The sequence below is a fragment of the Papaver somniferum genome, chromosome 3, assembly GCF_003573695.1.
Source record: "Papaver somniferum cultivar HN1 chromosome 3, ASM357369v1, whole genome shotgun sequence".
Lineage (NCBI taxonomy): Eukaryota > Viridiplantae > Streptophyta > Magnoliopsida > Ranunculales > Papaveraceae > Papaver > Papaver somniferum.
The window spans coordinates 182,120,502-182,246,539 of record NC_039360.1 but is presented as its reverse complement, the minus strand read 5'-3'; the positions used below and the strand labels follow the sequence as shown (position 1 = coordinate 182,246,539).

The 126,038-nt window shown below is 37.8% G+C and overlaps 7 protein-coding genes and 2 long non-coding RNA genes across 27 annotated transcripts; 5 read left to right on the top strand and 4 right to left on the bottom strand.

Annotated features, from left to right (window-relative positions):
• Positions 1-43,523: 43,523 nt before the first annotated feature.
• Positions 43,524-46,541, bottom strand: LOC113361948. 3 transcript variants are annotated; one of them, XR_003365434.1, is made up of 7 exons: positions 46,487-46,517; positions 46,229-46,269; positions 46,005-46,070; positions 45,383-45,462; positions 44,779-44,939; positions 44,199-44,266; positions 43,524-43,652 (listed from the first exon to the last, which is right to left on the bottom strand). It is a non-coding gene; the product is annotated as an uncharacterized LOC113361948 (long non-coding RNA). The 3 variants fall into 3 exon arrangements; XR_003365435.1 differs by having other exon boundaries at positions 44,779-44,870; XR_003365433.1 differs by lacking the exon at positions 46,005-46,070 and having other exon boundaries at positions 46,487-46,541.
• A 27,376-nt stretch (positions 46,542-73,917) lies between these two features.
• LOC113358212 lies at positions 73,918-76,717 on the top strand. 3 transcript variants are annotated; one of them, XM_026601746.1, is made up of 3 exons: positions 73,918-74,144; positions 74,405-76,065; positions 76,150-76,717. In XM_026601746.1, exons 2-3 carry the CDS (start codon positions 75,810-75,812, stop codon positions 76,548-76,550), a joined length of 657 nt encoding a protein of 218 aa, XP_026457531.1. In that variant the 5' UTR covers positions 73,918-74,144; positions 74,405-75,809; the 3' UTR covers positions 76,551-76,717. The 3 variants fall into 2 exon arrangements, 1 of the variants encoding a protein (XP_026457531.1); XR_003364287.1 differs by lacking the exon at positions 73,918-74,144 and having other exon boundaries at positions 74,170-76,065.
• A 323-nt stretch (positions 76,718-77,040) lies between these two features.
• Positions 77,041-78,036, top strand: LOC113361947 (CRIB domain-containing protein RIC4-like). Its single transcript, XM_026605015.1, has 2 exons — positions 77,041-77,497; positions 77,605-78,036. Exons 1-2 carry the CDS (start codon positions 77,251-77,253, stop codon positions 77,805-77,807), a joined length of 450 nt encoding a protein of 149 aa, XP_026460800.1. The 5' UTR covers positions 77,041-77,250; the 3' UTR covers positions 77,808-78,036.
• Positions 78,037-85,045: 7,009 nt separating this feature from the next.
• LOC113358211 (thioredoxin F1, chloroplastic-like) lies at positions 85,046-86,974 on the top strand. The gene is made up of 3 exons (XM_026601745.1): positions 85,046-85,475; positions 86,551-86,650; positions 86,744-86,974. The coding sequence occupies exons 1-3, from the start codon at positions 85,144-85,146 to the stop codon at positions 86,870-86,872; spliced, it is 561 nt and encodes a 186-aa protein (XP_026457530.1). The 5' UTR covers positions 85,046-85,143; the 3' UTR covers positions 86,873-86,974.
• Positions 86,975-87,732: 758 nt separating this feature from the next.
• On the top strand, positions 87,733-89,145 carry LOC113358210. The gene is made up of 2 exons (XM_026601744.1): positions 87,733-88,419; positions 88,591-89,145. Exons 1-2 carry the CDS (start codon positions 88,141-88,143, stop codon positions 88,927-88,929), a joined length of 618 nt encoding a protein of 205 aa, XP_026457529.1. The 5' UTR covers positions 87,733-88,140; the 3' UTR covers positions 88,930-89,145.
• On the bottom strand, positions 88,783-92,465 carry LOC113358209 (pentatricopeptide repeat-containing protein At2g22410, mitochondrial-like). 2 transcript variants are annotated; one of them, XM_026601743.1, is made up of 5 exons: positions 92,175-92,465; positions 90,157-92,039; positions 89,890-90,000; positions 89,668-89,777; positions 88,783-88,920 (listed from the first exon to the last, which is right to left on the bottom strand). In XM_026601743.1, the coding sequence occupies exons 1-2, from the start codon at positions 92,388-92,390 to the stop codon at positions 90,372-90,374; spliced, it is 1,884 nt and encodes a 627-aa protein (XP_026457528.1). In that variant the 5' UTR covers positions 92,391-92,465; the 3' UTR covers positions 88,783-88,920; positions 89,668-89,777; positions 89,890-90,000; positions 90,157-90,371. The 2 variants fall into 2 exon arrangements, with proteins under 2 accessions (XP_026457528.1, XP_026457527.1); XM_026601742.1 differs by having other exon boundaries at positions 90,157-92,465.
• Positions 92,466-94,231: 1,766 nt separating this feature from the next.
• LOC113360407 (protein FAR1-RELATED SEQUENCE 5-like) lies at positions 94,232-95,068 on the bottom strand. Its single transcript, XM_026603917.1, has one exon. The coding sequence runs from the start codon at positions 95,066-95,068 to the stop codon at positions 94,232-94,234; it is 837 nt and encodes a 278-aa protein (XP_026459702.1).
• A 12,422-nt stretch (positions 95,069-107,490) lies between these two features.
• LOC113358208 lies at positions 107,491-110,898 on the top strand. Of its 13 annotated transcripts, none has more exons than XR_003364281.1 (5): positions 107,994-108,133; positions 108,749-108,777; positions 109,264-109,397; positions 109,550-110,250; positions 110,355-110,898. It is a non-coding gene; the product is annotated as an uncharacterized LOC113358208 (long non-coding RNA). The 13 variants fall into 13 exon arrangements; XR_003364276.1 differs by having other exon boundaries at positions 109,264-109,755; positions 109,996-110,250; XR_003364286.1 differs by having other exon boundaries at positions 109,264-110,048; positions 110,144-110,250.
• Positions 110,899-112,416: 1,518 nt separating this feature from the next.
• On the bottom strand, positions 112,417-117,473 carry LOC113358206 (ankyrin repeat protein SKIP35-like). 2 transcript variants are annotated; one of them, XM_026601739.1, is made up of 4 exons: positions 117,305-117,473; positions 116,042-117,157; positions 115,101-115,533; positions 112,417-113,688 (listed from the first exon to the last, which is right to left on the bottom strand). In XM_026601739.1, the coding sequence occupies exons 2-4, from the start codon at positions 116,746-116,748 to the stop codon at positions 112,846-112,848; spliced, it is 1,983 nt and encodes a 660-aa protein (XP_026457524.1). In that variant the 5' UTR covers positions 116,749-117,157; positions 117,305-117,473; the 3' UTR covers positions 112,417-112,845. The 2 variants fall into 2 exon arrangements, with proteins under 2 accessions (XP_026457524.1, XP_026457525.1); XM_026601740.1 differs by lacking the exon at positions 117,305-117,473 and having other exon boundaries at positions 116,042-117,272.
• Positions 117,474-126,038: the final 8,565 nt, after the last annotated feature.

Below are 126,038 nucleotides of genomic sequence, written 5' to 3'. Positions count from 1 at the left end.
AACTATATGTCTTGATTTATAATTTACTTATGACTAAGTCTCGGTCTAGGATAGTTAAGTGTAGTTGAGCTCCAGACTCCATGGCGATCATCTTACGAAGACGAAGAGCTACTCGAGGAACCAGTGGAACTTCATCCGACTAAAAAGGTATGTGGAGAATTGAACTTATCTATCACTCAAAAGTCTACTCGATCAACTATTCTTGAGACAAAGTCGTATAAGTATGATAGTTTTCATACATACACATTTGCTATTTCGAGCCGAGTGTACTCGCCTATCTTTTTCTCGAAATATGTGTTGGTAAGCTTTTGCTTTAACCACATTTATCTTTACCCGTGACAAAAGTCATGATTACGTTGCAATCTTGAAAATAGCTTTGATGACGATAGTCTTGAATAACAATTGTTATAACATTATAGAAGAATGTTTCAATGATTGAAATGTAGAGTTGAGATTACCAACTATGAATATAAGCATATATAGTGTGTTCGCACATTAGTTTATAAATCCATGTGCCGGAAACCAAGTGTATGCATATGTGTGCATACGGTATTGGTGAAGGAGACAGGTTGGGTACGCGTACCAGCGGAAGTTTTCAACCGAAAACTTCCGCTGAGTTTGTAGTTTGCAAAATAGTAAACCAGTCACCTTAGGTAGGCATACCCGTACCGTACCCACTGAAGTTTTCGAAACGAAAATTTCTGCTGAGTTTGTAAACTCAAATCCAGTACCTAAGGTACGCATACCCGAACGCGTACCCAAGCTGGTTATTCCTCAAATCGGTAGTTCATGAACTTAAAACAATAAATTATAAGGAATGCAATATTTGCAAACTGTGGGTATATTGTTCATGAATTGATTCAAATGGATCAAACCGATTTTGTTTCAATTGTGTTTATTCATAAATAACTAAGCAATTGAACAACTCTTCAACTAGTTCTTTTGAGTCATTTAAACTAGTTATGTGAAGAAGATAAATACGGTTAATATGAAAGTTCTCATATGGCTAACCATTGGTTAACTATTTGTGAACCAACTAAGTGTACACGTTTAGGTACGATTACTCAAACCTAAAGTAAATACATTTCATTTGTGTGTGACAAGCTAAGTTTCGATATAACGGTTGAAAAATATTAGCTTGGTTGAATCAGGTTTTTCATCTAACGGTGAATATTGAATGCTTTATTACCAAGGTAACTTGGATTGCAAATCCTGATTTGAAAACTATATAAAGGAGACATCTAGCAACTGGAAAAACTAATCCCCACACCTCCTGTATGATACAAGTTGGTTTTACTAGAGTCGATTCTCCTTTAAACTTAGGTTTCTTCTCGAGACCCTATAGGTTAACGACTGAAAGACTTCATTGGGATTGTGAAGCCAGACGAAACTACTTCTCTTGTAGTTGAGCGATCTGATCTTGCCGTTTTCTATCGTACGAGTTCAATTGAATAGTTGACTTGAGATTATATCTCCGATTGGGCAAGATAAAAAGAAATCACAAACATCTTCGTCTCATCGTTTGTGATTCCACAATATCTAGTTTCGCTACCATACGATTTTGATTATTGTGAGGTGATTGATAATACTAGGCTGTTCTTCGGAAATATAAGTCCGGGTTATCAATTAGTTCCTGTTCACCTTGATTTATCAAAATACGGAACAAAAACTCATAGGTTTATATGTGGGAGACAGATTTATCTATTATCATATACTTTTCTGTGTGAAACAAATTTGTTTATTAAAGTCTTCGACTTTGGGTCGTAGCAACTCTTAGTTGTGGGTGAGATCAGCTAAGGGAATCAATTGCGTAGTATCCTGCTGGGATTAGAGACGTAAGGAGCGCAACTATACCTTGAATCAATATGAGAATGATTAGGGTTCAACTACAGTCCATACCGAAGTTAGTTTGTAGTTGGCTAGTGTTTGTAGCGGCTTAATACAATGTGGTGTTCAATCTGGACTAGGTCCCGAGATTTTTATGCATTTGCGGTTTCCTCGTTAACAAAACTTATGGTGTCTGTGTTATTTCTATTCCGCATTATATTTTGTTATATAATTGAAATATCACAGGTTGTGCGTTGTATCGATGAATTGTGAAATCCAACCTTTGGTTTTATTGAAAATTGATTGATCCTTGGATATTGGTCTTTGGTACCATCCAAGTTTATATCTCTAGTATTTGATAAAGACTCGCAGATTGCTTGAGTAAAGATCAAATCGAGAGATAGAGATATTAACTCCTTGATATACTTTTTATTAAGATTGAGTCTGACTGTCTAGTTGATTCTCTTAAAAGTATATTAGAGTTAGTCCATACAGATTGCTAATCGAAATATTGGGTGAGATTGTTGTACCCCGCATTTTCACTTTCCTCTCCTTTTTGAAATCATCATTTAAGATAATCAATTATTTGAAAAATTGTGTTTAGGAAAATTTATTTTAAAAATGATTATACCAAAATCATTTAGCAATTTATGATTATCTATAATCATAAATTTTACCAAACAAGGCATTAGATTTATATTTTCACTTTTCATTCTTCTTCTCCCAACTATTCTACGAGTTGAGCTTGAGTAACTGTGTGTGTTCTCGATCCAGATAAATCAAAGGCATAAAAAATAGTACATTAGATCGTATATGGAGTTGTATATTACAGAACAGTAGTTGAACAGAAAAAACACTTTACAGAGAAATATTATTCATAATTTACATTCAAACCCAAACTTAGATAAAAAAAAATACAAAATTAATTTAGGGGACCATGCATTTACAAAATCAATCACCCTTCTAAGCATAAAATAATAAAGAATATCCACCACCGCTTCCATTAGATCTTGTAGTTGATGAAAAACAATAAGAACTTATATCATTATAGTAGGGTAAAAACTGATTTTAGAGAAAAGAGTAAAAGTGGGTAGGTTGATGAGAAACTAGTTTAGACCCTAAACAAATGTACTCCATATGAGTACTTTAGATTCGAGAGAATATGTACAATTCTAGCCTAAACCGAGAAATGGCTGTTCCAGTCTTGCTTCAGTCACAAAATGAAGGAGAGGGTTGGTCTTAGGGAGGGAAGCAGAGAAGGTTTTGAGATCAGAGTGGTAGGCTCTGTGAGAGGTGAAGGTGTATGAACGTGTATCAAAAAGCAGATTCTGCTTGAAGGTTGTAAGCAGTGTGTTCTCTCTGTTCTCTAGTTACTTGCGTGTTGATGGTGATTGTTAGAGCATTGCTCAGTCGAACTCGCAAGCGTTGCTATCTCAAGCTTGTTTGGAAAATTTAGTTGTCAAAACTATTTGTCTTGATTTCTAGTCTACTTATAGCTAAGTCTCGGACTAGGATAGTTAAGTGTAGTTGAGCTCCAGACTCCATAGCGATCATCTTACGTAGACGAAGAACTACTCAAGGAACCAGTGGAACTTCATCCGACTAAAAGGTATGTGGAGACTTGAACTTATCTATCACTCAAAAGTCTATCTACTCTATCTCCTACTCTTGAGACAAAAGTCGTATAAGTATGATAGTTTTCATACATACACATTCGCTATTTCGAGCCGAGTTTACTCGCCTATTGTTTTCTCGAAATATGTGTTGGTAAGCTTTCGCTTTAACCATTTTTCATCTTTACCCGTGACGAAAGTCATAATGACGTTTCAATCTTGAAAATGGCTTTGATGATGATAGTTGTGAATAACGACTATTATAACATTATAGAAGAATGTTTCAATGACTGAAATGTAGAGTTGAGATTGCCATCTATGGATATAAGCATATATAGTGTGTTCGCACATTAGTGTATAAATCCATGTACCGGAAACCAAGTATGTGCATATGTGTGCATACGGTATTGGTGAAGGAGACAGGTTGGGTACGCGTACCCGTACGCGTACTGGCGGAACTTTTCCTCCCGGAAAATTCTGCTGAGTTTGGAGTTTACGAACTCATAAACCAGTCACCTTAGGTACGCGTACCCGTACGCGTACTAGCGGAACTTTTCTACCCGAAAAATTCTGCTGAGTTTGGAAACCAAAAACCAACTCAAATCCGGTAGCTAAGGTACGCATACCCGTACGCGTACCCAAGATGGTTATTTCTCAAATAGGTAGTTCATGAACTTAAAAACAATAAATTATAAGGAATGCAATCTTTGCAAACCGTGGCTATATTGTTCATGAATTGATTCAAATGAATCAAAACGATTTTGTTTCAATTGTGTCTGTGAATAAAAACCTAAGCAATTAAACAACTCTTCAACTAGTTCTTATGAGTCATTTGAACTAGTTATGAGAAAGATGAACACAATTAATATGGAAGTGCTCATATGGCTAACCATTGGTTAACTATTTGTGAACCAACTAAGTGTACACGTTTAGGTACGGTTACTCAAACCTAAACGAAATGCATTTTGTGTGTGACAAGCTAAGTTTCGATCTAACGGTTGAAAGATATTAGCTTGGTTGAATCAGGTTTTTCATCTAACGGTGAATATTGAATGTTTTGTTACTAAGCTAACATAGATTAAAAACCTTGATTTGAAAACTATATAAGGGAGAACACTAGGAACTGGAAAAACTAATCCCCACACCTCCTGTGTGATACAAGTTGGTTTTACTAGAGTCGATTCTCCTTTAACCTTAGGTTTCTTCTCGAGACCCTGTAGGTTAAAGACTTAAGGACTTCATTGGGATTGTGAAGCCAAACGAAACTATTTCTCTTGTAGTTGAGCGACCTGATCTTGCCATTTTCTATCGTACGAGTTCAATTGAATAATTGACTTGAGATTATATCTCCGATAGGCCAAAGATAAAAAGAAATCACAAACATCTTCGTCTCATCGTTTGTGATTCCACAATATTTTTTTTCGCTACTATACAATTAAGATTATTGTGAGGTGATTGATAATTCTAGGTTGTTCTTCGGGAATATAAGTCCGGGTTATTAATTAGTTCCTGTTCACCTTGATTTCTATCAAAAGACGGAACAAACTCTTAGGTTTGTCTGTGGGAGACAGATTTATCTATCATCGTAGACTTTTCTGTGTGATACAGATTTGTTTATTCAAGTCTTCGACTTTGGGTCGTAGAAACTCTTAGTTGTGGGTGAGATCAGCTAAGGGAATCAAGTGCATAGTATCCTGTTGGGATCATAGAGGTAAGGAGCGCAACTGTACCTTGAATCAGTGTGAGATTGATTAGGGTTCAAATACAGTCCAGACCGAAGTTAGTTTGTAGTAGGCTAGTGTCTGTAGCGGCTTAATACAGTGTGGTATTCAATATGGACTAGGTCCCGAGGTTTTTCTGCATTTGCGGTTTCCTCGTTAACAAAACTTCTGGTGTCTGTGTTATTTCTATTCCGCATTATATTTTCTTATACAATTGAAATATCACAGGTTGTGCGTTGTATCAATCAATTGTGAAATCCAACCTTTGGTTGTTGATTGGAAATTGATTGATCCTTGGATATTGGTCTTTGGTACCATCCAAGTTTATATCTTATGTATTTGATAAAGACTCACAAATTTCTATTTGTTTGAGTATAAATCAAATCGAGAGATAGAGATATTAAATCCTTGATATACTTTTTATTAAGATTGAGTCTGACTGTCTAGTTGATTCTCTTAAAAGTATATTAGAGTTAGTCCATAGAGATTGCTAATCGAAATATTGGGTGAGGTTGTTAGACCCCACATTTTCAGTGATGATTACCTCCTTCAAAAATAGATTAAAGAACCTATTTATACGTAACCATGCCTGTACACTGTGATCTCATAGGAAGTGGAAGTTGTGAAGGAGTGAGAAAGTGGAGATCGTGTGAAAGTGATGAAACCGTGTCCCTATCATGGAAGGAAGACTGGACGGTTGATGTCTCTACATGTAGGTCTTTCACAGAAGGCTAACAACACACGTTAGTTGCTGGAATGATCACGTATTCATTTCTTTATTTTTCATGACCACCTCTCACATGTCATGATGATGGGCCCACTCAACAACTACCACACTTCACGTCACTAGTCGTGACACGAATTACACTTATAACATGTCGACTTCATCTTGCAGGTGCGCCTTAGTCATGCAATTGACCTAGCTATTGAAGTCATGACTAAGTGTTATTTTCTACCAAAATATTCGAGACATCGAACATGTGACAAATGGGGGGATGTTCATCAAGGTATTGGTCTGGAGGTCTACAACAATGCGGTGTGCAATGCACCCATTATGAGAAAGCTTCAGGAAGGCGGACAGTTAAAGAGTGAAATATTTCGACCAATCACGCGCAAGCTATGCAACAAGTGTTCGTAAGTGACAAGTCAAGTCATAGGAACGGGGCTTTCCGTGAATGGTGCTCAAAATATAACACACGATACTTTAAATTAAATAATCAAATAATTACTTAAATATTCGATACATGTAGAGCATCGTTATTAAGCAAGCAACTCAAATAGTGTTCGATGCATGTAAAGCATCGTTTGTTCATAAGCATCTTGGATTTATCGCACACCTTATAGTTTATAAAAAAGTGACATGACCACCCTTCTTTGGTCGACCATTGGTGGCCACATACGTAGGTTATGGACTACGTGATTGGACCGTTGAGAAGGGGGACGACAGGTAGCAGCCACGACACTTCACTGGTCATATAATGATAAATCTACGCGGCCAAATTGGCCCGCTAAGTCGGACGACCAAGATGAATTTGAGACTGCCATGGACAGCCATTGACCTAATTAAGACTCTTATAGGCATCTCGACTAGCCTAATTTGGTTGATGATTTAGGGCGGAGCATGTAGGCTAGGAGTTCTCTTATTGGATGAAACAGTATAAGGGCTATAGGTATCTACCATGGAGCTTGCTCGGTCAAGCGTGGTAGGAGTTAGGCTTATTAAATCGACTTGCCAAGTTGTGTGGTCGTGATCATTCTGCGACTGACTTGGACGACCAAGATTTAATTCTTTATATAAAGAAGCAACTAGACTATCCTACTTTGCCAACGATTTAGAGTGGAACATGTAGGCTAGGAGTAATCTTATTGGTCGTGGGTGACCGGTCATCACAACAACACCTTATTTATCGAGCATGTAAGGGCTTAGCTAATTGAGCCGTCCAAGTTGTGGTCGTGATCAGTTTGCGTATGACTTGGGCGGCCAAGATTTATTCCTTAAGAAATTAAGCAGCTCGACCAACCTACTTTGACTAATAATTTAGAGCGGAGCATGTAGGCTAAGAGCAATGTGATCGGTCGATAAGAAAAAAGGGTGCAATGAGGCTAGCATGGAGTATGGATGGTCGGCCATGGGAGGCGCGAGCTAGTGCAGATCGACCGGCCAAGTGGCACGGTCGTGCTCCTTCCGTGACTGACCTAATCAGTCACGGTTTCCTCGTTATTTTCCAACTTCTGTTAGGATTTTACTCCTACTGGCTCTATGATGTGCCAATTCCTAGCTTGCCTAGGTTTAGTCTCGACCAATAGGGATCAAGATATCATGCATGCTCCATTTTTAGGGCAAAAAAAATAATCAAATTTTGTGAGTTGACACAAAATTAGGTCAAATAATTGAATTTCCTGTATTGACTCAAAATTGAGTGAATTAATTGAATTTTATGTTTTTTAGGAGTTCAGCTGAGGAGCATAGCACTAAAACATTTTGACAATTAAATATTATTTTTTTCTTTCAAAATAACAGTTATTCCCCTTTTAGGCAAAGTTTGGTAAAATGACAATTTTGCCCTTGATTCAAAACTTGATGAACATGAATTTTCACGTTAGACCATAAAATGAACCTTTTGCCCCTAGAATGTAAAATTAACGTTTTCCCCTAGCAAGAAAAGCCATTTGAAATGACTGTTTTACCCTTTGTCGAAAATTCAACATCAGCAATCATGGTTTTTACTCATTTATCATCCAACGACCGAAATCTCCGAGTTCCGTTTGCTCGGTCAGGTATGGAGTAGCCACCATTAATAAGCATATATCCGTGGGTTTTAAATTATAAAACTGTTAACAATCGTCTGAATAACGGTTTAGTGCATGGTTCCCTTTATTGGAGTCGGTTTCGGGTCGGTTTATCAGGTTGGGTTGGTTCTGTACAACCCAGGTGAAAGTTATCTCATGATTGGTGTCATGCCCAAAACATATTTTTATAAATACATAGAACATAAATACTAAAAAATACCAATTAAATTATAAAAATTCCCTTGAAAAACTCTATACTAATCTGAGTGTCCGAGGATTTTTTTGCATGTTCCCTCCAATTTGTTAATCATGAGAACAATATCAACAAACATTATAGTCAATATTGTTTGAGGTAAAAATTTGTCGCCCAAATATATTTTGTATTGACTAAAGGGGGAATAGGGAAAGATTTGTGTTTTGCCAGATAGAAAAATATGGTAAGGACGAGATAAACTTCTCGAAAAGAGGTTTGCATCGACAATTTCGGTTATGGTGTGAGAAACAATATCACTGGGCCAATGGATCACCCAATGACTAGAGAGTTAGAAGTGCATTCCTGAATTCTGTTTACTCAATGAAAAGGAAAACACCTTGTGTTGGAGTCCTCTCAAAAGAACGATGAATCCTGCAGAACATGGATAACTCGCAGGTTATGGGAAGTGAAAAACAAAAAAAAAACAGTTGAAATTCATAGTTATTACACAACTAGCTGAGACCTATGAAGAATAAAATTATTCGATTAAAAACTGAATTTGAAAACCAATTCAGATCTCGGGCATATGCTCTAGATACCCAAGGAAGACCATCAAATAACATATGATCTCAGCACGAAAACCGACATATGTGCATGTCAACGGCTAGTTGACTATAAAAAAACCAACCAACCCGCGTCTAGTGAGCCTACACAAAAAGGTGGTCGATACAGAAAGGCTGGAGGGAAATATTTTGGGTGCCCAGTTACTGACAATTGGAGCTCTGTCTAGGCAAAAGGTAGAACATACACATCAAAAATAATGACAATGGAGTATTGTCAAGTCAGACACCAGATCTAGATGTGCATATGTCAACACCAATCACCGACTTCGCAATTTTGTGGTACTATTTGAGATACTTATTTTTCAATACTATAATGCTTGGAGTTTTCGTTATATATTTCCAAACTTGGTTGTCGCAACCTTTCAAAATATGTACAAGAGACTATACCTTGAGCTGGGAGGTTTATGGCTTCTGCAAAAGTATTATGTAACCAGTAAAAAAAGTCTTTCCCGCAAACACCGTACTTTGATGACGGACTGAATAAAATGACCATTCTTCGTGAATAATCCTAAATTTTTTTCGGATCAAGGTCTGCAAACTCAAGATAATTTTGGTAAGTTTTAACAACAATAATTTGACATCTTCTTGTCATTTATTGATACCTAATAACAAAAACGGACAAAACTTCATTATCATATTGCTTCTTTTCCATTAATTGTTGAACTCTTCTTGGTTGTTGATAAGAACTAGTTGGCAAGCCCGTACGTAGGTAACCGCTAATACTAAAATAAATTCCTAAATTACTATATGACCATGTTTCTTAAAAAAGAAACTCAATCGAGATATTTAAATATATATTGTGTTATTTACTTATGATGCCCAAAAACAATTGAAGCATGTCTTTTCTATGCATCTTGTATCAAGGGTTAGGGACATTTCTGCTATAATTGTAAGCCTCGAATCAGTATATGGTTCACCTGCAATTCTTGTAACATGCTTCAAGCAACCAATCATTAAAACATTGGTTGAGTCAGGACAGAATAATTGGCCGAGTAACCATAATACAAATACTCTTTCGAGTTCATCAAACATCCACATTGGTTGGGCACTGCTTTTCTGTAATTTTATTCAACTTTTATAATCATATTCATCCACGTTGGTTGCACCTTTCTTTTCTTTCGAGTTCACATAGGAATCCATCAGATTTTCATTTTTATATATACTCGTTCATGTTTCCCAATCCGCGTATACTGGAAGAGTCGTCTTCCATTTTTACCAATCAGCCATTCATTTTGGTTTAACGGCACAACTTTTACCACATTACTTGTTATTCCACAAATGAACCGCAAATCAAGGGGGTAATTCCTGAAAAAACAATAACACCATTTAACGTTTTAATCTATTATTTCTTTACAAAAAATTTATGCCTCAGAATTAATAAATCAGAATGTTTTTGACATCAAATGCATATGAAAATAAATGAAACTCATATTTTCTAATAAATTCTCAATCTCAAATTATATGAAATGGAACATTTGAGTAGTAAATCATCACCTTTCTAACAATAGGGTTACACATTTGGTATTGTGCTTTTTCTGATCTATAAAATAAAACCTATGCCAAGTATATTTATCCACCATTTCTCAGACCGGAAATGGTACACACAAGTGAAATGACGAGGGTACCCAAGTACACCAAATCTTTTCGTTTGATCACAACCTACTCAAGACCCACTGTGTATAAACAAACCTCTTTAAGCAAGAATCATTAAAGGAATATTTCAACACGGTGTCCACTTGGAATATGGTTAAGTCCGGATTGGCCTAACAATGTGAGAAATCAAATCCAAGTGGCGAATCACAATACACCTTGTGTGATCGTCTATGGATACAAGATCAAGACAATACGACAATAAGATGCTCACTTGATAATAGGTACAGTACAAGACCAAAACACAATAAAATAAATATCAAGTGCCTAGTTAACGTACAAGTGTATTTACTTTAATTATAATATAAAGACAATTACAATGCGAAAATAAAGAAAATCACACACCAAAATTTTTTTAACGAAGAAAACTACAATCTTGTAGAAAAACTCTGGGACCTAGTCTAGTTTTGAATACTCAATGAATTAAGACGCTACAAAAAGTAAACTTACAACTTCGTGTAGATAATGTTAGAGCATTGCTCTGTTGAACCCACCAAGCGTTGGTATGTCAAGTTTGGTTTTCATATTTTAGTGAAACAAAACTCATTTACAGAGTCGCTTGATTATTTACTAGAGTCAACTTCGTATATGTTAGATAGAAAGTTACTAGTATATGAGACTTACAAGTATTACTCGAAGACTTGAAAAATGTGAAGAAGTAAAGAGCTACAACGACGACATCATCCTTCCTCTTGAGGTTAGTGAAAAAGCGGGGGTACAACAACCTCACCCAATATTTCGATTAACAATCTGTATGGATAAACTCCAATATACTTTCAAGAGAATCAACTAGACTCAATCTTAATAAAGTATATCAAAGAGTTATATCTCTCTTTCTTGATTTAATTCTTTCTCAAGCAAATAGAAATCTGCGAGTCTAATTGAATACAAGAGAAATCACTTGAACGGTACCAAAGACCAATGTTCAAGGATCAATCAATTTCCAATCAACAACCAAAGGTTGGATTTCACAATTGATCGATACAACACACAACCTGTGATATTTCAATTATATAACAAAATATAATGCGGAATAGAAATAACACAGACACCAGAACTTTGTTAACGAGGAAACCGCAAATGCAGAGAAACCCCAGGACCTAGTCCAGATTGAACACCACACTATATTAAGCCGTTACAGACACTAGCCTACCACAAACTAACTTCGTTCTGGACTGTAGTTGAACCCCAATCAATCTCACACTGATTCAAGGTACAGTTGCGCTCCTTACGTCTCTGATCCCAGCAGGATACGACGCATTTGATTCCCTTAGTTGATCTCACCCACAACTAAGAGTTGCTACGACCCAAAGTCGAAGACTTTAATAAACAAATCTGTATCACACAGAAAAGTCTACAGGAATAGATAAATCTGTCTCCCACAGAAATACCTACAAGTTTTTGTCCCGTATTTTGATAAATCAAGGTGAACAGGAACCAATTAATAAACCGGACTTATAATTCTAGAACAACCTAGTATTATTAATCACCTCACAATAATCTTAATCGACGTGGTGAAAGAAGATATTGTGGAATCACAAACGATGAGACGAAGATGTTTGTGACTACTTTCTATCTTGCCTATCAGAGATATAAATCTCAAGCCAATCATTACGATTGTACTCAAAACGATGGAATCGGCAAGATCAGATCACACAACTACGAGAAAGTATTATCGGTCTGGCTTTACAATCCCAATGAAGTCTTTAAGTCGTTAACCTGGGTTTTAAGAAGAAACCTAAGGTTAAAGGAGAATCGATTCTAGCTAATACAACTAGTATCACACGGAAGGTGTGGGGACTAGGTTTCCCAGTTGCTAGAGTTCTCCTTTATATAGTCTTTCAAATCAGGGTTTGCAATCAATGTTAGCTTGGTAACAAAGCATTCAATATTCACCGTTAGATGAAAACCTGATTAGATTCAAGCAAATATCTTTCAACCGTTGGATCAAAAACTTAGCTTTTTACACACAAATGAAATGCACGATTTTAGGTTTGTGTAACCGTACCCAAACATGTACATTTGTTGGTTCAACAATATTTAACCAAATGGTTAGCCATATGAGCACTTTCATATCAACCATATTCTTCTTCACCATAACTAGTTCAAATGACTCAAATGAACTAGTTAGAGAGTTGTTCAATTGCAAGGAAATCTTGTGTAACTACACAAGACACAATCGAAGCAAAAACGATTTGATTCACTCGAATCGGCTCATGAAATTTATAGCCACGGTTTGCATTTTGCATTCCTTAGTTAATATAAATAAGTTCACAAACAATCGTCTTTAGATATAACCAACTTAAGTTCGCAGACTTAGTTCGTAGACTTAAGTTCCCGGAAGAAGTTCTCAAACTCCAGCAGATTTTCTCGGGTCGAGAACTTCCGCCAGTTCGCGGACTGAGTTCACGGCTCTTGTTCCAGTTCTCTTGATAAATAAAGTTCGCAAACTTGGGTTCAAGGAAAAAGGACTTATACATATATGTGTTTCCGCACAATGCTTATATCCATCATTGGTTATATAATCTAAACTCTCATTTCAATCGTTGAAACATTCTTAAAGGACGACGTTATTATATAGTTGTTATTCACAAACTATTTTTCGTCAAAGTAAGCAATTTTCAAAGTGATTGAAACGTAACATGAATTTCGTCACTAGGTAAAGATGAACTTGGCCAAAGCAAAAGCTTACCAACACATATTTCTAGAAATAGATAGGCGAGATAAACTCGGCTCGAAATAGCAAATGTGTATAATCAAAGTCTATATAGCAAAACGACTTTTGTCTCAAAATAGGAGATAGAGTAGATAGACTTTTGAGTGATAGATAAGTTCAAGTCTCCACATACCTTTTAGTCGACGAAGTTCCACCAGTTCCTTGAGTAGTCATTTGTCTTGTATGATGATTGCCATGGAGTTCTTGAGCTCAACTACACTTTCTATCCTAGTCCGAGACTTAGCTATAGCATACTAGAAATCAAGACTTATAGTTTTGATCACTAACATTGACAAACATGCTTGAGATAGCAACGCATGCGAGTTCGACCGAGCAATGCTCTAACAATCTCCCCCTTTGTCAATTTTAGTGACAAAACTATCAATACATATGAAATACAAAAATAATGAATTAACTTTTGTAGCTCCTATTCCACATGCCTAATATTCAACATTACTCGAAATATTCGTCACTTCCAAGTACTCCAATGATCCCAAAGGTTGTAAGTTCAGCATCATCGTTGTTGAAAATCCGTAGCTATAACAACGAGAAAACAAGAGTTCTCAATCATTTTTATACAATGTCATAGTATCATTATATAGTATCAAAGTTCAATTGCATCACAACTTCGACAACAATACTATGGTGATATGTATCACTCCCCCTTAGTCAATACTCCACTTCACATGGAAATCACTCCCCCTTACATAATGATCCGAAAACCATATGTATTTGTAGTGTGAACTACATATTAATTCTCCCCCTTTTTGTCAATAAAATTGGCAAAGGTATGAAAACGGGATCCTAATGAAATTTCCGAAAGAGACATTTCATGACTAAAAGAAAGCACATATCATCTTATTTAGATGCAATCATATAGCCGAAGCTAAATGCATTCATCAAGGAGTTTATAGAGATACAAGATAACTCCTATAATATTCCACAACCGCACTCCCCACAAAGATTTGGCAATTAAGCACAAGTTCAATTAAGAACTCTCCCCCATAATATGTCATTCCCGAAAGAACAACAAGAGCGACCTTAATTTCAAAAGAAAAGAAGGATTTCTTTGGACATAACAAATTACATACAAGTATGAATTTGAATCCAAAATACTCAATTAGATTAACCATAAGAGAATCCATGATTAATTTAATCGGAAATGCTCAACATAAGTGAACTTATGGAGATTCAAAACTACTCAATTAGATTAATCACAAGAGAGCCCATAATTAATCTAATCGGAAAACACAACCAAATTAATCACAAAAAGTAATCAATTTAATTGGTCATGTTCGACATAAGAGAACTTACAGAGCAACAACTAAATAACCAAACAAGGATGATTAATTTAGTTGATCACGCTCGACATAAAGTACCTCACAGAGCAACAACTAAGCTAAGAGTAACTCAGTTGATTGTGCTCAACATAAGACACCTTTTGGAACAACATAATATATGCACAAAGATTGTAGACCGGAGGTCGACCAAATACTGTGGAATAATCAAGGATTCATTCTATTTTCCATCACCATTTACACAATGACATACAATAGACATAATCCTTGTAAACAAAAGATTTTAACCTATCTTCCATCGATAATTGACATAATAGGCTTAACTTTTGTATTTGTCAAAAGTTCATTCCTTATTTTATCAACACATGCATATCGACATATAAAGGACTTAACTTTTGACAAGGTATGGGACAATCACAGTTCACGGATGCAAACACACATATCCCATAACAAATTGCAACATATAAAACCATAAAGATTAATACTGCAAAAATCATCTTCCAAACAATTTTTTAGAATTTAAACAAATAAACCTAAAAATATGAAGATGAAAACGTTGGACATAGCTATGTGTAGTCACAATAATGGATGTTCCAAACTCTAGTTATTCTTCCTAAAAACACAAGAAATAAAATTCACATCAGAAGATTCCTAGACATCAAGACAAACTCGTAATGCACATACAAGATGATTTCTCCTTAGAGGGTAGAATCAACCTTTTTCGCACGGATTTACACCAAGAAATAACTACCAAAGGCGTATAAAAAGATTTTCTTAAACAAAGAAGAACAGACAAAGTCATTAAAGACCATGCACAATAGTTCACATAAGATGATTGTGAACATTCAAGAACCTGATAGCATTGTGTACTACTGCCCATTCTTGAACTTCCTTCTTTGTGATTCACCAACAACATTCTTGTAAAAGCTACAAATGAGCTTAGAAGAGTATTATTCCAAGAATCCAAGTGCCCAAGTCCAAGAGAAGTGGAACAAGTGCAACGAAACGGTGAAAAACACTTAAAAATAAGATACGGGGTAAAAACCAACCTCAACTCCTCCAAATTTAGGATTTCTCATCACCATTTTGAATAGAATTCAAATTGGAAGAGGATTCAAAAAGAATGAGGTCATTCCGAGTTCGTACGAAGAAGTTACGGCCAAAACAAATTTACTGAATATCGACGTCAAGTATGCATACGGGTTTGCAAACGAATTTTCGTATCCTGGAGAAGTATGAAAACGGGTATGCGTACTTAAACCCATGGATTTTGATTTTAAATGATATTATGCATACATGGTATGTGTGCCATGTAGTCCAAACATCCCGAACTATTATTTTCAAACCGGAACATTTAAGAACCTTAAAAACAAATCAAGTTAGGTAGACATGAATGATGGAAGAATCCGATCGAATTATATAATGTTATAAAACATTCAAAATCATACCCAACATAATATGTGTGCACTAGTTCTTATGCTTCCCTCACCGTATACATAACATGGCATTTCTTGGTGAGGATGCACTTCCAACCCAATCAAGTTGTGTTGAGGTGAACAATGTCTTGCTCACCATGGCACCAAGAGAGAGTTTCTTTCCAGCAACTCTTACATCTTTTAGTGTTGAGAAACACCCAAGGAACTGTTTTTATAAGTCTATCAAAGAATATCAAGAGAATCCAAAAAGATTTGTGTTTCTGATTTCTTGTTTTCCAACTTATAAAAAACGGTTTCTGCAGATAGTTTTTAGTACTGCGAAGGGAAACTCTTTTGATAAAAAGAGACGTCCTAGATTCTTCATAAAAGAAGACAATACTACTATCTTGATAAGAAGTATCAGGAATTGAGCAATGAATCGATTTATGCTTTGAGGTGATGCAGTCTAAAGACTGAGATTTAAACTCCTCTTGTAATTCGTTCAGTATGTTACAACCAATTGGATTACACAGAGGAGGAGCATGGCTCTGACTGATTATTAAATCAATATCACCCTCAACATGAACATTATTCATCATAACTAGATTCATCTTATCAAGAGATTCTTGTTCTTTCTGGAGGTATACCTCAACATCAAAAGATAAGCTTTCTAGTTTCTTTTCAAGCCATGAGAACACTTCAAGGGATTTTAAACCTGAAGGAAGTTTAGACAGAATTTATTTTACAGATTTTATTAAATCAGTCATGGAAGAGAATTCTGAAATCCTTGGATCTGGTGGTACATTTATTGAGACAACACTACTATCCATAGAGTCAGATCGCTTACAAACACAGACGTGTAAGGTCTTTAATGTGTTTGACGGCTCTGATACCAATTGAAAAAGCGGGGGTACAACAACCTCACCCAATATTTCTATTAGCAATTTGTATGGACAAACTCCAATATACTTTCAAGAGAATCAACTAGACTCAATCTTAATAAAGTATATCAAAGAGTTATATCTCTCTTTCTTGATTTAATTCTTTCTCAAGCAAATAGAAATCTGCGAGTCTAATTGAATACATGAGAAATCACTTGAACGAGAACCAAAGACCAATGTTCAAGGATCACTCAATTTCCAATCAACAACCAAAGGTTGGATTTCACAATTGATCGATACAACGCACAACCTGTGATATTTCAATTATATAACAAAATATAATGCGGAAATAGAAATAACACAGACACCAGAATTTTTTTAACGAGGAAACCGCAAATACAGAAAAACCCCGGGACCTAGTCTAGATTGAACACCACACTGTATTAAGCCTCTACAGACACTAGCCTTCTACAAACTAACTTCGGTCTGGACTGTAGTTGAACACCTAATCAATCTCACACTGATTCAAGGTACAGTTGCGCTCCTTACGTCTCTGATCCCAGCAGGATACTACACACTTGATTTCCTTAGCTGATCTCACCCACAACTATTAGTTGTTACGACCCAAATTCGAAGACTTTAATAAACAAATCTATATCACACAGAAAAATCTACATGAATAGATAAATCTGTCTCCCACAGAAATACCTACAATTTTTTGTTCCGTCTTGTGATAAATCAAAGTGAAAAGGAACCAATTGATAAACCGGATTTATATTCCCGAAGAACTTCCTAGTATTACCAATCACCTCACAATAATCTTAATCGACACGGCGAAAGAAGATATTGTGAAATCACAAACGATGAGACGAAGATGTTTGTGACTACTTTTCTATCTTTCCTATCAGAGATATAAATCTCAATCCAATCATTACGATTGTACTCAAAATGATAGAATCAGCAAGATCAGATCACCCAACTACGATAAAGTAGTATCGGTCTGACTTCACAATCCCAATGAAGTCTTTAAGTCGTTAACCTGGTTTTCAAGAAGAAACCTAAGGTTAAAGGAGAATCGACTCTAGCTAATACAACTAGTATCACACTAAAGGTGTGGGGATTAGGTTTCCCAGTTGCTAGAGTTCTCCCTTATATAGTCTTTCAAATCAGGGTTTGCAATCAATGTTAGCTTGGTAACAAAGCATTCAATATTCACCGTTAGATGAAAACCTGATTAGATTCAAGCTAATATCTTTCAACCGTTAGATCGAAAACTTAGCTTGTTACACACAAATGAAATGCACAATTTTAGGTTTGTGTAACCTTACCCAAACATGTACATTTGTTGGTTCAACAATAGTTAACCAAATGGTTAGCCATATGAGCACTTTCATATCAACCATATTATTCTTCACCATAACTAGTTCAAATGACTCAAATGAACTAGTTAGAGAGTTTTTCAATTGCAAGGAAATCTTATGTAACTACACAAGACACAATCGAAGCAAAAACGATTTGATTTACTCGAATCGGCTCATGAACTTTATAGCCACCGTTTGCATTTTGCATTCCTTAGTTAATATAAATAAGTTCACAAACAATCGTCTTTAGATATAACCAACTTAAGTTCACAGACTTAGTTCGCGGACTTAAGTTCCCGGAAGAATTTCTCAAACTCCAGCAGATTTTCTCGGGTCGAGAACTTCCGCGAGTTCGCAGACTGGGTTCACGGACTGAGTTCGCGGACTGAGTTCACGGCTCTTGTTCCGGTTCTCTTGATCAACAAAGTTCGCAAACTTCAGTTCAAGGAAAAAGGACTTATACATATATGTGTTTCCACACAATGCTTATATCCATCATTGGTTATATAATCTAAACTCTCATTTCAATCATTGAAACATTCTTAGAGGACGTTATTATATAATTGTTATTCACAACTATTTTTCGTCAAAGTAAGCAATTTTCAAAGTGATTGAAATGTATCATGACTTTCGTCACTAGGTAAAGATGAACTTGGCCAAAGAAAAATCTTACCATCACATATTTCGAGATATAGATAGGAGATATAAACTCGGCTCAAAATAGCAAATGTGTATAATCAAAGTCTATATAGCAAAACGACTTTTGTCTCAAAATAAGAGATAGAGTAGATAGACTTTTGAGTGATAGATAAGTTCAAGTCTCCACATACCTTTAGTCGATGAAGTTCCACCAGTTCCTTGAGTAGTCCTTCGTCTTGTATGATGATTTTCATGGACAACTATACTTTCTATCCTAGTCCGAGACTTAGCTATAGTAGACTAGAAATCAAGAGTTATAGTTTTGATCACTAACATTGACAAACATGCTTGAGATAGCAACGCATGCGAGTTCGACCGAGCAATGCTCTAACAGTTAGTAATATTTGACTTGAACTGTTTCATTCCTAACGTATCTTTCAAGTCATGCATATTGAAAACATAACTGCGAAGCTGTGAATGATTATACTCTAGTTAGACATAGTATTAAGGAATTACAATACGAAGTATAACGTCTATCTTATGAACTTCGTATATTATACATCGACATTATCGTATGAATGCTATTGTGATTATGTATGGGTATGGGTGAAGATTCCGTCCTAGGAAACAATGTTTTACATTCGTTTAAAGGAAGTACAATTCATAAATTTGTTTTACGAATCGAAAGGGAAATCGCTAGGCTTATTGGTATTGTCATTCATTGCAAATCTTTGGATTACCAATATATGTGTTTAGTATAACCGCTCATTACTTGTTTATGTATCTTGGTAAAACTTTTCACAAGGCCTAACTTTTGTATTGGTATGACTTTTATTAGTGAAACCGATCTTAAGTAATCACCTGAGATGGTATGATCGATATTTTGTAATTGGTATGACAAACTCTAGACATTGGGGAACCGATCCTAGTAATAGGTGCAACTGATCACAAGTATGTGGAATCAATCCTTGTAACGGGTACAAAAAGTCTTAGTAATTAGTAACCGATCCTATGACTTGTGAAATCGATTACGAGTAAATACCATAATTATGTGGTAACCGATCCTAGTACCTAGTCAACCAATTTTTGGAAAGCTAGTGTGACCGATCCTAGTACCCACATGGATGTAGAACCGAAGCTTTGTGTTTTGGTAGAACCGTGAAACCCATTAATAGTGATTTGATAGGATAATTTATCACATAGTTCTCGGAAGTCAGATGAACCAATTCTAAACTCGTTTGGAAGTGTGGCAAATCGGTTCCAATATTGTAAATATGAAAAAAGGATTTACAAAGTAAAGATGTCGACATACTTTGAACATGCACAATAATTCTTATCTTTTATTGTTCAAATATATTCCTTAATAACTAAAGGAGAATTCCGGATCGACATAAATTGAGAATCTTTTTATTAAGGTTTTTAGTTTTATATGCTTTTAATTTCCAGCAATTAAAATGCATATCTTTAGAAAATAAAAATTGGTAATGTGCATTTACTAATTGGAGATTCTCTACTGAGATTTCGGTCAATATTTGGACAGAGCATTTCCAGGAATTATGGAAACCGAATTTGGAAATATATTGCATATCTTGAGAATATTTTCGGTTTTGGAAATTCCTTGGTGTCCAAACTTCCTTGGTCTATAAATATTGAAGTTTGCATTTCGAGCAAAATAATCCTCAGAGCCAGCAAAACTACCTAGTTGTGTTGTTACTGGTGGAGCCGTCTATTCAGAGCGGAAAGTACCATAATTAGGCGAAATCTCTTACGACCGCTCGTTTTAAAGACTTCTTTAGGATTGGGAAGATCTACGAGTACCTTTGGTGGGAGACTAGATAATTGTAGTTTATTATTAGTTTTCGATTGATTTGATTGACTAACGGTTGTTGAACTTTGGTTGCACTTAGTTTTTTTATGCTTGAGAATCTTCTCTTCTGATATAAGATTCACTCAAACTAGATCGAAGTATCGACGAAGATCTTTAGACTGTTTGTGGATCTAAAGAAGTCTTGTGATAATCAATTGTTAGCAGACTCTGTTCTGTATGTGATTGATCACAAGAGATTCAAGTTGTCTGTGTGCAGGTGTTTATTGAAGATCTAAGAAGATTTGAAGACAAAGAAGATTTCTTATTTGAGTTCATAATCTTTGGTGTGCACAAAACTTTATCGGCTGTGGATCCAACTATAATCGGTTTATATTTGTGATAACCTTGATTCATTAGTTGAGTAGATCGGCATCAATACAATTCTTTTTGATTCAAAGTACTGATTGCATAGTCTAGAAAATTACTTTGGTAGTTGTTAATAGATTGATCTAAGAACCTGACAAAGGAGTTTATTGGGATAAACAGAAGATACTTTTGTCAAATTCATATCACGTTGTTTGAAAAGAGTTGTTACCGAACAGATTTGTTGATCCTTTACTGTTTGGAATACGAACCAAAGGAATTGTTCCAAGTGCGTGACTTATTGCAAGTTGGAGGTGCAGGGATACAGACGGAACTAGGTGAACTATAGGTTTAGTTGCTTGGTCTCAACTATACAAAGTTGGTTTAGATTTTTTATAGCGGCTTAATCCCGAGAGTATTCAATTCTGGACAAGGTCCCGTTTTTTTTTTGCATTTGCGGTTTCCTCGTTAACAAAATCTTGCCGTGTCTTTTACTTTTCTATTTCCGCAATTATAATTGTTTTTATTATAATTAGAAGTAAAATACACAAACTTTAATTCCTAATTACTTTATATCAATCCTATTGTGTTTGGTTAAGTCCGAACATTATCAAGTAATCATACTTCGTTGTCGTATTGTCTCGATCTCGTATCCATAGACGATCACACGAAGTGTGAACCGATTAGTTGTATTGTCTCGACTCAGTCCATAGACAATCACTTTCGGAGAAAGGACTAATAGGTGGAAAAGTTTTATATTGAGGTGTATTTGGGTACCCTCGTCTTTTCAATTGGTATCAGTGCAAGCAAACACAAAAAGATATAACAATCTGTGTTTGGTGCGATCCATCCTATAAGATATGAGTCAAAATAATAAAAGCAAAGCTAAACTTATGAAGAACTCAGTTAACTTATGTCAAGATAATGAGAATAATATCTCAGAGAAGGTCAATGGAAATTGGTCTCATAATTCTTTTCGAAAATCAAATAAAAAGTCTATGACTAATAACTTGATTGAGATTCAGGTTCTGATCAGAAAAGAATGAATTCGAAACTCAGGAAACATGTTTTGTGTCCGACTTTAATCTCTAGTGAAAAATCGTTTGAAAAGAGATTAGATTCACTAGTCTTCCCAAGTTCTGTTTTTCGTAAAATGTTAGAAAGATTTTTCAAATATGTAGAAAACTATTCAGAAAAGGGAAAACCATTGACAGTCTAGATGATGTCCTAGAACTTATTGTTCAATTGAATGTAAGAATTTGTGAAGGAAAGCGAGAAACACCCAGTCTTCAAAATAATCTGGAAGATTATTTGGAATATGTTGATGGTGGATTTTAGTTCAAGTCTAAAATTGTAAAACCAATATTTTTATGTGCTGTGACCCTGCAGAGGGAAAAGCTGTTTAAGAAGTGATGAGTGCAGAAAACTTCTTCACTTTATTTATTCGAAGCAATTCAATAAATACACAAGATTCACCCAGAATGGTGCATGCAACAGGAATACCAAATATTCTGTGAATTTTATTAGTATTATTAATTAATGCATAATTTGCTTAGTATTTCCCGTTCTATGTTCTCAGCCAAACTCTCTTTATTGACATGACATGACGACTGAGTGTTCACTCTCAGTAGAGTAGCATGAATCTCCGTGCCAATATTGAGACATGCATGAAATACCCACATAGGCTGCATCACTCTCTGACAAAGAGAATTTCGAATCGACGCGCTTTTGATTAAAGACAGCTCGATCGAACGTATTTAATTTCTTTAAGGAAAATCTGGACTATCCATATCAGTCTCAGAAACGATCGTAGCCACGCAAGTTGGCCGCACAATTTAACAATCCTAGCCAAACCCTGGCAAAAATAGGCAATTGTTGTGATGACCACCGACGGTCCCACTTATGCCCTAGCCGGCCGAACAATCACCATACTCCCCCAGCGTCATCAAACGCCAACCCAAATTGAGTGGACGCGCTGTTTTGGGAGAGGCTCGAACGGGAAAGACTGTTCAGGGCGGTCTTAAAGTCACCGCAACCGTCCAACTTCGCTAGCCTGGTTGGACGGATTAGATCATCTCATGAATGATCGAGGAAGCGCTGACGCACACGTTGGCGGGCCCACTTCTCCTTCACCCGATCGGTTTTCTCACGGCGAGGCCATGGAGCAATGAAACGATTGATCAAACCATGGCAGGCGTGATGCTTCCAAGGGTCGCGGAATTCCATTAGTGTCTTAAATCGATCACAACCATCCAACTTAGCCAGCCTATTTGGATGGCTTAGATCGCATTTAGAACCATCAAGAAGGTGCACATACGTACACCGTCAGTCCAACATGGGCCCCACGTGATCGATCTCTCCAAAGGAGGATCAAGGCGTGCCAAAACGATTGGCCAAAGTCACGTGCACATAACTGTTTCAAAACCCTAATTAGGGTTTGTGCCAATGTACATCTGTCGTAGTTTGATCGTTACCGTCCATCTTCGCCAGCCTAAACGGAGGGTGTAGATATAGACTGAAGAGGTCCCAAGGATGTCAACGTGATCACCGTGGGCCCACCTTTGTGTGAATGGCCGGCCTATGCAGATTAGGACCCGACGCCTCGAAACGCAGGCCCAAAGGTGGCATGCCACATGGCTTTTAAACCTTTGCGACAATATATTTCTGTCGCAAATCGATCACGACCACTCATCTTTGCCGGTCAAATTGAGTGGCCTAGATCGAATCTTTGTGGGACCGAGAGGTGTAGGCATGCACGCCGGCGGACCGTCTCCACGCATACCTAGTCGGATCCACCAAAATTAGCGCCCATGCTTAGATTCGGTCAAGCTAAAGAGGGGATGTTGTGCACCTCTAAAAACCCTAAAATCCATCAACGGCAGCAAATATGTGCCGTAAATCATCTCGTCCGTCCAACTTTGCCAGCTTGGTCGGACGACTTGGATTAAAAATTAGGCGATCAATGAAGCGCCTCAATGATCACAGTCCGCCACTCTGGCACAGGGAGTGATCGACCAGATAGTGGCCCGCCCATGCGGCTTCCAGACGATCACTCGAAGATGGTTGGACGTGCTTCCATTTTTAGACGCTTAATCCACGACTTATTCAATCAAGCTTTAAAACAGCGATGCTTTATGCATATCGATTGTTTTGAGCTGCTTGCTTTAAAGCGATGCATTACATGCATAGAGCATACACGATATTTCATGAATATCAAATCCTTAAATAACTCAGTTGTTTAACCTAATAGCACTGTATGTTATTTCCTGCGGCGGGTCCCATGACCTAACCCACTCATTCGAGACATCAAACATGTCACAGACTGGGGGATACTTACTGGGTATTGGTCTGGCGGTTTACAGCGTGCGGCGTGCAACGCGCCCATTACGAGAACATTTCAGGAGGCATGGACGGTTAAAGATGATGAGGGAAGTTGGCAAAGGCGTGATCGTGTGACAATGACCTACACGACCCCACTACTCCATCACTCAACTTCCTCCACTTCCTACGAGATGAGGATTGCGCTCAAATGACTTGTTGTTTGAGGGTGAAAACGGTTTCTGCTGATTTTGGTAATTTCGTGTGTGTGGGTGAGAAACGAATTTAAACCCTAAACAATGTACTGCAAGGGAGAACTTTAGATTCGAGAGATCAATCTGTGCAAATCCGGCCTAAACCAAGAAATGGCCGTTCCAGACTTGCTTCGGTCACAAAGTGAAGGAGAAGGGTTGGTTTTGGGGAGGGAAGCGAAGAAAGTGTTGAGACCAGAACAGTTGATTCTGGAAGAGTAGTTGTTTTCTACGACTTATATCAGAAAGTGGGAAGCTAACAGATGGAAAGCTAGCAAATGTTTCTGAGTGTTGTATGCTCCTGACCTGAACTTGTTGTTCGGTGGAAATAGGTAATGCCTATTTATACAAGTCGAAGTGAAACGTACTCTGGTCTCATTAATAAATGGAAAACGGTGAGTAAATGGGAGGAGGTGGTAACCGGTAACGCCTGGAATTGATGTTCCATAAAAGAAAGCGTTTCACCCTTACTCCATGTATTTACTAACCGCCTCATCCTTATGATACTTTCTTATAACGGGCGTAGTGTACGCCGCATGCTATAAACCGCCAAACCAATACCCAATGAGCATCCCCCAGTTTGTGACATGCGTTGATGTCTCGAGTGTTTTCATGGAAAACATGTAGCATGTTGTTACCGTCTGGCAAGTCGATCTTGGGAGACTCGCCGGCTCGGTGACCTTCGACGGTCGAGATTTTGCATCTTAAGAGGAAAGGTAGCGGTTCATTATTCCAACCCTTCGTTTAGTATCCAGTGGCATGAAAGCATGCTCTGTATGGCTTTAATATGGCCTGGTTTAGGCGCGGCCAAAAATTAGGGTTTTGGCTTTGTTTAGGCGCGACCAAACTAGGGATAAAAGTTGCCATGCGTTAGCTGGTAAACTTGGACGGCTAAGATCTGCATCTTAGATGAAAAGGTGGCCGTTGATCGTTGCAAGCCTTTGTTTTGGCATCCGCATAGGGAAGTCCGGTATGGCGTGGCACGACAAGGTGGTTTGCATGCCTTGGCGCGGTTTGGCGTGGCCAAAACTAGGGTTTTGGGCCAAAGGTTACCATGCGTTGTCTGGAGACCTTGGACGGCTAGGATTTGCATCTAGGATTGAAGGGTGGTCGTTGATCGTCGCACGCCTTCGTTTTGGTAGCCGTATAGGGAAGGCCGACATGGTATGGCGCGACAAGGTGGTTGGCATGCCATTGGCACATGTGGCATGACATGCATTGGCGCGGTTTGGCGTGGCCAAAACTAGGGTTTTGGGCCAAAGGTTACCATGCGTTGTTTGGCGACCTTGGACGGCTAGGATTTGCATTTAGGATTGAAGGGTAGTCGTTGATCGTCGCACGCCTTCGTTTTGGTAGCCGCATAGGGAAGGCCGGCATGGTATGGCGTGGCAAGGTGGTTGGCATGCCATTGGCACACGTGGCATGGCATGCCTAGGCGCGGTTTGGCGTGGCCAAAACTAGGGTTTTGGGCCAAAGGTTACAATGCGTTGTCTGGCGACCTTGGACGGCTAGGATTTGCATTTAGGATTGAAGGGTGGTCATTGATCATCGCACGCCTTCGTTTTGGTAGCCGCACAGGGAAGGCCGGCATGGTATGGCGCGGCAAGGTGGTTGGCATGCCATTGGCACATGTGGCATGGCATGCCTTGGCGCGGTTTGGCGTGGCCAAAACTAGGGTTTTGGGCCAAAGGTTACCATGCGTTGTCTGGAGACCTTGGACGGCTAGGATTTGCATTTAGGATTGAAGGGTGGTCGTTGATCGTCGCACGCCTTCGTTTTGGTAGCCGCACAGGGTAGGTCGGCATGGTATGGCGCGACAAGGTGGTTGGCATGCCATTGACACATGTGGCATGGCATGCCTTGGCGCGGTTTGGCGTCGCCAAAACTAGGGTTTTGGGCCAAATGTTACCATGCGTTGTCTGGCGACCTTGGACGACTAGGATTTGCATTTAGGATTGAAGGGTAGTCGTTGATCGTCGCACGCCTTCGTTTTGGTAGCCGCATAGGGAAGGCCGGCATGGTAGGGCCAAGGCAAATGGAGCGGACGACTTGGCATAGTGGGGACAAGGGTTTGGACGGCTTGGCATGGTGGGGCCAAGGCATAATGGTGCGGACGGCTTGGCATAGTGGGGCCAAGGCAGAATGGTGCGGACGTCTTGGCATAGTGGGGCCAAGGCAGAATGGTGCGGACGTCTTGGCATAGTGGGGCCAAGGGTTTGGACGGCTTGGCATGGTGGGGCCAAGGGTTTGGACGGCTTGGCATGGTGGGGCCAAGGCAGAATGGGCGGATGGTTTGGCATGGTGGGGCCAAGGGTTTGGCATGCCACTGGCGCACGGTGCGGCCAGCATGGCTAGGGCCAAGGGTTTGGCATGCCACTGGCGCATGGTGCGGCCAGCATGGCTAGGGCCAAGGGTTTGGCATGCCATTGGCGCATGGTGCGGCCAGCATGGCTGACGTGGTGTGGCTAGAATGGTTGGCATGCCTTGGCGCGAAGATGTGGCTGACATGGTTTTCCATGGGCACAGTGGTGCGGGTGGCATGGTTGGCATGCCTTGGCGCGTAGATGTGGATGGCATGGTTTGCCATTGGCACAGTGGTGCGGCTGGTATGGTTGGCATGCTTGGCGTGGAGATGTGGCTGACATGGTTTGCCATTGGCACAGTGGTGCGGCTGGCATGGTTGGCATACCTTGGCGCAGAGATGTGGTTGGCATGGTTTTCCATTGGCACAGTGGTGCGACTGGCATGGTAGCATGAGAATTAGGGTTTGACATGGATGATGTTAGTCAATATTAAGGGTTTTGCCGTGGAACATGACCCATGTAAAAAAAAGGTACCCTGATAATTCTTACGTAGACATGCTGATTGATTCAATAAATGTGCTAATGGTCATAGTGACGTCATGTCGGATGTATAGTTTTACGATTTTGACCCTAAGCTAAAAACCACCATCAACACTTGTATAAATAGGTTCTTCAACCTATTTTCAAACAACACATATAAATCAAGTGTTGTCACAGTATCCAGAAAACACCCAGAACTGATAGCTTTCATTGTGCAAGCCAGTTCATCATTCTGATACAAGTCATAAACAACCAACACCTTCACAATCTCAACACCTTCTTAGCTTCCCTCCCTAAGATCAACCCATCTCCTTCACTTTGTGACCATTTCTTAGCTTTCATTATGGAACGACCATTTCTTGGTTTAGGCCAGAATTGTATAGATTGATCTCTCGAATCAAAAAGCACTCCCGTGCAATGCATTTGTTTAGGGTTTAGATTTGTTTCTCATCCACACACACCCAAATTTACCAAAACCAGTAGAAACAGTTTTCACCCATAAACAATTGGCGACCACAGTGGGAAATTAATCTCTCGGCTGTGAAGTCAATTTCTTCAATACCCAATCCCATTTGGCTGATTTCAAAATGGTTGGTCTTAGGACTTCCCCAACAATTTCAAATCCCGGTCGAAGCTCCTCCAATGAAGATACCCCTCTTCCCAACAGTGTATCCGATGGTGTAACCGGAAGAATCCCAATATTGATCGATTTAGCACGGGTGCAGGAGATTCACACGAAGAACATAGACCTGATCAAAGAAACAATAAACAACATACTCGATGTCCTCGTCAAGATGACATCAGGTATGAGCGGTTCTCCTATCACGGAGATTTATACACTAGGGACTGATCCTCGCAACGATCCTCCTCAAGTCAATAGTTTTACTATAAACCAGAGGCCGGTGGATCAGGAAGCATCTTCTCTAGTGGAAAGTTTATGCGAACTTTTACACCTCTCGAAGAATCAGCGGGGGGAGACGTTTGCTGCAACCAACCAGATATCCCTGGACGTGCATTTGACTCCTTTGCGTCCAGAAGCCTCAAAAACACCAGAGATGTCCGTGAATAATGTTACATTTACAGAAGAAGACATGATGGCGGAAGAAGGTCACAACCGGGCCCTACACGTTACTACACGCATCAAGGATTCAGAGTTCAGGAGGGCCCTCATCGACACGGGAGCGTCTTCGAATGTGATTACTCTCAAGACACTCAGGACAGCCAAGGTTCTCCCAAGCAAGATCGTGTGACAGCCTACCACGATGGCAGACTTTGAAGGAAACCAAACCAACACATACTGGTATGTCAATCTGAATTTATCTGTAGGGCCCGTCCAATCAAATGTGAAATTCGAAATCATAGAAAATGAGTCAGACTACCATATGATACTGGGGAGACCATGGCTTCATGAAAATAGGATCGTCCCCTCGACGTATCACCAATGCCTGAAGACTATGCTGAATAAAGAAGTCGTTCGTATTCCTGTATCATTGTCTCCATAGGCACCAATATGTGGAATGGAATTGTTTGAACCAAAAGAAGCTCCGCGCGAAAAATCAGACAAGGTTCATTGCATCCCACTCCCCACGTGGGCGTCAATCCAGGAGGAGGACCGACTTGCATCGTTGAAGGCTAAGCCCCATGATGCATCTTTGCTGACAAGGCGTCCCAATCCTTCTTCATCATGTAAAGCCGCGGCCCGCGCTCACAGTAAGAAGGAACGAACTTTTGTGGCAAATCGTGACCAAAAAGGAAAACCGTGTATCAACGCTGATGTTAGCAATTAGCAGGGGAGACTGTTACCCAGTCTCTCTGCCCAACGGAATGCTAAAACAACGACGAGCCACGAGAAGAAGTGCTAGATGCTCCACGACAACTGCAAGATGGCACCAACTCCACAACTGATGAGCTCGAAATCGTTAACATCGGGAATGAGGAATCTTCTAGGCCTATCTCCATCGGCTCAACCTTGTGTACGAATGAACGCACGAAGCTCGTGGAACTTCTCAAAGAATACCAGGACATATTCGCTTGGACGTATGAAGAAATGCCCGGTTTAGATGAAAAATTGGTCACCCATCATCTACATGTCATACCTGGATCCAAGCCAGTCAAACAATCTCCGAGGCAATTCAGGCACGAGGTGGAAGAGCAAATCAAGACTGAGATTCAGAAGTTGTTAGCTGCTGGCTTCATTAAACCCATTCATCATCCAACCTGGTTGGCTAATGTGGTTCCAGTGAAAAAGAAAAACGGACAGATCAAATGTTGCGTGGATTTCAGAGACTTGAACAGATGCTGCCCCAAAGACGATTTTCCTCTACCTAACATCGACATGCTAGTAGATGCCACCAGCGGACACAACATGTTCTCCTTCATGGATGGATATAGCGGCTACAATCAGATAAGGATGTATGAGCATGACGCAAGTAAGACAACTTTTCGAACTCCACTCGGAAATTTTTACTATACTGTAATGCCATTTGGTTGAAAGAATGCCGGTGCAACGTATCAACGCGCTATGACGGCAATCTTCCACGACATGATGCATAAGCAAGTTGAAGACTATGTGGATGATATTGTAGTCAAATAAAAAGCTCGGGCGGACCACACAGGAGTCCTACGACAAGTGTTTGAAAGGTGCCATGAATACAAATTGAAGACGAATACTTTGAAATGCGCTTTCGGTGTTTCTTCAGGCAAATTTCTAGGATTCCAGGTAACTGCTGAGGGGATCACAGTGGACCCATACAAGCTATCCTCACGATGACGCCGCGGCGGACTGTAAAGGAGATCCAAAGCTTCATGGGTAAAGTGAACTACATTCAACGTTTTATACCTGGTTTAGCCCAGCTCGTTGCTTCATTCACCCCCTTGCTGAAGAAAGGAGCAAGTTTCGTCTGGACTGCACTACAACATGAAGCGTTTCGGAAGATTCAACGAATATTGTCATCTCCAGCCATCATGAAGTCTCCCTTCCAAGGAAGGCCGATATGCCTCTACACTGCCTTTAGTGATACCGCCGTCGGGGCTTTGCTCGCTCAAGAAGACGGAGGGAATCGAGCATCCTATATATTATTTCAGTCGAATATTGAGAGATGCTGAACTCAGATATCCCAAGGCAGAAAAGGCATGCTTAGCTCTAATTCATTCTATTCAGAAGTTCAGACATTATCTGCTATCCAACAAGTTGGTGCTTATATCTAAATCTGATCCTACGAAAATTCTGCTTTCAAAACCGGTCTTGATGGGAAGGTCGGCCAAGTGGCTTCTCCAAATGTCAGAATTAGACATAATGTGCACATCACCAAGATATATAAAAGGACAAGCAGTTGCATATTTGCTAGCAGCATTCCCCGGGGAAGGCACTGTTGCACTACGCGAGGACCTTCCTGGAGAATTTCTAGACATCTCCGTTGTCGAAGAAGAAGCATGGTTGTTATATTTTGATGGCTCTTCCACCCCTAGCAATGACACTGGAGGGGCAGGCGTGGTCCTAGTGTCTCCAACCGGTTAAGTCTTCTCGCACTCCTTCAAGTTGGACTTTCAATGCACCAACAGTTCAGCAGAGTATAAATCCTTCCTCATAGGAATGTCATTAGCCAAACGAGCAGGGGTTGCACGCCTGGAAATAAGAGGTGACTCTAAGTTACTAGTTAATCAAATGAATGGAGTCTATGCGTTGAAGGAGGTAACACTGGCCCCGTACCGATTAGAGGCGCAAAGGTTACTAAACTACTTTGCTGATGCAACCATAACCCATCTTGGTCACAACAACAACAGACACGCAGATTTTTTAGCCACGCTGGCATCCAAATTGCAGTTCGAAGGCTTGAAAAAAACCCTGACAGTGAAGAGGAGAACGGTAGAATCAACATGGCTTTCACAATGCAAAGACACTGGAACCTGCGATTGGCGAACTCCGATCATTCAAGAGCTCAGCAGATCGCTTTCTCAAGGAAAGGTCAGTCTCAAAACCCTGCAGAACTTCTTCATGCTTCATGGTATGCTATATCATCGAAACCCGGATGGTTCCCTATCAAGATGTCTCGGAGATGAATAAGCACAGCTACAGCTTAACCGCGTTCACGATAAAATTTGAGGACAAACATTGGTGGTGACGCTCTATCGCCGTCTTCAATGCCTGGGCTATTACAGGCCAGAAATGGAAACTCAGTCTCGTTTATTCCAAAAGTCTTGCTCTAATTGTCAAGTGCCGCCGCATCAGTTAGAGGTTTTTAGCATAAGTCATGCTGGGGACTGGAGATAACCGTATATTATCTATATCCGCGATGGGGTAACTCGTGCTGGTCAAAAGGATGCTATCAAGATGAAGCAAAAGGCGAAACGATTCGTATTTCACGAAGGGATCCTGTATCGCAAAAGCTTTGGAGGCGATCTGTTACGGTGCCTGGCTGAGGTAGAGATGCCAATTATGTTGAAAGAAATGCATGAAGGGGAACATCAAGGGAAGAAGAAACTGTTTCTCCAGATACACGAGAAATACTATTGGCCGACCATGGAAGATGATGCAGCTGCATTTGTTCAAAGCTGCCAAAAATATCAAATTCATGGAAACCTCGTTCACGCACCTTCCACTCCTTTACACTCGATAAGTAGTCCATGGCCATTTTATAGTTGGGGACTTGGCATTATTGGGAAGATCAATCCACCGTCATCAAAGCAGCACGAGTATATCATAACTGCGACAGAATATTTTACCAAATGGGTTGAAGACATTCCTCTACGAGGAACTACAGGAGCAACGATTGCGGATTTCATTAAAGAATACATTATTTGTAGATTTTGTGTGCCTAAGCATATCATCAATGATAACGACGCTCCCTTCGTCAACAAACAAGCACGAGAGTTGCTTGAGGGACATGGAATTAAACAAGTCTTCTCCACCATTTATTACCCCCAGGGAAACGGACAAGCTGAGAGCATCAACAAAACACTAATTCGAATTCTCAGTCGAACAGTGCATGCCAATCCCAGAGAATGACACGAACAACTGCCGATGGCGCTATGGGCGTATCGGACAACACCTAGAAGCTACATGGGAGTTTCTCCTTATTCACTTGTTTATGGCGCAGACGTGATCCTCCCAGCAGAAATCAAGATCCCTTCAGCCAGGATTGCAGCAGCAAGTGGGGTCCACTGGAATGAAGCCGAAGCGTCAAACTCCAGGATCGCCGAGTTAGATACCTTAGACTCCAAAAGAGGAAAATCAGAAGAACATATTCAGGCGTACAGAAACAGGATCTCCAGAGCATACGACAAGACTGTAAGGCCATTTTTTTTTAAAGTTGGAGATTTGGTCTTAAAGACGGCCAAGCACATTCAGCAAGACATGTCTGCACCAAAGTTCTCTCCAAAATGGGAAGGTCCCTATGTGATCACCAAGGCTTACAGTACCGGCTACTACAAGATTATTAAGGTGGATGGAGGCAAGCTGGAAGCAATCATTAATGGAAAATGGCTCAAGGCGTACCATGCTTGAGCATTGCCTCGATGCCCGTTGTCTCATGACATGACAATACAGGCATTTTTCATTCATTACACGTTTGAATTATCAATTTATTAAATACATCAATGTAAAACTCCCTTTGCCTACCAAAGACCAATGCAATCCATTTCTCAAAAACGATGTTCAAAAAAAAAAAAAAGACAAGCAAACATCATTAACAATAAAGGAGTGTGACTCAGAAGAGACCGTACAACAAGTTGTAATCCCTCGAGAGCATCATCTTCAGTCTATCTTGGTACCTCTCTGTCCTATTTTTCAAGTTTTGGATCGCCTGCTCCACCCTCTCCGATTACGCAGATAGAGCCTTCTCCTCCTCAAAGATAGCTTTCGCAGCAGGAACTACATTCACGAGGATACCATCTCGATTGACTTTGATGACGTCAAGACGCTGCCGCAACCAGCTCACATTGAACTCCATGGATTCGCAGGTAGACACCACATTTTCCCACTTTTCAATGTTTGATTCAGCAACGTTGCGAATAGAGATGCTCTCCATCTCAACAATCATGGGAAGGAGGCAGTTCATGGTGGTAACCAAAGAAGATGAACAGTGTCGAACTACATTCCTGGTTGCGATGTGGCCATACTTCCTCCATACTTTTGTGTATAAAGGCACAAACTCCTTCCGCACTAAGAATCCACCAACAGTTCGATAACTGGAAGATAAACATTTCATATGAATATCAAATGAAAGACCTACGTTTGGATATTCATAAGAAAAGATACCCAGATCAGCGTCTTCAAGGTCCGCGGGGGTAGGCGTGTTTGATTTTGAAGGGGGAGGACTGTTTAGGTCGTCATCATCAATCACTATCACACATGTTCCAGAAGGATGTCTCTGCAAGAGAGGAGGGTTATTAACCTGATCGTGAAGAACAAACAATTATTCGAAAAAAAAAGAAGAACGAACCGGTATGATCTTATTAACTTGGAGGATACGAGCAGGGGAGCCATCGCGAAGCTCGGGGATTCGTTCACACTGAAATAAAAATAGCATAAGTAAAATAAAGGAAAAAGTAACATCTTTGAAATAAAGAGATGGTTCGGAATCATACCTCGGATGCAAGTCGTGTACATTTAGCAGAAGAGCCTGGTTGGTATGAAGAAGACGATCCACTGCTGTTCGACATGATGAAAAGATGGAGTTTTTGCAAGAAAACCCTGTTACGAAACGATAAAGGGAGGTTTTAAATCCCTAAATGTACATGTATGTCAAGGAAACCCTAAAGTAAGACCAAATCGGCTACGTCAAGGTTTATCCGATAAATAAGGATTCAACACCGACCAAGTCGTGTTTTCTTCCAAACCCTAATCAAAGTCGGAAAGGCTGCTGGATATCTAAAAGGGAATGATTTGAATAGCTCCGGGACATTTGAGGCGTAGGGTGGCGTTCATCTCTACAGTAAATATTTATTTACTTTAACTTAATCGTTCTAGTATTCAAATTGTCATCATCTAATACCTACCCCGCAATAGTGCAACCATTACGTGCTAGGCAGGGGACTTAATGTTGATGGTGGATTTTAGTTTAGGGCTAAAATTATAAAACTAGTATTTTTATGCGCTGTCACCCTGCAAAAGGAAAAGCCATTTAAGAAATGATGAGTGCAGAAAACCACTTCACTTTATTTATTCGAAGCAATTCAATAAATACACAAGATTCACCCAGAATGGTGCGTGCAACAGCAATCCCAAATATTCTGTGAATTTTATTAGCATTATTAATTAATGCATAATTTGCCTAGTATTTCCCGTGTTATGTTCTCAGCCGAACTCTCTTTATTGACATGACATGACGACTGAGTGTTCACTCTCAGCAGAGTAGCATGAATCTCCAGGCCAATATTGAGACATGCATGAAATACCCACATAGGCTGCATCGCTCTCTGACAAAGAGAATTTCGAATCGACGCGCTTTTGATTAAAGAGAGCTCGATCGAACGTATTTAATTTCCTTAAGGAAAATATGGACTATCCATATCAGTCTCAGAAACGATCGTGGCCACGCAAGTTGGCCGCACAATTTAACAAGCCTAGCCAAACCCTGACAAAATAGGCAATTGTTGTGATGACCGCCGACATGCCCACTTATGCCCTAGACGGTCGAACAATCACCATACTCCCCCAGCGTCATCAAACGCCAACCCGAAGTTGAGTGCCCGCTCTGTTTTGGGAGAGGCTCGAACGGGAAAGACTGTTCAGGGCAGTCTTAAAGTCATCGCAACCGTCCAACTTCGCTAGCCTGGTTGGACGGATTAGATCATCCCATGAATGATCGGGGAAGCGCTAAAGCACACGTTGGCGGTCCCACTTCTCCTTCACCCGATCAGTTTTCTCACGGCGAGGCCATGGAGCAATGAAACGATTTCTCAAATCATGGTAGGCGTGATGCTTCTAAGGGTCGCGGAATTCCACTAGTGTCTTAAATCGATCACAACCATCCAACTTAGCCAGCCTATTTGGATGGCTTAGATCACATTTAGAACCATCAAGAAGGTGCACATACGTTCACCGTCAGTCCAACATGGACCCCACGTGATCGATCTCTCAAAAGGAGGATCACGGCGTGCCAAACTGCTTGGCCAAAGTCACGTGCACATAACTGTTTCAAAACCCTAATTAGGGTTTCCGGCAATGTACATCTGTCGTAGTTCGACCGTAACCATCTATCTTCGCCAGCCTAAACTGAGGGTGTAGATATAGACTCAAGAGGTTCCAAGGATGCCAACGTGATCACCGTGGGCCCACCTTTGCGTGTGACTGGCCAGCCTATACAGATTAGGACCCGACGCCTCGAAACGCACGCCCAAAGGTGGCATGCCACATGGCTTTTAAACCTTTGCGGCAATATATTTCTGTCGCAAATCGATCACGACCACTCATCTTTGCCAGTCAAATTGAGTGGCCTAGATTGAATCTTTGTGGAACCGAGAGGTGTAGGCATGCACGCCGGCGGACCATCTCCACGCATACCTGGTCGGACCCACCAAAATTAACGCCCATGCTTAGATTCGGTCAAGCTAAAAAGGGGATGTTGCGAAACTCTAAAAAACCCTAAAAATCCATCAACGACAGCAAATATGTGTCGTAAATCATCTCGTCCGTCCAACTTTGCCAGCTTGGTCGGACGGCTTGGATTAAAAATTAGGCGATCAATGAAGCGCCTCAATGATCACCGTCCGCCACTCTGTCACAGGGAGTGATCGACCAGATGGTGGCCCGCCCATGAGGCTTCCAGACGATCACTCGAGATGGTTGGACATGCTTCCATTTTTAGACGCTTAATCCGCGACTTATTCAATCAAGCTTTAAAACAACGATGCTTTATGCATATAGATTGTTTTGAGATTCTTTCTTTAAAGCGATGCATTACATGCATCGAGCATACACAATATTTCATGAATATCAAATCCTTAAATAATTCAGTTGTTTAACCTAATAACACCTTATGCTATTTCCTGCGGAGGGTCCCACGACCTAACTCACTCATTCGATACATCAAACATGTCACAAACTGGGGATACTTACTGGGATATTGGTCTGGCGGTTTACAGCGTGCGGCGTGCAACGCGCCCATTACGAGAATGTGTCAGGAGGCATGGACGGTTATCGATGATGATGGAAGTGGGCAAAGGCGTGATCGTGTGACAATCCCCTACACGACCCCACTACTCCATCACTCAACTTCATTCACTTCCTACGAGATGAGGATTGCGCTCAAATGACTTGTATAAATAGGTTCTTCAACCTATTTTCAAACAACACAGAGAAATCAAGTGTTGTCACAGTATCCAGAAAACACCCAGAACTGATAGCTTTCATTGTGCAAGCCAGTTCATCATTCTGATACAAGTCATAAACAACCAACACCTTCACAATCTCAACACCTTCCTTGCTTCCCTCCCTAAGATCAAACCCATCTCCTTCACTTTGTGATCGAAGCAAGTCTGGAACGACCATTTCTTGGTTTAGGCCATAATTGTATAGATTGATCTCTCGAATCAAAAAGCACTCCCGTGCAGTGCATTTGTTTTAGGGTTTAGATTTGTTTCTCATCCACACACACCCAAATTTACCAAAACCAGTAGAAACAGTTTTCACCCTGTTGATAGTGGATTTTAGTTCAGGGCTAAAATTGTAAAACCAAATTTAACGTGCTGACATCCTGCAAAGGATAAAGCCGTGTGCTGACATCCTGCAACGGATAAAGCCATTTGATAAGCGATGAGCGCAGAAAACCTCTCGCTTTATTTATTTGAAGCAATTCAATAAATATAAAAAATTCACCCAGAATGGTGCATGTAGCAAAAATCCCAAATATTCTGTGAATTTATAGCATTATGAATTAATGCATGATTTTCCTAGTATTTCCTGTGCTGTTCTCAGTAGAACTCTCATTATTGGTGCGGCATGATGACTGAGTGTTACTCTCAGCAGAGTAACATGAATCTCCAAGTGTCAATAGTGAGGTATGCACGAAATAACCGTACATGATACGCCATTCTCTAACGAAGAGAATCTCGTATCGGCGTGCTTATATTACCGATCGAGCATATTTAATTTCCTAAGGTAAATCTGGACTGTCCGTCTCATTCTCAGAAACGATCATGGCCATGCAAGTTTACCGCATGATTTAACCAGCTTAGACGAACCCTAGCAGGAGCAAGCGATCACCGTGACAACCACCGGCGGACCCGCTTATGCCCTAGCCGGTCGAACACCACGCTATACTCCCAACGCCCGCCGAACGCCAACCCCAAAAATAGGGTGGCCATGTTGTTTTGGTAAAGGCTCGAACGAGCGAGACTGATCAAGTCAGTCTTAAAAATGTCACAACCGTCCAACTTCGCCAGCCTGGTTGGACGGCTTAGATCGTCCCGAGAATGATCAAAGAAGCGCTAACGCACACGTTGGCGGACACACTCCTCATCTACCCTCGATTTTCTCACGGAAAGCCATGGAGAAATGAACGCTTGCTCGAAACATGGCTGGCGTGATGCTTTAAAGGGTCGCGGAAATTCCACTAGCGTCTTAAAACGATCACACCCATCCAACTTAGCCAGTATATTTGGATGGCTTAGATCGCGCCTAGGACCATCAAGAAGGTGCACACATGTTCACCGTCAGCCCAACGTGGGCCCCACACGATCAGTCTCTCCAAAGGAGAAGCACAGCTCGCCAAACCTTTTGGCCAAAGTCACGCGTGCGTGACTATTTAAAAACCCTAATTAGAGTTTGCGGCAATGCATATCTGTCGTAGTTCGATCGCTTCCATCCATCTTCGCCAGCCTAAACGGAGGGTGTAGATATAGACTCAAGAGGTCCCAAGGATGTTGACGTGATCACCGCGGGCCCACCTGTGCGTGTGACAGACCATCCTAGGCGAACTACGTCCAAGCGCCTCGAAACGCACTCCCGAAGGTGGCATGCCACGCGGCTTCAATCCTTTGCGGCAATGGATTTCCGTCGCAAATCGATCACCACCACTCATCTTTGCCGGTCAAATTGAGCGGCCTAGATCGAATCTCTGTGAAACCGAGAGGCGTAGACATGCTCGCCGGTAGGCCGTATACACGCATGCCCGGTCGGTCCCACCAAAATTAACGCCCATGCTTGAGTTCGATCAATCCAAAGAGGTATGCTTGCGCACCTCTTAAAAACCCTAAAATCCCATCAACGGTCGCAAATGTATGACGTAAACCATCTCGTCCGTCCAACTTTGTCACCTTGGTCGGACAGCCTAGGTTAAAAGTTAGGCGACTAATGAAGCACCTCGATGATCACCGTCTGCCACTCTTCCACAAGGAGTGATTGACCAGGGGATGGTCGCCCATGCGGCCTCCAAACGATCACTCAAAGATGGTTGGACGTGATGCTATTTTAAGACGCTTAATTCGCGAATTATTCGGTTAAGCTTTAAAACATCAATGCTTCATACATATTGATTGTTTTCGATGCATTACATGCATCGAGCATACACGATATTTCATGAATATCAATTTCTTAAATAACTTAGTTATTTAACTTAGCACCATATGCTATTTCCTGCAGTGGGTCCCACGATCCACTCATTCGAGACCTCAAGCATGTCACAAACTGGGGGATACTTACTGGGGTATTGGTCTAGCGGTTTACATCGTGCAACGCGCCATTACGAGAATGTGTTAGGAAAAGGTGGACGGTTAACAGTGATGAGGGAAGTGGGCAAAGGTGTGATCGTGTCAATCACCACTCATACACGACCCCACTACTCCATCACTTCCCCTCCTCCACTTCCTACGAGAGATGAGGGTTGTGCTCCATGACTTGTATAAATAGGTCCTTCACCTGTTTCCAAACAACACAGAGAAAACCAAGTGTTGTCATCAGTATCCAAAAAACACCCAAAACTGATAGCTTACATTATTGCAAGCCAATTCGATATTCTGATACAAGTCATAAACAACCAACACCTTCACAATCTCAACACCTTATTCGCTTCCCTCCCTAATATCAACCCCATCTCCTTCACTTTGTGACCGAAGCAAGTCTGGAACGACCATCTCTTGGTTTAGTCCATAATTGTATAGATTGATCTCTCGAATCAAAAGCACTCCCATGAAGTGCATTTGTTTAGGGTTTAGATTCGTTTCTCATCGACACACACCCAAAATTACCAAAACCAGTAGAAATAGTTTTCACCCATAAACAATTGGCGACCACAGTGGGAGATTAATCTCTCGGTTGTGAAGTCAATTTATTCAATACCCAATCCCATTTGGCTGATTTCAAAATGGTTGGTCTTAGGACTTCCCCAACGGCTTCAAATCCCGTTCTAAGTTCCTCCAATGAAGATACCCCTCTTCCTAACGGTATATCTGATGGTGTGACCGGAAGAATCCCAACATAGATCGAGTTAGCACGGGTACAGGAGATTCACACGAAGAACATGGACCTGATCAAAGAAGCAATAAACGGCATACTCGATCTCCTCATTAAGATGACATCTGATATGAGCGGTTCTCCTGTCACGGAGACTTCTACACTGGGGACTGATCCTCGCAACGATCCTCCTCAAGTCAATAGTTTAAATATGAACCAGAGGCCGGTGGATCAGGAAGTGGCTTCTCTAGTGGAAAGTTTATGCAAACTTTTACACCTCTCGAAGAATCAGCGGGCGGAGACGTTTGCTGCGATCAACTAGATAGCCCTGGACGTGCATTTAACTCCTTTGCGTCTAGAAGCCTCGAAAACACCAGAGATGTCTGTGAATAATGTTACATTTACAGAAGAAGACATGATGGCGGAAGAAGGTCACAACCGGGCCCTACACGTTACTGCACGCATCAAGGATTCAGAGTTCAAGAGGGCCCTCATCGACACAGGAGCGTCTTCGAATGTGATTACTCTCAAGACACTCAGGACGGCCAAGGTTCTCCCAAACAAGATCGTGCGAAATCCTACCACGATGAAAGACTATGAAGGAAACCAAACCAACACGTACGGGTATGTCAATTTGAATTTATCTGTAGGGCTAGTCTAATCAAAGGTAAAATTCGAAGCCACAGAAAAGGAGCTGGACTACCATATGATACTGGGAAGACCATGGCTTCATGAAAATAGGATCGTCCCCTCGACGTATCACCAGTGCCTGAATACTATGCTGATTAAAGAAGTCATTCGTATTCCTGCATCATTGTCTCCTTACGCACCAATATGTGGAGTGGAATTGTTTGAACCAAGAGAAGCTCCGCGGGGAGGATCAGACAAAGCTAATTGCATCCCACTCCCCACGTGGGCGTCAATCCAGGAGGAGGACCGACTTGCATCATTGAAGGCTAAGCTCCATGATGCATCCTTGCTGACAAGGCGTCTCAGTTATTCCTCATCATGTGAAGCCGCGACCCATGCTCACACTAAGAGAGAATGAACTTTTGTGGCAATCCATGACCAGAAAGGGAAAACCGTGTACCGACGCCACCATTAGCAATTAGCATGGGAGACTGTTACCCAGTCTCTCAGCCCAACAGAATGGTACAACAACGACGAGCCACAAGGAGAAGTGCTAGATGCTCCACGACATCTTCAAGATGGCACCAACTCCACAACTGATGAGCTCGAAATTGTTAACATCGGGAATGAGGAATCTCCTAGGCCTATCTCCATCAGATCAACCTTGTGTGCGGAGGAACGCACGTGCAAAAAAAGAATATAAACACCAATTATAAACATAGCGGAAGCTAACCAACTAACGAAACCAACTCCTAAAAGCTTTCATCGCCACGTGCACAACTTTATTTGTCTCTGAAACTGAAAGTGTGAATGGGTGGGCACATCATCCCTAAAAGGGGTGCCCCGTAGAAATAACAACTAACTTTCAAGTAATCACTAGAATGATTTAAAAACAATGCAGGTTTTACTGAAAACCGATAAAACATGGAAAACATATAAATCACATTAAAATAATAGTAATACTGAAATTGTAAAGTTCTACCAACCAATAAACCGGCACACATTCACAACATAAATAGTAGTTGAGCGACGTCTTCCTTCGGAGTAGCAAGGCATGACTGTTGCGGATTTTTCAATGATCATTAAAGATCCCATGAGGTTTCCATCCTCAAGTCATAAACGATATGTACCTTACCAGTACCTTATTCTACGCGCACTCTACAAAGCAAGTATTCAAATGAAACAAATGGTAACAACATTATATCCGACCAAAGTAATTACACAGTGCAGAGCCATATACACCGCGTAAATCCAACAATCTTATATAAGATTCTCAACATCACTTTATCTAAACACCAAAACATAATACAATAGTTTTTGAAAGTATTTTAAAAGAACAGTAAACATTCATGTATGAGACATGCGTTGCCCCCGTACAGAAATAGAGAAAATATAATGGCCAAATTAAAACCAGACCTATGTAATATTCAGACCAACGAGGCATATCTAGGTTTGCAATAAATAAATATAACTAGGGGTGCACATACCCTACCCATACCCGCCAACCCTACCCTACCCGCCAGTTTTTTAACCGTATCCTACCTTATCCACTATTTGGCGGGTAGGGTGGCGGGTAAAGCTCGAAATTATCCTACCCTACTGGTCTTCGAGCAATTCCTACTAGGGGTGCACATACCCTACCCATACCCGCCAACCCTACCCTACCCGCCAGTTTTTTACCCGTATCATACCCTATCCACTATTTGGCGGGTAGGGTGACGGGTAAAGATTTTCTTAACCGCCAATAAACGGGTAGGGTGGCGGGTATAGGCCATATCCTACCCACCCTAACCGTTGTGCAGCCCTAGATATAACATTTGGGAGCACACATCTCACACCAATCAAAAGGAAAAACTTCTCCCTTTCATGCTAACAACAAATAAAGATTGTAACCACTTTCCAGTCAATGGAAAGAATCACATTTTCGAAAATAATTAAATACTCCCAAAACAAAGATAATAGTTGTTTCTAAAAATCCAAGACCATCCCAAAATGTAAAAGAAAACTAGTTTGTATTGCACACAAATAATACATGCATACACTATCATATAGTAACAAAGATATGCATGGATTTCACAAAAGATAGATTTATAAAATAATAATAAATACATGATAATTTATTATCGATTCCAACCTCTTCTGATGACAAGCCTCGCATGCCTTGAGATCCATAAATCCACTGGTTCGTCGTTTGAATTGATCGTTGTTAATAACGACTAACTGTTAATCACACAAGCACTCTAAGAGATTATCCAAAAGGCTCATACAAGGTTCATAACATAATAGCATACAAGTCTCTAGTTATAGGCTAAGTGAAATAACTAATAGCTCTAATTCTATTACTAGTTCTATAACCTGGTAAGAAGTAATTTTAGAATAAAACAATATCTACTTATCCAAATAGGGTTAAATTGGGTACCATCGGAAATCCCTCGAAAAACCTACAACTTTACAGAAAGAACCGAAAGCTAATTCGGAACATAAGTGGTCCAAAAACACTAAACAAGGTTTCTGGCCCTAAGCACAAGCCCATTGGGCCTAACCCGTTAACCTGGCCTGCTAAACCAAAACTGACCCATCGGGTCGGGTCATGACCTGGTTTGGACCCGAACAGGTCTGACTCTATCTGACTCATGAATAAGCTAATGGGAAAATTAGGCTCAGGCCCAACCCATAGATAACCCATAATATGAGGCCCTTAATTAAAAGAAGTTTAAATCTAGGCCCGGAGTTATTAAAAGACATTCATACCCTTTTATATATTTTCAAGCCCATAATTAAATAAAATTTAAATCTAGGCCCCAAATTATTTAAATATTATGTGATGATGTTCCAACCACCTGGGCCACCACCAACCACCTCCGACAACCACCTCCGACTACCACCGTCAAAACACCTCCGACCACCACCTCCAACCGCCAACCGCCGCCGACCTCCGCCTCCCACCACCACCATCTCCCAACACATCCATATGGAATGTGTAACTAGAAGTTACACATCCGTATGGCATGTGTACGCAATAGTTACACATTCATACGTCACGAAACAGTTAACATGGGCATATGGCATGTGTAACTCATGTGTATTTTGAAGTTACACATCCATAATAAATGTGTATCTAGAAGTTACACACCTATATTCAGTAATTGAAACAATAATTCCATTTACAAAAACTTCTCTATTTATCAATTGTTGTTGAACACAGTAAACAAGCTAAAATACGAAATACGTAAAATGAAATCCTAGAAATAAGCTACGAGATCTTCAAATAAAAATGTCATTTTCCCTTCTTATCTTCCTCGATTCCAAAATGCTTACGTATCTGCAACAAAATAAACATCCACGAGTTAGGTTGGATGAAAAAAATCCATAGAAGCAAAACTATAGAACAATTACAAGGTGAACAACAAAGATCATAGAAACACACTTAATGACTTATCTAAGCAAGTGTAGTTAGGAGTTACACATACTCTATGTAGTGTAACTGGGAGTTACACATGCATCTTCTAAATAAAATATGACGTGTACTCAGCAGTTACGCACCATATCACTTGTGTAACTGAGAGTTACACATGCATATAGCATGTGTAAGTAGGAGATACACATGCATCTGGCTTGTGTAAATTTCAATTACACATGCAAATGACTAGTGTAACTAGGAGTTACACCTGCATATGGAATATGCCATTTATTATGAACTTGCAAGCTTTAGTGTATTTTGGATCAATCAAAAGCAAAATCACTAAGAAATGATAACTGAGTATGCATGGATAAAGTTAATTTTTCCAAGTGTGTCGTGTATTCATAATAAACGTTCCACAAAACTGATGTATTTATAGGAAGATAACACACAAAAAAATGAAGTTACCTGGCGCTCAGCAATTTCCCCTCTAACCAGTGAAATCAACTCCAAAAAGAGCTAATGGAATCAACAATCTGTCAGAAATGCAATTTCAGTCATTAGTTAGAGAAACATAATATGCTAATGGACTGACCACAACCTCTATACAAAATCATATAGTCAATCAAAACTAGATTTCAATCAATTACATCAAATTATTAAGAAGAATATTGCACAAAGAGTGAAAACAGTATAATTTAATACACAAATACATGAACTATGAATATGAAACAATACATAAATACGAACTATGAATATGAAACAGTATAATTAGGCTGCTATTACATCTACCAATCTAAAGGAAATTCACTAACTAAACACTCCTAAAACTAAAACAAGCATGTATAATCAGCTAGTACACATAAAAAGGCATGTGTAATTTGGAGTTACACATGCATATGAAATGTGTGATTGGAAGTTACGCATGTGGGTATTTAGCATTTATTCTCATACTAACCATCAAAGTTGCAATTAGATGAATTAAAAATTTGATAATACCACGACATTCTCAAAAACTCAAGATTCAAAATTAGAAAGTGGGGTTTACCTTCTTGGTACGCATCGTCAATCCATTGCAGGTGTAGATTCCTGTATCTCGAAGCTTATTAATGTCTCTAGCGTTGATTCCTTGAGTGATTGCTGTAAAAGATTAAGAAAATATGTACCTGATATTATGCTTCACGCCAAGCTGAAATTTTAGTGACATCCCTGCTACAATCAACCAACATGATGACCAGTCACTCTAATTACCATAGTGACAAGTACACTAGAAGTTGCAACATAAAAGGTTCAATAAAATCAATTACTACAACAATGAAGCTTAGCAGAAATCACTAACTATTGCCAATTCTAAACCACTTCCAAGTGCAAGTCCTCATACACCATTACAGGTTATAATTGAAAATTCACAATTCAATAATCAAAACTGTCCAATCTCTTCTACAAAAACTAATCTCAACAATCCAATGAAAACACAAAACAACGTACAAAACAGACCACAAATCATTTCAATTCAATCACTAAAACCAGAAGTTACATATTCAAACAAGATGTGTAAGTAAAAGTTACACATATAATTATCATGTGTAACTAGAAATTACACATCTATTTAGCTTGTGTAACTAGAAGTTACACATCTGGAAGTTATATACCCTTATTGCCTCCTAGCACCATAACTTGTTTATCTGGCTCCAACAAGGCCACTACAGCAAAACCACATACTATCTCTAACCTGTAAACAGAATAAAACATATTCATCAATCTTGCAAATGGAAATCAAAACATATATGCAACACACAATGCGCATCTGAACCCTTGGCGGCATAATATCCATCAAAACTTAACTGCAAAAAGTATATAACAAAGGCATATCCTCATCTCAAGAGTGGCTACAGAGTTACAGACTCAACAAAGTAGATTCAACACTCAACAATACAACAACATCACCAGTTACATATGCATTTCTCTGTTGTAACTAAGAGTTACACATGTATTCTCCTAACGTAACTAAGAGTTACACATATCAAACCTAAACCTGAAGTGTGAGGAAAAAAAGCTCGGCTGCAATACTTCATGTATGATTTCAGGTTCAAGCTTCCATTCAATCAACTTCAAATCATTAACTCAAAAACTCAGTTTCACAATCAAACCATGAATCACATGATGCAAAATGACAGTAAGTAGCATTGTTGTAGTAATTTCAACCATAATTGAAAACCAACAGTCTTTGACCTCATAGGAAAACATCATACTCCTAAATAAATCTATACACACCTGATTTATAAAATTGAATCCACATACTCCTTAATTTTTCTTCAATCCAACTGAAAATCACCTAATCTAAATGAACAAAAAAAAATGATCAAAAACAGATCAAGATTGGTTTTCATAGGAAATCAAATTTGCGATAAAACTGAATCAAAATTGAAATAGAGAAAGAAATTAAAATTGAATCGATAAATTACAAACAATAACAACAACTAAAAATTAAAACGTACCTTGATTCTGTTGCTATTCTTCCGAAACAGTGATGATTCTTCTTGATTTCCGAAATTAAAAGAAACGACAACTTCAAATCAGAAAACCTTACATGGAGTAGATTTGAAACAACAAACTAGAATCAATTGAGAGTTCGTACATAGATGATCAGTTGTTAAATAAATTGGAATCGAATCATTCAGATCTATAAATTGATTAATTTTTCAAATCAACTGAAAAATCTTAAATCATTCAGATCTATAAATTTGAATCAATACCTTTCACATCTTCGAATCAACTGAAAAATCCAGACGCAGATCAAATCTATTAAGTTCAATCGATTATTTGATTGAACATCATCGTCAAAGATCCATAAACATCATCTTCTTCTTCGTAAAACAGAGGTGTTCGAACTAAGTTTAACAAATCCATAAACATCATCAGCAGAATCTCCAGATCTTCAATGACAAATGATTTTACGAAATTTCTATTGAATCAAATTGATTCGAAAAGTGAAAAATGAATCTGAGAAAACCCTAGAAATGGTTTTCTCTACAGACGAGAGAGAGGGGCAAGAGAGAGAAAGAAAATTGAGAAATGAAAGTGTATCTACTGATTTTATGCTTGTATATATAGAAAAGGGTAATACTGTCATTACGAAAATGTCACTTTATTATCAAGCCCTTAAAATAAAAATTCTGGGCCTAGAAATATGCAAATGTGAAATAATGGAGTTGATAGTGTAGGATCTATTTAGTGGAGCTTCTATATATTGAACCCATACAGTAGGGGGTTCTAGTATTTTTCACTAAGCTAATCTGACTCACCTGACTCGGTGAGTCAACTCACTAAACCCACTTCATCTTCAACCTCTAACACCTTGTAAACAGCACGAGGGTCTAACTTTGGAGGTCTCTAAGTTATTCGTTTCTTATCCAAATGAAGTAGTTGTTGGCTCTAACAAAAGATAGCATCTTCTACTACAACTTTCTAGTTTTGCTCCGGAGCAAATTCCATTTCTAAGATGCCTAGAAATGACCATGAACATGCCTACTCACCGCAACAACAAGAAATTTCCAGATTTCATAAAAGTCACAAGAATTGCTATAAATCATTCATTTCAACTCCAAATCAAACAAAATTGGCTTCTAATGATTCCTAAATCTACTTAATAAGATCCATAACAATAAACCATGATTATATCAACCTATAGGATATCTAGAAATCACAAATAAAGAAAATACAATAAACACAAAATCATGATCATCAAGAATAAATGTTTGATTGGTTCTAAGCTAATTCCAATATCAAAATACTACCCAATTCTTTATAAACAAACTAGGAATGGTTTAAATGAATTACCTTGGTTAAATAATGACCTCATAATCACCAAAAACATCATCCTTATCATCTTTGATTATCAACAACTCCATCGCCACTAATTAATCATCATAAACTAATCAAGCTAGAACACCATATTTCTTCTCTAATTCCTAACACTTCTCTTCTTCTCGTTCTGTCTAAGAAACTCTCAAACCAAGCTAACATCCCTCTAGCCCTCACAAAGACTCTTCCATCAAAACCTCATCATCAACTCAATTTATCCACCTAAATATTTCTCACAAGCTAACTCAAAAGAGTCACCTGATTATAACAACTTCTATATATATAATTCTTCTACACAAAAATTCTAACCACAACACCTCCTACTCCCTCTGTACTAACACCTCCTGTTGGAATCCAAAAGAAGATGAACTCAAAAATATAAATAGCTAGTTTACATAATCTTATTAATTAGCTAATATAATCCTTAAATTAATTTAAGCTAACCGTGATTAGATATTAATTTAACCCTAACACAATTTTAAACTAAGGGACAACCCTTTTACTAAAACTAAGTCCTGGTCCGGTCAAGTCAACGGTGAACAACCAACACGAGGTCAAGATCCGTCGGTCAACGGAAAGGTCAACGGTCACGTTGATTAATTTCTATTCCAACTTCCGAGCTTCGTATCTTCTTCATCCGGTATCCGATCGACGCGTTCGAGTAGTCAGTTTCGCCTAACTTTTCGAGATCTATCCAATGATATTAGTCTCATGTTCAAATTATTATTTCATAAATTTCTATTAACTAATGTTCATATTTAATTAATTACATCATTAGCGGCTAATACGTCTCTTGACTAGTCAAATAACGTTGACGTGCTTGAGGGTCCTTACATAAACTATTAGGGAAATTTTCTTTGGGCAATTATTTCCTTGGTAACATATCAAAACAAAATTACTTTGTAGTTTCGGTTTTGATATTGGTTATCTAAAATGGTGTGTGGAACCCTTGTGCTTAACTCTTATAGGTTTTGTAAGTCTTTTAAGATTTGTTGGTCACAGTCGTATGCGTCAAAAATAATTCACTTTCTCACTCAACTAGATATAAATATAGTACGTGATAAGAAAGAGTTCGTTCCCACAGAGAGGCTTTTGTTATCAATTTTCAGTTTCTTAGTAACCAAGGGGGGGGGGGGGGGGGGGGTTTGTTTTATCTAAATAAACAAAGCAATGAAAGTAAATTAAAAGCAATAAAATAATTGAATAATCAATAAGGAGAAGATATTGGTCATGGGATAGTATCTTTCACAAACATGTATTTTCATCAATGACTAGAATTGGAATTTTAATCTCTCATTTACTAAAAGTCCTAGGATATCTTGATCGCAAGAGTATCCCGTTTATTTCCCGATTTTATCACAAACAACATTAAAAGATGCTATTGTGAAATCAAACTAGAAAGCAACCTAAAGTGTAAAAGCACAATTAAGTTTAACTCCCTAAGAGCAATAAGTTCTATGAAATAAGACCAATCAATGCAAAGAAACGTGTAAAAGCACTAATTCGTTTTAACAAAGGTTATGATTCATATGCAATTAAAAAGATGTATCACTACAAGTAATAATGGCACTATGCTACTTAGAATCATGGATAAACAACTATTTCGTATTGAAAATCCTAATCTAGCAATAGAGATGAAGACTAATCTAATTGATTCCGGACTCAACCAAACTAGCATTCAAATCAAAAAACAATATCAACCATGAATCATAAACAATAAAGTTTTGAGACAAAACTAATTCATTGATTTAAATAACATGCTTGAGAAATCAACTTTTATCCCATAACCAATAATTGAGTTTAGTTACTCATAATAATGGAGTTCATCATAATCATAATCATAAAATAATTGAAGAAGATAAAAAATAAAACGAAAGCAAACCCTAATTGTAGCTATCTCCAAAGCTCCAAGAATAATACGTGTTATCCCAAAAGTTGTAGGAGCCTTCCTTTTATAGTCCTTGCTTTCCAAAATTAGGTCTAGTCTCCAAAGTCCATTAGATGGAAATCCGCTTGGCCCAAAAGTCATAAAAACCTGTGTAGAAACTCTGCCAAAAAGTCGCCGGAAGTTGGCCGGAGGGTCGCCGGAAAACAGCTCAGGTGACCGGCAAAGTCCGCCCGGTCAACGGTCCAACTCAGTTGGGTCAATGATTCGAATCGGTCAAACCACCGAGTCAAACCAGGTCATATGAGTGAGATGTATGTGTCAGCTGAGTCAGGGTCTAACTGGGCTGAGTAGGTTTTGGCCAAGGCCATTGCAGGCCATCTTGCCAGGCTAACCACTGTTGCGTCATCATGGTGCGACTCACTCAACCCTGATGGCTGTTCCAATATAACACAACTCTGTTGAAAATTCTTCCATCAGCTCCAACTCTATTTCTTTGCATCTTCTTCAACAACTCGTAGAACTGCCAAACTCCACCTATGCTCTATCTGCCATTACAGCTCAGCCTATTACTCTGCGCTCAAATTCATGCCTGCATCATAACTTCAACACACAGCTCAACTTCAACCTCTGCACCTTGCACCTGCACCACTGCCACTGCAACTTCACAATCAAACTGTACTCAACCATCTGCTACACAGATCCTCCACAAACCCATTAACTCAATTCTCATCCCTTCACAGCACCACCATCAGCTTCTAAGTCTAGCCTGCCTTGCTCATTTACTTGCAATTCAGTTGCAAGACTCATTCTGCACAACCATCACTGCGATCCCTTCTCAGCTTCCATGCTTACCTCAATTCATTCCAATTCAGCTGCACCAGTCCCCTGTCAGGCCAACACTTCTTGTAACCCATTTCTCAACATCACCAGACCCTCTTATACTCAGGTCATACTTCAATGCACACAAGCATTACTTCAACTACATATGCATCTCATTACAATTCATTGCAGCTCAGCAACTGCATTGCCAGTACCTGTTCCAACTTAACAACACCACTGTATCATTTCTTGCATTAATGAATCCAATCCATACCCCATGATTCTCATATCAAATCAACAGCAACACCACAAATTCATATCTGCACCTGCACTGCCTAGCAAACACCAAAGCACCAGTTCCATTTCATTGCTCCTTGTAGCTGCAACATGTCTTTGTGGTCTTCTCCTGTTAAGAGTCCTAAGCATACATATATGGCAATCAATCAATTGCAACAGTGTGTTGGTTTCAAGCCTCATCAATCACCCACAAATCAAGACGAATCCCATTTAATCTCAAGCATTTTCAGATTCATAACCACCTTGTTCATGGCAACATTCAGTCATATGATCCATTCTTCTTTCTTAGCTGAATAACTCGACCCCAAATTATAGCAGACCCAAGACAGCATCATCAAACTCTGTTCTTCTTTGTTCTTCTCTGACTCAACAGCAAACCCTCATTTCAGAAACCCCATCTTTTATTTCAAACAAACCAGAAACCCTAGTTTCTATATCTTCTCAATCAACAGAATCGAACAACAACCCTCTTCTTCATTACCGACGAGAAAGACAAACCCAACACTAATTCTTCCTTCCAAGCTTCATCAATTTCATCTCTCCTGCTACCCATACCATCGTCTCCATCTCAGATCCATAACAAACCTTTCTTTTCCATAACTTCGAACTAAATTCAACAGCATCACTCTGAATCTCTACAGCATAATCATTCCTTCCATTTCCGTTTCATCACCAGAAATTCACCATCTCAATCTTCTCGATCTGTTCTCATCCCCTGAATTCATGGTTGTTGTTCTTCCTCTTTCTTTCAGTTTAAGAGTGCTGAAAATGATTGAGAAGATATCTTCTGATTTAGGGTGTAGGAATGGGGCTGGATATAGCCACCCCAACACTTGAGATAAGGGTCACCCTATCTGGCAACCCCTTAACCTTAGCTTGACTGTATTTAGAACTCCTCCAAATAGAGTTGCCCCTTAACCTTGACTGGGCTTCGGATAGTGTTCGCCTGAAATGACATTTCTGCCCTTCTACGCTCCATTGCTGCGCAACCTTAGCCTGCTCCAAGTACAACTCGCCTAGTAATTGCATATGAACAGACGCTTTTGCCCTTTTACTCCAATTGGGTGATTTCTTCTTCTTTTTCTCCGCATGACTCCAGAGTACCTAATAACTCAAAAGCAAATATAAGATACATAATTCACAAGAAAAATAGCAAAGAAAGTATAAATACTAGATATAAAATTAGGTGTTTTGGACACCTATCAGATTCCTCCACACTTAGACTTTGCTAGTCCTCGAGCAAATCAAACAAAAATACATACAACTCCGTCTCGTCGAGCCTACGGTCACTTTTAGCATAAATAACAAGCCTTTGAACCCCTAGGTGTCCCTAGTGGACGAGTTATAGTCTCATGAAGGTTTACAAGAGGTTTGCCTACAAAACCTACTTTTCCAACTTACTAGTTCTCCGTAATAATAGCATCCAACGCGCTAAGAAGACATATAAATTCTGCACACTAGCAATAAGAAGTTAGACACATAAATGAACACAATCTCATCCTTAAATGTTGAGAGAGAAGTAAACATCCCTTCTCGAGAGAAAATCAGGTTCGGAGTGATCAAAAGTCTCGACTCTGCCTCACAAGAAAGGGTTTTATGGTATTGCTCTCAATAAATAACTCTTTATGGGTCACACATGTGTCCAGGTACGAATGAAGAGAGAATCCTGCGACACTTTGAATGGTAGGAAGGTCAAAACCCTCCGAAATGTTTTAAAAACCCACATCTTTTATCATTTTGAAAACCATTTTTTTTTCTGACGATATCTTAGAAAGGAAATCAACCACTTAATGAAGGTGGGAATATGCTTACTTACCTCGTTATCCGTTCGGCGTGCAGTTAGCACCACTCTCACAGCATCCATAGAAACGTCTTTGATCCTTGTCTTCATTTTCGTCTTTGGTCTTCAATACTTGATGTTAATTCTTGAACCTCGTAGAATCTTGACAATATGATTCTTTCCTCAAATTCCTTGTCGCTTGAAACTTCATTATGGATATTTCTTCTTCCATTGGCTTTATTGAATAAATACAAAATCAAAAATGAACTAAACAAACCAAAAATATAAAACAAATGGATTTTCTTTTTTTTTTTGAATCATAAAACAAAAACAAATTGAACCTAATAAATTTTCTCTTGTCTTTTCTTTTTTTTTTTTTTTTAGACAAGAGAAAATAAAATACAAACTAACAAATAAAAATAATAAAATTTCAAAACAAAGGCCATGGTGTAAGTAATTTACCACTCAATTTTTCACAACTTGTATGCCTCGATATCATAAACTTCTTGAATTCTCATCTTGATAATATTCACTCTTGCACAATAGTCTTCAACTTGTAATCGGAAATATGCTCTTTGTATTGTTGCTTTATTCAAATCTGAAATCTTCTCATTTGTACATAGTTGCTTGCAAACCTTGAACGTTTTCAACTTTCCTTCGAATTTGTGATGCTCCTCTTGTTGATGATGATGGTGTTTCTATGGACCCGTTGGTGTATAGAGAGATAAAGTGGATGGTGCTAACTGCGAACAAGAATACAAGTGGTATGTAAGTTAGCAATTCGATGTCACCATTCATGATTGATAAAAGTAGCACTCAAGAGATCAAAATAGTGCTGAAAATTGGTGTGAAGTTGGGTAGATCACCATTCTACCCGGAATTTACGTACGGTGACACACACTCTAAAAGCACATATTTAGATAGGTACAAAAATTGAAGGTCGGTGCCTCACATGATGTAAAAATAGGTAGTCTCCACTATAGGGGATCACAAATCTAATACCGAATTCAATCTGCACCTCATTTTCCACTGGGATGGTTAAATCCAACTTTAACTCTTATACAAGTAAGAAACCCGATCATGTTCTCTGTCATCTCTAAGTTCAGTCACTATTATGAGATTCTCGATGTAATCTTAGCGACATGTATACTATGTGACTCTAAACTAACTACAAGTTGGAGTTTCTCATTCACTAATTTACAAAAAAGTTGAAAAAATTGCATGAAAAAGGTACAAAGCAAAAGCTTAACCACTCCCCCACACTTAAACTTTACATTGTCCTCAATGTAAATTGAATCATACAAAGTAAGTTAAGGTGGGAAATACACGACAATAAAAAGCTAAAAACAAGACCAAAATACTTAATAATAAAAAGATAAAGGTAAAGATACAAAACCGATGGGTTTCCTCCCACTTAGCGCTTGGTTTAAAGTCGTCAGCCCGACAATCTCCTTGCTTTCTGTGACTCCTCCAGAGGGAGTGCATCCACAAAATTAACTTCTTCCACCACTTCGGAAGAGAAGTTCTCATAGTATGGTTTCAACCGGTGCCCATTAACTTTAAACTCCTTGCCTATAGAAACACTACGGATTTCGACTGCACCATGAGAAAACACATTAGTAACAATAAAAGGTCCAATCCAACGTGACCTTAATTTACCCGAAAATAAATGCAAGAGAGAATTAAACAAAAGTACTTTCTATCCAACACAAAATTGTTTTCTAGAAATCATAGTATCATGAAATGCCTTAGTTTTCTCTTTGTAAATGCGTGAACTTTCAAATGCATCATTGCGAAGCTCCTCTAGCTCTTGGAGTTGTAACTTCCTTTGCTTTCCAGCCTCATCCATCTCCATATTGCATTGCTTGATAGCCCAAAACGCCTTATGCTCAATCTTCATGGGTAAGTGACAAGGTTTACCATACACAAGCCTAAAAGGAGACATCCCAATAGGTGTCTTGTATGCGGTTCTATAAGCCCACAAAGCATCATTAAGTCGCATGCTCCAATCCTTCCTGGTTGGATTCACCGTCTTTTCAAGTATGGACTTCACCTCTCGGTTGGAAACCTCGGCTTGTCCATTCGTTTGTGGATGATAAGGTGTTGCAATCTTATGCGACACATTGTACTTCCTTAACAAGCCTTGCAAGAACCTGTTTTTGAAGTGTGAACTTCCATCGCTAATTATGGCCCTTGGAATTCCAAACCTTGCAAAAATATTTGCTTGCACAAAATCTGAAACCACTTTAGAATCATTAGTTAGGGTGGCCTTAGCTTCCACCCATTTCGACACATAATCAACAGCATGTAAGATGTAAAAATTTCCATGATAGTTGACAAAAGGACCCATAAAATCAATACCCCATGCATCAAAAACTCCAATAAATTGAATAAAAGTTTGTGGCATTTGATTTCGAGCACCTAGATTGCCTGTTCTTTGGCACCTATCACAAGTTATGCAAAATTTATGTGCATCCTTAAACAAGGTTGGCCAATAGAAACCACTTTCAAGAACCTTGTGAGCGGTTCTCTTACTCCCAAAATGTCCTCCGCAAGCATAAGAGTGACAAAAAGACAATATAGAGTTAAATTCAGATTCGAGAATGCACCTACGTAATACTTGGTCACTACCTTGTTTCCACAAATAAGGATCATCCCATATGTATTGATTACCTAACCTTTTAAGTTTGTCCCTCTCAGCACGAGACAAGTCCTTTAAGATTTGTTTAGAAACTAAGTAAGTAACAATATCCGCATACCATGGTTCTCCAAGGGCAATTGAGAATAGTTTCTCATCCGGGAAGATTTCACGCAATGGGAGAACTTCCTTGTCCACCACAAGTCGGCTTAAGTGATCCGCAAAGGTGTTCTCAATTCCTTTCTTGTCTTTGATCAAACTCTTCCAAGAGTAAAATCCATCGTATGAGCCCCGGTTTCGCTTTTTTCTTCATTAGCAAGTACCTAAGTGCTGCATGATCAGAAAAGACAACAACTTTTGTACCAATTAGATAAGAGCGAAACTTTTCTAAAGAAAAAACAATAGCTAATAACTATTTTTTAGTGGTTGTATAGTTTTGTTGGGCCTCATTTAACGTTCTAGAAGCATAATAAATGGCATGAGGAATCTTCCCCACACGCTGCCCAAGCACCGCACCAACCGCATAGTCACTTGCATCACACATGAGCTCAAAAGGCTTGCTCCAATCCGGTGGTTTAATGATAGGGGATGAAATCAAAAACTCTTTCAAGCGATTGAATGCCTCCATACACTTTTCATCAAAGTTAAAAACCACATATTTTTGCAATAAATTGCAAAGTGGTGATGCTATCTTGGAAAAATTGATGAACCTACGATAAAAACCTGCGTGTCCAAGAAAAGAACGTATCTCCCTCACCGTAGTGGGAGGGGTTAGAGCACGAATAAGTTCAATCTTAGATTTATCGACTTCCAAGCCTTTAGAAGATATTATATGGCCTAAAACTATGCCATGAGTTACCATAAAATGGCACTTCTCCCAATTTAGCACAAGGTTTGTTTCAACACATCGTTCAAGGATTAATGACAAGTTTTGCAAGCAAAGGTCAAATGAATCACCAAAGACACTAAAGCCATCCATAAACACTTCGATTATGTTTTCAACATATTCTGAGAAGATACTTACCATACACCTTTGAAAGGTAGCTGGAGCATTGAACAAGCCAAAAGACATCCTTCTATAAGCAAAATTACCGAAAGGACAAGTGAAAGTGGTTTTCTCTTGATCCTCCAGCGCTATCATAATCTGATTGTAACCTGAATAGCCATCAAGGAAGCAATAATAAGAGTGTCCAGCTAAACGTTCAAGCATTTGATCAATAAAAGGTAAAGGAAAGTGATCTTTTCTAGTAGTGGCATTCAATTTTCTGTAATCTATACAAACCCTCCAACCGGTTTGCACACGAGTTGGGACAAGTTCATTCTTATCATTCTCCACCACCGTCACACCTGATTGCTTTGGTACTACTTGTACCGGTCTCACCCACTTGCTATCGGATATGGGGTAGATAACACCCACGTCCAAAAGCTTTAGTATCTCCTTTTTCACAACTTCCATCATGGGAGGGTTCAAACGACGTTGCGCATCCCTTGTAGGCTTTGCATCGTCCTCCAAACGAATTTTGTGCATACATACGGCAGGGCTTATACTCTTGATATCGGCAATTGTCCATCCTATGGCCGTCTTGTACTTCCTTAGCACCCTTAGAAGTTTTTTCTCCTGTAATTCACTAAGCTTGTTAGAAACAATCACAGGTAAATCTTCCTTATCACCCAAGTACAAGTACTTTAGGTGATCGGGAAGAGGTTTCAATTCTAACTTTGGAGATTTAACAATTGAAGGTACAATCTTTTCATCACTGCATGGTAAAGAAATAAAAGAGATATTATGAGTTTCCGGGCATCCTTGTAGTGAATTAAGATCACCAAAGGCTTCCTTGACTTCATTACCACACTCTACACCATTATCCATGAATGTAGTCAAAACAGTTTCCAAAGCATCATCACCATTCAATTCAAACACTTGTTGTGCCAATGTATCCATAACATCAATGGAGAAACAAGAGTGGACATCGCTAGGATATCTCATCGTCTCGAAAATGTTGAAACGTATTGTTTCTCCATCAAACTCCATAGTTAGCGTTCCCTTGTCCACATCAATAATGGTTTTCGCCGTTTTCATGAAGGGACGCCCAAGTAGCAATGGAAGAGACGAGTCCGGTGACCCTTCATTCATCTCTAACACGCAAAATTCAGCTGGAAATACAAGTTGATTAACCTGCACAAGAACATCCTCAACAATACCCATTGGGTAAACATTAGAGCGATAGGCTAATTGCAATACAATTCCAGCCTTTTTAAGAGGACCTAACTCAAGTGAATTGTACATAGATGCAGGCATAACATTAACGGATGCACCTAAATCCAACATAGCCTTGTTAAATGTGGTGTTACCAATTGTGACTGGAATTTCAAAGCTACCGGGATCCTTACATTTCAGTGGGAGTTTGGGTTGTAAGATTTCCGAAGCATTCTCCCCCACACTTAGCACTTCATTATCTTTGAGCCTTCGCTTATTGGTACACAAGTCCTTCAACACTTTTGCATACTTGGGAACTTGCTTGATCGCATCAATGAGTGGTATGTTCACATGAATCTTCTTTAAAACGTCTAAAATCTCCTTTTCTAGTTCCGCCTTCTTGGAACTTGCAAATCTGCGAGGGAAAGGTAAAGGAGAAACATAAGTAGAAACCGGAGTTTTAGAGTTAGGAATAGGTACCTCAGAAGTTTGGGGAGAATCATCACTCTTCTCCTCCAAAACAGGTTCCTTTGGTGTTTCCACCTTGCCCGAATCAGTAACTTCGGGTTGCACAAGTTGTGTACCACTTCTCAACGTAATAGCAATGACACCCTCTTTTGGGTTAATAGGTTGAGAAGGAAGTTTCCCACTATTTTTTTCCTTCAATTTATTTATATCAACCGCCATGGAGCTCATTTGAGTCTGCAACTCCTTGATAGCACTCTTAGTTTCTTGTTGACTTTCCTTAAACATGGTAGAAATGCCTTGCATAAAAGTTTGAATCTTTGCATCGATATCGGAACCTTGATTTTGCATCGATTGTTGTGGTTGCTGAAATTGTTGTTGTTGCGGATGGAATTGTTGTTGTTGTGGTTGAAATCCACCCGAACGGTTGAATGTAGGTTGTTGAACCGCGCCTTGCTTGTTTGCATAGCTAAAGTTGGGGTGATCTCTCCATCCCGGATTGTAAGTGTTGGAGTAGGGATCATACCGTCTTTGTTGATTTGGAAAGACCGCACTAGCTTGCTCCAACTCTTCACCATATGAAGGTAAAATAACCGCAGCCATCTTTTTCATCATTTGCTCTGTGTTATCCATCCTTTGATCACGGTGTGATGATGACTCCGTAACTTCATGCACTCGCCTAACCATTGGTTCACCTCTTGTGTAGAATTGTTGCGAGTTTGCAGCTATGCTTTCAATCAACTCGGTAGCTTGGGCCACCGTCTTGTTCACTAGTGCACCACCACCCGCTACATCAAGAAGATATCTATCACTTGATTGGAGACCTTCGTAGAAGTATTGTATTATCATCACGTCACTAAATTGGTGGTGTGGACAGCTTGCCACCAATCTCTTGTATCGCTCCCAACATTCATACAAAGATTCTCCTACGTGTTGCTTTATCCGAAAAATGTCTTTGCGAATTTGAGTAGCCTTTGACGCGGGAAAATACCTCTCTAGAAAGAGTTTCTTCACCCCGTTCCATGTAGTGACACTTCCGGATGGTAAATAATACAACCATTGTGAAATCTACCTAGAAAGCAACTTAAAGTGTAAAAGCACAATTAAGTTTAACTCCCTAAGAGCAATAAGTTCTATGAAATAAGACAAATCAATGCAAACAAACGTGTAAAAGCACTAATTCGTTTTAACAAAGGTTATGATTCATATGCAATTAAAAAGATGTATCAGTACAACTAATAATGGCACTATGCTACTTAGAATCAGGGATAAACAACTATTTCGTATTGAAAATCCTAATCTAGCAATAGAGATGAAGACTAATCTAATTAATTTCGGACTCAACCAAACTAGCATTCAAATCATAAAACAATATCAACCATGAATCATAAACAATAAAGTTTTGAGACAAAACTAATTCATTGATTTAAATAACATGCTTGAGAAATCAACTTTTATCCCATAACCAATAATTGAGTTTACTTACTCATAATAATGGAGTTCATCATAATCATAATCATAAAATAATTGAAGAAGATGAAAAATAAAACGAAAGCAAACCCTAGTTGTAGTTATCTCCAAAGCTCCAAGAATAATACATGTTATCCCAAAAGTTGTAGGAGTCTTCCTTTTATAGTCCTTGCTTTCCAAAATTAGGTTTAGTCTCCAAAGTCCATTAGATGAAAATCCGCTTGGCCCAAAAGTCATAAAAACCCATGTAGAAACTCTGCCAAAAAATCGCCGGAAGTTGGCCGGAGGGTCGCCGGAAAACAGCTCAGGTGACCGGCAAAGTCCGCTCGGTCAATGGTCCAACTCAGTCGGGTCAATGATTCGACTCGGTCAAACCACCGAGTCAAACCAGGTCATATGAGTGAGATGTATGTGTCAGCTGAGTCAGGGTCTAACTGGGCTGAGTAGGTTTTGTCCAAGGCCATTGCAGGCCATCTTGCCAGGCTAACCACTGTTGCATCATCATGGTGCGGCTCACTCAACCCTGATGGTTGTTCCAATATAACACAACTATGTTGCAAATTCTGCCATCAGCTCCAACTCTATTTCTTTGCATCTTCTTCAACAACTCGTAGAACTGCCAAACTCCACCTATGTTATATCTGCCATTACAGCTCAGCCTATTACTCTGCAGCTCAAATTCATGCCTGCATCATAACTTCAACACACAACTCAACTTCAACCTCTGCACCTTGCACCTGCACCACTGCCACTGCAACTTCACAATCAAACTGTACTCAACCATCTGCTACACAGATCCTCCACAAACCCATTAACTCAATTATCATCTCTTCACAGCACCACCATCAGCTTCTAAGTCTAGCCTGCCTTGCTCATTTACTTGCAATTCAGTTGCAAGACTCATTCTACACAGCCATCACTGCTATCCCTTCTCAGCTTCCATGTTTACCTCAATTCATTTGCACCAGTCCCCTGTCAGGCCAACACTTCTTGTAACCCATTTCTCAACAGCACCAGACCCTCTTATACTCAGGTCATACTTCAATGCACACAAGCATTACTTCAGCTCCATCTGCATCTCATTACAATTCATTGCAGCTCAGCAACTGCATTGCCAGTACCTGTTCCAACTCAACAACACCATTGTATCATCTCTTGCATTGATGAATCCAATCCATACCCCATGAATCTCATATCAAATCAACAACAACACCACAAATTCATATCTGCACCTGCACTTCCTAGCAAACACCAAAGTACCAGTTCCATTTCATTGCTCCTTGTAGATGCAACATGTCTTTGTGGTCTTCTCCTGTTAAGAGTCCTAAGCATACATCTATGGCAATCAATCAATTGCAACAGTGTGTTGGTTTCAAGCCTCATCAATCACCCACAAATCAAGACGAATCCCATTTAATCTCAAGCATTTGCAGATCATAACCACCTTGTTCATGGCAACATTCAGTCATATGATCCATTCTTCTTTCTTAGCTGAATAACTCGACCCCAAATTATAGCAGACCCAAGACAGCATCATCAAACTCTGTTCTTCTTTGTTCTTCTCTGACTCAACAGCAAACCCTCATTTCGGAAACCTCATCTTTTATTTCAAACAAACCAGAAACCCTAGTTTCTATATCTTCTCAATCAACAGAATCGAACAACAACCTTCTTCTTCATTTCCGATGAGAAAGACAAACCCAACACTAATTCTTCCTTCTAAGCTTCATCAATTTCATCTCTCCTACTACCCATACCATCGTCTCCATCTCAGATCCATAACAAACCTTTCTTTTTCATAACTTCGAACTAAATTCAACAGCATCACTCTGAATCTCTACAGCATAATCATTCCTTCCATTTTCGTTTCATCACCAGCAATTCACCATCTCAATCTTCTCGATCTGTTTTCAGCCCCTGAATTCATGGTTGCTGTTCTTTATCTTTCTTTCAGTTTAAGAGTGCTGAAAATGATTGAGAATATATCTTCTGATTTAGGGTGTAGGAATGGGGCTGGATATAGTCAACCCAACACTTGAGATAAGGGTCACCCTATCTGGCAAAAGCTTGACTGTATTTAGAACTCCTCCAAATAGAGTTTCCCCTTAACCTTGACTGTGCTTCAGATAGTGTTCTCCCTGAAATGACATTTCTGCCCTTCTACGCTCTATTGCTGCGCAACCTTAGCCTGCTCCAAGTACAACTCGCCTAGTAATTGCATATGAATTGACGCTTTTGCCCTTTTACTCCAATTGGGTGATTTCTTCTTCTTTTTCTCCGTATGACTCCAGAGTACCTAATAAATCAAAAGCAAATATAAGATACATAATTCACAAAAAAAATATCAAAGAAAGTATAAATACTAGATATAAAATTAGGTGTTTTAGACACCTATCATTTGTAAGATCCTTTCGGTTTGTCCTTTATTTGCTCGTACCTTTGTCATTTTGTGACAAAAAGGGGGAGAAATATATGTAGTGAACAAGTGATTTGGTATCACTAAGGAATGGACAATGGTGCTCAAACGTTATATCTAACGAAAGAGTAAAGCATAGACTATGGGGGGAGTAACATATCATATTGATACTTGTAGTTATATGGACTACAAAGGGAATAGCAAAGACGTGCGGATTGAAAAATCTACATATCTTACCCTTAGGGGGAATATTAGCTTTGTTATTATAATGTCAACAACGGCATTTATGGATTGAATGTATACAGGTTATTGTGTTGTTGAAACTCGGAATGAAGCGTATGTGTAATGAATTCTTGTAATTTGTTTATCCATATGATGTAATAGTTTTGTCACAAAAATTAATAAAGGGAGAGATTGTTAGAGCATTGCTCGGTTGAACCCACCAAGCGTTGGTATGTCAAGTTTGGTTGTCATATTTTAGTGAACCAAAACTCATTTAAAGAGTCGCTTGATTATTTACTAGAGTCAACTTCGTATAGGTTAGGTAGAAAGTTACTAGGATATGAGACTTACAAGTATTACTCGAAGACTTGAAGAATGTGAAGAAGTAAAGAGCTACAACGACGACATCATCCTTCCTCTTGAGGTTAGTAATATTTGACTTGAACTGTTTCATTCCTAACGTATCTTTCAAGTCGTGCATATTGAAAATATAATTGCGAAGCTGTGAATGATTATACTCTAGTTAGACATAGTATTAAGGAATTACAATACGAAGTATAAGGTCGATCTTTTGAACTTCGTATATAAGACATCGACATAATCGTATGAATGTTATTGTAATTATGTATGGGTATGGGTGAAGATTTCTTCATAGGAAACAATGTTTTACATTCGTTTAAAGGAAGTACAATTCATAAACTTGTTTTATGAATAGAAAGGGAAATCGTTAGGCTTATTGGTATTTGTTATTCATTGCAAATCTTTGGATTACCAATATGTGTGTTTAGTATAACCGCTCATAACTTGTTTATGTGTCTTGGTAAAACTATTTACAAGTCCTGACTTTTGTATTGGTATGACTTTTATTAGTGAAACCGATCTTAAGTAATCACCTGAGATGGTATGATCGATATTTTGTAATTGGTATGACCAACTCTAGACATTGGGGAACTGATCCTAGTAAGAGGTGCAACCGATCACAAGTATGTGGAATCGATCCTTGTAAGAGGTACAACAAGTCTAAGTAATTGGTAACCGATCATATGACTTGTGCAACCTATTACAAGTAAATACCATAATTATGTGGTAACCGATCCTAGTACCTAGTAAACCAATTTTTGGAAATCTAGTGTGACCCATCCTAGTACCCACATGGAGGTAGAACCGAAGCTTTGTGTTTTGGTAGAACCGTGAAACCCATTAATGGTGATTTGATAGGATAATCAATCACATAGTTCTTGGAAGTCAGATGAACCAATTCTAAACTCGTTTGGAAGTGTGAAAAATCGGTTCTAAGATTGTAAATATGAAAAAGGATTTACAAAGTAAAGATGTCGACATACTTTGAACATGTGCAGTAATTCTTATCTTTTATTGTTCAAAGATATTCCTTAATAACTAAAGGAGAATCCCGGATCGAAATAAATTGAGAATCTTTTTATTAAGGTTTTTAGTTTTGTATGCTTTTTATTTCCAGCAATTAAAATGCATATCTTTAGAAAATAAAAATTGGTAATGTGCATTTACTAATTGGAGAATTTCTACTGAGATTTCGATCAATATTTGGACAGAGCATTTCCAGGAATTATGGAAACCGAATTTGGAAATATATTGCATATCTTGAGAATATTTTCGGTTTTGGAAATTCCTTGGTGTCCAAACTTCCTTGGTCTATAAATATTGAAGTTTGCATTTCGAGCAAACTAATCCTCAGAGCCAGCAAAACTACCTAGTTGTGTTGTTATTGGTGGAGCCGTCTATTCGGAGAGGAAATTACCCTAATTAGGTGAAATCTTTTACGACCGCTCGTTTTAAAGACTTCTTTGGGATTGGGAAGATCTACGAGTACTGTTGTTGGGAAACTAGATAATTGCAGTTTATTATTAGTTTTTGATTGATTTGATTGACTAAGGGTTGTTGAACTTTGATTGCACCTAGTTTGTTTATGCTTGAGAATCTTCTCTTATTATATAAGATTCACTCAAACTATATCGAAGTATCAACGGGGATCTTTAGACTGTTTGTAGATCTAAAGACGTCTTTTGATAATCCATTGTAAACAGACTCTGTTCTGTGTGTGATTGATCACAAGAGATTCAAGTTGTTTGTGTGCAAGTGTTTATTGAAGATATAAGAAGATTTGAAGACAAAGAAGATTTCTTATTTGAGTTCATAATCTTTGGTGTGCACAAAACTTTATCGGCTGGGGATCCAACTATAATCGGTTTATCTTTGTGATAACCTTGATTGATTAGTTGAGTAGATCGGCATCAATACAATTCTTTGTGATTCAAAGTATTGATCACATAGTCTAGACAATTAGTTTGGTAGTTGTTAATAGATTGATCTAAGAACCTGACAAAGGAGTTTATTGGGATAAACGGAAGATCCTTTTGTCAAACTCATATCACGTTGTTTGAAAAGAGTTGTTACCGAACAGATTTGTTGTTCCTTTACTGTTTGGAATACGAACCAAAGGAATTGTTCCAAGTGTGTGACTTATTGCAAGTTGGAGGCGCAGGGAAACATACGGAACTAGGTGAACTATAGGTTTAGTTGCTTGGCCTCAACTATACGAAGTTGGTTCAGATTTTGTATAGCGGCTTAATCCTGAGAGTATTCAATTCTGGATAAGGTCCCGGAGTTTTTATGCATTTTCGATTTCCTCGTTAACAAAATCTTGTTGTGTCTTTTACTTTTCTATTTCCGCAATTATAATTGTTTTTATTATAATTAGAAGTAAAATACACAAACGTTAATTCCTAATTACTTGATAGAAATCCTATTGTGTTTAGTTAAGTCCAAACCTATTATCAAGTAATCATACTTCGTTGTCATATTGTCTCGATCTCGTATCCATAGACGGTCACACGAAGTGTGAACCGATTAGTTGTATTGTCTTGACTCAGCCCATAGACAATCACTTTCGGAGAAAGGACTTATAGGTGGAAAAGTTTTAGATTGAGGTATATTTGGGTACCCTCCTCTTTTCAGATAAGACCAAGAAATCTAAAATCCTAGTTACTTAGCTTCAGCAGTATTCTTGTTTTGATAACATCTAACAAAACCTGAGTTCTCAATAGACGTTAGAATATTAGATATCCTAGCAGAACATATGTTCTCTTTAGGTTATATATCTAGTAGATCTTCTTAATGGTTTACAATAATTTCTGCTACCAATCTTTCAACTGGGACAAGATTCCTTTGGATCATATTCCAAACAATAAAGGATCAAAAATATTTGGTAAACAAACTCACTTTCCAATCACAATACCGAAATATATGATGAAAACACTATTACAGATCTTCTGTTTTTATAATCTGTTACCAGATCCGAAACTCCTAGGTTACGAGATCTAACAAGACAAAGATTACCGAAATAATCAATCTTGATTACAAGGTTTATGATAAAATCACAAACAACTTGTAAATCTCAAAAGGCTTGTATTTATCGAAATAAACAACCTTTTAATCTTGGAAAAATCAAGTCACGGAAAGTAACACTAAGATAAAAACACAAGAGCAAAGTCTTCAAACTTCAAAGTCTTCAATCTTCGATTTAATTTTCAAAGTAATAACCTGCAAAAAGAAACTTCATTTCTCTATTGATTTTTCGCACATAGCGGAGTTTATTAACAATGGCAATCCAATGAATCTATCTTACAGATATAGAATTACTTAGATCTGTAGAAACGCTAAATCTTTGATATAGTTTGAGTGGCCTTATATCATAAGAGAAGGATCATGGAATAATCAAACTTGGTGCAATCAAAGATTCAACAACCATTAGTCACTCAAATCAATAATCGAAAACTACAATAACAGTGCAATTATCTAGTTTCCTACCAATGATACTCGTAGAGATTCTTGATCCCACAGAAGTCTTTTAACGAGCGGTCGTAAGAGATTTCGCCTAATTAGGGTACTTTCCTCTCCGGATAGACAGCTCCACCAGAAACAACACGAATGAAGTTTTCCTGACTCTTAGGATAGTTTGCAAGAAATGCAAACTCAACTATTTATAGATCAGGGTTCTTTGGACAACAAGGAAATTTCAAAACCGAAAATATTCTCAAGATATTCATTAAATACCTAATTTCGGTTTTCATATTTCCAACTAATATCCATCCTGTAATTCCAAAATCTCTCATTAGAAAATATTTAATATTAGTTTAACACCTAACTAATATAACTTCCCAAGAGATATGTTTTGATTTGCTGGAAAACCAGAAGCATATAATCGAAAATCTTAATTCAAAGATTCTCAATATTTAGGATTGGGATCACCTTGAGTATCAAGGAATATCTTTGGACAATAAAATATAAGAATTATACTCATGTCCAAATTATGTCGACATCTTGAACTTTCATGTTTTCCAAACTCACTTTTCAAAATCACACAAACCCTAAAGTGTACATGACTTATGTAAATTGGTTTTTACCTATTGGGACCGGTTCTACCTTAACTCCTAAATCAAGTTAGGATTGGTTCTACCTTGACTCTCAATATAGTTAGGGATCGGTTCTACCTTGACTCCCAACATAAGCTAGGATCGGTTCTACCTTGATTCCATATATATATTAGGATTGGTCCAACATAATATCTGCAATAAAAAGCGAGACCATTAATCCTTTTGATCCTTTCGATTACGAGACAAGTTCGTATATCTACTTCCTTAAACCAATGTGATAAAACATAGTATTCTAGGTATGAAATCAAACCTATGTTTACCACACAATCTAGTAATGAATTACAAAGATTATGTCGATGTCGTAATTACGAAGTCCAAAAAATAAGCATTATGCTTTGTAATTCAATATACCAATATAAAGAACTTACCACTATTGATACATTGTTCCTTGACCTTTGATCTCAATATGATGATCAAGTCTAATATACTATATATATAACCTTGCATGTTATGTTTTCAATCTTAAACGATTTGAAAGAAACTAGTAGATAGAAATGGAACAAGTCAAGTCTGTAGTTATTAACCTCAAGCTGAAGGATAATTCTTAGTTATCTTCAATCCATCTTCTAATCTTCGTGAGTAACTGGAGCGCAATATTTTTACCGTTTCTAGTCTAACCTAGCGAAGTTGACTCTAATTCACTTATTAAGCGACTCGAGTTTTGGAACTAAATATGACAACCAAACTTGACATACCAACGCTTAGTGGGTTTAACTGAGCAGTGCTCTAACAACAAGTTAACATTGTGGAATTATAACCCACCACCTCTCAATCTGTGACATCCAGATCAGACTTGATGTGCTCACATATGGTTTAAAAGTAAATTTGGATCAGATATTACTTTAGGATTCTTAAACTCATACATACGATTTTGTTGTCAAATTTTCACTAGACCAGGTGGCGCTAATTCTTCGCCTTTTTCATTTATTTCACCCTGTTTGAGGGTAAAAACTGATTCTGCTGTTTTTGGTAATTTGGGGTGTGTTGATGAGAAACGAGTTCAAACCCTAAACAAATGCACTGCACAGGAATGCTTTTAGATTAGAGAAATCAATATGTAAGACACTGGCATAAACCAAGAAATGGTCGTTCCAGATTCAATTCGGTCACAAGGTGAAGGAGAAGGGTTGATCTTAGGGAGGGAAGCAGAGAAGGTTTTTTAAATCAGAGTGTTGAAGGTGTGGATGTTTATGACTTGCGTATCAGAAAATAGTTTCTGGATACTTGTGTTGATAACACGTGTGTTCCTCCTCTTGTCGAAATAGGTTGAAAACCTATTTATACAAGTCATTTGAGCGCAACCCTGATCTCGTAGGAAGTGGAGAAGATTAAGTAGTGGAGTAGTGGGGTTATGCAAGAGATGGTGATCATCACGTGATCACGCCTTCACCCACTACTCTCATCATTGTTAACCGTTCGTCCTTTCCTGACACAATCTCGTAATGGGAGCGTTGCACGCCGCATGCTGTAAACCGCCAGACCAATACCCTAGTAAGTATCCCCCAGTTTGTGACATGTTTGATGTCTCGAGTAAGTGGGTCAAGTCGTGGGACTTGCTCGCAAAGAATATCATATGGTGCTATTAAGTTAAGCAACTAAGTTGTTTATGAAGCCGGCATGAAATATCGTACGTATTTGATGCATGTGAAGCATCGCATTTAAGCAGCTCAATTTAATCGATGTGTATGAAGCATCATTGTTTTAAAGCCTGATTGAATAAGCCGCGAATAAGCGTCTTAAAAGGGTAGCGTGATCGACCATTTTGGGGTGATCGTTCGATTACCCTGTGGGCGAACTACTACCTGGTCGATCACTTCCTGTGGAGGAGTGATGGTCGACGGTCATAACTCCACTTTGTTAATTTTCTGAAAATAAATATACACCGTCCAACTAGGCTGGCGAAGTTGGATGGTCGTGATTGATTTGCGGCAGTTGTTCGATGTCGTTGACGTGATTTTTTTAGGGTTTGGAGGTCGATCGACCAACTCTCTTTTGAGCGAGCGACTCGAGGTGTTGCGTTTGGGTTTGAGTAGGTCGATCGACCAACTCTCTTTTGAGCGAGCGAATCGAGGTGTTGCGTTTGGGTTTGAGTAGGTCGATCGACTACGTACAAAGGTGGGTTTCCAGCGAGCACGCTGACATCCCCTGGGTCACCTAAAATTAAATCTAAGCCAATCAATTCGGTCGGAGAAGTTGGATGGTTGTGATCGATTTGCGAAAGTAGTATGTTGCTGTAAACGTAATTTTAGGGTTTCTAAAGCAGCGCGTTCACCCTACTTTGGGTGAACAATTCTATACGTTCTCGGCTTGCCGTGTAGCTGGGTCGCCGGTGGAAACGCCCGGGATTGTTTGATCGCTCAAGATGCGATCTAAGCCGTCCAGCTAGGCCGTCTAAGTTGGACGGATGTGATGCGTTTTGAGACCGTCTTTGCTGGTCTCAATTCGTTTGAGCTATTTTACGCAGCGTGAACGCCCATGTTTGGGTAAGCGATTGAGCACTCTATAGGTTTGTCGCATGCAAGTCGCTCGACTAGGGCACTAGTGGGCCCGCCAATAATCATGTTAGCAATTCCTTAACCGTTCGTAGGAGGATCCAAGCCGTCCAACCAGGCTGGCAAAGTTGGACGTTCGTGATGCTTCTGAGACTGTTTTGGACAGTCTAGCTCGTTCGAGCTTCTTTTAACAGCGTGACCACTCTGTTTAGGGTTGGCGTTTGACAACGCTGGAATGTGTTTAAATAAAGTCTGATTGGTTGGGACACTAGTAGGCCCACAGGCGGTCGATGCGGTGATTACCTAATTCTGCCAGGAGTGGTCTGGGTTTGCTAAAACATGCGGCCAAATTGTGTGGCCGTGATTGTTTCTGAGACTGATATTAACAGTCTAGATTTTCCTTAAGGAATTCAAGCGTGATCGATCCAACTTAAAAGTGCGCCGATACGAGATTCTCTTTGTCAGAGAGTGATGCAGATGTGTGGGTATTTTCATGCAGATCTCAATACTGGCACTTCGGGAGATTCATGTTACTCTGCTGAGAGTGAACACCTCGTCGTCATGTCATGTCAATAATGAGAGTTTGGCTGGGAACATAGCACAAGAAAATACCAGGTGAATCATGCATTAATAATTAATGCAATAGGTTGAAATTTATAGGATATCTGGGATTGACGCACCATTCTGATAAATTTCATAAATATGTCGAATTGCTCAATACATATATAAGTAAAGAGGTTTGAACACTCATTACTTTCTAAAAGGCCTTTACTCCTTTATAGGATGACATCACATTCAATACGGGATTTTACAATTGTATCCCTAAATCGAAAACCACCATGAGCAACTGGTTTTACAATTTTAGTCCTGAACTAAAACCACCATCAACACACCCTTTATTAGATCTTTATGTAAACTCTTCACTTTGATACACTAGAAGAAAAATGAGAATAATTTGTGGAAAACAAAATCGGTAGTAAAAAATAGAGAGGTGTGAGTTAATATGGATGAATAAAGTGAATTTATTTATGAATGAAAAATAAAGTCGTTGGGGATTAAACCATTAGAGACAAAACTTTCTATAGCTAGAGACCAATGTTGTGTCGATCACTCGATTTTATCATAGTGGCGAACTGTATTTATTCGTCCACTCTGCGATTGTTTATTTTTTTGCGCTGGCGATTTTAGGTTTTTACAAAAATATTTCTTTTTTATTTCATCTTGATCATCTTTTGGTGACCTAATATTCAACAATCTATGCTATTGAGATTGAGGAAACATAAATAAATAACAACCAGATTCGTTGTACCCTTCTGAAACTCAAATTAGACTAGTGAATCTGCAGCAAGAACTAATCGTTTCTTCTCCTTCTATCAAAATCGGTAATGGAAGCGCTAATAAAATCCCAATTGAAACCCTAATTGAACCCCTAACGAAATGAATCAATTCTATTATGAACCCAAATTAAAACCCAAAAAAAAAATCAAAACCCTAAATGAATACAAATTATACCATAACTAAATCATAATCATCTCTCCAACAACAATTACATAACCTATGCTTGGCTTCTTCTTTCATCAAAATCTCCAAAATTAATCTTAGTTTCCAAATCTCTGCAACAACGATATCCTTCATCATTTGATGCAATTAAAGACAAAGTTTGATATGTTTAGTTGATGATTCCAACAAAACAAAAAAAATTTATAGTGGAGAAGAAAGAGAATAAAGACGTGGTAGCAAAGAGTAGAGACAGACAACTAAAGAGAGAAAGAGATTCATATCGAGCAACAAAAAAAAGAGTTCGTGAAAAGAATTTAATCTCGGTGGTTTGGACCAGTGCGACTCGGTTTGGACCGGGGTGACTCGGTATAATAATAGGTTAAGGACTTGGTTTTGTCATTGTTATTACTACAGTAAAAGACATTTTAGTATCTACATATTTAACTATTAGAAAATTTGACTCAACTAAGTCTATGCGGGTCAACATTTATTTCAGGTACCAAACACCAAGTTGGACAAAACTTAGACCAAACACTAAGATTGGTGGAAACTAAGTACCAACAACCAAATAAGAATGGTACTACCAACAACCAAATAAGAATGGTACCTTGGTTTTGATGATGCTAAACAAAAAATTTCCCAAGTAACCGCACGGGTGAAGTTTCCTGGTCTCCCAATGAAGTTATGGGGGGAGAAAACTCGGTTTTCTTTGGAAAAGTGTTTTGGAACCCTCACTGTGGATGATAAAAGAACGCTAAACCTGAATATAACCATTTTGCCTCGTAATTATTATTTTTTGTATAAAGTTTGTTTTTTACCAACAAAAAATTGTTACAGGGAGAACAAAATATGATCTGAGGAGCGCAAAATTTATAGTTGACTCAATAACAAAGGCCAACTCAGTACCTTTTTTCTAACTCGGTCTAAAATGTCTTTACTAACCAGACAAGTTCCTTCTCTTCTAAATCATGAACACTAGAAATTTCATTTTCTAAACTATAAAAGAAAAATCTCCTCTCTTATACGAGTTTTTACATCATTAATTTTTCATTGGCAATATAGGGTAGGAGATAAGATGAGAAAGGGAATCATACGTTCAAACATTATCACAGCAGATTCCTTGCTTATCTGCTCTGCCATTGCTGCAAACGAGCGATCATTACTTTTCTTAAAGAAATGAAAGATTAGTGGGCCTCTAAGTGCCGAGTCATCAATATGTTCATGAACAAATCATTAAAGAAAAGCACCTCAAATTAAAATCCAAATTTGCCCACGTTAGAATACAACGGGAGTAGAGGAAGATAACAACACTAGTTATAAAGGTTGTAAAACATTCCGATGAAGATATAACTAGGAACTTGAGATTTGTTAATATCATTGCATATATGTTCTGCTGTAATTTCTATGTTTGAGACATTGGATTTTTTAAAAATGCAAACTGGAATTTCTAGGGTTCATGATTACTCACACGAAAATATAAGAGAATAACTTAATTGTTTAAACCGTGTGAAAATTACATGTGGTTTATAAGGATATTAAGACTGAGTTTGAAAAATATATCAAGTTTGTCCTAATTAGTAAGTCAAAAAAAAAATAAAAAAATTTCTCTCTCCTCCTCCAAAAACCGCAAAAGAAAAGAAAACTTCCAACTTCTTCGTTTTTTTATCTTGATCTGCCCGAATTTGGTCTGATTTTTCAGATCTTCCGGGCCAATCAAGGTTGGTCTTTCTACTTTGTATAGTATCCAATAAAACAAATTGTTATTCCACCAATTTCTAGGTTCTTTTTATTTTTCTTATCAATGAGATGGCTTATGTATGCTATCTTGATTTCTTATTATATGTTTGTATAACAATTTCATATAGCCTTCAAGGCGGTTATATCGATTGTTTCAAATTCATCTTTGAGGGCGAATTGCAATGGCTGGACGTAGATCTCCATTCCTGTGAAGATCCATGGCTACCAGATGTGATCGTATTTTCGATATACAATGCATATTACTCCTCTTTTTATAGGAGCATCAAATCTTAAAGAAGAAGATAAATCTTGTTGTATTTTAGGAATACAACAAGAAGAACAACAATTCAAATGGTGGAATCAGAAACTTCACACCATTCCTCAAATAACATCGAATTCCTCAACGAACTACATGAGTTTAGTTTAGTACTTTTGTTGTATTTTAGGATACATAAATCTTGTATTTGTTCATGTATTTCAATTATGATGTATTTGATTTTGTAAACATGCTTAACATTATATGAAATTGGGAGCTTTTGCTCTTGTTCATCAAAAATAAATAAATTAGGAAGTCAGACAACGATTTTGCTGTCCTCGCATCATATTTTGCCTGACATTTTTATGGGCGACTCCGAAAGAGTTAGGGGCGACTTTTTTATGCCCAATCCATAGACAAGGTTAAGGGATGTCCAAAAGGATAGTAGAATACGTTAATGCCCTTCCGTAATCGGAAGTTATTTTTGAACCGATTGTTGAGAGTAAATCGGTAGTTAAGAAACGCACAGAGACTACCGATTGATATGAATTTGTGCTAAATGTGTATTTGGGGCAACTATTAATCGGAAGTTAATGATAAATTCATTTATTACGATTATAGGCTCAACCAAATCTCAAAAAAAATGGGGTTTTGTAAAATCTCATTTTGGGGCTACTCTGTATTCGGTAGTTATGTGAACTATTTTGACTACCGAATATGGTTGAATATTTGCAAAGAGAGTCACTGTATAATCGGAAGTCAGGATTTTACCTCATTTACTACCGATTATAGGCTCAACCAAAATTCAAAACATAGATGATTTTGGCAAAATCTCATTTTGGGGCTACTGTATATTCGGTAGTTATATGAACTATCTTGACTACCGATTATGGTAGGATATTTGCAAAGAGAACCAATGAATAATCGGAAGTCAAGATAACTTCATTTACTATTGATTATAGGCTCAACCAAAATTCAAAAAATTGAGAATTTTTGCAAAATCTCATTTTGGGGCTACTTTATATTCCGGAGTTAAATAACCTAAATTCAATACAGATTATGGTAGCATTTTTTCCAAAGGTCTACTTTAATCGGGAGTCAAGATAACTTTATTTACTACCGATTATAGGATAATCAAAATTCAAAAGATAAAGAATTTTCGCAAAATCTCATTTTGGGACTACTCTATATTCGGGAGTTAAATAACCTAAATTCACTAACGATTATGGTAGCATTTTAGCCAAAGGTCTACTTTAATCGGGAGTCAAGATAACTTTATTTACTACCGATTATAGGATAATCAAAATTCAAAAAATTGAGGATTTTATTTTGGAGATACTTTATATTCGGAAGTTATATAAACTAAATTGACTTCTGATTGTGGATTAACTTCCCGATTGTAAAATTATCTACCGATTGTAAAGGGTAGTTTGGCCATTAAAAAAACGGGAGATAAGGGATGGCTACATTTTATGTTTGGGTGACCTTTTTTGTCTTTTTGTGTCGCCCCTAATTCTTTTGGAGTCACCTTAAAAATGCAAGGATATTTTGCTCTCCCTCTAACAAAAATCCAAAAGGAAAAAAAAAAACTTAGAATCAACCTGTAGCCGTTGGATTCACATAAATAAAAATCGCATTTCATACTTTAGTTTTTTGTAAAGAACGGGACGTCTTTCTCGAAGATCTATAACCCTAAAACTTAATTTTCAGATTTCCATCGCCGAATGATAACAAAAGTTCGGCCACAATCTTCACCTGTCTGTTTCTCTCTTTGCATTCTCCGATAATTATTACCGTCTTCCCCGTTGTCCGGCGACATCTCATCTTCCTTAATTAAAGTACCGCATGATTGTTAATTTCCGCCGTATTGTATAGTTCATTTCCTTACTTTTCAAATTCAGGTAAAAAAAATTTCTCTTCATGAATTATTGGGATTTTTGTGTACTATATGTATCTCTCTATATTGAGCTTCAATTTTGAGGTTCTCGTTTTAGGGTTTCTCTTTTGCCTCTTATTCTAAGGTTTTACTTTTAATGCTAGCTTAATAAAGGTTCTGTGATAAATTGCGCACTGAGCTGTACTCTTTGCTTGGTGATATGGACCCTGTGGTTCTGTTGGTTTAATCTTCATGGTAGAGGGATAATGTTTTGGTTTCATGTAGGAGAAGGTAGAATGGTAAGACGAAAAGATAGTTTCTGGGAGTATGCAGAGGAATTAAAAGGGCGTTTTCGTTGCAAATTTTGTCATAAAGATTATCCTGGGGGAATTGCACGGGTCAAATCTCATTTGTCTAGACAACCAGGGATAGATATTGCCATTTGTAATTCCGTGCCAGATGATGTCCAAGCTTTGGCTTTCATTGCTGTTCGTGGTAAAGATTCCCCTTACAAGAAAAGGAAAAGTGTATCGTATTCAGCAAACGGGGAGGGAAATGCAGTTGATTTATCGTTAGTCAATGTTACTTCTTGTCCTGGTGCTTCTACCGATGGACAACAAACTTCTATAGTAGCTTCTTGCAATAAGGATATGGGTAAACTGCAAGTGGATAAACTGGTAGCTCAAGCCTTTGTAATGAATAACATTCCCTTCGATGTTATCCAGTCACCGTCATTTGTTTCAATGATGAAGGCAGTTGCTGAATGTGGTACTAGTTACTCGTTGCCAACCTATATGAATCTTTGTACAAATTTGGTGAGAGATGCAAGGAGCGATGTTGAGGAGTATGTCAATACAGTAAAGGAGTCTTGGCCTCTCACAGGATGTACTTTAATGGCAGACATTTGGACTGATTCGAGAGATTGCTCTTTAATCAATGTAGTTGCTTATTCTCCAAAGGGGGCTGTTTTCTTAAAATCTGTTGAAATATCTGCGCCAAGGAAAGGAGATGCATTTGTTGGAGCTATGGTTATGTCTCCTATCATTATGCTACACGTCATGCAGGTAATGTGGTGCAGATAATCGCACCAGGTAATGTGGTGCAGATAATCGCAAATAATGCTACACGTCATGCTTTTGAAGATGATTGGGTTACAAGGAGATATCCTCATATCTACAGAACACAATGTGCTGCCAGTGAGATTCAAGTTCTGTTGGAAGATTTTTACGAAGGAGTTGAATGGATACATAACATTGTCGATGATGCCAAGATAATAGTGGATTACATGTACAAGTACCCTGAGGTTTTAAGGTTAATGAGGTCACACACTGGTGAGAAGGAGTTAAAAAAACCCTGTAAAACCAGATTTTTTTCCCACCATATAATGCTTCAATCTATTGCAGAAGTTGAAGCAAATTTACACTTGACTGTTGTCTCTCGGGAGTGGATAGATCTGAGTTTCAGCAGAACTGAAGTTGGAGACAGTGTTACTCGAACAATTTAAAGTGAAACCTTTTGGGGAGGACTCAAGGATGTAATATCAGTTTTCGAGCCTCTTATAAAAGTACTGTATTTGGTTGAAGGTGAGGGATCAACTGCTGGTTACTTATATGAGTCGATAGAAAAAGCAAGCGTGGAGCTCAAGCGACGGTTTACTACTGATCCCAGGAAATACTTTGAGCTGTGGGAAATGTTTACAAAATGGCAGGGAACAAAAGTTCATAAGATACACGCAGCAGCTGCATTTCTAAATCCCTCTTTAATGTATGATGGGAAAATCAAATATGAGCTGGCTAATGTTAGAGATGGCATGAATTACGTTGCAGAGAACTTACTTGGCACAAAAGAGATGGGCGATTTTGCTGCACAATTGTTGCTTTACAATGGCAAAAGTTCAAAGCTGTTTAACACGCTCTCAGTGTTCATGATGAAGAAGGCTCATCCACGTAGGTCCATTGGCTTTTAAGGTTGATCTGTTCTATTATTTGCTATGTACTGGATTTGTAAGCAAACTTTTACACATTTTGTAGGTATCTGGTGGGAATATAACGGCGGAGAAGTTCCTTTGCTACGTAAGGTTGCTATCCGCATTTTGAGCCAGCCATGTGCTTCTTCGGGTTTAGCACGAAATTGGAGTGCATTTGAAGCTGCAAAGACAAAGAAGCTAAACAAGCTACCTGAGGACGTCTTAAATGATTTAGTGTACGTGAGGATGAATTCAAAGATGATGGCTTCTTATAATGACCCCGAAATGCGAGATAGCTTTGCAATTAATCTAGAGAAGCTTGAAGAGCTTCCAGATTACCACAACGACAATTACGAGGAAATTGAAAACAAGGAGGCTACTGCTGATTCTACCACATTCACATTTGATGAAATGCTTGGCCTTGGATCTCCATCACAACTTTCTAACAATGCGGCCGCTGTTTAGCAGTAAACTTGGTTTTTGATGGTTTTAGAACTTCTCAAACAACTTAAATTGTATAATTCACCTTTTTGATTGTTCAGGTTACTGCTTGGGTTTTCACTGTTGGGTAACACAGCTTGAGCTGTCATGTATTCCTCTGCAGCAATTGAGAAACTTGAAAAACGTTTTTGTGAGAGAATCATTGCCATTATACCTTTTCCTCTTTTTGACAATCTCCTGTTATGTCAAATTTTAAACTTAAACTCGTAGTAATTTTTAAGTCTTAAACACATGTCTTCAAGATTCCAACCAAAACAAAAGAAAAGACGTACAAGAAAAGCAAGTTTAATAGAGAAGAAATGAATTTGGGCTACCAAGGAAATGAAACTTCATCTGCAAGAGAAGAAACAAAGAGTAGAGTAGAGTGAGATTAAAGTGAGGTGTGTGTAAGCTATAAGTGTCCAACAACCAAGATTAGGTATCTCTGTCTCTTTTTAGATTTCTCAACCAACTTGAGAGCATGTAATATCAAATCATCAAATCTTGTTAGCAAAGCTTAAACCGTTGAGCAGTCAAATATATAAACAAGAAACTTTGTCTTCCAAATTTTTCTAATGCTATGCCATTAACCATATCATTTCTCCTGAAAAATTAAAAATCAATTACTATTTGTTTTCTAGTTTTGTTTGTTTTGGTGTTCTTGTATAGTACGTCCGTAGTAAGGATGAGAAGTCGCATCGAAAGACTAGTGATCCTTCCTTTCTCCATCGGTTGTGTTTCTCAGTCTAGTGTAGCTGTGGTGGATGATCCTAAGAAATCAAAACTTGAACGTGAACAATCAGAAAAAGAAGATGAGAGTAGCACAGATGGAGAAGAAGTAAATACAAAGAACTCAACTCTTGCTAAACCAAATATCTCCTTGAGCTTCTACAAATTGATAAAGAACTTCAAGAACTTGTCTCAGTTGTTTGGTAATCCTATAATGCCAATATGTTTTAAGTTATTTGTGTGTTTTTGGTATAATTTATTTATTTATTATCTTTTCTTGGTTTGGTTTGGTTTTTTTTATTGTTTTTAGCGTACAAAGAAGATGATGACATAAAGATGGATATGGAAATAGGATTTCCAACAGATGTTAAGCATGTAACACAAATCGGTTGGGATGGAAATAATAGTAAAGCTACAACCATTATCAAGGGATGCAGTTGGGACAATAACGAGAACAACCTAAATCCTCTTGAGCTCTTCTCATCTATTCCTTGCATGGATTCTCTAATGTAGTCTTTAGCTGATAATTATTAACCTTGTTCATGCATGGGTTTTTGTATTTGTTTCATGATGTTTATGATAAATGATGGTGATTAACTTGTTGATAATCACAATGAATCCACACAAATCTGAGTTAGTAGTAATTCTACACAACTATGAACTGTATCTATGTTACTTTTAAAATGACTGTATTTCTTAATTTCGATATTTTAACCATATATATATGTATGTATTTTGACAATCGGTCGTGTCAACACTAATACTAAAATCCCATTAGTAGTTTTCTTTTTAGATAAATGTGATTTATTTTCAACTGTTTATTTTTCCTGCCAAATACAGTTTTCCAATTAAAAAGATTAAAGAATCCATGTAGAAATGTGCACCAGCATAAACCAAGAACTAGAAATGATCACGAGTTCCCGACTCATTTTCTTTCAATTTTTTACCGGGCTAAATTGGGACCTATGACACTTAATTCGGGCCTAAGACTAAAAAACAAAAAAGGTCATTAAGAAATAATCTCTCGAAACCCCTTATCCTCCTATTTATGTTAATGCGTAATATGCCCTTATTCATTAGTGATGATTAATTAAGTTAGTATTAGTTAAATTAATTAGTGATTGAGTTTGATTATAGTGGTAGGATTATGAATTTCCTCTTTTAAGGTTTGGAGGGAAAGAACAAGTAGAGGGAAAAAAGTAGGGTTTGTGATTTTTTTATCAAAAATGAAACTTTATAGTGACAATGAAGACTCTAGTAGTGCTGAAGAAGTGGGTGCATCATATAATCATGATTTCGATCCTACCGAATTGGATAATTTGTTGAATGAAGAAGAGAATGTCAACCAAATAATGCTTGAGGATATTATTCAAGCACAAGAATAATTTCTCCGGGAAGAAGAAGGTGATAATGCTTCAAATAGACAGGTATGAGTTGTAATGATCCACAAACATGTATTTGCAAGTCTAGAAAGCCCAAAAGGGGAAAACAATTCAAAAAAATTCCCCAGAATCGGTTTATTCGATATCACCACATAAACCGATTCTGGGTAAAGTCCCCAAATTGGGTACAACAATCGGTTGTTGTTCATCATCATATAATTCGATTGTAGTAAATTTCTGGCGCGATGGGTACGTGACCAAAATCGGTTTTTGTTGGTGATGTGCATAATCCGATTCCTTCACTTGATAATCACGTAAAATACACGAAGTTTACAATCGGTTCATTTACGTGTATATGTAATCCGATTGTGAAGACGAAATGTTCCAGGAAAAATGAGGTTCAAAATCGGATTACATGTTATGTAACGTGAACCGATTGTGAAATTTGGGAATTTTTCTCTGAAATCATCAAGTCCCTAATCGGAATTTATATTTGTACATGTAATTCGATTCCTGACAATCGGTTCTCTCGACTGTGACACATAAACCAATTCTAAAACCTCAACTTGTCAACATATATTGTAGATTTTTGCGGCGTTTGACGAAGATCATCCCAAAGCTGTATCTCTGTTGGGTCCTGATACCTCTGCCCACTATTTCACCGATTTGGAATGGAAAGAAAGAAACGATGTAAAGCAATGGTTTATTGACACGGGAATAGAGATCAAATGTGCATTAGTTTTAGGTCGCCGTTCAAGTAAAGATTGTTTGGAACTTGTTTGTGAGAGAGGTGGAAAGCAAGAAATTCACTGCGCAAAGGACGGACCGTATGCGAAGAACACGACAAGCGAATACATTACTAAATCAAAGAAGTATGATTGCCCGTTTAAGATTATAGTTAATAGACCCAGTGGACCCAGTTGACCCAGCGGTAAGGTATACAAGCTCTATAAAGTGATGAATGGTTGTCATAATCATGATGATTCGGAATCTCTTATTGGACACGCGGCCGTTTTTGGGTTGAAACCACATCAATTGGAAACAGTTAGGTCGATGAAAGCGTGTAAACCAAGTGACATTCTTAGGAAGATTAAGGAGGATGATAAGGATAACTTGTCCACTTTGAGGCAAATTTACATGGCAATAGCATCCTTTAGGAAGAGGGAATGGGATGCTAGAGCGGTTATGGAACAATCTCAGTGGTTAGCCGATCAACACGGATACACAATGAGGAAGCAGGTATTGGAAGGCAAAGTGACTCGTATTTTCTTGGCGCATTCGGAGATGATCAAGTTGGCCCAATGCTTCTATCAAATTTTGTTAATAGATTGTACGTACAAGACCAACATGTTGTTGTTAAACATTGCTTGCCATACTTCCGACAAGCAAACTCTCACGGTAGCATGGGGGTTTATGGATCGGGAGAATGATGTGAGTTTTACTTGGATGCTAGAGACCTTGAAGAAGATATACCGTAGCGATCAAACTCTGAGGATCATGGTAACGGATAAGGACCAAGCACTAATGAATTTCATAGGGGTAGTTTTTCTGGACGCTAAGCATTTTCTTTGCACATGGAACATACAATGCAATATTAAAAGTAATTGTAGGGGTCATATCCAAAATCCACAACCACAAAAAGGTACCGCTCGTAAAAATGAGGAAGATGAGCATCTTCAAAATCTAACTCCAGAACAACGAGATGAGGACAAGAAGAAAATGAAATTGGAGTATGAAGCGAATGGGTTACTATGGAAGGCTTTTCAACATCATTGACATTTAATGATACACTCAATGTATGTGGCCGAGTTTGGATCTTATTTGGAGAGTTTTATTGGGCTATGGAAGAAGGATTATGAGAAATGTATGGTTTATTGCTTGAAGGAATTTTTGGATCCGTACAAGGAATATTTTGTCTATGCTTACACCTATCAACACAAGCATTACAAGAATGAGGCGACAAGTATCGCGGAAGGATCTCATGGACGTTTGAACAGCTTGCTCTGAGGGAGCCAAAACAGTGTGATTACGTACGGTACAACAAGCCATCCATGAATACACCAAGTCTGATATCGTCAAGATAACCGCGAAAATGGAAGAGAGTAGGATGAAAATCATCACAAGCTACAAGGATTATCATTGGTTGATTAGACGTTTAAACTATAGGGTGTCTCACTGGGCAATCATTTCTATGATGAAGGATTACAAATACTATGTGGAAAAAGAGATGGGGAGAAGGAGAATTGTATGTTCATGTATGACGATGACGGCCTTGGGATTTCCGTGTCGTCACATGATTTCGAGGTACCAACAAGGAATTCCTTTTGAAATCATTGATCTGTTTTGGAAGCAACTAACTTTCAAACCACCCTCAACCGAAGAACCACTTGAATCCTTTGTGGACACGGATATTGGGAGAGAACTCATCGAGATATTAGCAAAAAAGGATGGTTTGGTACGAAAAGTTTTGATGTACGACTTAAAACTAGCCGTTAACCCCCATATGGTACCGGTCGAAGAACCAACGGTTCTACCGCCGACGGGTAGACCACCTACCAACATGGATATGAAGGAAGAAAGGAAAGAGTTTAAGGTTGCAATGAGTACCGGAAAAAAACCCGTTATTGAGTCATAAAAGAAACTTTTCTCAACATGAGTATGAAGACGCCAAATATGAAGAGGCGCAGGTTCCAAGAAAAGGGGTCGACCAAAGAAGGGGGAAAGTGGGATAAGTAGCGCACAAGCCAAGACAAATTTTCCAAAAGTTCCTTCACAAATTGAGCATGAATAGGCACCGGCTAAGAGGAAAAGGGGTAGACCAAAGAATGGAGAAAGCGGGACAAGTAGCGCACATATGGTCCTTTCAAATGATCCAATCGCTCCTTCGCAACATGAGGATCCAATCGATCCTTCTCAAGAAAGTCAAGCGCCAACAATAAACGATGAGCCAAACGATCTAATCGTTCATTATCAAGAGAGTCAAGCGAGTACAACACGAGTATCAAGGATACATGCATGAAAGGGACAAGTAAGACAAATGGGTTCTATGGTGACTCTGAGGGCCACTCATGGTGATGGAAGCACGCCTAGGTATGAACGAGGTAGACCCCATCGAACGTGTTACACCATATTCGAGGAGTATTATTCAAAACTTCCTGAATTCATTAAGCCATGTGTGTTATCTACCGACGATGTGGATGCGGATGAGAATTGTGGTTACCACGTTGCGTCGGAACAAATAGACCATATAAGTTTGGTGGACGATGAGAACCTAACCCAATGTCAATATTTTAGAAAGACGATGGCCTTATGCCTACAAGAAGACAAGGATTTTTACATTTCGATGATGAAGGAAGGATTAATAAGTGAGATTTGATGAAATGGTTGCTAGTGTTCAAGGGCCAAAGGGGAATGGACCAATTACCCCAGAGTATTGGATGACCATGCCTCTATGTGGTCATATTCTGGCAGAAACGTGGAGTTGTGATGTTCGTTTATTTGGTCAGGGAACATATTATACATACGCCTCCAAGTACACCATTTGGGATGAATCGCTGAAGGATCGGAGAATTGCATTATTCAACCCTAACAACATACATTATATCGGTCTCAGGCTATGTGAAGATTGTCCATTACCACCGATGTGTAGGTTTCATTATGACTCAGAGCTCACCAAGAAATGGCTATAAAAATACGATCCCAACATGAGGCGTTGGGAAGAGTTAGTCGAGCCGGATCAAGTGAAGGGTCTCCAAGTGCTGGAATGAGTATTTTCCTTTTGTTAAGAACTTGAACTATCGGATGCTTATATTTTGTCGCTTTCATATATTGTATGTTGCAAACGGAACCAAGCTTAATTAATGAAAGTGATTTGTCTTTTTTGGGTACGATAGACTCATGAAATTTGTAACGTAATCGGTCTTCTAATACTTTTTTAAAGTCCGATTTTGGAGGTAGTTTGTTACAGCTTTTTCAGAATCGGTTTATACTACAACTTCTATAAACCGTTTCTGATTTCAAACAACAATCAGTTTACGAATGAAATATTATAAATCGATTTTGAACAAAACTTGTCTGGGATTCTTTCAGAATCGGTCTTTGTGGAAGATAATATAATCCGATTTTAGGAAGAAAAGGTTACAGAAGAATACACAATTTTTAACTAAATAACCGGATTACATATGGTCTAACATGATCCGAGTTTCTTTCATAATCGATGTTTATGGACGATACTGTAATCCGATTTTGGGAAGAAAAAGTTACATAAGAACAGATAATTTTTAACTCAATAATCGGATTACATATGGTCCAACATGATCCAGTTGTGGATCATTTCCACTTTTCATAAACTCTTAAAATTGAAACTAGCACGGTTCTATTTCTTAGTGTGAGCTTCAACTATCAATCCCGCTTCGAAATGATAAAACCGCTCTCCTCTCCAAGCGGTATATTCATCCTGTGCCGCGAACCTGTCTCCTCTGTGTCTAGCGAGAATCTCGTTGTACTTGAGGCATAATTCCCTAACATGATTCTTCCTTGAAAAAATGTGGGATGGTTCATAATTATAGCGTGGTTTCTTGCTTGGTTCTTTACAGAAAGGACCCCAACCAACTTGAAGCCAAAATACACTCTCATCTTGATGTTCTTTGGGAAGATCCTTGACTATGTAATAATTTTTAACCCATTCGGTCTCTTCCCTTAGTTGGAATTGCTCTTGACCTCGTTTCTTTGCCTTGAGTTTCTCTTCATTTGTAGTTATTTGTTTGCTTAACATTTCTTGCATTACATTAATATATTTGTTAGGTGATGAAGTCGAGGTCACGTTTTTAGTTGTTTGTTCGCTTCTTTTGTGTATCTCTTCTTTCATTGCCGCAATTTATTTGGTTGTTCGCTTGCATCTTCTAAGTATATGTTCGATTGAATTGGTAGTTGATGATGATGGACTTGACATCTTCAGATGAAAAAAAAATTAACAATGGAGAAAGATTTCTTTGGACTAGGTAGTGTATGATAGAGAAGAGGCTATCCTCTTTATATACACAAAGTACCAACGACTATAATTTCAAAAAAAAAAAAAAGAATAGCTGTTAACAGTCACAATCAGATTATATAGATGCATTAATAATCTGATTCTTGATTTCTCTACAAATCCGAATTTGAATCCAGAATCCATTGATGTGTGCATTAGCGTAAACCGATTGTGGTTGATGTTCAACAAATCAACCCAGAATCGGGTTATGTAGGTGCACAATAAAAACCGATTGCTACCACAATCGGACTAATATGGTGCACACATAAACCGATTCTGGGTGGATTTTCAGAAAATTTGATGAGAGAATTTCAAAGATTTAGAGGTAAATCATTGTAGAGTACCTCTTTGAAGGAATGGATTAAAGGGATTTAACTCAATCACTTGAATTGTTTGTTTTTGGGTTTTTTTTTCCAAAACCCAAAAAGAACTTAGATTTCAAATGTTGTTTGTGATAGATTAGGATTTAGTTTTGATTTTGATGGAAATTGAAAAAAAAAATGACTTTTGATTAATGATTTTTGTATTTGTTAATTAAGTGATTATGATTTTGTATTTGTGTTAAAATAATTAAGATTTCTTTAAGGGTTATTAGTATTTTACCATCTTTTAGACATCCCATATCCTTTCCTTTAAATTTGTTGAAGTGATTCATAGGCCCCAATTAAGTATCATAGACCCCAATTTAGTCACGATTCTTTATCCATCTCAAAACAAGCCAACACGTTCAGAATCAAATGTTCTGCTAAGATGGCAGAGTTGATCTTGTCGGGTGCAATAAAAGAAAACTTGCCGGTGGTTTCGTTTGGTGGTAAGTGCTTGTGGTAGCTGGATACACATGTCTAGCTAGCATTAAGAAATGCTTCTTCCGATCTCAGTGCAAAGCCTAGATTTCCTGGTACATTCATATGTCAAGCACCTATCTAACCCAAAGTGTCCAGTCATCCGTGCCACCTGTCTCACTGACAAAACCAAATATTGTCATCAAGTTAACTACCACTGAATCAGTGATGTCAGCCATAGACGTGCTTATAGCATATTTCAATGAGCGCTCAATCTGAACATTTTCTAGGCCAATAGAAATTTTCACCAAAATAGAAAGAAAAAAAATATCAATTTTAAAAAACAAATAAAATCGGGCATTTCTGGCGATAATATAGTTTCTCGTAAGAATCCAATATTCGTGGACAGAAATTAAAATTAACAATTATTCATTCCACGTCAAAAAAATCACTCTTCAATGACCAAAAGGACCTCAGTTTGTACCAACGCATAGGGAATATTCAAGGCTACTTGTGTACTTTTGATCAATTAAAACATTCACCATTTCTTCTTCTGCATTTCTCACAGCTCTCACCAAAAAAAAAAAAATACAGCATTCCCCATACATCAAAGATTGCACTTCTAGAGAGAGACACTGAGTTTGTTCCCCAAAGACATGGCACTTCAAGTTTCATTATCGTCTTCACTGATGTTGTCGACTCCGAGCAGCGGTGGTAGTTCAAGGTCAGTATCTCAGTCAGTAGTTGTAGCAGATCATTTGAAATTTTCCACTGGAGGTCAAAGAATTTCTAAGGTCTTTAAAAGTGTATCCTTAAGGAATTCTGAGAACAGAAGAGGGGCTAGAGTTTTCACTGTAAAATCGAGTTTAGACATAGCAAGTCCTGTTGTTGGTCAAGTTACTGAGGTTGATAAGGATACTTTCTGGCCACTTGTTAAAGGTGCTACTGCTGAAGATAAGATTGTTGTTCTTGATATGTACACTCAATGGTACCAGTAAATCTCTCCCTCCAAAACATTTCCTTTTTTCTGCATTCATTTTCTTTAAATTAAATTATCTGCGGAGATATTATGATGCTTGGTTTTATTTTAGGAATTTCACTCTCAATTTACACTATCCAGCCTAGAAAGTATAACCTTATATGCATAATTAAGCTTCAGTTGCTGAGGCCCAAGAGGTTAAGTATAACTATTACAACATTATATTTTAGAAGTTAGAAGAACCAAGCATAATGAACTGAATAAATTTTCGGTTCATTATGAAACTTAGCTCTCCATACAGCTTCATCCCTTAGGAAGATTCATGATAGTGAAAGCATCATAAATCTTCTGTCGGTACCTGACGGACGCAGCATGAGTGGCACAAAGTTAAGGTTCCAATCTTACTAGACTGGCAAATAGTTTCCTTTGGTAGTTCTTCTGGAGTCCTTGTGTTCTGTTTGACTCATTAAGGTTCCCAAAGATAGTTCTGTTACAGACCAAACCTTGTGGTAGATTTGGATTTGGATGTCAGATGTTGCTTCAACTAACACTTTTACTCAAACGCGCCCAACGCAGTCACATTGGCCTCATCTCTTTGACGGATGTAGGATGAGATATTTTTCGTGAGTAGTGTTACCAAATCTGATCTGATTTTCTCTTCAAAAATGACTAATCAATTCTACAGAACACTCGGATGAATTCTGCTTTTTATTGCACATGTTATTTTCCAATTCACTTGCCTTGACGCAGAAGTAGCTGTCATCCTGAATTACTGTCAGTTTCAATCCCAAATAGTTATCAAGATTAAACTAGTATAGGCCATCGCATTGCTACACCATGGTGAAATTCTGTTTTCTAGAACTGGTATGGGTGATAGAATGAGAACAAAGTACTATAGTAGTTCGGAATATTGATGAGCAAATAGGGGGTCTTCTAACAGAAACTTGTTATTTGCTAATGCTACACTCCTCTTGGACATTTAAAGATTCAAAAGCTTCTCGTTATGGTCTAGAATTGCTCAGCACAACGAATTGTTACTCTTTCGCTTCTAATATCTTCTTGTTTCTCTTTTCAACTATTGAAGGTGTGGCCCTTGTAAGGTTATGGCTCCGAAATTCGCTAAACTAGCCGAGAAGTATCTAGATGTCGTCTTTATGAAGCTTGATTGCAACAATGACAACAGGGTATGTCAATAAGTGCCCCTCTAATTTCAGTTTATTCCATCCCTCTCTACCCTTGTGTCCCCTAAATTAGATGTGTGTTTTTAATGTTTGCAGCCATTAGCAAAGGAGCTTGGTATAAAGGTGGTCCCAACTTTCAAGATCTTCAAGAACAACGAGGTTGTAAAAGAAGTCACAGGGGCCAAGTTTGACGATCTTGTCAAATACATTGAGGATTTTAAATAGTCTCTATCCTCCTAACACTTACTTTCTTTTCGTATTTATCAATTGTTCATAAGGAATTGTGTACCCCATTACGTAATAAATTTCTTACTTTGTTGTTATGAATTTCTTCCAAACCAATTCATACCTTTCTACTTCCTCATTGTAACCTTAAGATTGAGCATAGATATGACAGGACAAAGCTCTTAAAGTCACTGTCTCCGATATCGGGTAGGGATTCAACCTAAAGAAAAAGCCCACTACATTTTAAAGATCATTTCCAACAGTTGTTGGCTTCTGTCTCTACTATCATAAATTCATGATGCAGCTCCATATGCAATCCAAATATCCCTTATGAGTGCATGCCCCAAAGAAGGGCCACAATCAATTAGTATTTGTATGCAAGAGGGGCCCAAATCAATAAGTGTAACGACGAGTCGTGCTACTGCACAGGCTGTAACTTGTGTGCAGACAATGTAACCCTTGGATCCCCTTAACTAGTGAAGGGAATCGTTCGATTTCAGTTCCCTACAACCACTCACTTAAGGTTATCCAACAGTGTACAAATATAGTCCACTATTATATCCCTTATAATAAAGTTACAGCAAAGAGTTATTTTGCGACACAGCTATTTGCCGCAAGTACTGATTTTTGACGAGAATGATACACATGATAGATGAGTAGAATCATTCTCACAGAAACATCGATTCCAAACAGGCCCAAAACCTCTCTACAGGAATTAAATAGCAGCCCTAACATATTGAGATTGCATTAGACGGTAGATATTACTGGACTTTTATGAGTTACCAAGAAATTAATAATACCAGAAACTGCAGTATATTAGGAAGAGTTAGATTTTATTGACGTGAGGGTGAGGGGTTATAATTATTGATATTTAATGGATGTACAGGTGATCTTTGAAGAATTGGTGTTGAGAGCATTAATTTAAACCCTATCTACTTTTGCTTGCCATGAATGCTTGACCTGAACTAATTTTAATGGTGGTGGGTTTTGATTGAAATACACCATTAAATAACCCTCTACTCTCTCTCACTCCTCTTAAGTATTAACGATCCTCTCTTGCATGACAAATTTCAAAAATCATCAATAAGAGTTGTGTTTATGTCTGTGTATTCCATCTTTTATTACATGTGACTATGTGAAGAAGAACATCAAATCCCATCTCTATGTCCCCATAAAAACTCTCTCCCTCTCTCTCTACTTAAAAGCAAATTTCTTCAATTCTGTTCCCATACAGTTTTTGGGTAAACCTAGAGAGGGAAAGAAGAAACATGGAAATGAAACAGCAAGCACAAGAGCTATACTTGAAGGAAAACAGGATGAAGAAAAACCAGCACTTTTGGAGAGTTATGGACGATACTGAACTTTCGTTAGCTCCTTCTACTCAGAGTATGAATTGTTCCTCTTCTGAATCAGAAACTGATTCATCGAAGAAGAGAAAGTATTATTGGGATGATGTTAAAAAGGAACCTAGTTTTACTCAAACTAGTCTTGAACTTCAACTTAAAGATCCACTACCATTAGATTGGGAACAATGTCTTGATCTTCAAGTAAGTATATTATCTTACTCCACCTATTTAATAGCTTTTGTTACTAAATTGTCATTCATTATATGGACTAAGAGAGAAATCGGGTCTTTATCGTAGTTTTAGTTCTATGTTTGCATTTATCAGAACAATCAACAAGTTTTCTGATAACACTTTCTTTGGTTTTTGTTGTAGTCTGGGAGAATGTATTATGTCAACAGAAAATCTTCGAAGAAAAGTTGGAATTGTCCTACAGAACAGAACTTAGACCTCAAATTAAACATGTCAACACTTACAAGTTCAGATGGAAGCAGCAGCAGTAGCACTGAGATGCTTGAAGGTTCAAAGAAGCAAAACTCATCGAGCAGTAATACTATGTTTGCTGTTGCTTGTTTGAAATGTCATCTTCTTGTCATGCTCTGCAAGTCATCACCATCTTGCCCCAACTGCAAGTATGTGAATCCACTGCCAACCCAACAAAGCCCAAGGCCGAAAACCATCAACTCCCTCAACACACTCAGTCTCCTGAATTAGCAGAACAAAAACCCGTGGTTAAAAATGTTGGTGATGATGATTAAGTATATAATAATCTGTTTTAGGTTGGAATGGCAACATTCTTAGAGAACTGTCAGTTTAATTACTATATCTATTTAAGTCCGTGTTTGCTTTTAGACTTTTAGTGATGTATTTCTGAGCACACACAATACAATGTGAAAAGTTTTCAGGTTATATTATTCAGTTTTCTATTAATGGTGTTATAACTTTGAAGAGGAAGTAGTAGCAGTAGTCGTAAATGAAAGTTCATTTTTTTTCTAACTTAACCAAGTAAATAGACATAGTGCTTCAGATTAAAGTTCATACTTTTTTCATTTATCCGAGTATTGTTTGGTAAATCATATTAACCAATCATTTATGTACTGGTTCTTTGGGAAAACTTAGATCAATATACCTGGATATCTAGAGAGTCTAGTTTAAATTAGTCACAAACAAAAATCAATCTAGTTCGTTACTGGTCTAGTTGAAACAAACCCTTTATTGAGGGTTCAGACATATTATCTATCACTAATTTAAGTAAATGGAATAGCATGGGTTTAGGTCAACAAAACTATACACAGAGACATCCGTTTTAAAGTGTGAAGGACAAGCACTTGATTCTATTTAGTCCTTCCTAGACCAGTTCACTGTGTCCGATTGATTCAAGAGTGAAAAATGGGTACTCACTCTCATCACTGGTACAATTTAATTGTTCTTGGCAATAACAAAATCAAATACCTTTAGATACAAGACAAACAAATCCTAATATTTAAGGCTCAGTCGCTTCCTTGATTTGCTTGTACAGGAAATAGTGTTGTTCTCTCTTCTCATTCAACCCCTGCATTTTCCTGCATCATATGAAAATTTGTATACCCTCTTTAGATCAATCATGTTATAAGTATGAAAATAGAAGTGGATTCTTACTTCCTTTGATATGATGGTATCGAGAGACGACTTAACCTGCCATGGATCCTTGATGAGCTTCCTAGGCATCAAGAAAAATTTGCATTTTAATCTCCATTTGTCATGTGAAGCCGACCTAGTCCTTGTCATCTGTTTTCCGGTGATGCCCTGTATATATATGTTGGCAAATTAGACACTTTCTTAAAGGATGGTTAATAATTCTACATAAGCTATGCCACTTGTGTCAAGGAAAAAAAACCTAAATTACCACTACGCGACCAGCAAAATATAAAGGACAACGTATTTCACGGATTTCGCGTTCACCTGGTCACATCGTGTTATCATCCTCGCCAACAGACGGCCAATCCTCTGCAACCTACTTCGGTAGGTTTCTTACTTTCTTTAGCTGAGCTATGTCTTATCCTCACTGTATTTTAGTGAAGTATACACTGTTACTTTGCTTCACATAGTTCTTGCCGCTGTCACTTGCGATAACAAGGTTGCTTAATGAAAATACAATTTCCTTTAGCAGATAACTGTTAAGTCATGACCGCATGACCAGCCTCATGTAAGCTCATAAATTGTGATGTTTCTGGTATATAACCTTCTAACCTTAATAGAAAGAAAATATCATCTAATAGTTGATAAATCTCCTGATATCGAGGATGTGATTTATCTGCAACCACAAACTCATGCGACTCCCCTTCAACTTCTATTGAGCTACACCCTGGAGTTTTTTTAATCCCCTGGGATCTCATCATTCTTCTAACCATCCTTACATCCTCCCATCTTCTTCCAGCAGCGCACATGTTTGCCAGAAGCACATAAACTCCACTATCTTTAGGATTCAAATCTAGAAGTTTACCTGCAGCAAATTTACCTAACTCCACATTTTTGTGCATTCTACATGCATTGAGTAGTGCACCCCAAGCAGCTTCGTCTGGTTTCATAGGCATTATCTTTATCAGCTCATAGGCCTCTTTCAAATTACCAACTCGACCAAGTAGATCAATCATGCACACGTAGTGCTCTGCTTTTGGCTCTAGCCTAAATACTTCTCTCATGATCTCAAAATAAGAACGACCTTGGTTGACCAACCCACCATGGCAACATGCTGACAATACGCCCACAAATGTGATATCGTCAGGCCACAGTCCATCTCTCTTCATTTCCTCAAAAAGGTTTAGGGACTTCTCAGCATATCCATGAGTTGCATAAGCCATGATCATGGAATTCCAAGACACCAAATCCTTCTTTGTTATACTGTTGAAAAGCTTTGCAGCCTCATCCAGATTACCACATTTAGCATACATGTCTATGAATGCATTAGTCAGAGTAACACTAAACTGAACTTTCTTAAGACCAACGTAATATTTGTATATCCATCGAGCAAAATCTAAGCAACCCAATTGAGCACAGGCAGAGAGTACACAAACAAGTGTTGCCTCTATAGGCTTAACACCCTTCTCCTTCATCTGATGGAAAAGTTTCAATGCTTCTTCGGGTTGATTATTTTGCGAATAACCTGCAATCATAGCATTCCAAGATACAACATTCCTTTCAGGCATGTCATCAAAAAATTTCCTTGCCAAGTTTAAATTTCCATCTTTCGCATAGCCACTGATCATACTAGTCCAAGAGAAGACATCTTTAGCTTCCATTTTATTAAAAACTTCTCTTGCAGTCGTTAAGCAGCCACATTTAACATACATATCCACTGATGCATTAACCAAATTAGGAGTACGTTTAACATTATTCTTCTCAATATACGCATGAATCGATCTTCCCAAGCTCAAATTCCCCATCAGGGAGCAAGCTGAGAGTATCGTAATCATAGTAACCTCATTAGGTTCAACATTTGTCGATAACATCGAATAGAATAGCTTCATAGCCTCATGAGGAAAATTCTTCTGCACATACCCATCGATCATAGTCGTCCAAGTAACGACATCTTTTATGGAACTTGTATCGAACAAATACCGTGCTAAAACCAAAGACCCAGATTTCATATAGAAATGAATCAACCCATTCAAAACTAACACGTCGAAAGCAAAACCCAGTTTATAAACTTGACAATGTACCTCTTCACCTTGAGAAAATCTCAGAAACCGCTCACAAGCCTTGAGTGTGAAAACAAAAGTTCGATTATCCATTTCGATTCCTTCTCTTACCAGAAAACGGAACAACAAGAATGACAATCTGGGTAACTGAGATTTAGAGTAACCCTTAATCATTGTATTGTAAATGTAAATATTGGGTTTTGAAATTTGAGAAAAAAGAAGATGGGCATGATTAATATTTCCAGAATCAGAGAGAGCACAGAAGGATAGAAGTCGACTTACAGGAAACAGATGAGCAATTAAACCATTTCGAGTCATATAAGCTTGGATTTGTTTTAGTTCGTACATTGAATTGCATGATTCCATGATTAAGAGAATTGGGTTTGTTATAATGAGACTGCTGTTTGTGTTCCATTTGGGTTTTACAGCAGAGAAACAAGAAAAATGTTTCAAATTTTGAAGACTGGATAAGACAGGGGATAGAGATGGTGCAGGCATCGATTGAAGAAAACTAAATTTGATTGTTTCTTCGGAAACTTTGAGTTTCGCTGGTAAAAGGAGTAATGCTTCTCCTCTTCCACCACTACCCACTTCGCTGGAGGAAAAAAAGGAGGAGAAGGAAATAAAACGTTTTCTTCTGCCGTTTCTTTCTTTTCAGTGAATCGGGGTGTGACTCGGATGGCGTTTTGATTGTTTTCAGTAAAAAAAAAATAGATGAGGGCGGATCCGGTGACAGCCCCCTCCTTTGACATGGTTTGACAACGTCTCTCATCTGTTGGATAACAATACATGTAAGGTCCAGATTTGGAAGGTAGTCCTAATTATTTGACGGATATTTTATTTTACCCGTGACCCGATTACATATCAGACATATTTTTTCTTTTTTCTTTTTGGGATATTTCTCTCTCTCATATCTAGGGGTGTGCAACGGACGGACGGTTGCGGATTAGGGGTCACCCGCAACCAAACCGTCAAAGTTGCGGATTTGAAAAATCAAACCGTGACCGGCCCAATCACCCGCGGATTTTACATCCGCGGATTGTACGGGCCGGTTGCGGATTAACCGCGGATTTGTTAGGCCAAGCCCACTAATTTTAGAGCAGAAAATGTTCCATTTCGGCCAAGCCCACTAACAGCTCTAGTATAAATGGGCTTTGAGAACCGCAACGGTGCGGAGGAACTATATGTTATACATCTCAAATATCAATTCAAATAGCAGCAAACAGTAGAAGTGAGAATTTAATCTAGTTACATTAGTACATATACTAAGTAAATCCCGAGAATTCACTCTGCATAAAGATCAAATTATATCATCTTTACTCCTGAAGTCATATAGCAAGAAAGTTAAAAACAAGGACCTTAGATGTAGTGCTGGATCATTACCTTCCCTTATGAAACTATGTTTGCATGTGGCATCTCTGGCCTGGGTACTGCAAGGCCATTTATACTGCGAGTTTTTGATTGTTCCCAACGGTGCGGGTAATCCGCGGTTTTTAAAAGACAACCGCAACCGCAACCGCACCGCGTGCGGATTTGAGAACTCCATCCGTGTCCGGCCCATACATCTTGCGGTCTGGGTGAAATCCGCAATTTTGCGGACGGATACGGGTCAAATCCGCGGTTACGGTTTTTATACTCACCCCTACTCATATCTTATTTAGGTCTTCCCTCTTTCGTCATATCTCTAAAATTCTTTTTTTTTTTTTTTTGTTAAACCTTGATTATCAGAGATAAATATGAGATGAAGTAATCCTCGTTATTCTTTTGAGTTTGCCTATTCTTTCAGCAATCTCCTTTACTTTTCTTTTCTACTTGTAACACCAGTATAATTTTTCATCAACAAAAAGATCGAATCCATTCATAGTACCAAACAATAAAAATGTCACAGCCGTCTTTAAAATATATAATCCTCGGCTACATACAAGAAAAAATTAATCGGATACTGTCACATGGCAAAGAAAATGATCCGCTATATAAGCGCCTAACTGATACACAAAACTATAGACCAGATGTCATGGGTGCAGTTAAATAAATTTCTCAACTATATCTTCGCCTACTTTCCAGTATACTTTATAAGTGTGTTCATCACCATTGACCTCAACCACTTTTGATCGATACTTTACAGATGCATTAAACTCTCGATGAACCTTATCAAAGATAACACGGGTGAAAATCTTAGATGCATGTCGTATGAATAGACTTGTAGTCTTCTTCTCGTTCTCTAACGTACATTCTTTCCAGTGCCTGGTCACAATTTTCGGCAAATTCTCGAAGAGATGTCCTAGAGTTCACATAGTGATCAAAAAATGAATTAATACTTTCACTTCTCTGGATTGTATTCATCCCGGCAAAAAAGAACTTCTATTGTAAACCGGTATCCATTTTTCACGAATATCGTACAAGTCTTTAAGCCATTCATTCTCGGTCAATTTAAACTCTACTAGCATAGACTGCCATTGTTTTTCAAAATCCTCAACTGTATATGTAAATCGTGTAACCTCTTTGACTGTTGGTTTAAAGTTTGATTTCTTAAAAAATACATGACTTAGCTTCTCTCCAAAAAATTTCTTAATATGCCATAAACAGTAACGGTGGCGAGTTCTAGGTAGTACCGTGGCAATTGCAATTGTCATGGCCTGATCTTGATCAGTAAGTATAAAAATTGGAGGAGTACCTCCCATTGCTTCAAGCCATGTCTTAAACAACCAGGTAAAAGTTTCTTTAGTCTCATCTCCTAGTAATGCAAATCCAAAGGTAATAGACTGGTGGTGATAGTCCGTACCTGTGAAAGGCGCAAAAGGCATACTATATTTGTTGGTCTTATATGTTGTGTCCGAGGGTACAGCATCTCCGAAGGGGCTATAAGCCATTCGTGAACGCGCATCGATCCAAAATAAATTTGCTGCCCTGCCTACTTCATCCACTTGTGCTGCATAATAAAAGCTCGGGTTTTCAATTAATCGCTTCCTAAAATAATCAACCACCGCTTCGGCATCTCCAACATCCAATAATGATTTTATGACCGTCCTCAAATGATTATAAACATCCCTAGAAGTGAATGTAGTATTTTCAGTCTGCCCAAATAATGATACAACCTTACCAACTGGAAGTATATTTTTGTTAAATGCCTCTGCCAAACTCTTAGCTTCGGGCGGTATATACTTGATTGACCTCATGAGGACTCGTTTTTTTAGGAGACACCATGTCGTGATTATGTTCTTGTATAAATGCATTAATGTACCATATCTTGCGTTTTGTGTCCAAAGCAATACGCATCATAAATTACAGGCAGTTCTCATGGTGGAAGTATTCCTCTTCTTAATCTTCTCAGCCTCGGGCTCGGCCTCATTATCAGAATCATCAGAAATAGATTCTTTTCCATAAACTCCTTCGCAACTGCAAACAAATATAACTCTACTTATACCTCCTCTTTGTGCAGTGGCATACGAAGATCTTTTACGTGTCGAAAATCCGTTACTTCTCTCATATTCTTTGTAGAAGATATTAGCATCTTCGATACTAGAGAACTCTAAACCAACGGATGATTTTCCATTTTCTGATGGCATACCGTTACAAGTAATTTTGTTATTTTCAGCACTTGTATTCATTTCACTGTTAAGTAAAGATGAAGTAGTCAATTGTGTATACAAAAAAAAAAAAAAAACTAGGATTTATATTTTCCAACTACAACTAGTTAAGTAGTTCGTTATACAAATACAAGAGAACAAAAAAGATTACTAAATCTCATGTTTACCTTTGATAATCGAGGTCAGATAGAAAAGTAGAATCTTGAGCTATACTGATTTCTTCCATACTGGATTATGTATAGTAGAGAGGAAGATGAGAGGTTTTGGGATATTGGAAAGACGGAGAGGTGAGCGAACATAACTCTTTTTCTGATATGTAATCGGGTCATGGGTAAAATAAAATATCCGTCAAATAATTAGGACTACCTTCCAAATCTAGACCGTACATGTATTGTTATCCAACAGTTGAGAGACGTTGTCAAACCATGTCAAAGGAGGGGGCTGTCACCGGATCCGCCCTCATCTATTTTTTAGAAATAGAAATACTACCAAATATCATGAACTGCTTCAAAGGCATTTTTCATAGCCTAAAAGTGATATTAACTTCAGCCCTGCCTATCATGGCATAAGCATGTTTTTGTTATTCCTTTTTTGAGTTTGTGTTTTCCCAGTTATCAACTCATCTTAAATTCAGCTCATCAATAGTTTAATCAGCCATTTGTTAACCATATTTTCTTATTTTTCCATATTTTAAAATAAACCATCAAAGTAACCCTAGCAGCAATAACTGCAATCTCATTAACAAAATATTTTGTTAGAGCATAGCTCGGTTGAACCCACCAAGTGTTGGTATGTCAAGTTTGGTTGTCATATTTTAGTGTGTCAAAACTTATCTAAGAGTCGCTTGATTATGTACTAGAGACAACTTCGTTTAGGTTAGACTAGAAAGTCTAGGAATGTTGAGACATACAAGTATTACTCGAAGATCTGAAGAACGTGAAGAAGTAACGAACTACAACGATGACATCATCCTTCCTCTTGAGGTTAGTAATATTGACTTGAACTGTTTCATTCCTAATGTATCTTTCAAGTCGTGTTGTATTGAAAACGTAACTGTGAAGCTGTGTATTGGATATATTACTCTAATAGTGAGACATGATCATATGATCATAGTATTAGGGAATTAGACTATGAAGTACAACACTTATCTTTTGAACTTCGTAGATATGACATCGACATAATCTTATGAATGTTGTTATGATTATGTGAAATAGTGAAGATTTCATCCTAGGAAACAATGTTTTACATTTGTTTAAAGGAAGTACATTCATGAACTCGTTTTATGAATCGAAAGGGAAATCGCTAGGCTTATTGGTACGGCTATTCATTGCAAATATTTAGATTACCAATATGTGTGAGATGGTAGAACCGATCGTAACTTTGTTATGTATCTTGGTACAAGTAATCGCTCATATCTACAAGATTATGATACTCAAGTGCGAAGAGGTAATCGCAGGTATTGTCACTACATTACATTGCTTTCTAATTAACTTATTGCACATAAAAGGATACACATTTCTTAGAAGGTTCTGGCATGAGTCGTACAACATAATAGATATTTCTCTACAAGTCAGCACATATCACCATCATCGTACAGCTGAACTAATGGGCGATATGAATATATCCATCTCACACAATGACCTGGGGGAAATATTAGTTCTCTGGGTTATGACTGATCTATACAAGTGCAGAAAGTCAGAATTGGTGCTCATGGAAGCCAGTGCAGTTGTAAGTAGTAACCCACTTAGTGTGACTAGATCACCAGACAAGATTGAATTAAACGAGTCCAGTGATAAAAGGGTCAGATGCATGGGTTCAAGGCAGTGGGATGTCAATAATGAGGTGAATGAGCCTGGCCATACATTAAGGATCCAGTTTGAGATAATCTTACTCTCTTCAGACACAGGGATTGCTAATCAATCTTGGCAGGTCAACAGTGGATATGCTACTTACTATACTTTCTTTGCACAAGTCTTGGTCATTACAATCTTGCATATGGGGATCTATTCACGACTGCAACTCTATAGGAAACTTAATGCTCATTCCCCAACGGGTAATGAAGGTACAATTGCTGTGCAGAAAGGTACTTATACAATTAATTGGAATGCAATTATTGAAGTTGTTGTTCAGCGCTGCCATGGGACCATATCCAAAGGTATTATTGCTGCAAGTGGTGCTCTTGTTAGTACCCACCAAGCCGCAAATTATGAAGACACTGAGTTTGTTTTCCTTGGAGTATTAAGCACAGTAAACTTAACTACATTGACCACTACTGAAGGTGGAACATCGATTGCTTTTGAGGAAGGACTTCAACCAAGTTTGATTCATACATTTCAGATGAATGGTTTCATCTTTTCATGGTTCCGAGTGTGGAAGCTTGTGAAGTTAACATTTCCTTCGGTAATTGAGATGAAGCTCCAAGTCCGTGACTGCTTCCCTCTTCATTGGTCGGGCTTATTTCATATCCTTGAGGACAAGGATAATTTGAAGTAGTGAGATTTGTCATAAAAGTCAATGGTAGACCTCACTTGTTTAGCGCAACCATTTATCATTGTCCCATGTTATAGCTTTGGGCAGCCTTAGCCATAGGTTTAGTAGCAAATATGTATTGTTGGCACGTGCTTCACACATGTAGCTTGTTGAATTGTAATTCGGTCCTTATAAGGACAAATCTGATGTTTTAGCTAGGTATGGAAAAAGAATAATCAAAATTTGCTTTTCTTTCCCAAACTTCTGTTCTCCCCAGTCTAATCTCTATCCTTAGAGATTCTGAGTTGTTTCTGTGTTATTTTGTAACGTAGATCGTTACAGAACTTGAATCTTCAACCAAAAGACTTGAGGATAAAATGGACAATCTCAAATCCAGGATTGATCTAATCGAAGATGAGCTTGATGAATACATGGAATATGAGAAGAGTCTTCAAAGTAAGTGAAATATCGTTTGTTTCTTGTTAAAATAATGTCTAGGAAACTTCTTATGAGAATTTATTCTTATATTTTAAGAAGGATAACTAGGGTTCGGAATAGCAAAGATTGTGATTACACATAGCTATTTCAACGATTTTCATCTTGAAATGTTTTTTATATTTATTTATTTAAATTCTAAGTTATTTGGATGATAAGTTTGCAGTATTAATCTTTATTAGTTTTATATATTGCAAAAATATTTTATGGGATATGTTGTGTTTACGTCCGTGAACTATGATTATCTCATATATGCTCAAAAGTTAAGTCTATTGTGTCATTATGAAAATATTGATGAAAGATAGAATGAACTTTTGAAAATTCCACAGTATTGATCTTTCCCTGATCCACTTTTATGTGGAAGTACTGTATGGCTCTGTAAGTTATCTTTTGTTGAGCATTTGCGACTAAATTAATCAATAAGGTCTTCTTATGGTTAATTTATTCGAGTTTACCGGATACAAATCCATGTGGTTTGTTAATGTCCAAAGAAATCCTTATTTTCTTGTAAAAGTAAGGTCCCTCTTGTTGTTCTTTCGGGAATGACATAAAATGGGGGAGAGTTCTTAATTGAACTTGTGCTTAATTGTCATATCTTCGTGGAGAGTGCGGCTGTGGAATATTGTAGGAGTTATCTTGTATCTTAATAAACTCCTTGATGAATACACTAAGTTTCAACTATGTGAAATCATCGAAACAAGTTAATATGTTCTCTTTTAGTCATGAATTATCTTTTTGAGAATTTCATCATGATCCTGTGGTTTTCGTACCTTTGTCAATTTATATTGACAAAAAGGGGGAGAATTATTTGGTAGTTCACACTACATACATATGGTTTACGGATCATTATGTAAAGGGGAGTGGTTTTCATTGTAAGATGAAGTATTGACTAAGGGGTAGTGATACATATCACCGTAGTATTATTGTCAAAGTTGTGATGCAATTAAACTTTGATTATGTTTGATAATACTATGACATTGTATAATGATGATCGAGAACATCTTTTTTTTTATTGTTATGGCTACAGATCTTCAACAACAATGATGCTGAGTTGAACACGTTCAGAATCGCTGGAGTACTTGGAGTAGCGAAGAATTTAAGGAATGTTGAAGATCCAAGGAAATCAAGCATGATGGATGAGAAGCTACAAAGTTTATTTATTTAGTAATCCATATGTATTGATAGTTTTGTCACTAAAATTGACAAAGGGGGATATTATTAGAGAAGTTCTCGGTCGAACTCGCAAGCGTTGCTATCTCAAGCTTGTTTTCCAAGTTTAGTTGATCAAAACTATATACTTGATTTTTAGTCTACTTATAGTTATGTCTCGGATTAGGATAAAATGTGTAGTTGAGCGTTAGACTTCACGACGTTCATCGATTGAAGACGAAGATCTACTGAGGAGATCTTAGAGGAACTTCATCAACAAAAGGTATGTGGAGACTAAAACGTATTTATCACTCAGAAGTCTATTTTATTCTTTCTTCCAGTGAGACTAAGTCATATAGCTATAAAGACTTTTACATTATACACATTTGATATTTCGAGTTGAGTTTATCTCGAGTATCTATTTCTCGAAATATGTGTTGGAAGCTTTTTACTTTAACTATGTTCATCATTATTCTTGACGAGTTTAGTTGGAGACAATTTATTTGTTGGAAACTAAATATTAAGTCAAAAGATGATCATGTGAAAATTTCCTTGAAACATCTTACATGATTTGTGTGAAACAATCATTTGATGTCGACTTGGAAAGTTTCGTATTGATCATTCGATCACTTGAAAATTACTTGAAGCTAATGGTATGTGTGAGACATCCATTGTCGTCTTCCAAGGATTTTTCAATGATTGAAATGGGAGTTTAAGACAATTAACCATGTCTGGATACAACACGGTATGCATACCTAGTATGCGAACTGTATTGTTATAATTCAGGTCCGGGAACCTTGTTTGTGTACCTAGTATGGGAACGGTTTTACCTAAGTTAGGTCCGGGGCGGCTGTTTGCATACCTGGTTTGCGAACGGCTGGACAAGGCCAAGGTCCAGAGTTGTTGTTTGCATACCTAGTTTGCGAACACAGTGGTTAAGTTCTAAAATCAGTTAAGTATGATTCTCATACTCATGAACTAAAACATTCATGAATTAAGGAATGCAATATTTGCAAACCGTGGCTTAATGTTCATGGATTGATTCTTGTATAAGTACTTTGTACAATTCCGAATCAATCCGATTTTGTTTCAATTTGTTCATATGTATTTATATGAGAGAGTGAACAATTGAACAACTCTATTTAAAACACAATTAGATTCATTTGATTATCTTTCATGATTGATCATCATATTTGATCTAGAAGTGTTAGATGAATGTGGTTAAGACAAAAATATTCATATGACTAACTTCGGCTAATTGTTATTGAGCCAACTCAATATACACGTTTAGGTACATTTACCCATATCTAAATGAAGGTATATTTCATTTGTGTGTAACAAGCTAATACCATCTAACGGTGGAGATTTATGCTTTATTTTTAAGCAGACTTAGCTTGAATCTTAAATCAGGAGTTCATCTAAGGGTGAATATTGAATGCTTTGTTACTAAGCTATCTTAACTTTGATCGTAAGCAAACCCTGATTTGAAAGACTATATAAGGGAGAACTCTAGCAACTGGAAAACCTAATCCTGACACTTTCCTGTGTCCTAGTTGCAAACTAGAGTCGATTCTCCTTTAACCTAGGTTTTTCCAAAACCATATTAGGTTAACGACTTGAAAACTTCATTTGGGATTCGTGAAGCCAGATCCAACTATTTTCTCTGTAGTTGCGTATTATGATCTTACTTGTTCTATCATGTCGAGTACTATCTTTTCTAAGATTTGCTCGAGATTTATCTCTGATAGGCAAGATATATTAATAGTAATCACAACAGTTCTTCGTCTCGGACTCTTGTGATTTTGCTATAACTTTTTATGTTAATCAGTTGGGTTATTGTGAGGTGATTGATATTTCTAGGCTGCTTTTCGGGAGTATAAAACCATATTATTAATTGGTTCTTGTTCACCTTGATTTATCTATTAACGGAACAAAAAACGAATATAAAGAATAGACATATCTGTGGGAGACAGATTTGTTTATAAGTCTTCGACTTTGGGTCGTACCAACTCTTAGTTGTGGGTGAGATCAGCTAAGGAATCAAGTGTGCAAAATCCTGCGTGGTTCTAGAGGCGTAAGGAACACGATTGTACCTTATTCGGTGTGAGACTTGGTTATGGATCAACTACATTCCAATCCAAAGTTAATTTGTAGTATGCTAAAATATGTAGCGGCTTAATACAGTGTGGCGTTCTATCTGGACTAGGTCCCGGGTTTTTTTCATTTGCGGTTTCCTCGTTAACAAAATTTCTGGTGTCTGTGTTATTTCTTCTCCACATTATATTTGTTTATATAATTGAAATATCACAGGTTGTGCGTAGTTCAATCAGTTGATAAATCCGACCTTGTTTGTTGGATATAACTTGATTGACACTTTGGCATTGGTCTTTGGTACAATCCAAGTTATTTCTCTTATCAATCAGGCTCAAGGATTTTTATCTGCTCGATTTGCTGATTGGATTAAGAAATAGAGATAAAGCTCTTTGATATATCTCTTGATTGATCTCACTTTTAAGTTGGTGCTCTCGGAATTATATTGGAGTTTAGTTCATACAGATTGTCGAACGAATTATTGGGTGTGGTTGTTATACCCCAGCTTTTTCAAAGGTGAACAATAACCAACTAATAATCTGGTATTATACTCCCGAAGAGCAGTCTAGAAATATTAGTCACCTCACAATAACCTAACTGATTAATAGAAGAAGTTATTGAGGAATCACAAGAGTCTGAGATGAAGAAACGTTGTGACTACTTTTTATATCTTACCTATCAGAGATAAATCTCGATTAAATCTTAGGGAAGATAAAACTCAATATGATAGAACAAGTAAGATCAGAATACGCAACTACAAAGAAAATAGTTGGATCTGGCTTCACGAAATCCCAAATGAAGTCTTCAAGTCGTTAACCTAATAATGGTTTTGGAAAACCTAGGTTAAAGGAGAATCGACTCTAGTTTGCAACTAGGACATACGGAAGTGTTGGGATTAGGTTTTCCAGTTGTTAGAGTTCTCCCTTATATAGCCTTTCAAATCAGGGTTTCTTACAATCAAAGCTAAGATATCTTAGTAACAAAGCATTCAATATCCATTGTTAGATGAACTCCTGATTTAATAAGATTCAAGCTAAGTATGCTTAAAAATAAAGCAATCAATCTCCATCGTTAGATGTACCTTTCTTTTACTTTCTTCCTAAAATGTGGTTCTTACTAGCTAACGTTGGTTGGCAGGTGCTTTGACATTAATAGTTTATCGTTGTACCTAAAAGCTCTTAGTGGAGGTGTCGTCTTCAGTCGATACAGATACATTTTTGTTCGTCAGTCATTGAAAGCATCTCACATGTGAAGAAGGTATTTATCTTGTAACTCTACGTTACACTAGTTATATGCATGTGTAACTCTCAGTTACACAAATCAGATGCATGTGTAACTCTACATTACACTAGTTATATGCATGTATAATTTCTAGTTACACTACCCCAGATGCATGTGAAATTTTTGATGTCTATACAGTAATTGTTTCTTTAGAAAGTAGTCGTACCCAACATGCACATAGTATTTAATATTTTTGTCAAATTGCTTTTTTTGTGTGGTTGTTTTGATTAAAATGTGTATATACTTGTTAGTGAAGCCAAATATTTTTAACTGTATGCATCCTTGAACTCACATGATTCATTGATAGCTTTAGATTAACTCATAAGCATAGATAATGCTAAAAGAATCTTGTGAACGTGATACAAGAGTGTTGTAGATATGAATTATTTTGGCAGGTTAGTTTTCATGTACTTGTTAGGTACACAAGCTATAGGAAAGTGTATCTGCTGAATGCACATGCCAAATCGCATGTGTAGCTTCTAATTACAGTAGTCAGACACATGTGTAGCTTCTAGTTACACTACTCAGAAGCATGCGTGTAACTTCTAGTTACACTGGCCAGAAGCATGCGTGTAACTTCTAGTTACACTAGCCAGAAGCATGTGTAACTTTTACATATGGATGTGTAATTTCTAGTTGCACTAGTCAGAATAGGCCACTGTATGTTTAGATCTTACTTGTCTTTTGATTTTTAATCAATTATTTTGGTTTAGTTTTTTTTTTTTTTTTTTGCTTTATCTGTACAAATGAATAATCCACTGCATGTTTCAGCTTCATGTGCAAATATGTATGTGTAACTCCTGGTTACACATGCAAATATGCATGTGTAACTCTTAGCTACACAAGTCAGATGCATGTGTAGTTTCTAGTCAACTGCATATGTGGTTTCTAATTATACTAGTCATATGCATTGTTGAGTGTATTGTTCTTTTTATCTCATTAAGATGATTGTTTTTTGTTATTCTCCAGGTTGACGGTAACTTCTACAAAAAGGACTTGAAGAGTTAAGATTTTGCAAGGTTAACTGTTGTGCACATTAATCTCAAGATTTCCTAGTCTGATATTAAGAAGAGGAACATGCGCCTAATAAATCTAACAGGGTTTAAAGATGCAGTTGATCTTATTTTTTGTTCAACATACATCACAAGTTCTTTTTGGCTCATTTTTCTACACAAATTTGTTGCTTCTTCAACAACAAGAACAAGTAATAATTAATTAGATTTATGATACAAAGTAAAAAAATATATATATCATGCATGACTGTTGTTGTTCTGTTAGAATTAAAAACGAGAGCTGTAATAACATTTAATCAGTTATTTACTATTAAATGCATGTGTTACTCCTAATTACACTGCTCAGATGCATGTGTATCTAGAAGTAACACGCTAATTGGATGTGTAAGTGTAAGTTACACATGCTAACTGGATGTGTAGACGAGAGTTACACATGCTAATTAAAAGAAGAAAAGAAACTCAGAGCTGGAATAAGCTATATGAATGTGTAACTTCAAGTTACACATGCTAATTGGATGTGTAGACGCAAGTTACACATGCAAATTGGATGTGTAGACGTCAGTTACACATGTTGTGCATCATCACATAACAAAATTCATCTCATAACAATAAATTATACAATTTTTTTGCAACCAGCACAAAGATAACTTTAAAGTCAGAGTATATATTTTTAATATAACCAACTGGATGCTAAAATTACTTATACAAATAACTAGTGTTTCCACTGTAACCAACAAAATGATCAAAATTTTATTACAAAATAGTTTATGCTTACATTGAAACCAATAGAATGATACTTAATCGTGTGTTCCTGTTACATAACGTGCTTGGATCGTAATTTTTTCAACTCCGCCAACAATTGATTTCGCTAAAATCTCACCTTCATTAGATCCACGACCACCACCATCACTACCGCTGCCATCATCAATACTCCCGTCACCACCACCACCGCCATAAGAAAAGTGAAAACCAGATCCATAAATACAAGCTAACTTAAAACTTCTCAAATAACATCTTCAAATTAATTTCCTAAACGAAGGAGACAACGAAAATCAGATAAAAAAATATATTATATATATATTTATATATATATCCCCGAAATAACATTAATCCGAATTAAAATTACAAGAAAGCTTGTAACAATATCAAAATCGAACGAACTGTTAATGTTTGATCTTCTAGGTTTTTGTCTGATTTGATTTGTTTACTTTGCACGTTTTCAATCTTTTTTTCGATGTTGATTTGATTTGAGTATGATCGAATTGTTTCGATTTAGGTTTCGATTTGATATTAGTATGAGTGATCGGTTTTTTTTTCTGGTCTCGATTTGTTTCTCTCTGATTTTTGAATTGTTTTTTGTAGGATTGATCGTTCTTTTCTTGGTTTTATCCTCCCAGATGTACTTTCTCTCTCCAAAAAGTGAAAATGGTGTCCGTTCTTCAATAGAAATGTAGAGTTAGGCAATTATATACCTAAGGTTAATCTGGTCATTTCATCTTATATTAAAATTATATTTAATATGGGGCCCGAGTATAAATATGTTTTAATTAGGGGCCTGATATTATGGATAATCCATGGGTGGGGTCTTAGCCTAATTAGGCTAAGACCCAACCCATGGGTAACCCATAATATGAGGCCCTTAATTAAAAGAAGTTTAAATCTAGGCCCCGAGTTATTAAAAGACATACATACCCTTTTATATATTGTCAAACACCAAATTAAATAAAATTTAAATTTAAGCCCAAAATTATTAAATCTAGGCCCAAAATTATTAAAGTTTAGTGTGAATGTGTAAACAGAAGTTACACATCCTTATTGCATGTGTAATGCAAAGTTACTCATCAGTTATACATCAAAACTACACATACGGAAAATACGTGTATTACTTTAATTTTCATTTACAGTAATTCGACCGTTTATCAATTACAATAGTTGGTTGTTATTGAACGCAATAAACGAATTAAAACACGAGATATGCAAAGCGAAATCCTAGAAATAATCCACTATATCATATAATTTAAATGTTTTATTCCTTTTTTGTCTTTCTCGATTCCAATATACTTCAACATCTGTAAACGAAATACACATCCATGGGATTAGGTTGGATGGACAAAAAATAAAGAACCAAAATTATGAAATGATTGCAAGGCAAAATTATAGAACAAAGAACACATAAAAGGCACATGATAACTAATCTTAGCATGTGTGATTAGGAGTTACACATGCATCTGTCTAGTGTAACTATGAATTACATATGTATCGGTCTATTTTAATTGACAGTTACACATGCATATGAGTTAGACACCTATCATGTGTAACAAGGAGTTACACAAGCATCTAACTTGTGTAACTAGAAGTTACACATGCATCTGTCTAGTGTAAAGAGAAGTTACACATGCATATAGAATGTGTAACTAGGAGTTACACATACATATGACATGTTTACTCAGCAATTACTAAGTCTAATTGTGTATCTCTAGCAAAAAAAAATCCATTAGAGCATCAAAGTAACATGGTTCAAAGACCTCAGTGTTTATAATTCAAAGTTTACATGTTTGGATATATATAAACTAATGTGTGGATGCAATAATGCAAAGAAATGTCTAAGAATGTAATGTATTACATCTAACTCGTAAGCAATAGTAGCACCACAAAACTTGTGACGTAGACAGTTGATCGACCAATCAAATGTGGTGCATTCTAATTTTCTGTTTTCTTATAATGATTGAATACAATGCCTGTTCAGTTGTAGTTAATTTTAAGTAAGTTTGTTAATAGGGTATAATAATGCTGTTTTTTTTTTGTGCGTGTACATGGCTCATGCACAACAATCTTGAGTATACGAGCCGAGATAAGTCGACAAGCATTTACTAGAGAAAACAGGAGGCTGCGCATGGAACAATTGTTTGCGAAAAAAAGAGCACAAAGACGTAATTTTTTGGAAGAAAAAATATCATTGGATACAGATTCTAAAGATGACGGAGAATCCAGTTCCGATGACAGTTCGGATGAACATCAACAGCCTGAGGCTATAGACGTAAAGCATTCTATAAGTAAATGTCACCACATTAGAAACTTTATTGAGAATTCGTTTTATTCCAACATTATGTCTATAACTAATTGAATAATTCAGATTGTTTCTACTGCGATAACAGAGTTACGAATAAAGAAATCGGATTTTGGCGCACCATCCCATACATGCAACTATTGTGGTGCAATATACTTTGGTATCAAGAGGCTACAAAGAAATCATGGATAATGGAGGATTGCGAGTTTACTATATGTTATTCAAAAGGAAATGTAAACCTTCCACTACTGTGTGATTGTCCGTAATATCTTAAAAATTTGTTGGATTTTAGTGGTGGTGTGAGATCAACAAAGTTTTAAAAGAAATATCAGAGAATACAACTCTTCCCTTGCTTTTACCTTTAGGGGAGCTATCTAACCCTTTAAACCCCTAAGTCATATAATCCCCACGTCGCGCGGTGAGAATACCCACACTTGGGTGAGCGTCACTGCCCCATTCAAAATTCTCCATTCCACTTTTTCTCAAATTATATGAATGTAACAGTAAATACCGTTTTTTTTTCTGTTTTTCTCACACAAATCTTCCGCGAAACAAAAGAAAAAAAAACAGTCTTTCCGTTAAACAAAAACAAAACAAAAAAAAAAACAGAAAAGAAAGGAAAAACTTCGAGAAACCAGTGAAACCTAAAACAAAACTTGAGGTTCAAACGATTTGAAGTGATCAAATATCAGAGCATCTCCAATGCTAGAGGTCAAGGTCATCCTATGTGGATGTCTTATTTATACTTTTGGGTTGTGGGCCACTTACTACATGACAAAAATAAATAAAGGTAACATTCTATGCCTAAATTCCATCTCCAATGGTCTTATTTAACATTTTTTATTTAAATTAAGACACAAAAGATGATGTGGACTCATGACCCAAGATCATGAAGAAAGTCTTATTTAAACTTTTTCCTTTATCCCAACTTTATCCATGTCATCTTTTCTATGACCCTATGTGTGAAAAGATGCATTGGAGATGAAACTTTGATTAAAAATGTATTAAACCCTATGTGACCTCCCTTGCATCGGAGATGCTCTAAGAAAACATTAGCGTGTAACAGAGTTTCAAACACGATTTCTCAAGGTATCCCTTTCTTTTCATCCCAAACACTTCTCCCTCGCAGAAAAACCCTAATTTTTCTTTTCTTTTTTCTATTTGTATGTGTGTTTTTGTTCGGTGCTTTCTCACTAAATTAAGTTTTGTTGATTTCGTTTTTTCAATTGTTCAGATCTATATATAACTGGATTGAAGCAATTAGGTATTAATATTAGGGTTTCATGCACTGACAAACATTAATCGAGCCATATCTTTGATATACTATTCAATCCTGCTAATCCAGTTAACAAAAATATGGTTCTTCTCTGTTTGGTAAACCCTAACCCTAAACTGTGATTGCCGGGAAGATATCGTCATGCATATTATTGCACATGGGAACATTAAGTGCTTCCATATTCATCTTTATTTTCATCCATGTATCTTGACCGGAAGTAGCTACCGGAAAAATAAGGGTTTGAAATTGTTAGAATTTTAGCTTGGATTTCCACCCTTGCTCAATACAGTGCAAACTGAGTAAATTTCCATCCTCTTCTTATTAATTATGTATTGATTTTAAAGGTTTAGATTCATTGTTTGTTCTAAGTTTTGATATTACAATTTAGTGTTTCTGTTTTGGCTAACTTTTTTTTTTTGGATTTATAGGTGAAAAAAAGTAAAGAATCCTATCTAAGGTATTACACATCATTTCACTTTCCCCACAATCGACACCACAACAGACTATGTGATAGTAATGCACCTGTATCCTTGCATTGGGTAAAATTTGTGTTAATGACCATTCAATGTAATTTTCTCCTTTTCACGCATATGCTCAACCCGTGAGGTGTGTCTTTCCCTTAGCGCATAGCCTCTGTTCTCCTTCAATCATATCTCTCTTGGAACCCAGTTTTTTTTTTTTTGTCTTTTTCCATTGAACTTTTTTTCCCCTTTTGTTTTGTATGCTTAAGTTGGTGCCAAAATGTGTTGAAGGTATAGATCCTTAATCTGAATTGTCTCTTAGGGATAGTAGGCTTCATAAATCTGGTGGTTAATCTTGCGAAGCAGGGGATTAGTATCTATTACCGTAGGCGCAATATTAATTGATTTACATGGCCTCAACTTGGTGTTTGCATCTATTTATTTTGCAAACTCTAATTTGTTCCAAACTTAATGTTTCGTAGGTGCATCAGTTGGCAACACAGAGAGCAACTTTGTATTGTCATCAATACGTCAACAAAGTTCATTCTGGCAAAACCCATAAACAAAAAAAACACAGTCTTGCACTGACAAACAAGAGAAGCCGCTACGTCGACTGGTGAGATTTTCTTTTTCTGATCAACACTGGTTTCCATTTTTTTGTGTTTTCAAATATTGATCTCTTTGAATATATCTAATTAGCTTTTGTGTTGTGCTATATTAGTTTTTATAAGGTTAAACTCCAAAAGCCATATTTTAAATTTTGTGTAGTAGATATATGTGATTTTATTGATGATGGGCATTCACTGGATCCATAACTAGCTGAGTAATTTGGAGTCAAGACAACTGATTTATTCATGTCAACCTGATAGCGGTCACCAAATGCTCAGCCAGATCAAACTGTATTTTAACATTCAGTTGTTGTTGATACAGTACTAAGGTGCAACCTCTGAGGCAAAAAAATTCTACTCAATCAGGTAATCAAAGCAAAATTAAATGTTGATTATGGGAGTGTTAGCTATAAAAGCTAACTGCATAATTTAAATTTCTACAAATCCTAAACCTTTTGGTGGTTTTATGAAATTTGTTATTTTCGATTTTATGTGAGACTTTTGATGAAATTTATAGCTTTTATTTACTGATTCATGTTTGTATTACTCATCAAAGTTGGGTCATTAAAGTTAATTTCCTTTTTATGTTTACTTGACGGGAACAAGATCACAACTATTGACGCTTTAAAAAGAAACATTATATGGTCTCTGTACAAATGGTAATCTACTGTATTTTGTTTTTCTTGTTGTTTAATTAAGAAGTTAAATTAACAAGTGCTTTAATGTGGTATTGTTAAATTAACAAGTGCTTTAGTGTGATTTGATATGAATGATAGCAGTTTTGCGGGTTTTATCATTTAGACGTATTGATGATTTGAACGAAAAATAATTTCCTTTCACAGCTTGGAGATTTCCCATTATGTATGTGTGCTGACTCATTCTTTATATTTCGTCCGCTCTTTCGTTCTATTTTTGCAGGTGCAAGTGCTATAATTCGATCTAATAAATCTTAACTGTCTCCGCAGGTTAATGGATGCCTCTTTCTTTCTGCATTATAGGCATTTATATTTCTTTATAGTTGTTATTGTTCCCAACTACCGGTAGAAAGTACCAAGGTTTGGCTGCTTTTTGGTAATGCAGCTTCGGTTTTGGTTTGCCGAGTTTATGGGGACCCTAAAATAGCCGGAGGAAATAATTACTATTGGCAAGCTTGCGGGTACTTGAAATGTCTTCCTTAGACCCACCCAATGGAGAGATTGGTTGAGAAGCTGGTGATAGAGGTGTCCTATTTGATGCGGGAGATGCTAGAAATGATACACGTTATGGGGCGAATGGTGATTTGATACTGAATCTGAGGTGGGACGTCAATGGGATTTTTTATTTGGTTGTAGTGATGGCGGTGATTTCGAGATTTTTAGGAAATCTATACTATGTAAGTCATAATGCGATTACTATGTATGCTATAATTTTAGCTGCATCAAAATTAATTATAGCATTTTGGCTTTTGTACAGTGCTTGGCTCATGTAGTGATTTTGATCTCATCAATCATAGATGATTTTTTTTATGCACCTACAAACTTATCAAGCACTTGCTCATTTATCTTGAGATTCCTTTCGTTGTTTAAAATGGACCAAAAAATTGTGCCAATGATTAAACGCTCACCCATATTAGATGATATTAGTTTGAAATAAAGGTTTTATGCATTGGGATGGCCCTATCACACCAAATCAAGAGTTCATGACATGTCAATTCATGCCGATTCTGTTAAAAGAAAAAAGCGAAGACGCGTGACACCAAGTCAAAATTGGCAGTAGAGTTTATTGAAGAAATTCAGCGAGAAGCCGACGGGGCGAGACAAAGCTGCGCGACACCAAATAAAAAATGCATCGAGACAAGGAATAAAAAATGCATCGAGACAAGGCGAGGCGAAGCCGAGCCACACCAAATCGAAAATAATGTTCACAAATTATATGAATCATTGAATTCATATGCCACTGCTTAACTGCTGATGCTAAACTACTCCACTACCGTTATCAACTAAACTATTTACAGGTGCATATAAAGGTGATGGAGGATGGTTTGTGGAGCCGCCCGGTGCGTAGCACGGGCATAAAATCTAATAATGGATAACAACGTCAACAAAAAAGGTGGCGGCCCATGGAATACACGGTCAGAGTTATCATAAGAAGGCTCATCAGTGCCCCCGGAGGGGAAAGAAGCTACATTTTCTCGGATTTATATAGTCAAGATTTTTTTTTGATAAGATTATATAGTCGAGATGGATGCACAAACATAGGTTACACGGAGAAAGGATATATTTGTAAGACATGAAAACAAAGATAGCTCAGGTGATGGGGATGTAATAGCAAATCATTCTACAGATGCTTCCGTGATGGTGAATACGGTAGAAAATTAAACAAGTGGAATTGACAAAGAAAATGAGAGTGGTGCACAAAGTAGTAAACATGAAAATATGAAAACAGTAATGTAAAATACTGACAATTTAGAGTGGTAAATAATTTAACCATGATGTTGAATGAACATAATGCATATGCACAAGCATTCAGGATGGCTAGAGATCGTCTACGGAAAAAAGTCAGTTGTGGAATACCGATGATTACGGATCATTAGTCGACGACAAACAGATGCTGAACATTTAGTAAAAATAGTTGAGCAGAAATCAATTGAGGGTGAAAGCAAAACAAATGCTATACATACTTCATATCCTCTATGAGCTTTAATTCCAAAAAGGGGTGTAAGCATGTCGAGTAGTTGCAAAAGGCAAAACTAAACCATGGATAGTATCTTTTGTATCAACTTCTAGAAGCAATATAAAGCAGCTCTTGGATTGCTATCAAATGACAATGAGTGGCACCTGGGACTAGAATAAGCAATCCAAGAGCTGATAGAAATGTTGGTGAAATGTTTGTCGTAACGTTGCTCTTATGTGAGGTAACCGATCCAAAAAATTATGGGATCTAAACTGGAAATTGTTATATGAGGACATTCAATACCGGGAGAGAAAAAGGTGTAAGAACATGCTTTGAGAACTTAGTGATGCTGAGAAAGTCGCGTGTTTACAGATATATGCAACTAGTATATCATTTAAAGACGGATGAATCCTCCGATGGGGGAAGATCCCGATTCAAAGACGGACGAATCCTTCGTTGGGACAAGATCTAATAGAGACGTCAATACACGCTTGATCCCCGGTGTATGATTCACGATCCGGTTTCCGAAGAATGTGACTTTCAACATCCCAAAGTTATTAAGGGATTATTCTAGTATGCTTATTCCTGGTATGCTCAGTGGTACACAAGAACAAAAAGTAGAGAGAGAGAGGTGAGACTTGGACAAAAATACAGCATGGCTGGGAAGCCTTAAATCTCACATGATACATAACTCGTCACTCGCTCGCTCTTGTGCGGCCTTCTAAAATATTATTAATTTTCTGTAAGGGAAATGTGGATGGAGAGATGACTGAAAAGGGGAGAAATTTTGAAGTTGCAATATGCTCAAGAAACATCCTCACCGCCTGTCCGTAGCAAAAATGGTGGAAGATAATGCTCCAACACAACCAAGAGATCTCTTCCTCCACCTAGACTACTTGCAGAAACATCCCCACATGTTGGCTCACTACTCTTACCTAATCTTCTCGAGGCTTCTACCAGTTGTCCTCTTAGCCTCTGCGATAACAAACGTCCCCCATTCTCAACGCACTCCATGTACAGAGGTAAATAAGTGATGGCCGTTATTAAAGGAGCAGGGAGGTCCCGCAAACATAGGGATACAGGAGACCCACCTCTCCTCAATATCCTCATCACATTCACATAGTGATCCTGTTCACGCCTCGATCCTTCCAAAAATGCAGCCTCTGACCAGTGTTCCCGTAGGAAAGCCCTAAGCTCTGGAGCCACAGCTTCATCGTCGGACTTAGCGATGCTGTCGGCAACAGCATATGTAGCAGCTGGATCCCCGAGAAAGTCTGAGCGCAGAAGAAATGCAACACCATCAAGGGACCCACCACTTCGTTCACCAGCTGCTTTTAAGATCTCGATGCTTAGTGCAGCAAGCACATGTTGAGGAACATGAGGAAGGAGGTACGCAGCAATCCCTACTTGGCTACTGGAGGTAGCAGCTGTGAGTGCAAGGCAGAGCTCCATGTCTCGGCAACCCCGTTGGACAAACCATTGGACCACCTGCATGCAACCCCTCTCAGCAGCTCTCATTAAAGGTCCCAAAAACGCAACTGCATTACCCTCTTCCACCAGACACTCCATTGTACCAATCTTGGAGTAGTGAGAAGCAAAGCCCAAAGCCAGGTCAACATCCACATCCAAGCTGTTCCTTTGAGCAATCTAGGACACCAAAAGCACAAGACGATGATATCACATATGTGTTTTTCTGAATAAGCAAACACTAGCTTTCCTATAATTTGAACAACCTACAGCAAATTATCCAGCAAGACATATTTGGCAACACACTTTACTTATGCAGAGAAGCATTTGTTGCTCAAGTCCTCCAGTGAATTTCAGAAAATGGTACAGAGAAGTTAAAATAACTATCCCCTATAAAATCCAAAGTCGACAGAGCTGAGAATGTTAGACGGAAAGTCATTTACATGACTCTCTACGCCCTTGCATATATTTTATGGAGGCATGGGATCATGGATCACTACTGAAGTCAATAAAATCACTTGTTCGCCTCCCACTCATTTCTGTCTTCCCTCACTCTACCGCACTTATTAAGTTTCTTTATACTCCAGTTCTCTCAAATGTGTGATCAATTACTTTATTTGTGATGCTTAAACAACACTTCCACAGAGACTCTTAATTGTTCGGTTGCCAAAGGGAGAAACCCCAGAAATGGTGTTTCATGTTATGGGGACATGGAAGACCTGCACATAACCAAAAGCCTTTTCTGAACTTAGCAAACAGCGGCTAGGTAATCTGAAGGCCGAATTCTTTTATTAAGTACACGATATTTTTTCTGCACTTGATAAAATCTTTAATCTAGTATTATTACTGCTTCTTAAACCAGGAGGTTTCACATTTTTGTGGGGCAATGCGTCTAGGCTTACTACCTTCCATAGGATGTTTTTTTTTTTTTTTATAGTATCTTGTTTGTTTCTGAGCAAGCTGGAAGGTCACGCCTAACCTGGAAGCAACCTACATTTCCTGACATTAATACAGCTCGTCAATAATGAGAATATCTCACCGAACATAGATACACTAACCTAGTCTGACCCATCCTTTTCCTGCTGCTAGAACAACCTTAGTTTGTTTTATCGGAAGAGTGACACTTTCTCTGGTAAACAAATGGGTTAAAGATCTCACCTCTCACACCGAAGTAATGGTATATACCTGATAACTGCTCAAAAAGATCATAATTTAAAATCACCTACCGATACATCAACTCCACTATATGGGAAACTTGGTCAAGTCATCATGCAGTAATACGCCTCTAATAACTCATGAAAACCAGGCGAGACCCGTTTGGTATTCAACCCCAATGACAGCATACACACCCACATACTCCTTTTACAATAAACTCCAATATGATTCATTGTTGTACTCCTCACTGTCTATGTTGTCTACCAATGGATATCAAAAACAGCAGTACTTACCTTTTACAGCAATGTCACTAACAATTTAACATAGTGATCTTGTTCTATAGTCTCAGAATTAAATTACTATAAGAACAGCACCATGACAGCTTGACAAAACGTTCATGTTTGCAAATTAAAAAGTTGAAGTTAAATTAGAATTACCTGCAACAAGATGCGAACAAGCTCTGTACTGCCAAAACGTGAGGCTTCAAGGAAGCACTGGTTGACGTTGTCTGCACCACCCTCCACCAACATACCAAGCAACCCCTGGATTGCAGTTGCCGAAATCCCAGAAGCCCACCCAGGATCAAAAGAGCTAGAAAATAGAGTTAAAGGGAAGCATGCTGCATCAAAAGCTTCAGTGAAATCCTTCCCCGTAAGCTGATTACCAGCAAGATCCAAAAATGTCTTAAAAGCTGACAACTGGAGTTGGATCTCTACTGCAGAACTTTGACTTACTCTATCCCTGCTTCCCTGGCAACGAGAGTGGAATCCTATACATTTCAGAGCCCATTCTGTAAATTTCTGGACCTTTGCACCAGCTTCTGCTTTCAAAACCTCATCACCATTGCATTCTTGGAGGCGCTCATGTAACCTGAAAAAGAGAGCAGTAACTTCATCAAATTATTTAATTACTCCCATAAAAACTATTGGTTTAATGGACCCTTTAGCATCTTCTGTTTAACTTTGTTGCTCCTAATTAGATGGTACAGTTAGCAGAAACATTAGACTCCCATTTGACAAAGTGGTAACAACAATATGCTAAGGAGAAATGTGGGAGGGGAAAACTATTCATTTCAGGCCACCAGCATTTACAAATTTGAATCAACAGTGGTATCATAATTCAAGAAAGCCAATGATAGTGTGCTCACTCTGTAGATATAAAAAAAAGTCTATTTAATTGAAGTGTCTTGACAATTGGCAAGGTTTGCCGACTTTAATACATATGTCACTCTGTTTCTTTTGATTCTTCTTTCAATAAAAGGATTCCGCAGAATCATACAAACTATGTTTACCTTGTTTATAATACTGATACAGTGAACCAATGTGTTAAATAATACTCATAGATTCTAGCTAACACAAATGAGATCAACAAGGTTTACCTTTGGGCCATAACAGTTACAGTATCTGCTAAACTCATAGTCCGGCTCTGACATGCAGAGACACATGAAGCGAGAAAGGACGTCCGAAGAGCCGCTCTAGTAAAATCATAAGCACCCTGGGAAATAACTTTCTTCATCAGACCCGTAATTCCCAGCAACTCTTGCTGGGTGTTCAAGAACCAAATAGAGTCTAATGAAATGCACAAGGCATCATTCAGCGTTTGTGGATCTGCCAACATTATCAGACTATCTGCGAGATCCCAATCATGAGAGCTAACAGCAGTCTGAAACATACGCCCTAACTCAATTCTCTCTTGTCTGGATAGTTTCTTATCCCGTCCATTTTTACCCTTTCTACGCAGCTCAAAATCTTCCACCGCCATTCTTTGCTTTAGTTTCGTGGCACTGCAAGCACAAGCCGCAGCAGATGTAATTATCGGGTCTTCTTTACTCAAAAGTGGCGCTTCTCTGGAGAAAACAACATCACCCACTTCACCACCATCTCCTTTATCCGTTAAAAACCCTTCTACTCCTTCTTCGTCTACTACTGATTCTACTTCTCCTTCTCCTTCAACGTCTTTCGGACCTTCAATTTCACAATCATCGGTTTCCATATCTACATCATCACATATAGGATCTCTATAGTTACTCCCTATGCTTCCCAATTCCTCACGGTTACCGCTCAATAAGATCATCCCTCCTTCCATTCGCTTACCACCACCACCACCACTTATTTCAGCCTTCCTTTTCAAATATATAAGATCCAAAATCTCAACTCCTTAATTTCCAACCCACTCAATCAACCCAATAGAAAATTCTCAAAATTCGTTTCCTTAATTAGAAGGATGAATTGAATGGCACTTCATGCAAATTACACCACTGACAATACTACAAAAATCATATTATTCGAGACACCAAAAATTCACTAATCAAATCACAGTCTCCGAAAATATGAATTTGAACGAAATTTCAATTTCTCTCCATCAGTAATACAATCTCCCTCTTTTTATTTCACCTAGTAACCAGACAAACGAACTTAATCTCCCTTAGAGACTCTGGGAGCGATATTTAAAACCCTGGAAACTCAACTTGATCAAATCCAACCAGAAACCTCCCCTGAAATAAAATTCCAAAGATCCAAAATTCTTATCAAAAAATTGATCAATCCATAATTCAACAGAAACATACATCAAAAATATCTTAAAAACAAAACAAAATGAAATTCATTTCAGAGGGACTGGCAGAGAGCGAAGGATACCCAACCTGGTTTCAATGGGGGAAATGTAGAAAGAGGAAAAAAAAAGAGAGATATGCAGAAAGAGAAAGAGAGGCTTTTATTATGAAATTAAAATTATTTATTAAATAAAATCTGGTTAAATTTTGAGTATCTTTTCCTTTTCTTTTTTTTTTCTTTTTTTTTCTTCTCTCTTTTTTTTTTTTGGGTTTTTCTCTCCTCTGTAGAAATTTGTTAATGAGAACGATAGATTACAGAGAATACATGGCGTGTTTGGATGTATGACTTTAAGAGATCAACTAAGCAACTTGTGCCACGGACCGGTGTGGTTGATATTTTTCCAGGTATGTACATACATATTTGTTTTCGTATGCGTTAATAAACCTCGCGTTTTTAGGACCACTCAAAAGAATTTAGGGGCCAACAATAAAACAAAAAAGGTCATCCAAAGGGAAAATGTAGCCAGCCCTTATCTCGCGTAATTCGTAATGACAAAATTATCCTTATATATTCGGAGGATATGATAACATTTTTATCCTCCGATTTCAATCGGAAGCCAAAATATTACCCAAACTTCCGATTGTAGTCGGTGCAGTATTAGAATGATTTCTGTTTCATTTTTTCCATTTCTTTTCATTTTTGAGTTGTTAGAGTTATAGAGAAGAAGGTGAAGGGAAAAAGGGAAAACCCATTTTATCACTACAAAAATGGATGGATATGAAGAAGAAGGTGAGAATCATGGCGAAGACGATTTGGGGTATATGTTGAATGATCCAAACTTTTGTGGAGAGGAAAACCTAGACGACCCTTTCATGGAAGAAAATGGAGAATCGCCTGATATTGAAGCTAACGATGCATGTAAAACACATGTATTGTGTTAAGAAACTCAAATACTCGATTTGCATGCGTTTGTGTGCTTTTGTAAACAAGAAAAACCGATTATTGCATGCATTGAATGCCATGAACTATCCAGATTCGGTAGATAATTTCTCGAATAAACTTACGAATATAACACACTGAGTACCAAATATGTATATTCGGTAGTTCCAAGATAGTAGTTTACTGCCGAATATGAGAAAAACCCCCAAACTGGTTTTCCAAAAAAATCTACATTCGGTAGTTATGTAGAGTTATTTACCTCCGAATGGCCCCAAAAACGAATTCCTCAAAAAATTTCAAAACTCAGTATTCTTATCCTTTACAATCGGTAATAGTTTAACATTATTTGACTGCCGAATATAACAGTGGCCTCAAAATAAAATTTCTGAAAACTTGAAAATCGGATGTTTATCGATTAAAGTTATCTCCCGGTTATTTATATTCGGCTGTTTTACTATATATTTTAGATTCCGATTATATCATTTTTTGCACTCAGTAAACTGTGTACATTCATTTGCATAAATCGGGTGTTTTGGGTAACCGATAGGATTCCGAATATAGTATATTCGGCAGTTTAACTTATTTAATAACCTCCAATTATTGTATAATAATTTGTTGCTTTCATATGCAGGCCGTTGAAGAGTTTGTTGATGATTTCTATTTGAGGCCCGACACTTCCCTATACTATGCAAACGATTTGGTATACTCATTACTACTTTTCTTTTTTTTCAAAATTTATATGTTAAATGGTTATGCTTATTAGATTTGTTTTGTTTTATGCACGTTTAGACATTTGGAAGTAAGAAGGAGGCAAAGGAATGGCTTATGAACAAGGCAAAAGATAACATGCGCGTGGTAGTTCAAAATAATCATGTTAGTGACACTCGATTTGAAATGATTTGTGAGCGAGGTGGGACGCGAAAGAGTCACGATGGAAAGAATAGTAAGTACGTACGGAAGAAGAATAGGAAATACCGAAGCAATACCAAGAAGATAGGATGCCCATTTAAGATTGTCTTCTATAATCCCGATGGTATTAAAGGTAAAGAGTATAAAATGTATAAAGTTGATAACGGTTGTCACAACCATGATGATCCGTTGGATTTAATTGGACATGTAATGGTTGCCAAGTTAAAACCACATCAAATGCAGACGGTGAGGTCACCCAATGCCAATATTAGAGAGGCGGATATCGAAGATGTCACCCGATACCAATATTTAAGAAATAAGATGGCGGTACAACTAGTGAAGGACAAGGGGTTTTATATGGAGATGATGAGGCGAGGAGATAGATACGACAAAGAACAAGAGTTCAAAGACTTAGTTGCGCGTGTGAAGTGCTGAAAGGGATTAAAGACAATCGGATCCAAGTATTGGATGACAATGCCTAAATTTGGATATCTCCTAGCGGACGTTTTGAATTGCGTGGTACATTTCTTTGTTCCTCCTATGTATGGACTTAGCATGACGTTTGCACCCACAAGAACGGCTTGCGACGAGTCGGTTAAAGATAGAAGAATCGTAATGGCATTTGTGAATGAAATGCATTTTATCGGTTTAAGAGTAAAGAAAGATTGTTTGTTACCTCCGTTGAGTAAGTGGCACGATTACTTCCCGATGAACCATTGCAAGGATTGGGTGAAACAATATGAGTCCAACATGGTTGATTGGGATCGCGTTATGGACAACAACTTTCCCGCTGAGTTACTCGAATTGATCCCCTCGGATGATGACGATGTTTGATCGTGTTTTTTTTCGAACATGTAATTTGTACAAGTTTTTTGGAAACTTTTTTGTGAAGATATATGATTTAATCGGTCGCAAAAAATACAATGTTGTCTCCCGAATGTAGGAATCGGGGTCTTTGATACACGTTTTGATTCCGAATATTATAATCGGTTGGTAATGATACACGTTTTGATTCTGAATATTATAATCGGTAGAACTCTTAAATATCTATCTACCGATTTGGTGGGTATTTCGAGGCACGAATATAAATTTTTTTGAAACTATGTAATCGGAACAACAGTATTACAACACTTCAATCCGATTAATCATATTCGGGAATTCCATATTTTATCAAACCGCCGATTAATATTAAAAATTTGAATTTACAGCACTCAAACATCACATGTTATTCTTTTTCCCAGTCCGAGATGCAACAATCAACGCGGCTTCGAAATGTAGAAACGACTCTCCTCTCCACTTGGAATAAGCATCTTGTGCCGCAAACCTGTCGTCTCTGTGCCTAGCAAGAATACGGTTGTACTCGGTGCACAATTTTATAACATGGTGCACCCTTGAAGAAACATGGGATGGTTCATAATTGTGGAGTGGCTTCTTGTACTTACCAACAAAAGGACCCAATGAAACGTTAATCCAAAATATACGATCGTCCTGCTGTTCTTTGGGTAGATCTTTCACAATGTAATAATTTTTTATCCATTCGGTCTCTTCCCCAACTTGTTTTAATGTTTCTCTATGATGGAATTGTTATTGACCTCTCTTCTTAGCCTTGATTTCCTCTTCCTCCTCCTTCGTTGCCACTAACGATGGTTTAATTTTTTTGGGTTGTTTGTTCCTTTTTTGTATTTCTTTTTCCATTGCTGCAATTGATGTAGTTGTTCGCTTGCATCTTCGAAGTATGTTGTCGATTGATGATGGACTTGTCATTGAAAAGGTTTTTCATTCTGATTTTTTACTCAATAATAACTGAGAGGGGTTACCCTCCTTATATAGATTAGAGTTCCAACGGCTCTAATTTTTGAAAATATGGCCGTTGAGGTTTCGTATCAATGATGCACTACAATCGGTTGCTAACGATACACGTATTCCCTCCGAATATGACATTCGATAGCGAACTTAAATTTTTATCTACCGATTAGGTTGGTATTTCTAAACACGACTATATTATTCGGAGGATTTTTTTTTTTTTTGTAAAGTCCCGAATGTACGATGGCCCAAAAATCAGAATTTGGGAAAAACTGATACTTTTCAAATTTTGAACTTGCAATAATCGGAAGTAAACTTAGTTACCCAAACTTCCGAATATGGGTTGTCTACCCTTCTATATTGGCCCTTGGAACCACCTAGAGCCATGACATGGTTTGTTTTGAACTTGTAATATTCGGAGGATAATTTGATTTTGTAAAGTCCCGAATGTACGATGGCCCAAAAATCAGAATTTGGGAAAAACTGATACTTTTCAAATTTTGAACTTGCAATAATCGGAAGTAAACTTAGTTACCCAAACTTCCGAATATGGGTTGTCTAACCTTCTATATTGGCCCTTGGAACCACCTAGAGCCATGGCATGGTTTGTTTTGAACTTGTAATATTCGGAGGATAATTTTTTTTGGTAAAGTCCCGAATGTACGATGGCCCAAAAATCAGAATTTGAGAAAAACTGATACTTTTCAAATTTTGAACTTGCAATAATCGGAAGTAAACTTAGTTACCCAAACTTCCGAATATGGGTTGTCTAACCTTCTATATTGTCCCTTGGAACCACCTAGAGCCATGGCATGGTTTGTTTTGAACTTGTAATATTCGGAGGATAATTTTTTTTGTAAAGTCCGAATGTACGATGGCCCAAAAATCAGAATTTGGGAAAACTGATACTTTTCAAATTTTGAACTTGCAATAATCGGAAGTAAACTTAGTTACCCAAACTTCCGAATATGGGTTGTCTAACCTTCTATATTGGCCCTTGGAACCACCTAGAGCCATGCATGGTTTGTTTTGAACTTGTAATATTCGGGGATAATTTTTTTTGTAAAGTCCCGAATGTACGATGGCCCAAAAATCAGAATTTGGGAAAAACTGATACTTTTCAAATTTTGAACTTGCAATAATCGGAAGTAAACTTAGTTACCCAAACTTCCGAATATGGGTTGTCTAACCTTCTATATTGGCCCTTGGAACCACCTAGAGCATGGCATGGTTTGTTTTGAACTTGTAATATTCGGAGGATAATTTTTTTTTAAAGTCCCGAATGTACGATGGCCCAAAAATCAGAATTTGGGAAAAAATGATACTTTTCAAATTTTGAACTTGCAATAATCGGAAGTAAACTTAGTTACCCAAACTTCCGAATATGGGTTGTGGAACCTGCATGGTTTGTTTTGAACTTGTAATATTCGGAGGATAATTTTTTTTGTAAAGTCCCGAATGTACGATGGACCAAAAATCAGAATTTGGGAAAAACTGATACTTTTCAAATTTTGAACTTGCAATAATCGGAAGTAAACTTAGTTACCCAAAGTTCCGAATATGGGTTGTCTAACCTTCTATATTGGCCCTTGGAACCACCTAGAGCCATGGCATGGTTTGTTTTGAACTTGTAATATTCGGAGGATAATTTTTTTTTGTAAAGTCCCGAATGTACGATGGCCCAAAAATCAGAATTTGGGAAAAACTGATACTTTTCAAATTTTGAACTTGCAATAATCGGAAGTAAACTTAGTTACCCAAACTTCCGAATATGGGTTGTCTAACCTTCTATATTGGCCCTTGGAACCACCTAGAGCCATGGCATGGTTTGTTTTGAACTTGTAATATTCGGAGGATAATTTTTTTTGTAAAGTCCCTAATGTACGATGGCCCAAAAATCAGAATTTGGGAAAAACTGATACTTTTCAGATTTTGAACTTGCAATAATCGGAAGTAAACTTAGTTACCCAAACTTCCGAATATGGGTTGTCTAACCTGCATGGTTTGTTTTGAACTTGTAATATTCGGAGGATAATTTTTTTTTGTAAAGTCGTGAATGTACGATGGCCCAAAAATCAGAATTTGGGAAAAACTGATACTTTTCAAATTTTGAACTTGCAATAATCGGAAGTAAACTTAGTTACCCAAACTTCCGAATATGGGTTGTCTAACCTTCTATATTGGCCCTTGGAACCACCTAGAGCCATGGCATGGTTTGTTTTGAACTTGTAATATTCGGAGGATATTTTTTTTGTAAAGTCCAGAATGTACGATGGCCCAAAAATCATAATTTGGGAAAAACTGATACTTTTCAAATTTTGAACTTGCAATAATCGAAAGTAAACTTAGTTACCCAAACTTCTGAATATGGGTTGTATAACCTTCTATATTGGCCCTTGGAACCACCTAGAGCCATGGCATGATTTGTTTTGAACTTGTAATATTCGGAGGATAATTTGTTTTTGTAAAGTCCTGAATGTACGATGGCCCAAAAATCAGAATTTGGGAAAAACTGATACTTTTCAAATTTTGAACTTGCAATAATCGGAAGTAAATTTAGTTACCCAAACTTCCGAATATGGGTTGTCTAACCTGCATGGTTTGTTTTGAACTTGTAATATTCGGAGGATAATTTTTTTTTGTAAAGTCCCGAATGTACGATGGCCCAAAAATCAGAATTTGGGAAAACTGATACTTTTCAAATTTTGAACTTGCAATAATCGGAAGTAAACTTAGTTACCCAAACTTCCGAATATGGGTTGTCTAACCTTCTATATTGGCCCTTGGAACCACCTAGATCCATGGCATGGTTTGTTTTGAACTTGTAATATTCGGAGGATATTTTTTTTTTGTAAAGTCCCGAATGTACGATGGCCCAAAAATCAGAATTTGGGAAAAACTGATACTTTTCAAATTTTGAACTTGCAATAATCGGAAGTAAACTTAGTTACCCAAACTTCCGAATATGGGTTGTCTAACCTTCTATATTGGCCCTTGGAACCACCTAGAGCCATGGCATGGTTTGTTTTGAACTTGTAATATTCGGAGGATAATTTTTTTTGGTAAAGTCCCGAATGTACGATGGCCCAAAAATCAGAATTTGAGAAAAACTGATACTTTTCAAATTTTGAACTTGCAATAATCGGAAGTAAACTTAGTTACCCAAACTTCCGAATATGGGTTGTCTAACCTTCTATATTGTCCCTTGGAACCACCTAGAGCCATGGCATGGTTTTGTTTTGAACTTTCAATATTCGGAGGATAATTTTTTTTGCAAAGTCCCGAATGTACGATGGCCCAAAAAATCAGAATTTGGGAAAAACTGATACTTTTCAAATTTTGAACTTGCAATAATCGGAAGTAAACTTAGTTACCCAAACTTCCGAATATGGGTTGTCTAACCTTCTATATTGGCCCTTGGAACCACCTAGAGCCATGACATGGTTTGTTTTGACCTTGTAATATTCGGAGGATAATTTTTTTTTGTAAAGTCCCGAATGTACGATGGCCCAAAAATCATAATTTGGCAAAAACTGATACTTTTCAAATTTTGAACTTGCAATAATCAGAAGTAAACTTAGTTACCCAAACTTCCGAATATGGGTTGTCTAACCTTCTATATTGGCCCTTGGAACCACCTAGAGCCATGGCATGGTTTGTCTTGAACTTGTAATATTCGGAGGATAATTTTTTTTTGTAAAGTCCCGAATGTACGATGGCCCAAAAATCAGAATTTGGGAAAACTGATACTTTTCAAATTTTGAACTTGCAATAATCGGAAGTAAACTTAGTTACCCAAACTTCCGAATATGGGTTGTCTAACCTTCTTCGCGTTCTTCGCGTTCTTCTGCATTTGCAGCAACAATTTCTTTATTTCTTGCTAAAATCCCAATCTTTGGATCGATACCCCGAGCAACGTTTTTGGTTCTAGGTCTGTGGGTTTCATTTCCCTTATCCATTGTTTTATAAACGAATCGACGATGTTTTGATTTTACGATTCGCGGCGATGTTTCGGTTGAGCACAAGAACGAGCGAAAGTTTTTTTTTCTTCCACAATCCGAAGATTAATACGAAACTGGAAGAAGAAGAGTTGAAATGAGTAGAATTTTTTTTGATTTGGTTTTTATACAGTTTTACCAGTAGGGCATTTATGTAACTTCAATATCATATAGGGTACCCCTTAACTAGAGTCTTTGGCTGGGTATAAATTGATGGCCCCTAAATCCTTTCGGGTGGCCCCTAAAAACGCGAGGTTAATAAAAGTAGAAATTAACATATAGTCCCAAATATGTTGGGCTTTGGACTCTCTAGTCCACCCCTCTCAGGTCTAATATTATAAGGCTTTGTCGTATGGGCTAGATATTTAGCTGCTAGATTGGTCATCCACGTCAGATAGGGCAACCTCCTAACCCCTATGGGATGGCCAATCTAGCAGCGAAACGCCTAACAATTCGGCGTTAAACGCCGAACAGTAGAGCGTTTGGGGAATGCCGAACCAAGCGACGTTTGACCATAGTCAGCTAAGTTGACGCGCCGTTCTGTTCGGCGTTGAGAAGACTCGATATATTCATAGAAAACTCGACCTTTCCTCCATTAGTAATAATTTAAGTTATTTAGAAGTAGGATTTCAATTTCAATGTACTTTTTTTATGTTTTAAGTTATTTAGAAGTAGGATTTCATTTTTAATGTATTTTTTTATGTTCTAAGTTGTAGAATTTCAATTTCAATATATCTTTTTATGTTCTAATTTATTTTAATTTTAATGTTTTTTTCAATTTCTTCAAATTTGAAACAAGCAACCATTGGAACAAATTGGAAAATCATTTGGAAATTCTCATAATTTAGAAAATGGAATTCTGAAAAAAAAATAGTCGTTGGAGGAAAAACAGTCAAGCGCCGCATGGTGCGACGTTGAAAGGGGACGCCGAATGGAACAATGTTTGTGCAAACGCCGAATGGTTCGGCAGTGATTCTAGGGAATATTTGCGAAACGCCGAACAGTTCAACGTTTAAACCACTTTTTCAGCGCCGAATTGTTCAGCGTTTCAATCTCGCTGATAGTTGGACTGCGAGCACCTGGTAGGAGAGAACTATCAACTATCACTGTTAACTTTTTTCCAACACTTATTTTTTAATTTGCAACACTTTTTGGCCAATCTAGCACTCCAATC

Excerpts from the sequence above, each read along its gene's own strand:
- LOC113358211 (XM_026601745.1), top strand. The coding sequence starts at position 85,144 with ATGGCACTTCAAGTTTCATTATCGTCTTCACTGATGTTGTCGACTCCG. Across the intron at positions 85,476-86,550 it reads CTTGATATGTACACTCAATG|GTGTGGCCCTTGTAAGGTTA; the intron begins GTACCAGTAAAT and ends CAACTATTGAAG. Across the intron at positions 86,651-86,743 it reads ATTGCAACAATGACAACAGG|CCATTAGCAAAGGAGCTTGG; the intron begins GTATGTCAATAA and ends TAATGTTTGCAG.
- LOC113358209 (XM_026601742.1), bottom strand. The coding sequence starts at position 92,390 with ATGCCTGCACCATCTCTATCCCCTGTCTTATCCAGTCTTCAAAATTTG.
- LOC113358206 (XM_026601739.1), bottom strand. The coding sequence starts at position 116,748 with ATGGAAGGAGGGATGATCTTATTGAGCGGTAACCGTGAGGAATTGGGA. Across the intron at positions 115,534-116,041 it reads GTAACTGTTATGGCCCAAAG|GTTACATGAGCGCCTCCAAG; the intron begins GTAAACCTTGTT and ends TCTCTTTTTCAG. Across the intron at positions 113,689-115,100 it reads TTGTTCGCATCTTGTTGCAG|ATTGCTCAAAGGAACAGCTT; the intron begins GTAATTCTAATT and ends TTGGTGTCCTAG.
- LOC113358212 (XM_026601746.1), top strand. The coding sequence starts at position 75,810 with ATGTTTACAAAATGGCAGGGAACAAAAGTTCATAAGATACACGCAGCA. Across the intron at positions 76,066-76,149 it reads GATGAAGAAGGCTCATCCAC|GTATCTGGTGGGAATATAAC; the intron begins GTAGGTCCATTG and ends CACATTTTGTAG.
- LOC113361947 (XM_026605015.1), top strand. The coding sequence starts at position 77,251 with ATGAGAAGTCGCATCGAAAGACTAGTGATCCTTCCTTTCTCCATCGGT. Across the intron at positions 77,498-77,604 it reads GAACTTGTCTCAGTTGTTTG|CGTACAAAGAAGATGATGAC; the intron begins GTAATCCTATAA and ends TATTGTTTTTAG.
- LOC113360407 (XM_026603917.1), bottom strand. The coding sequence starts at position 95,068 with ATGAGGTCAATCAAGTATATACCGCCCGAAGCTAAGAGTTTGGCAGAG.
- LOC113358210 (XM_026601744.1), top strand. The coding sequence starts at position 88,141 with ATGGAAATGAAACAGCAAGCACAAGAGCTATACTTGAAGGAAAACAGG. Across the intron at positions 88,420-88,590 it reads AACAATGTCTTGATCTTCAA|TCTGGGAGAATGTATTATGT; the intron begins GTAAGTATATTA and ends TTTTTGTTGTAG.